Source organism: Vulpes lagopus, chromosome 5 (assembly GCF_018345385.1).
Source record: "Vulpes lagopus strain Blue_001 chromosome 5, ASM1834538v1, whole genome shotgun sequence".
NCBI classification, from domain to species: Eukaryota; Metazoa; Chordata; class Mammalia; order Carnivora; family Canidae; genus Vulpes; species Vulpes lagopus.
The window spans coordinates 109,466,414-109,570,096 of NC_054828.1; the positions used below are offsets into that span (position 1 = coordinate 109,466,414).

The 103,683-nt window shown below is 47.4% G+C and overlaps 1 protein-coding gene and 1 long non-coding RNA gene across 4 annotated transcripts; one reads left to right on the plus strand and one right to left on the minus strand.

The window, feature by feature from the left end:
- The first annotated feature begins 3,941 nt into the window (after positions 1–3,941).
- CAPN13 (calpain 13) lies at positions 3,942–83,719 on the plus strand. 3 transcript variants are annotated; one of them, XM_041756334.1, is made up of 24 exons: positions 3,942–4,085; positions 19,466–19,580; positions 22,494–22,711; positions 32,773–32,851; positions 33,474–33,589; positions 38,872–39,008; positions 44,170–44,344; positions 45,242–45,316; positions 49,746–49,831; positions 53,506–53,580; positions 54,631–54,776; positions 56,411–56,550; positions 60,256–60,267; positions 62,451–62,653; positions 63,674–63,710; positions 64,051–64,107; positions 67,167–67,224; positions 67,335–67,393; positions 69,096–69,164; positions 70,963–71,038; positions 73,045–73,173; positions 74,158–74,213; positions 74,755–74,827; positions 83,290–83,719. In XM_041756334.1, exons 3-23 carry the CDS (start codon positions 22,514–22,516, stop codon positions 74,794–74,796), a joined length of 2,025 nt encoding a protein of 674 aa, XP_041612268.1. In that variant the 5' UTR covers positions 3,942–4,085; positions 19,466–19,580; positions 22,494–22,513; the 3' UTR covers positions 74,797–74,827; positions 83,290–83,719. The 3 variants fall into 3 exon arrangements, with proteins under 3 accessions (XP_041612268.1, XP_041612267.1, XP_041612269.1); XM_041756333.1 differs by lacking the exon at positions 19,466–19,580; XM_041756335.1 differs by lacking the exon at positions 19,466–19,580 and having other exon boundaries at positions 74,770–74,827.
- Positions 33,448–43,048, minus strand: LOC121491440. The gene is made up of 3 exons (XR_005987978.1): positions 42,908–43,048; positions 40,398–40,516; positions 33,448–33,679 (listed from the first exon to the last, which is right to left on the minus strand). It is a non-coding gene; the product is annotated as an uncharacterized LOC121491440 (long non-coding RNA).
- Positions 83,720–103,683: the final 19,964 nt, after the last annotated feature.

Below are 103,683 nucleotides of genomic sequence, written 5' to 3' on the forward strand. Positions count from 1 at the left end.
CTCTGAGAAACAGAGAGGGGGCTGGGTGGGGTGGCAGAGTTGGGGCCTTTCAGCAGCCGGAGGGTGCATTGAACAATTGGAAATGCCCCTACCTGTGGGGGAGACAGGAGGGAGGGACCCAGGAGGTAAGAAAGAGATTAAACCCATGGTTTTCAATCCAGGCTGCACATTAGAATGGCTCAATGATCTTTTTAAATATATTACTACCAGGAGCACCCTCATTCAACCCCGAGTGTCTGACTTGACTGATCTGGGGGAGGGTATTTTTTTTTTAATCTTCCTAGGTGATTCTAATGTACAGCCAGGATTGAGAATCATTTGGTGAACAGAGGTGGGCAGGCACGGAAGGCTAATAAGTGCCCCTAAAATCTACTCTACAAGTTTACTCTGACCACTGGTAGAAGGGCCCTGACTTTCCACTACAGATCCCCTCCAGGGCCCCCTGGCATGCTCACAGAAGGCAACCCTACCTCTTAACCCTGTGAGGGCCCTCCAACCCTCTGGCAGCACCAGGGTCTTGGCAGGGCCCATGTGTGCATGTGGGGAGGGGGCCAGCAGCAACCAGAGCTACCACAGGGATTTGTCCCCAAAGCACTCTCCTGGGATGCCTGCTAACCCACGGATTCTCGTGCCCTACCCCAAATTTCCTAAATGGAAATCTCAACGTTTTGTAACAACCCTCTCCCCCAGTGAATCTTACGTATATAACCTTGAGAACCACAGCCGAGGGCTCACTGCCAAAGAGCTTTCTCTCATACACCAGTTCACTGGTGTGAAAGTTTTGTTTTCTATGCAGGAAAGGAGACCTCCCCAACTCCTTCCTGGCACACACTTGGGTAGAAGTCAGTTCAGGTTCCCCAGTGAGCAGACGAGCTTGCTGGTGAGTATCTGAGTATCTGAGCAGAGCATGAGAATGTGAGAGCAGGTTTTTTCGAGTTAGTATTTTCCTTTTAGCAGATTATTTTGAGTTAGTTTTTTGAGATAGTAAACATCGCTACATGGCTCGTGAATTGTCCCAAATATTTTTTTTCCCCGTTGTGCAATTGAATTGACAGTTTTGCATAATAAAAGGTTAACATGATGAACAAAGAAGGAATGAATAAAGCTTGATTGTTCAGACACAGAATTTGCAACGGAGCACACTGTACTTATCGTCATGCTCCATCCATTGTCGGAAGATCGTCCTCTCCAGATGTAAGTATGGCCCTAGCATGGATAAAAATAGATATTAATAGGCTTGTACACAACCTCCCAGTAGCATTGCCTTATCAAGGAGGCACAACTATTTCTTTGACCTCCTCTTGGCTTTCTGTAATCATTAACTGGCATATCTCTGTATTGCTCATCCACAGTTAATACTTGGCAGTTTTCACTTCCTCCTTTCATTACTTTGTGATGGCACCAGCATTCAGATTAGTGACATTATTTTGATTGTCTTTCATAGATAGCAGCCCCGTAACGACCCCACGGGGACCCTCGGCTGCTTCAGGCCCCACGGTCTCCCCTTTCTCCTTTCTCTTAAGGCCCCTGCCTAATTTGCTCTTTCCTTCTGGGGATTCACTTATCTGTCCTGTTGTAGTATTTTTGTCACACCCAAGATTGGCTTAGATGGAGACAGCCTCTTCAGGATGTCCCCTTCTTTCGGACCCCTCAAAATGAGCTTAGGCATACTTTTTAATTAGTTTTATTGTTCATCATGCTGGGGGACAGATGGAGAAACCCAGAAACCCACAGGAAAAAGCTGCACTGGATCTTGGCCCTGCCAAGATCATTTTCTTCCTTCCTTTTTTTTTTTTTTTTTTTAAGATTTTATTTATTCATTCATGAGAGACACACAGAGAGAATCAGAGACATAGGCAGAGGGAGAAGCAGGCTCCCTACTGAGCAGGGAGCCTGATGCAGGACTCAATCCCAGGACCCCTGGATCATGACCTGAGCCAAAGGCAGATGCTCAACTACTGAGCCACCCAGGTGCCCCTCCAAGATCATTTCTTAGAGGGTCTCAGGGAGTCTCTCCCATCATGAGGCACTGAGGATCTCTTTTCAAGGCAATTGATTCAAAACTCAGGGGTCTCTCCAGAACCCAGTGTGAATTTGGGGATTTAGATCTAGTGGTTTCTCAGACCCTGCAAGAACCTTTGTTCTGGGCACCTCCTCTCTTCCTCTTCAAGGTCTGCTGACCCACAGAGAGCAGCCACTGGCAGGGTCTATGTGACATGATGGTGGAGGCCTGGGTGGGCCTCGGGACACAGCGGCCGTCATGGGTCCTGAAGGCAGGCCTGACTCAGTGGAAGAGGAGGTGGGTCCCAGGTGGGGACCAGGAGGCTGCATCTCAGAGCAGATGTGAACTGCCCCAGGTGGGAAGAATGTGAGGGGCATGGCACACTTCCTTCTGACCTGGAGTATGATAGGCTGGAGAATTATGAGTAGAGAGCACCCAGTTTATAGCCCTGGGCTGGATTTCTCTGGAAAACACAAATCCCTGGGAGTTGGCTTCCAAAGAATACATATGGATGAAGAGAGAGAACATCAAAGAACCAGCAAAGCCCCAAAAGGAAATGCCCCTTGGATCTGAAACAAGCTTTCTTCCCAGAGTCCCCCACGTTCATCCACAGGGACTTGTCTCCTAGTCCCAAGAATGCTCCTTTAGGAGATGGTTCCCTTTTCAACCCAATACCCCCAAGTCCTGCTCTGAGGCAATAGTAGTTGCTTCCAAGGGGAAAACAAAAATATTTGATGATATGAGAGAAGACAAAATCATCATCAGTAAGCAGGGAAACTCTCAGTGTTTTTAGGCACTGTCTCATGATACACTTAGGTGGGCAGAGCCTTCTGAAGCATTTGCACAGTGTATTTTTCTGGAACTATGGCTTTCAAACATTTTTGATTGCATACCCTATTAGTGAAGTCATTTTGAGCCCGCACCACAAATAGATGTCTATTTATTCATTAATTATATTCATACGATAGTGTGTTTATTGCTGACTGTATTTACAGTGAAAGTTTCAGCAGAATATGTCCCCTGGGGTGCAGGCGTTCTGTTAAATAAATATGAGGGAGATGGGGCAAGCCTCATAACTCTCATATCACAGTCCACCATGACTCAGAGGAGAAGGGACTGGCCCAAGGCAGAGAGCTAGGAATTGTGGAAGTGGGATTAAAGCCCACTTCCAATCATTGAGGGACCCCTCTCCATCCACCTGGTGGCCACCCAGGGGTGCAGTGCCAGCCACACTTGGCAAGCGCTCCAATTCTTCCTTCTGTGGTCCAAACCCATCTTTTCCTCACCATCACAGGATGTGGATGGATCCAGTCACATCAGTGTCTGGTGCTTTCTACATTTTTTTCTTGCTTTCCCTATTTTATCATTCTCACCTGTAACACAGGTGAGCTGTGCTATCGGGGTTCTCATCTCTTTATTCCCCAATCTATTAAGCAGCAAGGATGTGGACCTTGCCCCGGGCTCACCAAGCCCAGGGGTTAATGAGGTCTGCAACCTATTTGTAGAGAGAAAGTGCCCTTTCCAGCAGAAGACCCATGTGATGTGACTTACTCTGAGTGGCCCCTCTTGATGTGCAACACATGGCAGCCGCACGTTGCACTCCCTGGGTGAGCATGTTTCAAGAGTGCTTCTGTAGAGATTCGGATAACCCATTCCTGTTTCCCCACATAAAACAAAGGCACTGACATACCTGGAAACAATGGGGAATAAAACCACACCCAAGGCAGCCAAGAAATCGGCTGCTCAGCTGGGGGCTCCAAGAGGTTAGCTGGAATTAGGAGGGGACAGAGAAAACCTTGCAGGTGAACACATCCTCTCTCCAGGAGGCCCTGAGACCTGGTCCAGGAGTCACTGTTTAACTAAGGTGGGGCACTCCCTGGTGAGCCCATATAAGGAGGAGCCTGAGGGAAGGAAGAGGCACAGACTCTGCCAACGCTGCTAGCCTGCGGCGTTTCCTCCAGAGACTGCTACCCTCCTCTGTCCCCGCCGTTCTCCATCCTGCAGAGCGCTGCTGCTGAGCGTGTAGGACCTGGCCAGCCCTAACCTGGACCGCTGACATCAGATACACCCATCAAGGAAACAGGTAGGATGGGAGCGGTGACCTCCCGGGGCTTTGGACCAAAGTAGTGGTCCAAACTTCAGTGAGCATATGCATTTCTCCCAGAGGGTGTCTTAATTATGTCCATTCTGAGTCTCCCCACCAGAGATGTGTGTTCGGTAGCTCCAAAAACCTGATACTTCTGGTGCAAATGGTCCAAGGTTAGGCTCTAAGGAAAACTAGGGCAAAGGATGAATTGACTCCCTAAGAGATCATCACCTAAGCTTGGCATATGTCCTCTAACATCAAGTCACCTTTGACTTTTGTGCTCAAAGCTCCAACCTCGAGGGCTACATGGACTGTAAGGGACACTCTGTTGGAATGAAACCTATCTCCTTCTTCACCCATGTTCAATTTCTGACACGGTGTACAGGTTTAATATTTGCAGAAGGAAGGAATGGGGCCCAGGCCTTGCCTTTTGTTTTCAGATGATCTAGCTTGATAATAACAAGAACAAAGTTGGAAAATCTGGATTGACCACAAGACTGATTCCCCCTTCAGAGATTGAGATGGTTTCCGTTACCCTTACGCTACCTCACTGTCGATGCCTATGCCTCTGTGGCTGTTCAGGTCAGGTTGTCTTTGAGCTGGGATTCTGTTCCTAGGGAGCTAGAGTGCTAGCTGTTTTGCTTGAACCCAAGCTAACCAGAGTAGAATAAGTGCAGACCTTTTCCTTCTGTGGATACAGTTGGGTTATGACCTGCTAACTGCCCTGCTGGTCCCTGGACAGAAACAGAACTTTGCTGACTCCCATGTGTCATCAGCGGGGTAGTGATTCAGTCTCTCTTGAATTGTCCCAGCTGGACCTAAACCTGTGGTTTTTTGTTTGTTTGTTTGTTTTTTGTTTTTTTCCTGTGGGTGATAGCTTCAAGAGGATCCAATACTTAGTTAGCACAATGGGTAATAAGAACATACTTCGCCAAAGGTATTTGTGCCACCCGTATTTGTGCTTCCCGCTCTCTACCTCCTGCCTAGGCCCTCTCCACTCCAGAGTCCTTATATGCACCTTTGCATATAGAGGCTCTGATGTTACAAGCACCCTAACTCCACCATCTTCTCCCCTCAAATGTAGCTCAGGACTGTTAACAGAAATCAGCTCTTCTTTGCTAGGATGTCCTAGCCCAGTGGACACCTCTTAGAAAATGTGCCAGCAAGAACACTCAAGGAACATGGTTCTGCTTTTGTTCTGACATTCCTAGAGATGTTCAATCTAGCCTCAGTAACAAGAATAGAGAAGAGGAGGCAACCTCCTTTGAAGGGCATAAGCCTGAAGGTCATCATTGCTTCTACTTATATCACTTGTATTTACTGTGTTCCAGTGCAGCCCAGTACATAACTATAACAGCTGATTGAAATAAACCAGGATTCTCCCCTTTATTCAAGTTGACCCATGAAAAAACTCAAGTGGCCCTGTGAGAGGTATTACAGGAGTAAAACTCTGTGACCCATCAGAACAGCTCTTCTTGGTCTTCTCTTGGATCAGGCAGCAAAGGGAAGATTGCCAGAAAAGGCTTCCAAAGTAGAAATCCAAATGTCAACCACCATACACTGGCCATCTCCTCTTCCATACGTGCCTAGATTTGAAAGATTGCATTAAAACGTACTCTAAGATTTAGGGGAAGAGGTGTAAGCCCCAGGCTCTCCTCAGTGGAGGTCAGCAGTGTCAGAGTGAAGGAAAAAGCGGGCATCTTCACCAATATTGCCTCCCCCACCCAAACACAGTTCCCTTCTTGCATTTTCATGCAAGTTAGGTTGGCAGTGATGGTGATGAGAGGGTGATGTCAAGTATCTATGGACAAGATAGAAATTTATGGAACCAACAAGATTTAAGGGCCTAACGTTCTCCAGATCCTATTCAGGGGAGGTTCCTAACAAGACAGGAATAGTATTGCCAAGGTCCCTGGAAACAATGCAACCCTGCAAACCTGATTCTGTCAAGTGACCTCCATTTCAGACTCCTGATCTCTAAGATTTAAAGGTAAAATAAACTAATTTAAGCTGGAAAAAAAAATAAAGGCTCTGAGAAGGGCCCAACTGAAGAAACTGGTCCAGCAGAATCAGCCAGCACTTCCCATACCCAAAGCTGGGCTGGAAGCACTGCTTTGGGCTCTCGCCCTCCTGGGTTCTGTCTGGCTTGTCTTGATCCCTAAATTATCAGGGAACTCCTCTACCATGTACTGCTTTTTTTCTTTGCACTAACTGTTTTGAATTTAAAAAGACTGTGATATGGTGGAGGCTGTGCATGCTCACCAGTCTGCAAAGCTGGGTCCCCCAATAAACAACCAGGAAAGCTTGACCAAACCTTATTTCCTCATTTTAATAATTAAGATAGTTGAACAAGGTGATCCTGGAGGGGTCTTCCAGGCCCTGTGAACTGTGCAGTTGAGCGTCATCTCCTCCTGCTCAGAGACCCTCTATTTAGCTAATACACAAATGCAGGTAGGTCTTCAAGAGCTGGTGTAGGGGTGTGGCAATGAAGGCTGGGCCCACTGCTGCCCCTTCTGCTGGAGTCGTAGGGAGGATGCCAACAGTGTCCTGTACTGAGGTAGTGACCCAGGATGGGCTGCCTCTGAGTCATTGGGCTCTGGGATTGACATTCTCATTCTGCCAAAAGAGCCACAAGGGACCTTTGGTTCGTTTCTCTCTGAAATGATGGTCCCTCTGGCAGTTCTCTGCCTTCTGATCCCTGGTCAGCCCTGCTGTGCCCACCTCCTGTACCTGTGTATCAGGTCAGGCCTGACCAGGAGGACCTCCTGGAGCTCAGGGGACTGAGCCAGGCCCCATCACCGCCTGGGGACCACAGGCCCTGACGGGTGTATCTCCATCAGAAGTGACCACACACCTGCCTTCAGGAGACGCAGCCAGTGACCCACACCTGGATCAGTACTGGGCACAGGAGAGGTCACAGGAATCTTTCCTCAATTCTCCTTGCTAAACATCAGGTCTTGTCCCCAGTCAAATCCTTACCCAGGTGTGGCTGCCAACCACCTAAGCTACATCATTCTGCTCCATCTCCAAACTCCCCAGCATCCCTTCAGGAAATAAAGGTAAGAAACTTTTAGATGGCATTGGCTGGGGGAGAAACTCAGGGCAGAGGCATTCAGGATGTGCTGGCTCCCAGGACTCTGGACTGCCGGCCACCATGGGTACATTCCTTCAACTCTGGGGCCATCCTGATCCAACACTGCTGTCTCCCCATGATGCTGCCTGCAACTCTGTCTTCTTGTGACCACGTCACTCTCTCCAGATGGGCACAAGCCTCCCCGTGGCTCCCGTGGGGCCTCGCCTGTTCTGGCACATAGCCGAGGCAGCAGGAGGGAGGGAGGCTTCCTGGGGTGGCATCTCCTCTTGGCTTCAGCTAAGGCTCCGTGGGCGCAGTCACTCCCTCTGCTGCCTGCTCTTCCCACAGGGCCTCTTCACACCCCTCACAGGCACGCTCCTAGATCCTCCGCTCCTCTTTTTCCCACCTCCCCTGCCTACCCCAGCCCCTCCAGTGTTCTGGCCTTCTTGGATTTTTTAAGGGGGGAGGTGAGAAAACGTGAAAGAAGGATTGTGGGAACTCTCAGAAGCCTAAGCCCCCCTCAGCCTGCTTTTCTCTGCTTCACTCACCTTCTCACACAATTTATACATACACACACCTCTTCTAACTTCATCACACACAGACATTCTAAGTTCATTTTCTTTCACAGTGCTCTTTGACATATTTAATTCAGAAACTCTTTTCAAAAGACTTCCTCTCCCACCAACCCATGCCCCGTCCACATCCACCTGGGTGGAACCTTGGTTTCAGAAAATGCTCAGAGCAAGCAGGTTGACCTGGGCTTTCTTGGGACACACCATTGCCATAAGTCCTGGAGCTGGTTGGCAAAGGGAGTCTCTCCCTTAGAGTGGTTGACTGCTGGTGCCACTGACCCTCTGTCTCCACCCCTGCCACCCCCACACCACATGGGGAGCGGCCGTTGGCAGAGCCAGCACCGGGCTCCCAGTCCCACACTCTGCCGAACTGCCCCTGTGGCCTCCACAGGCCTGAGATGCCCAGAAATGCCAGATGTACACTGGGAGGCCCGAGTTCCAACTGCTGTGGCCGGAGCAGTGGCCTGGATCTTACCCTATGGATCCACCGTCACAGGAGGAGACTGTAGAGAGGGCCCAGGGGGTCTCTGCCATTGGATGCCTGAGGGCTCACGTCTGCGGGGTGAGAAAGCCAGCGGTGTGTGGGCTCTGATTCAGCACCACAGGATGCTGGGCTTGCATGAGAACTTTCCGTAGTGGGTTTTGTCCTTCCTGGCAGCTTGGCCTCATTGCTTTCCCACTTGTCCTCAGGATCCCCGACAACCCACTGGCTGTCTCGGTCCCCTGCCCTTCTCCCTATGTCTCTGTCTCATCCGTTTTTTTTTTACTTCATCTGCCTCTGCTGAAAGTCTAAGACCAAGAGAAAATTATTTAAGAATAAATTGATTATCTAAATGTGGTATCAACTTTCAAAGAACTTTAGGAAAGCGAAAAGGCCCTATGCCCAGGGAACACAGGGCCAGCCTACACACCCTCTCTGATTCATGCCTCTAGGCCATGGGCACTCAAGCCTGGGCTCCCTGGGGAGGGTGGGTCAGAAATAGCAGCTCTGAAGACCTAGATTATACATGACAGGCCCCAATGTCGTAACCCCCGCCCCCCTTCTTAAGAAGGAGCTGGAATGTGCTAAGTAGAAAGTGTATCTTCTCTTTATGAATAGGAAAAACAAAAACAAAAACAACCCATGCCCTGAAATCCCAAGATCATACCAAATATTACATGGTGTTTCTAGGGCACAGATAGAACCTAGAATGAACACTCAGCCTTGTCCTCTGAATACATTGCCAATCTACTCAGGAACTTTCTAGGCTTCCTCTGTGATTAAATGACACATATCAGAGATCTTTGGGAATGGGAAAGAGGGTCTTTTCATGCAAAGGCAAGTTTCACTTTTTAAAAAAGATTTTATTTGAGAGAGATGGAAAGTATGAGCAAGGGCAGAGGGAGAAGCAGGCTTCCCACTGAGCAGGGAGCCCAACATGGGGCTTGATCCCAGGACCGTGGGACTATGACCTGAGCTGAAGGCAGACTCCTAACCGACTGAGCCACCCAGGCACCACACTTGGTGAACCCAATTTAACTGAAAGAAATAATATATCAGTAGGTTCCTATTTCATTGTCTGCCGAGCGGTATTGGTTAGGGTGCTTTAGAACCCACATTATCTGCTCCAGAAATATAGAACATTGCAGTGAAAAGCACCTACAAGGAAGTCCAGCCTTCTGAGAGTTCTAAAGGGGGAACAGGCAAGAGAAAGGGTACATACAGCATGCCTCAGCGGAGCGGTATAGACTCCCCTCTGCCCGGCATGCAGATCATTTTGCTACCCTGCAGGGTCTCCTATGAGGAACCCATTAGCTGAGGTCTTGAGCTCCCTGAGACCCCAGGTCCTGGAAGAGGTTGGGTCCACAGTGAGGGCACCAGGGAGTGAGGAGGATTGGGGCTTCACTATCTGGGGGCCACAGAGCGTGGTTTTGGCTTTCTGCCTCCCCCCGGCCAGGCCACCCATCTCCTAGGCCATCAGCTCCGATGCTGAACCCAGAGTCCCTGGGGGGCAGAGTCCCTGGGTGGTTCTGTTTGGAACATTTATTCCTCTGCTGCCTGTTCCAGGGCTGGGAGCTTTGAAAATCTGAAGCCATGCTTTGAAAATCTGAAGCCATGCCTTCTTTCTTTCTTTCTTTCTTTTTTTTTTTTTAAGATTTTATTTATTTATTCGAGAAATGGAGAGAGCAGCAGAGACACAGGCAGAGGGAGAAGCAGGCTCCATGCAGGAAGCCTGACATGGGACTCGATCCCTGGTCTCCAGGATCACACCCTGGGCTGAAGGCAGCGCTAAACCGCTGAGCCACTCGGGCTGCCCTAGAGCCTTCTTTCATTTCTCTGGCTCCCATGTCCCTCGGTGGGTTAGAGATGACCTCAGACCTCTCAGTCCTAATGAAACAGAAGAGAAGATGCTCCTTGGCAGGGGACAGTGACATGACCTTCTTGCAGGCCAGATCGCCAGCCTCAAAGCGGAGGGCTGGACAGGAGTCTCTGCCAAGAGCTGGCCAGACTTGACTTCTTTGACTGTAAGCCTCAGTTTCTCCTACTGGATAGTGAGCCCACAGACTCTTCCTCTGAGACCTACCTTTCTAGGGGCCACACACCCTTCTCATGGCTTTCGGGCCACAAAGGCCAGAAACTCACTGAGATGATTCTGAAGTGGGGGAAGCACAGGTCTAGGTGTTAACTTTCTTTCTAAAATATAAAATTTGTGCTCCTTTTCACCTTGACACCACCTCATACTACGTCTCTTGAGAAATAGTCCCGTGCCTTCCCAGCTCATAGGTGATTTGTATATGTACAAATTTCCCTTCTTTCTCTTTTTTTCTCTACCTCTCCCCCTCTAACTCCTTCTCTTCCCCTTGCTCTATCTCCCCACTGCCTTCATCTCTCCCTCTCCTCCTACCTCCTCCTTCCTCTCCATACTCACCTGCCTCTCCCTCCATTCCCCCTTCTCTCTCTCTCCAAAGCCCTGAGGTGTGCCTAGGTGTCATATAGCTGCAAGTGGTTTGCACGGGGCTTTTTTCCGCCAGAGAGCAGTTAAGTGCCTTATTTTCTCCACTCGGGTGGCTAAATTATTCTCAATGTGTTAAACAGTGTAATTAAACACATACACACGCGAGTGCGCCGGGCCCCTTCCCCCACCCGCCTTCCTTGCTCCTTGTCAGCAGAGAGTGTGTCAGCCCCAGCCTTCAAGCTCTGTTAGTTTTAATTTGAGTTGTGGAATTAGTAATGGGTTTTGCTGGAACACTGTTGTGGGAAATAGATCGCTCCTCGTGCAGGGTTTGGGCACCATTTCAAATGAGTATTTGTTAAAGGGAAAACCATCCCTTGTCATGTTCTGCTACATTACATCAGATTTATTTCCATTGTTCTGAAAAACACCAGCCAGGAGAGAGCTGTGTGCATCACTCCTGGGCAGGGAACAATTGAACTCGGGCTTCCTGTTTCTTAGCTCATTGAAAACAAAATGCAAACAGAATCACCCTTTGTTGCTGGGACTTGCTAAGCTCCTCCTGGAGGCGCAGACCCCAGGGTAGGCAAGTGGGGGACCTGCCTCTGTGAAGCCTGTGGAGCTGCTGGCTGGTCCTGTCAGTACCACTGGCACAAAGTGGATGGTTTGGTGGCAAAGCCTGGATGTGGAGGAAGAACAGTTGAGAGAACCCCAGCAAGTGAAAATTGAAAGGATCTGCCCAATGCAAGGATTCTTCTGCGCAACCCCTTCCCCCACCTGCCCTTTAAAGGTTATTCAACCTCGGCTTGACCATTGCCACTGAAGAGCGCACATGGTCATTTGTGACATTAGCAGATCTTCGGCGCTATCTGATAAGGCGTCCACTGGCATGGGTAGATATTTACATTTAAATGTGAATTAATTTAAAAAAAATTAAAATTCAGTTCCATAGTTGCACTTGGCTGTATTTCCAGCGCTCAATAGCCACATGTGCTAGGCTTTTGGGTACCACTCTGGGGATCTGGCGAGATCTACTGTTGGAAGTCCAAGATGCAGCTGGCCAATGCCTGGCATGCCCATCACCTGTTACAGTGCCCCAGCCCCTGGGTTCAGGTTCATGGCTAGAGCAGTGGGCACCTGGGGAGATGCTGACACGCTGATCATCAGAAGACCTACCACATAGCTTTTATTGCATCCCATGCCAAGCCCTTGATAAAAAATCATGTTGCTTAATACCCATGTAGTGCTCTGAGGCTGATTACCACCACCTCCAGCCCATTTTATTTGTAAGGAAAGGAGGCTCAGATAGTAAGAGCATTGCTCAAGATAAGTCAGTCTCTAAGCAACATCTAAAGTCAAACTTTAAAATTTCAAACTGATTCTACATGCTCTTGACCACCGTCCTATGATGTTGACGTCATCTTCTTCCTTCTTTCTTCCTTCTTTCTTCCTTCTTTCCTCTCTCTTTCCTCTCTCTTTCTTCTTCCTTCTTCCTCTTCCTTCTTCTTCCTCCTTCTTTTAATAAAGGGCCCAGACAGAGTCCAGTTTTCTGAACAGGAACATAACCCTGGGAGGTCAGAGAAGCAGCAAGAGGGAGCCAGACTGTGGGACCAGAATGGCTAAATCCCTGTTCTCTCAGATCAGGATTATTCTGGAGCACTGGGAACAGGACTTCTGGGCTGGGTCTGACAGTCACTGTAAGTCCCTTGGTCTGTCTTTCTCCCAGGAAACGTTTCTAGATTTCCAACTTCTCAGGAGGTGGTCTCTAGATTCCATGTGTGTTTAGTTGCTGGCATTTTTGTATCATTAGAAAACCCCACCTTTTCCAGGTGGATGTAACTGCTTACCAGAAAACCTTGCTTGCAAGCAAAGGGCTCCGTCCTGGCTGGGTGCCCTGTGCTACCCTAACACCCTGCTTTGGCTACCACTGAGGGTGCTGATGTGCTGCTTGAAATGTGGCCCCCAGAACTGAATACAGTGGATTGGACGTCTGCCAGTGGTCAAGAGCAGCTTCGTAGGAGGCCAAGATCTACCCGGTGTCTCTAGCAGCACCTCCCTGCCGTGGCAACTGCTCAGAGTGGGCACATCTTTTACCACGTTGCCTCATTTATGATAGGAAGCCAAATAAGCCCTACAAAGTCTTTTCAAAATGAAAGTGAGCCAAGGCAAATCTCACTCACTGTTTACTTGCACAGTTAACTTTTAAATGAGAAGACAGATTTGCAGTTTCCTTGGGTAACTTCCATCCTCTCGGTTTTGAGGTCCTTTAGAATTTTAATTGTGCCATCTGCTTGGATAATTGTTCTTCCTTTATATCATTAAAAATGATGAAAAAGTTGAAAAGTATCTTCATTTTCATTTCAACATCTTCATCCAGGATCAAAATAAAAAAAAATGTTAAGCAGGACAGGACAAGGGAGAGTTCTGCCACTATTATGGCACGGTGATTTTGAGATAATCCAAAATTATTCATCCATAATATTTAGCTCAAACTGTGAATTCTGTGTCCTCTCCTGTACTACACTACACAGTATTTCTGTACCATACAATACTATAGCGTACAACCTACCCAGTCTTGCAGTCTAGTCTGATTTTGTTGTCCTATATATAAGAAATAAGGGGAAATTTTATCAAATACTGTTTAAAAAATCGATGTTATGTTCTATATGTATCTTAATATACATGACCACATCTATGTGGCATTCTTCTCCTCTAAAGTAGGAACTTTTTTTTTGAAAAGTAAAAAAGAGGGATCCCTGGGTGGTGCAGCAGTTTAGCGCCTGCCTTTGGCCCGGGGCACGATCCTGGAGACCCGGGATCGAATCCCACGTTGGGCTCCCGGTGCATGGAGCCTGCTTCTCCCTCTGCCTGTGTCTCTGCCTCTCTCTCTCTCTCTCTGTGACTATCATAAATAAATAAAAAAATTTTAAATTTAAAAAAAAAGTAAAAAAAAAGTAAAAAAGAAAAAGAGGAAGAAAGCTTAGTAATTGATTTTGATAAGGCTGTATTTGCTTCTAGAAACCCAAGTATCCTTTCCTAAGTGTTCAAAGTGTTTCTTTCTAAGTCCACTTCAGAATGCTGCTGTGAATATCCTACTTCTTAAAAATATTATTATAGAGTTATAAACAGTTTTTAAATCAGTGCTTTGGGGAGAAATGATTGTTAATTACAAATAAATTTCCTGTTTGTTTGTTTTTTTAAGATTTTATTTATTCATGAGACACACATAGAGAGGCAGAGACACAGGCAGAGGGAGAAGCAGGCTCCATGCAGGGAGCCCGATGCGGGACTCCATACCAGGTCTTGATCCCGGATCTCCAGGATCAGGCTCTGGGCTGAAGGCGGTGCTAAACTGCTGAGCCACCCAGGCTGTCCAAACTTCCTGTTTTAAAAAGAGAATCCCTCCCAAAGTTTCTTATATTATGTTCCCAAATGCATTAACATTTGGCTCAATTTATAAAAATTAAACTTCCAAGCAAATAATCATAACACATTTCTATTTGCATAAGAATATCTATGTTCATCAAAAGATACTGTAAAGGAAATAAAAAGATAAGCCACCAAGTAGGAAAGGATATTTGCAACACATATGACTAACAAAAGATGACTATCCAGAGTAAATAAAGATTTCCTACAAATCAATAAGAAAAAGATAACACGATAGACAAATGGGCATAAGATATGGATATTCATTTCACACAAGAGGGAATATGAATGAAAAATAAACATACTGAAAGATGCTCAGTCTTACCAGTAATCAGGGAAACATAAATTAAGACTGCAAGGAGTTGGCATTTCACTCCCACCAGATGGGTACCAATGAGAAGCTCGCCAGTAACAAGTGCTAGTGAGGAGAAAGAGTGATGGGAACTCTTTTACATTGCTGGTGAGATTATAAATTGGTACAACCTTGGGAAATAATTTGGTATATTTAATGAAGTTGAATATATGCATAGACTAAACAAGAAATTCCACTCAGTGGTCCTACCACTTCACGTACATACCAAAAGTATATGAAAGCTTCAGTTGCCATCTCCCTACCAACACTTAATATGGTCAGCATTTAAAATTTTAGCCTCTCTAATGGGTGGGTGGTGATTACTTCGTTGTAATAATAATTTGCATTTCACTAATGACTTAAAATGTAAAGCATTTTTTCACGTTGGTAATTGCCTGTTTTTATATTTTGGGTAAAGTGTTCATATCTTTTGACCATTTTTAATGGGTTCTTTTTCTCTTATTGATTTAAAAGAGTTCTTTATGTATTCGAAATACAAGTCATTTCCCTGGTTTTTGTGTAATTTGCATTTTTGTTTTCTTCATGGTGTCTTTCATGTTTTGGATGAAGTCTAATTGATCCATTTTCTTTTTCCTTGTAAGGCTCATATTTTTGCATTCTGTCAAAGACACATTTTCCTACCCTTAAGTTTGCAAACATTTTTCCTATGTCTTCCTCTATGCAAGTATTTTCTTCTGTTTTCTTCTAAAAGTGTTATAATTTTAAGCTTTATTTTTAGGTTTGTGGTTGTTTTGACTTGATTTCTGTATATAGTATGAAGTAAGGGTCCACATTTTTTTGTCATTGTTTTGTACTTTTTTCCATATAAAATTGATCCAGGATCCTTTTTTGAAAGACGTTTTTATCTCCATTGAATCATCTTGGAAACTTCGTCAAAAATTAATTGACCATTTATGTTGTGGTTGGTTTCTGGATTCTCCATTCTGCACCATTGTTATGATTGTCTATCTTTTTGTCAGTTGAAGTCAGCTGGCTAAGTGTCCTTCAATGTTTTTTTCTTTTTTTAAAGATTTTATTTATTCATGAGAGATGCAGAGAGAGAGAGAGAGGCAGAGGCATAAGCAGAGGGAGAAGCAGGATCCCCGCAGGAGCCCAATGTGGGACTTGATCCTGGACCCTGGAATCATGCTCTGAGCCAAAGGCAGATGCTCAACCACTGAGCCACCCAGGTGTTCCTATTTTTTTTTTTTAAGTAGGGTCCACACACAGCATGGAGCCCAATGTAAGGCCTGAGCCCACGTCCATAAGATCAAGACCTGAGCCAAGATCAGGAACAGGATGCTTAAAAAATGAACTATTGGGACTTCATCAAGATAAGAAGCTTCTGCACAGCAAAGGATACAGTCAACAAAACTAAAAGACAACCTACAGAATGGGAGAAGATATTTGCAAATGACTTATCAGATAAAGGGCTAGTTTCCAAAATCTATAAAGAACTTATTAAACTCAACACCAAAGAAACAAACAATCCAATCATGAAATGGGCAAAAGACATGAAGAGAAATCTCACAGAGGAAGACATAGACATGGCCAACAAGCACATGAGAAAATGCTCCGCATCACTTGCCATCAGGCAAATACAAATCAAAACCACAATGAGATACCACCTCACACCAGTGAGAATGGGGAAAATTAACAAGGCAGGAAACCACAAATGTTGGAGAGGATGCGGAGAAAGGGAACCCTCTTACACTGTTGGTGGGAATGTGAACTGGTGCAGCCACTCTGGAAAACTGTGTGGAGGTTCCTCAAAGAGTTAAAAATAGACCTGCCCCATGACCCAGCAATTGCACTGTTGGGGATTTACCCCAAAGATTCAGATGCAATGAAATGCCGGGACACCTGCACCCCGATGTTTCTAGCAGCAATGTCCACAATAGCCAACTGTGGAAGGAGCCTCGGTGTCCATCGAAAGATGAATGGATAGGGATCCCTGGGTGGCACAGCGGTTTGGCGCCTGCCTTTGGCCCAGGGCGCGATCCTGGAGACCCAGGATCGAATCCCACGTCAGGCTCCCGGTACATGGAGCCTGCTTCTCCCTCTGCCTATGTCTCTGCCTCTCTCTCTCTGTGTGTGACTATCATAAATAAAAATGAATAAAAATTTAAAAAAAAGAAAAAAGAAAGGTGAATGGATAAAGAAGATGTGGTTTATGTATACAATGGAATATTCCTCAGCTATTAGAAACGACAAATACCCACCATTTGCTTCAATGTGGATGGAACTGGAGGGTATTATGCTGAGTGAAATAAGTCAATCGGAGAAGGACAAACAGTGTATGTTCTCATTCATTTGGGGAATATAAGTAATAGTGAAAGGGAATATAAGGTAAGGGAGAAGAAATGTGTGGGAAATATCAGGAAGGGAGACAGAACATAAAGACTCCTAACTCTGGGAAACGAACTAGGGGTGGTGGAAGGGGAGGAGGGCGGGGGGTGGGGGTGAATGGGTGACGGGCACTGAGGGGGACACTTGACGGGATGAGCACTGGGTGTTATTCTGTATGTTGGTAAATTGAACACCAATAAAAAATTAATTTATTAAAAAAAAAAAGGAATAGGATGCTTAAATGACTGAGCCATCCAGGCACCCCAATGTCTTCTTTAAAAAAAAAATTATTTGGTTATTCTAGTTCCCTTGTGTTCAAGTGTAAATTTTGGAATAAGCTTGTCAATTTCTTTAAAAATGAAAAGACATTCTAAAATTTTAGTTGGGATTGTATTGAATCTGTAGATACATTTGGAGATACTGAGTCTTCCAATCAATTTAGGTCATCTTTAATTTTTCTCAGCAATGATTTGTAGTTTTTGATGTTAATTTTTTCAGCAACGATTTGTAGTTTTTGATGTAGAGAGCTTGGATGTCTTTAGTTAGATGTTTTCCCCAAGTATTTGTAATGGAATGCTATTGTTTTCCTATTGTTTGCTGCTAGTTTATGATAATATAACTGATTTTTAAATATTAACCTTGTATTGCTAATTTGATCATTAATTCTAGACTTATTTTCTTATAAACCGTTTATGAGCTCCAGTACAATGTTAAATAAAAGTGGTGATAATGAACATTAAAAAAAAGGTGACAATGGGCATTCTTGTCTTAACTATGATCATAAGAGGGAAAATATTCTTCTATTACTAAGGATTATTTTAGCTGTAGATTTTTTTATATATACCCTTCATTAGTTTGAGAATGTTATGTACTTTTCTAGGTAACTCTTCTTTGTGAGTTTTTACCATAAATATATGTTGAATTTTGTCAGATAATTCTAATGTAATTACTGGCTTTGTTTTTAGCTTTTTAATATGGCTAATTACACTGATTTTTTTTTTCAGTGTTAAACTAAACTTGCATTCCTGAAATAAATCCCATTTAACTTGATGTACTATTCTTTCTCCTCTTTTTTACATTGTTAAATTGGATTTGCTGAAATTTTGTGAAGGATCTTTGCTGTCTCTGTGAGGAATAGTGATGCATAAATTTTTTTCTGGGATGTGAATTTGTTCATGAGATTTTATTGTTAGTATATGTTGACCTAATAAAAATAAGTTCAGTAGTGTTTCCCTTCTCCTCCTTGCATAAATTTCTGAAAAAAATTTATGCAAGATTGGTGCTATTTTGACCTAGAAAGAGTAAGAGAATTCACCAATGAAACCACCTGAGTTTGGGGGTTTCTTTTGGGGAAAGATTTTAGTAACAAATTCAATTTCTTGATTAGATACAGGGTTATTCACATTTTCTGTTTCTTCTTTTGTCAACTTTGATACATTGTATTTTTAGGAAATGTATCCATGTCATGTGACAACAATTTTTTTTACCTTAGTTTCTTCATAGTAGCCTTTTTTTTTTTTTAAGATTTTATTTATTCATGAGAGACTGGGAGAGAGAGAGAGAGAGAGAGAGAGAGGGAGGGAGAGGGAGAAGCAGGCTTCTCACAGGAAGCCCGATGTGGGACTTTATCCTGGGACTCCGGGATCACGTCCTGAGCTGAAGGCAGATGCTCAACCGCTGAGCCACCCAGGTGTCTCATAATTTTTGCTTTGAACCCACTTATGTATTCTAAAGAATTTAAGAGGAAAAAGAAACAGTCTTACATATTTACTCCTATATTTACTGTATACCATTCCTGCATAATCAGTTTTCCCTATTCTTATTATTGTCCTTCAAACTGAAGAACTTTATCATTTCTTCTGAAGTATGTCTTTGGATGATGAATATCTTAGTTTTTGTTCATCTGAAACATCTTTATTTCACTATTATTCCTGAAATATATTTTTCACTGGATACACAATTCTGGGTTGACGACATGGTATTTTGCTGGGGGCTGAACAGACCAAGACCGTCACCCAATTCAGCAGAGAACACAAGGAAGGACAGAACCAAACTCGCTTTACAAACATTGCAGGGAGCAGAACAGATTTTATAACCACCAACTACATCTTTTGCCTGCTTCTCCTCCTAGTTCTGAGGCTTGATGCATTAGCTCACACAGCCTCTCACATTAGAAACTTTATGTAAACTTTTTTTGTTTTTGCCATTTTTCTAACTCCTGTTGTGCCATTCTTCTTGCTAGCCTCAAGAGGTAACCCCAGTAGTAAGACAGCTTTATATCCTGAATATCAGGAAGAACTTCCATCTCTCGCTCTCTCTCTCTTTTTTTTTTTAACCTAGGCAGTTGAGTCTTCTGTGGCCTTTGTTTACTTTTCACAGTGAAGCAAGATAGAAAAAAAATAAAAGAAATAAGCCAAAAAGTCCTCCCTAAAATGACAGTTAGGAGAGTTGGTTGGCCTTTTCTGCTGCACACAGTAGTGAAATGTCAAATTCTGTAGACACTTTCTACTTGAGAAAGTGAGTCTGCAGGCTGTTTCCTGGCAAAGCCATAAGCAATCCAGGAGGCCACAGAGTGAACCTGGTAGGTGTGAGGTCTACACAAGGAGCGGGGAGGCTCCCTCCCCTTCCTGCCTGCCTTCACTTTTTTCCACCAAGATTCTCTTCTCTCCCAGAGCAGCAGACCACCTCCTCCACCAGCAGACACCTAGACCTGCCAACCTGTCCCCCAGAGTCTTCCCTTCCTGGGCTCTCAGTGCATTCAGAGCAGCAACAGAGCTAAGGACACAGGTATGATATCTCAGCCCTAGTCCTCATCCCTGCAGACCCCTCTAAGACTGTTGTTCATAAGAATAAGTCTTCATCTTAGAAAGTGTAGAGCTTTCTGCACAGTCCTTTCATAATCAAAATAATAATAATCCTATTAATAACCATTATTTATTGACCACTTTTTGTGTACCGGTCACAGTGCTAAGTACTTGACAAGCATGGATTCGTCTGAGTCTTAAAACAATTCCACAACATGTACATTATTGTTATCATTTCACAAATAAGGAAAGTGAGTCTTACACAGGGATTCTTAACTATCCACTACGCAATGGTGAGCAGTGAGGGCTCTACAGATATCCTGGGAACTGACTCCAAGATGTAAGTAAGGCCTTTGCAAGATTCTGATGGAGAAATCAAGCCAAATTCTTCGGACTCACTTCTACATGCAGACTCACTTGTACATCCCATAATTGTGCTATTAAGAGTAACTACTATTTGGTTTCCTAAACTAAAATTAGCTCATTGCTGGAGTTTATCACATACCCTAATTTAATATTTTACTGAAAGGTAGGTGGCTTGGCAATGTTGTATTGGTTCCACTGTCCCTGAGCATGTGCAGAGTTGGGAGACCCATAATTTTCACAACTCTCCATTATCAGGTGTCATTGCCTTTGGCTTGAATTGGCAATCAATTTCTATTACTGTTTTCTTGCTCTTGAATGATACCTTACTGTATTTCAGCTTTCTATATAATTTGTTGTGGGCTCTCCTCTTAACCCTATAGTAAGTGGTGAGGCATATTGACATGTTTTCCCATTATTTTCCAAGAACTAGGTTAAAGAAATGCATATAACATATTGAGCTAAACCAAACGAAATGATCTACATTCTAACATCTTTTCCTTAGGTGAAGCCATATGAAATAGACTATATTCAACAATTTTTGACCCCAAAAAATGATAGTCTCATATGGTCCAACCTAATAGTTCAAATAGAAATTATTTTTACCTCATTTGCTAGACATTTGTATGTGTAATTCCCTCTAAATATGTGTGTACAGTGACACTTTATAGATGATACTCTGCCTATGAATTTGTGTTCTCTAAATAACATGCAACATACTATTATTATATGTGTACATATTATTAACTGTAAGAACATCGCTAAGTTATTTTAAGCTTGTATGTTTTTTTTTATTTTGTATGATCCAAGATTTGATTGTAGGCTCATATTCTTTCTTGAGTTGTTCATTTATGTTCCTCTTTAGTTCTTTATTGTTATTTGATTCCTTTTTCACTGTGAAGTAGGAATGGATAGGACCTATGGACCTTGGGGTCTTCTGTGCCCTGGTCAAAGAGCTTAAAATGCACTACTTTAAGGGCTAAGGAGGCTTTTCAAGTCCCACAATCAGTAAGTACGGATTTAGGATTCAGATGCAAGTCAGCTTCCATCACAGATTGGAGGAAGTGATACACATTTTGGCAAATGGCATCAGTTATACACTTATGACTTCCTGAACAAGAAATCCCAGACTTTCTTGACATCTCTTTAGGGAAATTAGGATGCCAACTTTTATTGAATGCCCACTGTATGCCAGTCACCCTTCTCATTATGGTAGGTTGAACCTCATTTACTGCCACAACAAACCCCATGAGGTTGGTATCATTAACTTGTACAGATGGAAAAGTATGTTCACAGGCTTGAATACTAACTCTGTATTGTGGAACTGGTAGGTAGGTGGTGAGAGCAGAAAGCAAACTTTTAAATTCATTGATTATTCACCATACTACCTTTTATTCTCTGCCCCACATATCTTTCTCCTGTCCTCATATTCAAATTATCATGTAATCCTATTGGTTCTACCTATAAAATGACACTAGGATCTGTTTCTCTATCATTTTCACTAGTCATGGTCTAAACTATCTCTCCCATGAACACATGAAGCAGTATCCTAACCTCTCTATCTCAGTTCCTATCTGTCCCCTCCATGTGGCCTCCAACTCCCTTCACAATCCTTTAGCTAGATCTGATCATGACCTACCTCTTCAGTGGCCCTGCAGTGCTTGCAGGACATAAACACATGTCACAGTCCAGCTTTCCAACCTACTTTCCTGGCCATCTCTGCCAAAATTCCCTATCTCCAGCCCTAACCCCACTGACTCCTCCACCCCGCCCCCCCCCACACACATACACAATTCCCTCTAACACCCATGACCTTTCCAATCCAACCCCTGGGCTTCCATGCATTTGCTACTCAAGGAACCTAGACAGATTTATATATAGAGAGAATAATTTATACATACACACCCACCAGTTCTCTACCTGGCATAGTCTCTTTCCTTCAAGGCTCCATTCAAATAAATGTCACTGCCTGGGGGAGAGTCATCCCAGACTTTCCCTGGCACTTCATAGCTCCTCCTCTTTGTATCCACAGGATTTTGTACACATTTTTAATTAGAGAGTTTCTGTTGAATGCTAGCTAGTTGTTGAAATGTCTTATCTATCTTTCCCACTTGATAATGAGCCCCTAAGGGATAAAGATCATGTCGTATTTATCTTTGGATTGCCAGCATTCAGAAAAGTGCCTGGCATAAGGTCAGCACTCAATAAATGTTCATTAATGTACAAATACCCCCTGTAGTATCTCATGCACATAACAGCATACTGAGTAGCTCTTTGGTACAGCAGATTTAAAATTGAACTGTGAGGAAGAATGCTTGAATTCCAGTCTGGGTTCACCCATCAACTGGCTCTGTCACTGGGGACAGAACTGTTTTGTGTACTATCAACTTGTAAAGGGGGGTAGGAGACCTCTGAGTACCTTTCCAAAGCTCACATCTGTTGATGCAAAGAACTTGACAGCTTATCCCTAAAAATGTCTCTCTTTCTTACCAGAAGGAAAAGGCCTTAGACATCTTTTTTTTTTTTCCCTTAGATATCTTCTAAGGAGAGTCAATGGCATACAACCAGGAGCCTCTAGCCGAGACCCCTGTCATCAAATTCAATGGCCAGGACTATAACTCCTTGCTGGATCGTTGCCTAAGCACAGGCCTACCATTTGAAGATGAAACATTCCCTGCAGAGATTTCTTCCATAGGTCTGCAGCTGGTCCAGGGTAAAAACCTCTCCAGCCTGAGGTGGATGCGGCCAAAGGTGAGTGAACCCCACAGGAACACACCCAGTTCCTGGACCCTCTGAGCTGCCTGCCATGGTACCTCCCACAGAAAAAAGGATGGGCCTGTGACCTGGTTTTTAAGGATGGCCCAAACCAGATGGGAAGGAGAATGAAATGTATCTGGTCCCTCAGCTACAGTGTTGTATCCTCAGTGGGTTGGAAGGACCCTGTACCAGGAACCAGGACCCATGTATTCTAACCCATTTATATAACACTGAGTGCATCACTAGATTACATGCTCATGTTCTTATCTGAAAAGTGGGAAACCATGGGTATTAAGATTGTAGTAGTTGGTCTTATCTCCATAACCAAGCCCATTTGTCAGTCTCCATCACTCTTTATTCTTTTCCTTATCACTGTCCTTATTTTTTTTTTCTTTTTCCCTGTTGGAATTTACTCAAAGGGAAGATAGCATGTCAGTCACTTATTCAATAGGATAAATTTAAATAATTGCCTCACCTCTCTCATTTATATTTCTATTTTCAATCTTGCAAAGGCTTGATCACTAATAAAAGAATTTCAGACATTAGCTGTAAAATTAGGGAGATATTTTAGGGCAACATTCAAAACCACCTCCTCCCCTACCTCGGCAGATGGCCACTAGTTCAGCCTTGTGGTAAGAAGAGCCCTGTTGGTTTTTCTAAACTATATTCATTTCAGGGCATGAAGCCCCAAGAAAAATTTCTCAGCCCACTTAACATTCTCAGAATCTGATCAGGGCTAGTACTGATGCAAAGGACACAGGTGAGGACCATTCTCAGGGTCCTAATGCCCAACCATGTGTTCTTTCTTCCAAAAGCAGCCAGCGGAACCTAGAAAAAGAGAAAATAATATAATGTCTAGTGAGCTCATAATAATACCGGCAAGTGTTATGGAGCACTGATTAAATACCAAGCACTATACTTTCAATAAAGTTATACAGAATGACATACGACAAAACACTGAATTCTGGAGGTGACAACTCTTGCCCTAACTTGGGACAGATTTGTAGTTTTGGGGAGGAGGGGAGGGTGATTAGGGATCAGGTGGGGCTCAGGATCAGATGGTACATCAGGCTTCTAGGATCCATCTCATCAGTCAGAGGCATTAAATCCCCAGCAATGATTCTCTTCTTCTGGCCTTCTCTCCCATGGAGAGCTGAATAGCAAACTATATAAAGTATGGAAGGGTTATATTTTTCCCTTTGTTATTTTTAGATGCTGAGATTCTTTTAGAAAGTTTTTTTCCAAGGTGCTGACTAATAGATGTGAGACCATATTTCTAGTGTTAAAGAATTTATAACATTTCTATTTAGGAAGGGTTGAGAGTTTCTTACTTTCTGATTCCAGCAACATCTCAAATTTTGTGTTTTGGGGGGCAAGGAGAAACTGAGCCAAATAAGAGTGAGAAGACCTTCACGGAATCCTGCCAGGAACCTGAAAAGGGCAGCCAGAGGCAAATACATCTTACTCTCATTCTTCTCAGCCAAAAGCTGAGACAAATGTCTTCATGTCCTTCATCACAGCACTTATATTTGTATAGTATTTTCCTGAGTTTTCCATGTAATGTCTCTTACTGTGTCTCTTTGTTCTTTCCCAGTTATATTAAGAAGAAAACAGATTTAGACAGGTGATGGGACTTGCACAAGGTGACAGTTAGAGAAGAATCTGGGATTTAAACTAAGATTCCAGACTCCACATGCTATACTTTTCTTCACATGGGATTTTGTGCCCAATAGGACTCTTATTTGTATTTGAATGAATGAGTAAGTGAACAGATAGGAATGACTCTATCTACAGGTCCCTGACATGGGTTTCAAGCTCCATATGTACAACTGAGAATCCATAGGTTGACTCATTTAACAAGAAGGGATAGTGGATGAGAAGGCCACTGAACTCACCTCTTCAACATGGTGACATCCTCAACTGCCAAAGCTTATAGTTGTTCCTGAAAAGGGCTTGGAAGAGGAGCCATGGCCAGTGTGGCTCAATCCTAGTTGTGAAAGCTAACACTTATGTACTACTGACCATATGGCAAGCCTGGCCTCTAAAAGGCTTTGGGTCATTAAATCCTCACAGTTATGCTATAAAGAGGTACTATTATTAACCCCATTTTATAGATGAGAAATAGAAATGGAGACTTACGTAACATGCCCAAAATGGTACAGCTGGGATTTGAGCCCTGGAGTCTGTCTCTAAGACCTGTCCTCCTATCATCACCCTATACTACCTCCTGTCAGGCCTCATCATAAGCTCATGTTGTATTCTTGGCTCCCATTTGCCACAAATATTTTGTTCACCAATAGACTCCTATCAATGTCTATGTTGTGTCCTCCTTTCCATTTTTTAGGTAAAAAAGAATGAGGGTAAAAATGAAATGTTGTATGTGTACCTCATATGATTATTCTAAGGAATAAATGAAGACAATACTTAGAAGAATGTCTAGCACATTGAAAACACTAACTATTGCTACTACAATTAATTTTGGGGGGGGGGTGGTATAGGATAGCAGCCTCAGAGACTGTCCTTTTGGATCCCTTGGGATGTCACAGTCCAGGCAGCTTGAGTCTTCAGCTAATATCAACAAACACTTTTAGGGGAAAAATGTAGGTCAGATGAAACCATTTGAGGACCTAGGGGAGCCTAGCAGGAAGTATGAAGTGACTTTCTTCTCACATTCTGCTGCCTGTCACTTCTTTCAGAAGGTTGCCTCTCAATCTAGGGTTTGCCCAGTCACTGGCCAGAGGTCTGGCTGGCACTCCTTTAAAGTTCAACTGTATAATGGCTGAGGTGGCACCAAGGCTTCTGAGGCCATCTTCACATTCTAGGCTTTTCCAAACAATGGGGATCCTAGGGAATTGCTAAATCATCATGGATATTGTTCTACTCTAAGTACTCACTCAGGCTTGGTAGATTCACTAATAGCGCAAGAGTCAGAGACCTAAAACTAGACTCAGTTTTCTATGCCTGGTGCAGAAAAGCTGTTTAATGCCCCATAATGTTCTCTCTCTGACTCTCTGTTTCTCCTTTTCTCCCTCTCTCTAACAATCAACCTAAACCATGTTGCTGCTGGAACTTTGAAATAGAAGCTCTTTCATATCCTGCTTCATTCAGCTTTCAGCTTCTCTTTAAGAAATTTCTAACTTAGTCCTGACACTCTCCCCGTTGGCAGGGAATCAGGTTCTGGAACAGCCTATGACCCTGCCATGAGTAAATGGCGCTGATGGGACCCAACTCCTCATTAGCCTCAGCACTGCCTGCAAGCCCCCATGTCAGCAAGAGACAATGCTGAGAATTAGACTTGTACATGGAGTATCTATGATATTTCCCTGAATGAAAGTTGGTGTTAGAGTGACTTCCTTTTAAAATTTTAATTTCATAAATAATAAATCCCATTTATCAAGTATGTATGTGCATTAAGTATGACTCTAAGCACTTTACATACATTTCATTTAATGACCATAATAGTCCTTTGAGGCAGATGATATTACCCTTGTTCAATAGATGAGCACTGTACATAGAGTTTCCATGATAGCTAAAAGATTCTTTTGGTACTGTCCAGTAGAGTAGCCATGGGTCATATGTGGCTATTGGGTGCTTAGAATATGGCTAGTACAACTGAAGGATTAAAGTTTTATTTAAAGCAGCCATGTACGACTTGTGGCTACCGTATTGAACAGCATAGAATTATAGACACAGATCCTCATAGCAGAGCCACCAACATATATCAGATTGAGAGACTGCAGTTTCATCTTTGCTCCCATTCTTCCATGAAAAACCTTTCACTTCTCAACTGAATAATGGGCTGTGGACCCAAAACATGTTGTCTGATGGGTACCCGAAGCTCAGAACACAGCCCCTTTTGAGTTCTGGCCTCTGGCCATCCCACAATAAAGTATTGCCTACACAGGTAACAACTTTTCATCTTTTAAGTAGCCAGAGTGGAGTTTCTGAAAGGATCGTTTACCAGAAATGGTTCACCTTGGAACCAAAATGAGTTCTTCAGAAAATGAAGGGGTTAACAAAAGAGACCTATGAATGTAGTTTACAAAGCCAACAGGTAACAAAGTGACAAAGTGATCCTGCCAGGACCAAATGCCATTGAGCCAAAGAACTTTGACGCCAATAAAACAAAGCTCTCTAGCAAAAATAGAAAGAGAATGACACTGCCACCTGGCCCAGCCTGAACTCTGGCCACCCTCTGAAAGATATATTTAGCCTGTGTCTGAATGCCAAGATACTAAACCTGGTGTTCCCTCATCTAAGAGCAGCACACCATCTGCGATAGTGCATTAGCAGTCTTTGATGAATGCAAGAATCACTCCAAAATATACTAAGTGATGTTGCATTGGAAGAGCCCTCTCCAGAAGCAATTGCAGGAGAGTGCCTGGTTGGGTTGCACTTAAGAGAGAGTATTTTCTAAGATTCCAGGGGATCTTGCATTTCATGTGCTTTTAATAGAGCTCATATAATACAGATTGCCCCCAAAGTTTGCCTTGAGACAGGACTTCACAATGCAGAAGTTGCTAAGATTACTTAGTGTGACTATTGCTAATGGCTTCTGTATTAGGCTTCTCCACAGAAACAGAAACCATAGGGTATATATATATACACGTGTGGGTGTGGGTGTATGTGTGTGTCTACATCTATCTTTTCTGTATCTATATATCCCGTAGGATATAACCAGTAAGACATACATAGATTTAGCCTCTTTGTGTATTTATTGTGAGGAATTGACTCACGTGATTTTGGAGGCTGAGAAGTCCCACACTGCTGCCACCTGCAAGCTGGAGACCCAGTAAAGCCAGTGATATAGTTTAGTAAGACTGGGTGCTGGTGGTGTCATTCCCAGTCCAAGGATAGGAGAAGACTAATGTCCCAGCTTGCAGTCAGGCAGAGAAGGGACAGATTCTCCCTTCCTCTACCTTTTGTTTTATTCAGGTCCTCAATGGATTGGGTGTTGCCCATGCACACTGGGGATGGCAATCTGCTTTACTAATTCCGATTCACATAAATGCTAATCTCATCTAGAAACACAGACACATTTAGAAATAATGTTTAGCTGAGTATCTGGGGACCCCATGATCCAGTCAAGTCATAAAATTAACCATCACAACTGCCTTCTATATGCATGATGTTTCAGAGCCCTCGAAGGGCCCATCTCACAGAATCAGGAAACCCAGACACTGAGAGGCCCCTGTCCGCCGGTGTGGTCCTCGGGGAAGAGCTAGGCACTATGGGGCCATGTTGCCTGCTTCACAGCCCATCCCTGTGGAGTCGGGAACCAATTGCTCAGCTTCCCTGAACCTGCCCACCTGCTACCCTGGCAGGGTCTTAGAATCATCAGTGTTGCCCTGTAAATCCTGAATGCTAACTCCAGCTAACCTACTCCGTGCAGGTTGTGGGAGGCGGCCCCACAGTCTGCTTGTCTGCAAAGGTCCCATGTGATTCTGAGTCACACTCAGGGTGGAGACTGTTCCTTGCCACTCTTATATACTTCACTGCTTTGGTGTGCTCGTCTCACCTGGTGACACCTGCAGAGCATTGCTAGCTCTTTATTTTTTAAAAGGTTGATTTTAAATTCCCAGCTAGTTAACACAGTGTAATATTAATTTCAGGTGTATAATTAGTGACTCAACACTTCCAGACAACACCCTGTAGTGCTCCTCACAGCACGTGGACTGCTTCATCCCCATCACCTGTTTAACCCAACCCCACCCACCCCTCCTCTGGTGACCATCGGTTTGTTCTCTGTGGTTAAGCGTCTGTTTCTTGGTTTGCCTCTCTCTCTTTTTTCCACTACGATTATTTTTCTTAAATTCCACATATGAGCAAAATCATGGTATTTTCTTTTTCTGACTTATTTTGCTTGGCATAATACTAATTCCAGCCATATTGTTGCAGATGGTAAGATTTCATTCTTTTTGATGGCTGAGTAATATTCATATATATATATGAATTTATATAAATGTATATATTCATATACATATATACATATGTGTGTGTATATATATACCTATATATATATCACATCTTTACCCATTCATCTTTACCTATCCTCTCAACAAGTCAGCCCAGCAGACTAAAATGCTTCTGGGTATAATTTCCATCTCTTCCTACTTCTGCTCTTTACAAAAAAAAAAAGAGAGAGAGAGAGATTTATTCATTTGAGAGTGAGGGAGAGAGCCCATGCACTCGTGCATCAGCAGGGGGAGGGGCAGAGGGAGAAGCAGACGCCCTGCCGAGCAGGGAGCCCTGTACAGGACCTAATCCCAGGATCCTAAGATTACGACCTGAGCCAAAGTCAGACACTCAGCGGACTTCCACCCGGGCGCCCCTACCCCTGCTCTTTTTTTTTTTTTTTTTTTTTTTTTTTAATTTTCATCTATTTATGATAGTCACACAGAGAGCGAGAGAGAGGCAGAGACACAGGCAGAGGGAGAAGCAGGCTCCATGCACCGGGAGCCCGACGTGGGATTCGATCCTGGGTCTCCAGGATCGCGCCCTGGGCCAAAGGCAGGCGCCAAACCGCTGCGCCACCCAGGGATCCCTACCCCTGCTCTTTTTAGATAGTTTGGCATCCCCCTGAAGCCCAGGCTGGGGAAAAAACAGCAGCTCAGAGGACATGAGACATAGATGCAGGTCTTGTGCCCAACATTGATGCAGAGGATTCCAGTGTTTTTCCATAAACTTGATAATGAATATTGACTTGCAATAATTGCCATTTAATTTTTATAGCATTAAAATATCTTTCTGTTCCTAATTAGCTACATTTTTAATTTTGATTTTTATAATTTTGGTAAATCAGAGAAAGTTGTACATTTATTAGGCGCCTTCATGGCATTTATTAGAAGGATATAAATCATTTCTCCTTTGGCTCATGTAAATACTATCTTATAATATTACATATCCTGATATGCAACCACCCTGGCATCCTTCATTTCTAGGGCAAACCTTGCTTGATTATAGTGGGTTAGACATAACAATTTCTTGTTTCATTTGCTGGATTTTTTTTTTGGTGTATTTCCGTAAGTGAAATCCATCTTGTGAGTGTGTGTGTATATGTATGCATATTGTGCTTTCACTGTCCCAGGCTATGCTAGCTTCTTAAAATAAATGGTAGCAAGGCCTCCCTTCCTCCCTTCATCTGAAGCTGTAAATGACACAGGAATTGTCCATTCTCTGCAAAATTTGAGAGAACTCCACGGGAAATCATGTGTCCTTAGAAGCCTTTACAAAGCTGTTAGGGAGATATTCTTTGATCATTTGAAAATACGATGGCAAGGTTATTGATTTTTTTTTTTTTTTACAGTTTGTTTACTAATGACTCATTTTGGGCCATGTTAATTTTAGTCAGAAAATCATCACTATTTTTAATTGATTACTATAGAATTTTACATCATGTTTTTATATTGCTAAAACCACATTTTTTGTTTTTCCATATTTTTAAAATTTAAATTCAATTAACATATAATCTATTATTAGTTTCAGAGGTAAAGTTCAGTGATTCATCAGTCTTATATAATACCAGTGCTCATTCCATCACATGCCCTCCTTAATGCCCATCACCCAGTAACTCCAACCTCCCCTCCCTTCCAACAACTCAGTTTTTTCCCCATGATTAAGAGTCTTATGTTTTCTCTCTAATTTCGTCTTGTTTTATTTTTCCCTCTCTTCCCCTATGATCTTCTATAAAACCTCTTTTATATTTCTAATTTTAGTTGGGCTTCTTTCCCGTATTTGCCAAAGGTTGGGTCTATGTAAACATTCTCCCCCAAATGGAATGAGTTATTTGCTTTATTGATCTTGCTGTTTTTCTATTTTAGAATTCACTAATTGTCCTCTTTTATCATTTTTTTCCTGTCTATATTTGCAGCTCTTTTTGTCTTTCTAACATCTATGAGTTGACTGTTTAATTCATGTTTTTATTCTATCATGTTTAATAATGAATGCATTTGAAGCTCTGGGTTTGTCTGAGTGTGGCCTTTTTAATTTTGCAAATATTACAGAAGAGGGAATCAATATTTATTGACCATGTACCTCGTCTGATGCTCTGCTAAGTATTCACATCCTTCCTCATTTGTAAAATGGAAAGACTCCTGCTTTGCAAGGCTAGTGGGAGACCATGGGCAAAAAAAGTCCCCGGACCCCAGCAAGGCAACCAGCACCTAGAACGTTTTATCCAGTGGCATCTCCATTTTGCACATGAGGAAACTGAGGCCCAGGAAAGTCATGTGGGGAGAATGCACAGCAGGATGCCACACCAGGTCTGTGTGGATGCCTCTTAGCACACCCACTCCCCCCCTGCCAGTCACTTCAGGGAAACCAGGAACAAACAGCAGAGGAGAGCTGGGGACCCACAGGTGGGTCAGGGAAGCTGAGCAGAGCTCTCTTTGTTCCCAGTCCCAAGGCCACTGGTCTTTACTCTGTATTTCCCTCCAGTGGAGAATTTAAGCATCAGCTCACTGATAACAAACCCAGTGAGACCTTCACTTCCTTTTTGCAGTAGAAAGGGCTAGGGACAGCTAGTTGAAGTGTTCCCAGATTATTTTGAATGGGGAGAGTGGTCCTGCAGAGTTCTGTCCTGCTCACTTGTGTTTGGGGAGGTCCCTGTGTCTGCCCATACATGGGTACTGGGTGGACTGGGTTTGGATCCCAGATATGGGTACCTGGTGGGCCAGCTTGGCGCCTCCCCCCAACCTCCCCTCCACCCCGGGGAGGGTCTGGGCCTATGTGCACCTCTCCTGGCCCATCTGAGAGGCCAGCTATTTGTAGAGAAGGCAGTGGGAGCAGGCTTAGTGAGGCAACTACCCCTCCAGAGCAAGCTGGGCTGAGGTGTTTGCAGACATGCACACCTTTGTTTGCCTCTTGGCATCTCCACCAGGAAAGTGGCAGTTTATGAAGGTCCCTCAAGGCACAGGACTCTGTATATTCACAGGCTGTTGAGCAAATAAATCTATTTCCACTTTGTGGCCCTGTTCTCTGGGGACTTATTTGTCATTGGGAAAAGAAAGGATACAGGAACGATTACCAAAGTATGCAAATGCAAATTTATGCAGTGGAAATGCAGGAAGAGCCAGGCAGAGAGGGTGCTGAGGACAATCCTATGGACCTGCAGTAGGGCAAAGCTGGGGAGTACCTGGGGACCCTTGACTCAGGAGGTGAGCCCCCTCAGGAGCTCTCACAATCCTTTTATCTGCTGAGAGTTCCCCACACTCTCCCCAAACATTGTAGCCCTGCAGAATTCTAGTGAACCCCTTTCTATGACGGACAGGAACTCTATGTGTTGGAGTTTGAGGCAGGACTGAGGTAGCACCCAAGACAAGGGGTCTTCCAGAATCAGTCTGTGAGTTAGCCAGGGAGTGGGTGAAGGTCTGAGTAACACATCTTGCATCCTGTACAGCCTGTGGCTGGACTTGAAACTGGAGCCCAGAATGCCTATACTGACTTTTCTTTTAAGATTTTTTTTTTTAATTTATTCATGAGAGACAGAGAGAGAGAGAGAGAGAGAGGCAGAGACACAGGCGGAGGGAGGAGCAGGCTTCACAGAGGGAGCCCGATGTGGGACTCCATCTCGGGTCTCCAGGATCATGCCTGGGCCGAAGGCAGGCACTAAACCGCTGAGCCACCCAGGGATCTCCTTATACTGACTTTTGAGAGAGGGCATTTCACAAGGAAAGCTTTATTATGCTCATCCAAGTGTCCTCTAATAAATGACTCTCTTCTTTTGGTTGTCTATAGCCTGTTACTGAAACACTACTTGTTGGGACTGGGATGGCTATTAGATGTAAGGATCCCAAGTCCTTATTTATGTTTATCTCTTTATGCATTTGCTTATGTATTTATTGCCTGTCTTGTCAGTTACATATACACCCCTTTGGCATCTGCCTTCCTGATAGCAATCAAACCTGAAAAATGAGGGCAACTTTGCTAACTCAGATTTTAAGTACCTATTTAAGAATTAACCTCTACCCCTCAAAGACAAAGTGAGTGATGTCTTGGGTACCACATGGGGACATAGGAATGAAAGATGCTCATGGCTTTTCTCCCTCTTGCCTAAGGATATATTAGAGGGTAAATCAGAGCCTCACTTCATCCTGGAAGGTGCAAGCAGATTTGACATCCAACAAGGAGAGGCCGGTAAGGACTCAACATCTTTCCTCCTGGCCCTGGAATAGGCAGGCTGTCTGAAGTCAGCCTTCAGGTAGGGAGGGTCAGACAGTGGTGCCCACCCAGACCCCAGAGTTCTACCCCAGCTTCTGAGGAGGCAAGGTCGGCATCCCTGGTGCTGCTGTGGACAGACTATTCACACTGGCAACAAAATTTCCTGTAACTTCAGCTCTGGGCACCTCTGGCAACATGAGAATCAGAGGCAGGTTGGCCTACCAGCCCTGCCGAAGCCTGGCTGGGGCTCTCTTGACTTCCTTTACCATCGCCATTGCCATCTCCTGAGCCTCCTTCACCTTCATCACAGCCAACCCAACCCCCAAAGCCCCTATCACCACCAACCTTATCACTACTGCCCCCGACACCCCCCACACCACTAACCCTATCACAACCAGCTCCTCTGTATTGCTTGGAACTGGCCCTAGCGAATCCTTCCCCAGTTCTCACCTCCCAGACAGAAAAAAACAAAACAACAACAACAACAAAAAAATGTGTTATTCAGAAGAAGGCATATGGATTCTGGTGACAACATGTGGGTGGAGTGGGGCTTCCAGAAGTGACCAGTAGACCTCTCATGGCTTACATCCCCTCACAGGAGATTGCTGGTTCCTGGCAGCACTGGGCTCCTTGACACAGAACCCACAGCAACTACAGAAGATCCTGATGGACCAAAGCTTTTCACACCAGTATGCGGGGATTTTCCATTTCCGGGTATGTGCACTGTAGGATGCTCCTCAGGTGGATGGATCCTATGAGAGAGCCGGGGGGCCAGTGTCTTCAATAGCCTCATGGTCTGCTAGCCTAAGATGGAAGAGTCACCTATGTGTTAGTTACTTTGCATATCTCTATAAAAGGATTTGAGCTCAATATTGGACACTGCATAGGAAACATGAGAGTTAAAATGTTTTCATGTAAATAAAAAGAAATGGCAGAAACAATTTGCAAAAAAAGAAGTCATTAATCAAGAACCTTATACATCATTGAGCTTTTGTCTGTGTTGATTCCTGTGCCATATCTTGCTATTTTAATTACAGTAACTGTAGAGTCAGTTGCAACATCTGGTAGAGTAAGTTTTCCTTCATTATTCATTATTTCCTCAAAAATATCTTGGTAATTCTTGCATTTATATTTCCATGAGAATATTAAAATCATTGTGTCTAATTAAAAGGAAAAGCCACTGTGATACAGAGTGAAGCAGGATTAAATTTATGTATTAATTTGGAAACATCACACTTTTATTATTTTAATTATTCCTTTCCAGAAACATGGTATATCTTTCTATTCAGAACTTCAATAAAATGTTTTTATGCCCTTCAATAAAATGTTATAGTTATGTTTCCATATTGGTGTGACACCCTTCTCGTTAAATGTATTCTCAAATATTTTACAATTTTGTAGCTAATATGAATGAGATTTTCCTCATTTCTTTATTTTTTTTAAGATTTTATTTATTCATGAGAGACAGAGAGAGAGGCAGATATACACTCAGAGGGAGAAGCAGGTTCTCTGCAAGGAGGTCAATGTGATACTTGATCCCAGATCCCAGGATCACGCCCTGAGCCGAAGGCAGACACTCAACCGCTGAGCCACCCAGGTGTCCCTCCCCCTCATTTCTAACTAGATGTTGCTGACAAGACGAAAGCCACCTTTATTATATATTAAATTATATCTAGACACCTTACCAAATTCCTTGATTAGTTCTATTTTTTTTTCTTGAGTAGAGTCTGCGTTTTTTAGTTATCAAATATCTTCTGCAAATAAAGATAATTAGTTTTATCTCTACTTTTAATATTTCTAGTACTTACTATGCTCTTTGTTGCATTAGTTAGAAGGTCACAATCTTGAATAAGAGTGACAAGAGCAAAGTCCTGCCTTTTCCTGATTTTAGTGATGTATTCTCCTGTGCCATTTTTTTTTTTTTTTGATGCACTGTGGGATTCAATTTGATAAAAATTTTCTTAGGATTTTTGCATTGATATTATATATAGAATTGAATTCTAGTTATTTCTGCCATGTTGGAATTATGCTGGCTTTTTAAAATGAACCTGTTGAGTTTTACATATCTTGATCTGAAATAATTTGAACAATCGTTGCTTATCTGTTCTTTGAAAGTAAAATAAACAATAGTTAAGACATCTGGAACTACTTCCTTTTTCAAGATGATATCTTTAACTCTTCTAGTAAGTCCAATAATTATCGAAATGCTTGTGTCTCTTATTTCTTCTGGAGTTAATTCTTGAAATTTATGTTTTGCCAGGAAAACTAACTCTCTCTTCTATGGTTTCAAATTTATTGCCCAAAGAGTTGTTTATTTGATTCTCTGAAAATTCATTTAATTTCTTGTAATCAATAGTTAAATCCACTTTATCAATCCTTATGCTATGTTCTTGTTTTTCCTTTTCATCTTTAGCCAGGTTTTCTTAGCCAAACCAATCTATTTATTAGCTTTTGAACAAATCAACTTTTGATTTTCATTCTTCTATTTTTCTTTGGGGTTTTATTTTCTATATAATTTAAATTTATTTTTATTAATTCCCATTTCTCTGTTAATTTTATTGTTTTTTGTTTTCTGAAACTGTTCACTTTGCTGTCTTTTTTGTTTAATAGTAAAAGCCTTTAAGACTATAAATATTCCTCTGAAATCTTATCTATACCTATAGGTTTTGATAAAATGTCTTGCATTAGTTTTAAGATAATATATTTTAAGTTTTGATTGTAGAGAATATATTAATAAAATCTCTACATTTTCAGGAATCATTAAAGTTTTATTTATGACCAAGTCTACAATAGTTTTTGCAAATGCTTTATGGACATATGAGAATATCCAATGGGCAAAAGTTTTACATAAGAAATCCAGCTTTCTGATTTATAGGTTGTTGTATCTGCAATTAACTTTTTAATCTTGGCTTATTTTTTATCTGCTTGATTTATCAAATTCTAAAAGAGGTGAATTGAAGTTCTTCCCCAAAGTTATACCTTGGAGGGTTCCCCTTATGTTTTCAGATGTTCCAGCTTTAAACTTTTCCTTTTATATCCTGTGGGTACCCAAAGGTTTATGTTCTTGCTATCTGTTTGTTGGAATTAAGTTCACACAGCATCCTTCTTTGTTTTATTTAATGTGTTGGGCTTTATCTGACGTTTGTATTGCTACTTCAGCTTCCTGCCATTTACATTTTCCTGTTACATCTTTATTCATGCTTTCCTTATCAATTTCATTTTCACCGTGTTTCTTGTACAAAGCATATTTGAAACTCACTAAAAAACAAAAAACAGAACAAAAAAACCCCTCACTGCCCACCATTGTTACTTTTACCCTTCATTTCCCCTTAAGATTTTTGTTCTAATTCCATCCTCATTAGGTATGTAGTTCCTTGAATAATCCCTCCTCCCGCCCCATCCCGCCCCCCACCCCATCACATGAGTGTTTTTCATTTGTTCTTACTTCAGAACAATGTATCAGTTGGGTTTGGGATTCTTGGATCACATTCCCTTTCCTCAAGTAAATAGTAAACATTATTCCTTTGTCTCATAGCTTCCAATATTGCAGAAGAAAAATCCAGTGCTAATCTATGCTCTTGGCTTTGTTTGCAACGTGTTCTTTCAAACTGCAAGTGTATGAGAGGTACTCTCTCTCCTTGGTGTTCAGAAATTTCTCTGAAATACGTCCAGATGTGTGCCTTTTTGAAATTAATCTTGTCTGGAATTCAGTGAGCCCTTTCATTCTGAGGACCTGTCTCCCTTTTCTGCTCAGCTAAATTTCCCTTCATTATTTCTGAGTGTCCTTTATTTTTTTTTTCTCTCTCTTCCTGAAGTCTAACTATTTGCATACTATATCTTCTAACAAGTTTCCAGGGGTTGTTAATGCTGGTGGTCCAAGGCTCTGACCAAGGAGTGAGCTAGAAGATGCAAGGTTTACTGTATGAGCTCAACTCAGACCGTAACATGTGGTTAGGAGAAATTGAGGCCCAGGCAGGACACTGTCTGCCCTTCTGGATGGCGAGAAAGTTCCACAGTTCTCCAGAAAGAGCTGAGGTGTTGACTTCTGTACATCTGTTTTTATCACTCTAAGCTTGGGCACTGTTCTCTGGAAAGAACCTAGTGCCCAGGCAATGTGGCTGCTTTACCAAAACACTTCTGGCTTCCCTCAGACACTTGAGTGCTGACAAAATGGTACCAGCATGCTTTTTGGAGGGTCTACTACTCATTATTTGATGCCAGCCCTCCTCACCAAGTGGGGTAAATCAGGAAATGCAGATTGATGGCCTCATTCTTGATCTTATTCTGGAACAATGATCTTATCTGGTGTTCCCTTTGTATAAGGATAGCAAGTTTGGTCAGCATTACTCATGTGGAAATATTGGGGTGAAGGTAACTTCTAAGTGGAAACCAACCACAGCAGCTCATTCAAGTCAGGACTCTCATTCCTGATAGTCTCCTCTGCACCAGGCATTATCCTAGGTTCTGAACAAAGAAGCTATTGAAAAATAGTTTCTACTTTCAAAATGGATCTCACTTTCACAATCTCATTTGACCCTAATCACAGCCCTCTGAGGAATTTTTTATCACCATTTGACAGATGAGGAACCTGAGACACAGAATTCAATGTCTTTACCCAATATCTGTTGTTCAGGTAACCAAAGGCAAAACCAGGACTCAAGCACAGTACCAGTGACTGGCCACTATCTACCACACTTTGCTATCTAGCTAAATCCCAAATCCAGATCGGGCTATTTTTCCAGTACCCCACTTTTAGTTCTCCTTGGGGCATCAAACCTTCCCAAAGAAAACTAGACCTCCCTCCTAGTATACCCCTGTTGGCTCTTAACCTCACCTGTCTACACATTTTATTGCAATAAGGACTCAAATCCACAGCTGTGCCAGAACCAGCTGAAGTACACAGAGCTCATTAATGACCATGAAAATATCTTCTTTGCTTTGTCTCCACTGACATCTCTGTCTTGGTCTCCATCTCTACTTAGAAAGTGTGTCCTCAGCTGGATGCAACAACCCAACATCTGGGATATCCAGCTGTGGAAAAGGCCATGTGAATGGCTTCCCATCACTGCCAAATAGATGATAGATCACATCCACCCAGCTTTACTCCAAGCCCACCTGTCAGAAACTTGCCTTCATTAAGGTTTAGGCCTGAAGCTGGAAGCCCTGCTGCTTATCCCTTATCCAGCATAGGGGAGACCAGCAAAGAAACTCCAAAAGGCTGGCTTTGTTATGAATTTTCCTCATTTGGTGATGTCCCCGGGTGAACCATTAAGAGTTGAACACCGAAGATTAAAGCAGTCTGTTTTGGAGAGGAACATCTGGTTCATTTGTGCTCTTAGCAGTAGTGGTGCCAACCAGCTTCATTTCTGCTGCTCTGATGGCAGAGCCAGCTTCACATGAGCTGAGGAGGCCAGAGTGAGGCTGTCACTGCTCATCCTCCTGAGCAATCCTCATCATTTGGACCCTAGGCCTTTGCCCACTCTCCCTGCCATCTGGGATGGCTTTCCTACCTCCATGCCACCTGCTTAAATCCTGCCTCCTCCCTCAAACATTTGGCTCCCAATAGTCTCTCCTGTCCCCCATTATAGCACACTCTGTATCTACCCTTCTCCTTATCATTCAGCATCTGTTCCTTCTATTGCCATTTTGTGCACAAGACATACCCGGAAGGCCTTACGTGTGTCTGAATCTCTTAGAGGACTTGCCAAAGTGAGGTCAGAGTTAGTAGCAAATTTGAACGAAAACCCAAGTCTCTTTCATGCCAGCCTGTATTTTCTTTGACTCACTTGGTCTATGACTCATCTGTCCAGTGCAGTTGACATGGAAGGCCCCTGTCAACTGACCCCTGACCTGGGCTGGGATTTTGTTCTAAATAGTTTGTTGTTTCATTGGGAAGGTCATGTCGCGCCAGTGGGTATCATTTGGCATGGGTTGGGGATCCAGAAGCTCGCCTTCTGTCCTACCTCTACTAAGGCATATATTCACCTCTCTTCTAGTTCTGGCAGTGCGGCCAGTGGGTGGAAGTGGTGGTTGATGATCGCCTACCTGTCCTGAATAAGGAGTGTCTCTTTGTGCACCCTCGCAAGAACAACCAAGAGTTTTGGCCCTGCCTGCTGGAGAAAGCTTATGCCAAGTAAGAGTGGCCTACCCCTCTGCCTGGGGCCTCAATGCTGGCCTTGCCTGCCCAGCTGCTTGCCCTGATGGATGCTCTACAGCAGCCAGTCCCAGGATTTTTGGCAGCTCTGCATGTAAGCGATGCCCTGGCAGCATCAGCTGGGCATCCTCCATAAACAATCACTGTATGCAAAGCTATGTTGGGGGCACAGGAGGAACCCAGAAGCATATGACAAGCTGTGGGCAGGGCAGGACTGAATAGAGGTATATACTAATAATACTATTATTGCAAGGGCTAGGAGAAGAGCCCAAATAAAATATAATATTATGACCAGTGGACAAAGTCTGATGAGAGGACATAGAGATAAAACACTCTTGATTTTCTGACTCACAGAGAGTCAGGGTGAGGCTATATAGAGGACATAGCATTCAGTGAGGCCTTGAAGGATGGCTAGAATCTCAGCAAGAAGAAAGGTGATATGTTGGATAGTTATTCCCAACCATGGGAATGATTCAAGCGAAGATCTAGGGGCAGGACAACTCAAAGTGAGGTCGAGCAGTTGGGGGTTCTATATGGCTATTATAAGATGGCATCTGTGTTGGGGGGCAGGGCAAGAGTTCTGGTTATAATATGGTCTAAGCACCATGCTTCAAGGACTACCTTCTAGTGTTAACAAGCTCAAGAACTTAATAAACACTCCAATTCATATGTTTTACTTAAACACTTTGAGTTCCATCTATTCAGAAGATGTGTATCGAGCATTTAACCATAGGCCCACCATTGTGCTTGGCACTGGGATAAAGACTCTGAGATTGGCTTAAGTGGGTGTTAGCAAGAATATGTGTTGTGTGGAAGAGGTCACTCTCATAGAGACCTACATAGGTGAGGGACACATCAGAGCTAGAAATCAATGCCAAGAGACAAAAGGACCATCCCTTTCAGGAGAAAATAAATTAGTGGAATGTCACCAAATTAGATTCCCCGAAGATCATCACTAGCAGCATTTTACATATTGGGAAACCAAGGCTCTAAATAGTCATGTGACAGTAGTGACTAGCTTGAATCTACTGGGGTTTTCAGTGACTTGACCCAGGGACATCATTTAGTAAGACTGAAGTCCAGTTCTGGGCCTTGAGGTTGCTAACAACCACACAGACCACCCCAGTCCCTGTCCTTTCAGAGGTCACATTCTAAACAGTCATGTTTTCTCAAGAGCTCTTTTTTATTTCTTTTTTCTTTTTTGCACTCTTTCTGTTGAGATTATTTGTAGAAAACTAAAGCTGTTGCTCATTTCCAGTGTCAAGAAGAGCTGTTCATTAGCATTTGAGAAGGAACCCCAGATAACAGCCAAGGTTGTTGAACTGATCCATATGTTCGGGGAGGTTAATTTGCTTCTAAGCTACTTACCCAAACACTGCCATTTCTTTCCAGTATGGATTCAGCTCGCACAACTTCAGGGCTTCATTTTTTTTTTTTTTCCTTCTGTGAAAGGGGGAGCGTGCCAGTTCACTTGGAGAATTAGAAACCTTGTGGAATGAAATGATGACTTTGACCCCATTTTGTTAAGAGTCGACCTAAAGCAATCATTCAGCTTTAAAAGGAAATGGGAGACTGGGCCCAGAATCCATATCCCACTGCCTACAGAAATCTAGTGGAGGCTAAAATGTTTCAAACGAGTAAGCTGTTTAAAAGCTTTCCCCTCCATCCAAAGAAGGAATCACAGAAGGTGGAGTGAATGCAATAGAATTAGAGCTATGAGGGCTGGAAGGGACCTCTGTCAGCCTCGAGCTCTATGTCTTCCTTTGAAAGATGAAGAAGCTAATATGCCGAGAGCTGAAATGAGTAGTCCAAGGTCACGTGGTGGTCAAGGCCAAGCAGGGATGAGAACTGTTCCCCTTGTCTTGGGCTTTTCCATCATCCCTTGGTACTTGTCGGTTCTGTAGGAAAAAGATTTGTCTTTTTGCCTCTCTGGAACTCAGTGTCTGGCACATAACGACCACAGCACAAACATGGAGAATCCATCCATCCAGAAGGAGACGATCCTCCTTCCCCAGCAAGAATGTAGGCCAGTGAGCCTATGCCCTCCAAACTTTCAACTGTCTTTGCAACTGGGGAGTGTGGAAATGAATTGGTTGAGTCAGTCAGATCTATACTGGCAGGTTTTTTTCCCCCAGAGGTCATAAAATAGGAGATCTCAGGACAAAATCTGCTAGGCTGCCTATCATCCTGTATGGAATCCAGATAGTTAAGAATCCCAGCATTTTAGCATTCTTTTTGATTTTGATATAGATGTCTGAATTCTTTCCTCTTTCCTAGCATTGCTGGGCAGATAGACATTTCCCACAAATGAGGCTAAAGCACAGAAATGAGAATAAGGCACGCTCTGAATTCCTGGGCCCAGGTGACAAGGTGTAGTGACAGGTGTGGTGAACATCACTCTCGCTATCTCTCCTTCCTTTTCTGTTTCCTGTCAGCAAAGGGGGCTAAGAATAGTTGCCATGTTCCTAGAGCATCAGCAGGATTTGTGAGCTCGTGTTTGAGAAGCAGAGAGATAGCTCCTTGTCAAAATACCCAGCTGCTGCTGAGACAGGCTTTGTGGGCACCGGGGCGGGGGGCTGCCGGCCTTCCCCATGCACTGGGTGTCTCTGTGGCAAATGCAGGGGGGCGTGAGTGCAAGACATCAGACGAGGCCCCTAGACACTGAGGCAGTGGGTCTGAAGTGCCAGGACAGGGCCTGGCTGCTTTTCTGGAAGGGTTCTGGTGCGGCCCTGTCTACAGCCAGGGAGGGCCCCTGAGTGCATCACCAAGAAGGGACTGTGGCAGTGTGAGAGGTCATACTGGTGAGCTCTAGGATGAGTTCCAGAACCCCAGTCTTGTGAACATCCAGGACCCTCAGCAAAGCCCTACCTAATCTAGGACTGGAGCCAGAATACATATGGGAAATCAAAAGTCAGGCATTCAAAACCAAATGGGCATGACCATTATCCAAGGCAAGCTTTGTTTTTGACTAAGTAAATAGCCCAGAGATAAGAGTCTAGTACCAGCCATAACCCCAGGTCAGGGAGAGGGAGAGACAGAAAGGTAAGATTTAGAATGAGTTTTGTAACAAACAGATCAATCTATCACATGGCAGTTTCTGTAGAATGGCCCGCGTTTGCTTAGCCTTCTTTTATAAAGGACTTTTAAGCCACCCATGGCATTTGTGCCTGGGATGTTATCTTGCTTTGAGGGGCTGTTTGACATGTATTTGCTGAAGTGAATTTATGTGACTTCTGGGTGGGGCCCAGGAGGAGAGAGTGACAGAGGTAGGAATATGGTGAGAAAAGGGGTATCTGGAGGACCCCATGAGATTACCCAGTCTACCTTGCTGTTCCCAGGTGAAAGACCCAGAAGGGCGGGTTGCAGGCCCCCTAGAGGAGCAGTAGGGAGGAACTTAGGCCCAGACCCCCACCCTAATTTGCATTACCAGAAAGCAAGCCATGGTCAGAGCTTCCCAACTGCCAATGGCCTGTGAGGGGTGTGGCCTCGACTTCCATGAGGGACAGGTGAGAAGCCTCCCCACCCCCGGGGGCAGAGGGGGGGGGCGCTTAGTGTCCTGGGGAAGTGGTGAGGAAGACTCCCATTGGACAGCTTTAACACCAGGAGGCAAAGTCTTCTCCCCACTGGGCCACCGGGCCTCAGAGGCTCTATGTGTTTTGTGGCTTAGCCCTGTCTGTATTTGAGGGTTCCCTGGGAGCCTTTCCAGTTCACCCCAGTGATAGGAATTCAAGTTCTCAAAATAAATCTGCCCCTGTCTGGCCCTGCTTCAGTGGTCAACGTGGCCTGTCTCCCAGGAGCACCAACAGAGGCCCCATTCCACCGTGCTCTTCCGACCCTAGGGGTTCTTCCCCATGGAAGGCCTGTCCCACTGTCCTTACCTGGATAAACTCAGCTCAGAGGTGTGCTCCTCCCAGAGCCCTCCCTGGACCTTCAGGCACTTCTTCCCTGTTCCAAGATGATCCACACCATCTCACAGCAAATATCTCGACCCCCAAGTGCTACTAAGAAACTAGAGTCATTCTAAGGAGAGTGTCCCGGTGGCAGAGTGCTATTGGGAAGGAGTGACAAGTGCGGGGGTAGAAGCGGGGCGGCATGGCCTTGCTGTGTCTTGATAGTGACAGTAGCGAGCACGCCCTCTGCAAGCCAATGCTTTCTACGTGCCACACATGCCAGAACTGGCACAAGCGTCACAAGGGCACTTTGAGGCCAGGGCTGTCCCATGCCCCTTCTCCAGCTGACCAAAGGGAGCCTTAGAAAATCTCAGCCTCCTGCCCAGAATGAGAACTCATGAGAGGGGAAACCAGGAGTTGAACTGGAGTGGTTTGGCTCTTGAATCTGGAATCTTCCGGCCTCCCTAGTGAATGACTGGGGTTGCTCAGATTTGGGGAGGATGGGGAAAAGGTGAAATGGGACAATAAACCCAAGCAGGGGCAGAAAACCCACACAAGAGTGGGGAGAGGAGCTTTAGGTTCCATGTGGTTTTGCTTTGAGAACGTGTTGGATAAGACTTGTCCTCACTTCTGTTACCTTCAGTAAAGTCAGCTAGCCTCCCTGATGATCCTGGGATGAGTGAGTTGGTCCTGGGAGTGGGAATTCTGGAGCATGCTTTGCACTGCATGAGAACAGAGGCTGCTTGTGGCCACAGCAGGCACCAGGGCTGTTGGCTGAGTGAGCTCTTGGAGGGCAGGGGCAGGGTCTTGTCCATCTTTGAACACTCCGTACCCCTCAGACAACACGTATCACTATTGTTAAACTGAATAGGAAAAGTGGATATTCATCATCATAATCCCCAATGTTTATTAAGAGTTTGCCACGTGCCAGGTTAAGTAACTTGTCCAAGGTCAAGCAGCTAAATATGCGAAGAGGTTGGGATTCGATCCCTGGCCTGGGGCTCCAGCACTCCTAACCTCTGCACGACACTGCTGCTCATGCGGCTGCCCAGCCCCAGGAGACCAGGGGAAGGACAGTGGCACTTCACTGGAACCTTTACCCAGGCCAATAGAAGGCGGGTGGCCATAGTTCAGGGGTATATCGGAGAGCCCTTCCCTGGGCCATACGCAGATGTCAGCTGTACAAACTCCCTTCCTGGAGCATCTCACCAGAAGGGCCTCAGGGGTTGATATGTCTTTCCACCTGCCAGGTTTCATGGGTCCTATGTCAACCTGCACTACGGTTTCCTTCCTGATGCCCTGGTGGACCTCACAGGAGGGGTGGTCACCAGCATCAGCCTGCACTCCATTCCTTCTGACCTGGTGATGATGGTGAAGACAGCGGTCAAGACAGGCTCCCTGATGGCCTGTGGCACCCTGGCTGATGTGAGTGAGTGTAGACTCTTCATGCTGGGTCAAGCCTTTCCTCACCCAAGAGTATCTAAGCCAAACGCCCGTTTGGCTAGTAAGGGGCCACAGAGCGCTGGTGCTGTGCCTCATGTCATCACAGCAGCCCTCCTTCTGAGATAGGGGTTGCAGAATTCACTTCCAGATAGGAAATGGGCTCAGAGAGGCTAAGGGAAATGCTCCCCATCACACAGCCAGTAAGTGGCTGAGCTGGGTTCACATGCCTTTGCCTATCACTGCCGTGTGGCTTGGTGCAGTGGGGTCCAGAGGGACTGGGCAGCCGTTTGAGTCTCACTGGCTCTAAAGGCAACATCCCACAGTCAATGTGTCCCATCTTGAGAAGGTTGGATGACTCTCCAAATTATTTTGGAGTCTATTCTGAGATAGCCAGCTCCCTATCCATGAGGATCTTTCCTGTACTCTGTAAACATGTGGGTTTTGAGTCACACACCGCTAATCTGAAACACCACCTGAAAATTAATATGCATTTTAAACCCCAATTGCTCACAGCATGGGGGGGGGGGTGAGTGTTCCCGACTCCTACAGGGTGTCCAGCAGACACTTTTTGTGCCATGTGTCATTGATGACAAGGGGTCAGAAGAGCAAGCAGTCTGGGTCGGCTTCAGGACTCAGTGGGGTTGTGTCAGTAATGGAGTAAGTCTCCTGAGGTATGAAGTGCCCGGGGCCTCAACCACCTGACAGCCTTCCAACTCTGCCCTCTAGAACACAATTCCAAGAACATATGCCATTCTGGCATGAGTCAGTGGGACGCATTGCATGCAGCCACAGCTTAGCTGCTGTGATTGAATTGTGCTTTTCTCTTTCTCTGGAGAACCTGGAAATGTGTAATGCTTGGTCTGCTTTCCTCCTCTGAAGCCGACAGGTGAGGCTAGGAGAATGGAGAACGGCCTGGTGACTCAGCACGCCTACACAGTGACTGGGGCTGAGCGGGTAAGGTGCCCATGGGTTGTCCCCTGGTTTCCTTGCTTCTCTAAACAGGAGTCAGAATCAAATGCCTTCTGCAAACCCAACACGGCTTCATTCCCTCTATTCATCCAGAAATTCTGGTGCCCAGCATCTTTATCCCCCAGGGACCCACCAGAGATCGTGCTATCCTTGAATGGATCCCAGACAAGCTGAGTGTCTAGCCAGACTGTGGCATTGGCCCAAAAAGAAAGAAGAATGAACTACCTCATTGACTGGGGCAAGCCCTGAAAGTGTTTTTGTTTTTTTAAAATGATTTTTTTTTAAGATTGTATTTATTTATTTATGAGAGACACACAGAGGCAGAGACATAGGCAGAGGGAGAATCAGGCTCCTGCCGGGAGCCCAGTGTGAGACTTGATTCCAGGACCCCAGGATCACGCCCTGAGCCGAAGGCAGATGCTCAACCACTGAGCCACCCATGCGTCCCAAGAGTTTTATTTATTATATACCAACTAAACTGCTACCACAGAGGCACTCCAAAATACAGGGGCTCAACTAAGATAAAGTTCATTTCTCTCTCAGGTAAGCAGGTAAATCCAGAGTCGATAGGTGACTCTGCCGTCTGCAACATGGGGCTTCTACCTGAGAGCCCAGGGCAGCTGCTCCAAGTCCCTCATCTCCCAGCCAGGGGAAGAAAAAGAAGCCGGGGACACTTCATACATTCATATGGGAGGCACCCATCAGAAAACACACACACACCATTTCCTCTCAGATCTCATTAGTCCAAACTTAATCATGTGCCACACCCAGGCCCAAGGGAGTCTGGGAAGCATCCCGTTTAGCTGGGCCACCATCTGCACAGCTAGACTTTGTTCCATGGAAGAAGGGGGGGGCAGCTATTGGAGGACAATGGTTCCCCTGGATGCAGCAATGGACTTGGGGTAGACGAAAGTGTGTATGATTACTGTGCGCAGTATCATTTGGTCCGGAAAAGACTACTGAAGTCCAGCCTGCTCCGTTCAGTGAGAAGCAGAGGCCTGAGAGGGGAAGGCCAGGGTTAACACAGCTACTTGGGATGGCTGGGCCGAGACGCCATGTCCCCTCAGTCCCCCTCTGTGCAGTCCCCCACATAGCTGTGCGGTAACAGTGCTTCCTGGCCTCGTGAGGATTTCCCACAAACATGCCCCCATCTCTTTACATTTCCTACAACTCCTCAGGTCTAATAATGTCCTCTGGGCCCTGAGACACAGTGTTCCAAGCTCCAGGGCACATTTTCCAAGGTGCTTAGGAGCCATAGAAAGCAGAGTGTCGGGTGCTGCTTCCAGCAGGCCTTCTCGCCTTTGATTCCTTCTCTCTGAATCAGCCCGACTCCTGTCCGGTGACCTCTGGCCCCTTGCTCCATTATTTTGCGTTTGGCAAACTTTCCACAAACTACAGTCAATATCTTCTGCTTCCTGCTCTTCTTAAGGAAGTCTGAGCAAAATGCTTCCTCTGCACAGTACCTAGGGGAGTAGGCATCTAATAAATGCTCGTGGGATTCGCGGATGAGTGCGCTTGCCTGAGTGGCTGAATGCATCCATCTTTGGCCTGTGATGACATGACATCACCGAACCGCTGCCTCCCTCAATGAATAGATGTGAGGAGCTCAAAATACATTTCCCAGAAGCCAGGAAGAGGTCACCTTGATTAACCCTGGCCAGGAGAGCTCCTGGTCACAGCAGCCCCAGGCTCTCTTCCCCTGAGTCCTCTCAAGCCCATCCCAGAACTCCCAATGGGGGCAGCCAGTACCATCATCACACAGGCCACGTACAGACACTCTGCTTCCCACCACTCCCCGTCCCAGACATGGAAAGTCTAGGCTAAGGATAACAAATTGGTTTTCTCGTGTGCCAGCCTCGATCTTTGGCAGTGCTGCTGGGATGACTGTGTTGACAAGACACTGGCATTGCTTCCAGATTTGGGGAAAGAGCTATGATCGATGAATCCTCTCTGGGCTGGGCATAGGATGAAGGAACCATGGTACCTGCATGGTGTCTCTGCCACTCCTGGAAAAGGCCCTTTATACATTGGGACAGCCTTTGGTTTCAGTCTGCCGAGAGCCATGAAACCACCTCTCCTGGGACTAATTATTGACAGCCTGCAGGACCAGCATTTAAGAGAATACATTTGAGGAAGTAGCATCCTAGACTGGATAACCTGGATCACCTCTTGCCCTGGGGGTACCTTTCTGAGAGAGCTGACCAGGGCCAGGGTGTCCAGTGAGTAGCCAGGAGAGTGAAGCAAGTGGACATTTTCAGAGGTAGTCGTGACCTTGGCCTTGAGCGTGACCCCTGAGCCTCTCTGCCAAGGCCCAGGAACTTGACTTGGCTACAGATTTCTCCTCTAGAAAGAGGAGGTCACGACTGACCACAAGGGCTAAGATTAAACCGGCTCGTACATGCGGTGTGTTTTTTAATCCGCTCATCCTCCTCTGGGTGGGACACAGACAGGAAGATAAATGAAATTGGCATTTTTTATTATACACCTCGCTCAATCGGTGACTCCCCTGGGCAAGGGGGTGAGTGTTTATCTGCATGCCTCATTTAGCCCCTGCTTTTAGCTCCTTCACTCGCTGGCCGGCCCTCCCCCCTGTGCTCATCTGAGCCGCGGCTGTGTTAGGCACGGACGGTGGCTCATTAAGCTTTTGGGGCCACCGGGCAACCATTTCTCACATCCCTGCTCCGTGGGCTCCATCAGGCACTGACGGTTAATAAATATGCTGTATGCTAGACCTGGAGTGCCTGAGGATGGGGCGGAGAGGGCTGGGGAACCCTGGTCTGTGCCAGGAGCCCCCCCACTCCTATGCAGCATTAAAAGCCAAAACACCAGGGCACCCGGGTGGCTCAGGGATTGAGCATCTGCCTTCGGCTTAGGTCGTGAACCCGGGGTCCTGGGATCGATTCCTGTATTAGGCTCCCCGTGGGGAGCCTGCCTCTTCCTCTGCCTATGTCTCTGCCTCTCTCTGTGTCTCTCATGAATAAATAAATAAAATCTTTTTTAAAAAAGCTAAAGCACCTTCCCCTACGGTGCCAGCCATCTAGAAGTGAATGGAAAAGAACGTTATCCAAGCCAAGTTCTTTGGCTGTTGTCTGACTGCGTTGCTCCTTCACGGTAATGTCCTCCTGGTGATGACAGGGGCCTTGGCCAGGTGCCCCCAAGGGTGGGATTTGAGGTCAAGCTTGTGGCCACACCTGAGAGGGGGCTGGGCCCTGGAGCAGATGCGTCCTTTTTCCACTCCCACCGCCAAATCAAGAGCCTGGGCTTCAGAGACTGGCAGTGACTGGAATGACAATTATTCATCTGTCATTTACTTTGTGGCCTTGGGAAAGTTGCTGAACCTCTCAGGTGTTCAGTTTCCTCCTGTGCAAGACAAAGGTTGTATAAACATTGGCTGGCAGGGGTGAGGGTGGCGGTTTGAAGGATGGAATGTGCTGAGCTCCGAGCCCCACCTCCACACGCAGGGTTCTTTTCCAGGTGGTGATACCACACTCAGGGCTTTCTCCACGGCCTCTGGCCTGGAATCATGGAGCAAGCGGGCCCCTTCCCGCTTGGCTGGGGCCTCCACAGATGGCCTTAGCACACATCAGTGTCGCAGCTACAACTCAACCATGCTTTAATTCCTCTCACCAGGCTGAGGGCTCCTGGATCTGGAAATGTAGGTTCAAAGGGTTGAGTTTGTTTTGCTGTTACTTATCTGGTCCTGGCTTCCAGCCTCCATGGTCTGAAGGAGCCAGCCTCTGTATCTGGGAACTAGTGATGATGAGGTGCCTGGAGAAGGAAGAAAAGTTCAGGACATCGAGGTACTTGCTTGCCAGCAGAGGCAGGGTGACGGGGGCCCGGGGCAGCTCCGGGGTGCAGGTGGAGGAGGGCTAACCTGGGCTGTCTGGATGCTCAGGCTGTCCCACTCTTGCTCAGATCAGCGTCCTCCACAACCTTGCTCAAGATCACGCTGTGAAGACCCCAGCACAGCTCCCAGGGAGCTGCGGGCAGGAAAGCAGCTATGTCTGTGGAATAGAGATGCTGGTGGGGAGACAGGGCTTGCAGGAGGCCAGGGACCCGTCAAGATCTCCCCTCTGCAGCCCACAGCAACACTGCGTGCCATTCATCTGCAATTGCTCCTCAGCTCACACGCATGCCAGGAGGTGCTCGTCCAGAATGATGAAGCTGAGCCCACGCCTTCGAGGTGCTAAGCAGAAAGAGGGGCCGTTTGCGCCTCTCTCTTTCCAACTCCATGCAAGCAGCAGAGAGACATTGATTTTTTTTTTCTTTTTTCTTTTTTTTTTTTCTGGCTGCAGCCAAATGAGGTCAGAAGTTAAATTAGTCCTTGGAGGTAAAAAGCAGCTGCATTCATATCCTCTCTTTCTGCTGACTTTTGCTGGAGAGCACTGACAGGTTATTTTTCTGTTCTTTGCAGATTCAGTACGGGAGGGGCTGGGAAGATCTTATCCGCCTGTGGAACCCTTGGGGCCACACCGAATGGATAGGACGCTGGAGTGATAGGTACGGCTTCTGAAAACCTTTCTCCGGCCTTTGTGAAGGCCTGGTGTGCAGAGAGCGCCACCCACCCATCCCCACTCCCACCCCAGCCCCAGGAGGGCGACCTCCGTCTCACCTGTTATGGATCCCACTGCTGGTCTGTCTAGTTCACACCTATGTGTGGCTGTCGATCCATCTCCCATTCTCATGATGCCATTCACCAGGCATCTATTAGACACCTATTGCATGCTCTCTGCAGTAAGTTTACTGTGTTAGGTGGCACTGTGGGATATGGACAGATGACAAGACCCAATGTCTATCCCCCAGAAGGTTACAGTCTAGCACTGTGAATCCACGTACCCAGAATTAGCTGGTTTTTTTTTTTTTTAAGAGTTGGGGAAAGAGCAGGACAGGTGCCAAGTTCTACTTGGCAGGGAGAGATGGAGAGAAGGCGCCTCATCCCATAAGGGATCCCATGGGATTCTGATCGTGATGATACCATCAGGAAAAGACTTCATTTTGGGGGGAGTTGGGGAGCTGAGGCAAAGATCTGGCCACCTGGGTTGTCCATCCTCCCTAATGATCTGGACTCTGATGTATAACTGGTGTCTGGACTCACACCTTGCTCAGAGGAGGAGTGAATGGAGCTAGGTGAGTGTCAGACGCCTGTTAGCCGGGTCCCACACAGCTGGCCAGTGGGGATGCAGCTCTGTGGTCAGTGGTTCCCTGGAGCTGGGACAGCATTGCCCAGCTGCCAAAAAGACTGATCCCTGGACCCCACCCTTGCTGACTGAGAATGAGATGGCTGTCCCTAGACGGCCAGCTGGTAACAGGTTACCTGCTCCTCTGGCAGCCAGCAGGGGAGGTGGAGGGAATGGGAAGGAGAGTAAGACTGGAAAGGAAATGCAAAGCATTCAGACAAACAGGTGAACAGCATCCAATAGCAGTGAAAATCAATGCAGCGAGAAGTGAGTCCTGGAAGGCAGATGCAGAGTTGGCCAGTGTCCCTGCCTTACTTCCGGGCTACTCAGAACCCCGCCTGATGCCATAGGCCAGGCTGCGGCAGGGGCCACTCTGATCCTCTTTGAACCCCAACAGCTGGCGTGTGCCTGCTCGAGTGGGCACTCGGCAAACGTAAGGTGACTGCCCATCGGAGTGGGAGGTAGAGAAGGGGAAGCAGGCGGAAGGGAGGGAGCAAGCTGAATGAATTCCTAGAAAGCACCTGGTGGGACTGGCTGCCCCCTGGAGAACAGGACAGCTGAATCCCCTCCACAGAAGGGGAATGAAATTGCACACCAGGAACCACTAGACACTGTTGTGTTTTTACTCACCGTTCCCCTTTCTCCGTCTGTCTTGCCTCTTCCTTCGTCCCTGGGGTAGCCTTTGGGTCTTCCAATGTAAATCTTAACAACCTCTGGCCTTTGCCAGTTCTCCTCCTCAGTCGTTACCCCGAGCTGCCAGTATGGCCCAGGGGGCGATGTGGTGAACAGAATCCCTGACTCGGGGTTGGCTGTTGGGGTTGGAGTGAAGGAAGGGCAAATGTCAAGGACACATTTGCCTTGGGTAGGAGAAGAGGGGACAGGTTCAGCTTTGTCTCCTGAAGGCCACAGGGGGCGCCAGAGATGAGGGAACAGAAGCTTCCCGTGGGCTGGCATGGTCAGGGCAAGCTTCACAGGTAGAGTCGGACTTGAGTTCAAGCAGGAAAAAAAAGTATGACTCACCCAGAAAGAGATCACCAGGTAGGCGGAGAGGTGGAGAGCACTGTGCTGAGCCAGGGAACGCGTATAGTGTGTCCAGGGCCAACAGAGGAACCTGGCAGAGAAGTGCTGGGAGCTGGGGCCAGAGCGCCCAATGCCAGCTTGGAAATTTGGGCGTACACCCTACAGGCACGGGATTTATAAGGCCCTTCAACAGGGGGGAGATGTGCAGAGCAGAGAACAGAGAGGTGGACCTAGCAGCACTAACTCTGAAGGGCCACACACCTGGCTGTGCCTAAGTTGAGCACTTCCCCCTCCACGCCCCCTCCCTCGAAACAGGGCTGCGAGAAAGTGACAGGGCCACATAACCACCATCTCCACGCAGGTGGTCTATTTCCTCCCTACTTCTAAGGAGTGGAGATGGATGGAGAGAGCCGGATGGTCTCCTCTTGGCCGTAATTGAAATTTCAGACGCACACACTTAAAGGCAAACTTGCATGAATCGATAGCATATTGATTTACACCACATTTATTTTCCCTTACACACTGCAGAAAATGTAATTATCACTTAATTATAAAATTGCCATTTTACAATAACACATCTGACTGGCTCAGCCTACAGCCCGAAGCCTGAGTAGTGGTCTCCGCCTTGCTCTCCCAGCACAGAGCTGACCCTGGCCCCCAGATGCAAGCTGCTCCTAGAGGGAGATCCATTCCATGTCTGTGTCTCTGGGGCCTGGTGCTTATGAGAGCATGTCTCTACTGTGAGGCGTGGGCTGCAGATGGGACAGCGGCTCCTCCTCCACCATGGACCCTAGGTCTACCTTCTGGAATACATTATCCCAGTGAACTCAACAACTGTATTAAAGAAGCAGAAGATAACTATTGCATGCCCTGTGCCAAGGCACTGCATGACCCCTGTGATGATGTCATGGTGGGAGAGGCTCGCTGAACTCGTGGAACTCGGTGTCTGGTGAAGTAAACAAGCACTGGAAACACGGGGTGTTAGGTGTTGAGACCAGGAATGCTACAGGGTGCCATGTGGGTTCTGAGGAGGGTACTGACTACGGAGGTGGAGTGCAGGCACCACTAGTGGAGGTGGAGTTGGGACGGGGAGGATGGGGAGAACAATAGGCTTTGGGGAGGAAAGATGAGTGATGTCCTTGGAGTACAGGACTTGAAAGGAGGAAGAATATTCCAGGCAGAGGGGACCCTCATGGTCCAGGGTAGGGATAGGACAGGTATGTCCAAGGGGACAAAGACTTTCATGTTTGGAGTGTTGAATTCAACACTGTGGGGTGTGTGGGGGAAGCAGGTCGCTGCTTAGGTAGAGCTGGAGAGGTGTAGGCAGAGGCCAGGGTTCTGTTTCAGGAGCTGGAACTTCTTCCTGCGAGGTAAAGGGAATCTCTGATGTGCTTTAAGCCGCAAAAAGTCAGAATCTGATTTGTGTTCTAGAAAGATCGTTTTGATGGCAGCGTGGAGAGTGGATAGGAAGTGGGCGGGACTGCATTTTGGGACACCAGTGGGAAGTCCAAGAAGGGGATGAGGGTCCATGAACTAGAAGAGCAGCAGGAGAGGTGGAAGTAAGCGGATGGCTTTGAGAGGGGTTTCAGGGGTGGAATCATAAGTCATCACTATTTGGCAGCTGCTTGGATATGGGGGGGGGTGTAAGGGAGTGGCCCCTCACTTTCCCACTCGGGCACTGGGAGAAGGCAGGGGAGCAGGGTGGGAGAGGTTGGTTTCCAGGTCCCTACGGGCTCCAGTAGAGACGTGGCACGGCCCGTGGCATGTATCCCTCTAATGCTCAGGAACGAGGATCTGGCTGGAGACTATTTGGCAGCCACCAGCGTGCAGAGAATGACAGAGTTCTATCATTAGGCAGAATGACAGCCTCCATGTGCACCCCCAGAACTAATGGAGGACAGGGCTCCTCTGGGGCACATTTGCTGAGATGCGGTGCTTGGTGAGATCTCACATTGTGGTCTATCTCCCCATGCTTAGGTCTCCGGAATGGCAGAAGATCCGCAGCCAACATAAAAGACTGCTATACAAGGATAAGGAGGATGGCGAGTTTTGGTATTTTTTCTTTTAAAATTACATTTTAAAGCTTTCCTTATTACCCACACCCTCAATCCCTACCCCTTTCCCTAAACTTTTATGAGATCAGAGATTAGCTTTGCAGAGACCTATGTAGAAGGAGATTATTTTTTTCCACCGAGACACAGCAGCTCTAGATGGAAAATTATTTGTGTGCTTTCTCTTTGTGTCAAAGATACTTCAGTTCTGAAATATTGGAACTTCCAGGAAGTGTTAATGCTAAAAGGGAATATTGGCCCCAAAGCTTTGAAATCAACAGTTTCCCAGAAACCTGGACCTCATTATCACGCCTGGATCTCTCATGCCATCTTGTTAGGGCCCACAGCGTCCCCCTGGAGCTAGCTCCACAGTCTTCCAAAGGAGCAGTTCGTTATTAATATCTCAGCCCTGACTCTAGAGGTCTGGGAAGGACATCAGTGTCCTTGCCTGGCAGCTATGTTGGACTAAATGTTTTAAAAACGCATTTTTGGCCATGTGCTCACATCCTAAAGGGTAATATGGACATTTTCTTGAGAGGCAGTATGGTTTACTTAGTAATGTATTTAAATGAATTTAGCATGTATGAAAAGGAGCTGGGTCTCAGGAATTAGGAAGCAGAGTGACAAGTGTAAATTAGAAAGGAAAAATATTTCCGATAGCTCTGCTTTAATCACAGTACAAGGTGGGATTTTAGACGTTGCAACCATTTTACTCTGATAAGGAGTTCAACAATGAATTTGGCAAAGGGTTCGAAGGAATGGCAGTTTTCCTAGCAGCATGTAGGACCCAGAGCAGAGAGAGACGACAGCCAGCCTTCGTGGCCGTGAGAGGGACATGCAGAACCCAGAATTTTATTCTGTTCTGTCCTCCTGACCCCTGAAGAGAGAAGTGTACTTGACAGTAAATGAGCCAGGATGAGGCTCTGGTCTTTGGGTAGGACAGTGGCAAGTCCCTGGATACTGGAACTGACAAACAAAGGTACCGGGGAGGGATGGGAACCCCCACCCTAGGGACGAAACCAGTAAAATGGCGTGTATCTGTTTATAACAGGATGTCATGTCAAGATTTCCAAGACAACTTCTTCTGCCTGTATATATGCAACCGATGTCCAGTCAGCCTAAACCACAGAAACATGCCTCATGAAAGATGGTCCCAAATGATGTTTAAGAACCGTGCAACTCCAGGAAACACCGCAGGTAGTTATGACGCTGGTACTTCTTCTGCCAGATGGAAGCTGCCAGCCCTAGTCCTGTCCTGGCTCCAAGTCTCAGTGACTTTGGGTTCTAGACCATCAGCCTGAACTTGAAAGGAGAGGAATCTGTCAGTCCAAAGGGACAGATGTTCTTCTCCAAGGGAAACAGCTGCTGGTGCACTGCGTAGGAGAATCTCAAGTGTGCCTCCCCTGCCCTGTCATGCTCTCCTACTGTCCTACCAATCTCCACCCGCCTCCCAGGAGGAAGAAAGGCTCACTATTCTTCAGTAATTACCCAGGATGGTGGAGAGCTATAGAAAGAAGAGTGGACAAAAGTCAGGGTTTGGGTTAACCACCACTTTGCCCCCTAAAGCACCATCCAAACATAAGAGAGAATATTCCTACCCCATGCTGGTGGGTGTATCTCGCAGCAGCATACTGAGATCCCAGAGGTGGGCACCTCAGGACCTGTCTTTGGGCTTCCCTGACCTGAATTTTGTTGAGTGTGATCTTGGGAGGGTCACATATTCTCATTAAATCTCTTGCTCCCCATTTGCGACACAAATGAGTAAAATAGCTCTCCATAAACATGAACCTGAGTATGTTTATACATCCTCTAGAGAAGCTATGCAAATAATTTTGTGTGTGTGTGTGAGTGTGTGTGGTATGTTCACACCTAGACGTGTGTTTCCTCTCCTTGGCACCCGCTTGTTGAGAATAGTACCCCTCTTTTCAAACCTCCAGGATCTTCACTCTGCCGGTCAGAGAACCTAGGCAGCAGGAGGCCATGAGTGGGCTCTAAGGAACTGCCAAGTCATACTTGGGCAGTAAATTTATTGATTCACCTTCCAGAACCTCATCTGTTTGTGGGGCCAAAGTCCTCTTCCCTGGATATAGTGCATATCAATGAATGAAGCAAAATGATACATTGGGGGTGTTTTTAGCAATTCCTAGCAAGGGAAAGAGAGAAGGGAGCTAGGGAGCAAGTACTTGCTGGCCCTGCTAGGTACACCTGAATGCATCATCTTGTTCAGCCTTCACAAGGAGGAGCCTCTGCGTCTCCCCATCCCCCTCTCAGAGCCTCCCAACCTGTGACCTGAACCTGTTGATGTATCTTGACTCCTCTCCATCTTGACTTCTCTTCATTCTTCCATGTATTTGCATCTACCTTACTTAATCCTTACTTCTGTGTCTTGCTCTGGCTCTGCTGAGCACACCTGGAGGGTAGAGTACTATGGATTGCCATCCCTCTGCCTATTTTCCCTGTCTCCATTGGTGCTTGGGCATTGACCCCATTTCAAGACTCTGATGGTTATCACCAATGCATAAGCTCATACATACAGGATTCTGACATTCCACTTATTATGATAAAAAAGCCTTCAAATTTATAGTTAAGGAAACATTTTCACCAAGTGGGGAATACACTTCCCCTCATTGTTTTTAAAAGGAAGAGACAGAGGCTCACAAAATGAAGAAGCTTATGCCACAATTTGTAACTGTAGGGACTGGGACCTGGGTCTTAGGTCTCTAAATCCAGAGTTTCCACCACAACCCACCAGAACTTTCTGAACCAGCATGGCCTGATCTAGGAGTCGTAGAAGCCATGCTGATCTCCAGTGACAGCTCTTTCTCATGCAGAAGGACCTCTGAGAGACATGCAGTACATCTTCTCTGTGCCAGAGAGCATGGAACACGACAATGTCATCACGTCCTTCAATGTCATGCCACAAAACTTAAAGGCAAAAGGTGAATTTCCACTGACCTTCGAGGTATTCAAGGTAAGGCAGCCCAGTTGAGGGCCATCCCTTTCAGACATTTGTGTATTCCTTGGGCAGAGAGAGCAGTTGAGGTCAGCTGGGAGATTTCACTGAACTATCTCAGAGATCAAACCCAAAGGGCTCTAGAGTTCACCTGGTTCAGCTCTAAATTTGCAGGAGAACCTGGGCCTGAGAGGAGATTAGGCTTGACCAGGCTTACAGAGGAACACACCTCCTTCCTGGTGTGCTGCAGGCTCAAACACGTGTTATTCAAAAAATAGTCCGGTCCAAGACCAGCTGTTGTAACAATGCAGATTCCTGGGACTGTCCCAAACCTTCTGAATCTGAACTTCCAATGACAGAGTCTGAAAATCCGTATTGTAACAAGCTCCCTGGGTACTGCTTATGTGTAAGAACGTTTGAGAATCATTGGTTAAACATCGGCAGGAGCTTAAGGAGAAGACTGATCCTGGCTATAAAACCAAGCGGTATGTTTTTCTCTTGTATTTAGACCAAAATCCAGTCAGAGCCTGGTGGTTGGCTTACAAGCATCTGCTTGGCCACTTATCCAAGGCGAGGTGTTCCTCTCCACGTGGCCTTCCCTCTTCCCATGGCACTCCCAAGCAGCTTTGCAGCTCCTGAGGGCCATCCTTCCACCCACAAGCCTGTACACACCCCACTGTGAGGAGGTAATCGGGAAATATGTATTTTTAAGTAATACTTAAAAGTATTACAAAAGAAAATCTGATACCTCTGCTTCCACCTCCTTTACCATATAATTTAATGCATCCCAGAGATCAAGTGAATGGTTCTTAAATCATAGACTCCATGCCCTCTCTGCATGGACTTGGATAACTAAGATCCCACAACCATCCAATGCTGGGATTCTCTGTCCCTATGGTGGAGTTGAAGGAACAGAGGCTCAGCAAGGTAAGCTGATAAGGTCAGAATTAATGGCAGAGCTGGGGATTGGACATCAGATGTTCCCCAAGCCTTCAGCCAAACATAACCATCACCTCTGTGGCTGGGGCTCTGATTATAGCATCTCTAGGAACAAGCTTCATTCCTGTTCACTAAGCCTAAGGCAACAGTCAGAACCACAACTCATCTGTGACAGGCAGGGCTCCTGGGTACTCTGCTCATGCTGGTGCAGTCCTGTGTCCTGGCTGTAGTTCACTCTAATGAGAAGGCTTCCCCATGATACCGTCCTTCAGAGTTCAAAGTGTGTTCACATTCATTGCCTCAAAAACCATTTTTATAGATGTGGAAGCCAAAGTCGAGAGCAAAAGTGCCCCCCGCCCACCGCCCAAGGTACAGCTAGGAGGGAATGGGAAAGAGCTTGATACCAGAGCTCCTGGTCCCAGGTCTGGGTCTCTCAGGGTTGCTTAGACACTTCCTTTTCTCATGATGCTCATAGCTTGAAGGAAAACAATGATTCTGGCTCTAGAAGAAGGAGAGCCCTTTGAGTTCTGTTCTGAGTACATTTCTACTTCCCGGTTGCATGAAATCAATGGAAAAGAAATGGTTGGGGTTTGCCTTGGTACTTCTGAGGTGCCTGAAACCATCAAAGGACATCTAAAGATCCAGCAGCAGACAGTTGTCATTTTCCTCACCACCAGGCACGTGATCGCTCTTCCACTTGGTGGAGGGCAGGGTCTAGTTTCTCAGCACAGCAACCAAAGAGACCAAGTATTTCCTCTCCCCAGCCCCTGGATGCAAAGGAGTAGATGTGTGAGCCAGGCTTAACCAATTAGATGCTCCTCTCATGCCTACCTCCCCCGCCCCCATACTCTAGGTCACTCTGGGTTTGAACTCTTGAGAAAGTCACTAAAAGAAGGAGGACCAGACAAGGAATTATTCACAGCAAATCTTGGGGCCTGGCAGCAGCAGTGCAGGCAGATCCTGGGCTGCCATCCAGCTGTGTAGCTGTCCCCACTGCTTCCCACCCACTTTCCCAGCTGCATTCTCTAGAATTCTCATAAATGGCTTTTTGCTCATCCCACCCTGGTTGGTTTCCCTTGCTTCTGGCCAAGAATCTCTGGTGATTCAGGTGCCTTCCAAGAGGACTCTCATCCTCAGAGTCTCCTAACTCACCTCCAAGAACAAAGGAAAAGGGCTGGGGAGGAATTGAGGCATCTGGCCTACCCAGCCAGGATTGACTAGTTCTCTTATCAGGAAAGAGTAGCAGGAGAGGGCAGACCTGCTATTCTCTCCTAATGAGGACTACTGACCTCTCCTGATGAGAGACAGAAGCCCAGAGAGGGAAAGAGGGCTGCCTCTGCACAACTGGGGATGCCGTTCACATTGCCATCTATGAGTCTGGTGCCCCAGAGCTGGGCATCACAATAGCCTTGTGTTAACCAATTTGCCCAAAATCATTAGAGTTCAGGAGCCCTGGCAAGATTGTAATCCTATTTTTAAACGCTGCTGAGCCCACTTGTCTACTTTTCAGCCAGAGATGCACTTCTCAATTGTACACTTTGCTAAAAATGCAGTGAGACCAGAGGTCTCCTCAGGCTTCCTGGAGGGCCCAGTGGATCTTTCAGGATCCTGATTAAGTTAAACACCAAAGAACTGTCCAGACTTTGGCAACTCAAGAGACATTTGGGTTCCTTTCCCAGTTCAGCTGAGAAATATGCGATGTGCAGGCCAGTAACAAGACTCTCAGAAGTCTACAGGGCTCTGATGCTGTTTGTGGGTACATGCTGCCTGCATGACTGCTACATATGGTGTTATGGCCCCAGTGTGGTCCTGTGACTCCCAAGTCCTGTGGGAGCACCGCTTTGCCTTGCATCACAATAAACATGGGTGAAAGGCAGGATAAAAGGACAGAGAAAAAAGACAAGGGTGGATAAGCCATTTCATCTTCACTCCAAGGCTTCCCTCCTGAGGCTAGGACTTCCCACCTCCCTTCCAGCTCACTCTTTGTTCCCAGAAAAGGCTGCCTGGGCAAATCAACTGGTCTGTATGCATGGTTGCAGGGGGCCAGGATGATAGGATAAGCAGGAGAAAAGAACTGAAACCCACCAACAGTAGAAGACAGGGTTGGGTGGTGGGTCTTCATCACCAAGGAAGCAAAGCAGCTTGCTTTATTCCTCCTCTGCTCCTTAGACTGCTGGGATTGTTTCCACACCCATAAAACAGGGTCCCAGGGTCTCTTTCAGGGTTACAGGGAAGCACCTTGCAGACAGCAGAGTGGCTTAAAAATGGGGCTGCATCCTCAGTGCTTCTTTCTGCCACATGGAAAGACTAAACATAGTATTTTCCCATTCAGACGCACACATACATTCCCTATAAACCCAGGGATTCCTCCCATATTTCACGGTGGCATGATGGAATAAAAAAGTTTCCTCACATTGGAGCTCCCGATGCTGGGAAGCTGACATTTGGTCTAGGTTCTATCTTACCTCTGGCCCTATTGACATCTTGCTCTTCCTTGATTTTATCATCATTGCTATGAAGAGTAACCACACCTGGCTGAGCTGACAAAGGGAGTCTCCTCCCGAGTCCTTCCGTCTTGAGCTCCCTACAACTTACAACAGGTTAGGTTTTCTTTTCACATCTCTGCAGAGAGAATGAGGGATGGTCCCATCCTCTGGGGGTGTGCAGAGAACAGGCTGACCGCAGAAAGAAGGACCACAGGGCCCTGAGTGGGCTGTTGGCATCTGCTTGCCTGTGTGTTTTGGTTTAGATTCCTGAACCTGCCTTTCTTTTTCTTCCCCACAGGTCGACCCTCAGGTATGGCTCACTGCCTTCTCATGCCTCTGTTGCTGTGCATTGGTAAACTGTTACACCTCTTTCAACACCCGCAACTTTGGCATGTCTCTTGCCATTCCATGGCTGCAAATTTAGTCTTGCTCTGTCCAGTACCAGGTACAAACTTAGAATGTCCAAGCAGATCAACAGCACAGGACATATTTTTGTTATCCTGGTCTAAAGATTGAAGACCCTGAGCTTTTCTTTGGTTTGACATCTAAGAGGGGCTGCAACCATGAAACCATCCTCAGGAATTTGACCTTCAATAGATAAGATTAATTATAGCCGGTTCTTTCCTATTTAAGAAAACAAGCAGAGCTAACGGCATCTTAGGGGGACTTTAGCCTCATATTCTTGTCAGCCTCCAAATCCACCACAAACAGGGGGCACGCTCTGCAAATGCACCTGCAGAGCATATCTAGCTCCTCAAACCAAATTGCCACCTCTCCCGAGTAGCTATTCTGGCTTGGCATTGGTACAGGGTGATTTAAGAGTAAGGATGGAGAAGGTCAGATGGAGTTACAGGCACTCAGACCCCTTAAGTGGATGTGGGCTCTGCTGGGCTGTGGCTGCCAGTGGAGGTGTGAGTGCCTGAGAACCAAGGATGGCAGGGAGGGAGCAGGATGTAGCCACAACCAAAATGTAGCACCTGTAGCATTTTTCTGGGTCCTGGGCAGCTCCTCCAGGCCTTCCAGAGGTGCCCCAATAGGTAGACAGAGGCCAGGATAGGGGGTCTCTAAGCAGGGTATACTCAGAAGCCCAGACAGAAAGCAGATGACAACGAACAACAGTGGCCCAGCCACAGAGTTGGGTTTAGGATCTGATCTTTTTTTCTGGCACCCTGGTCATGGGAGTAGAGCTTCTGGAAGGGCTTTGAGGGAGATTCAAGTGCAAGGAAAAAAATCAGTGTTCTAATTCCCAGAGCTAGAGAAAGGAGTAAGGACTTGACCCTGGAAAGGGCACAAACCCCACCCTGAGAACCACAGGATCAGGTCTGTGTGCAACTAGACTCCTATTAATTTGATGCTGGGTCTCTGTGCTAGACCAAGAGCCTCCATCATGCCACATACACTCCTGGCTGCCACTAAGCAAGTCTGCTCTAAAGGATAGTGAGTCTGGACAAGGCTTCAAGAGGCCAATGGAGAGAGGAGAGCAGGGAAGCAGGGAAATTCTGGATTGCAGGAGGCACACACGCTTCTGTACATAACGCCTCCCTGTGTGCACATGCATGTGCTTACATACATACGTACCCAGAGCCACAGGACAGTGCTGACTTTCTGGAGAATTGTTCTCTTCATAGATTTTGCCAGAAGGGCTTACACAAGCCAGCTGGGCCCACTGTTAGCATCAGCAAAATCATTTTGGAGGCTCTTTCCAGCCCTTGCTGCCTACCTGGGATGGTGACCTATCTCCCATCTCATCTTGTAGCCCAGCCCAGTTTCTGCTCTCTGAAAAGAAACTCTCTCTTTCTCCCTGTTTTCCCCCAAGGCAGAGCTCACAAATAATCATTTCACAAAGCAAAACCATTCTAAATGGAATCCCCATGCTTGACTGTATTGGAGAAAATTATTTAGTAAGGGGTTTTTATTATGTAATATGTATGTGACATCTGGTAATGGGAACTGCATTATATTTATTGTTTTATCTCTAAGAAAGTATTGAAATAAAAGGAAAATGATTAGAGCCTATTATTCTCCAATGAGAAGGAATTCCAGGGCTCTACTGGGAAGATGAGATGGAGAGAATGGGGTCCATCCAACTCCGCTGTGCTATAGAGTCTAAAAAGTGCTATAAAAGGTTCAGGAGAGAAGGAGCTTCAGGAGTTCCAAAAGTAATTCAGAGTTGGAACAATTTCACTCGTTTCCATGGAAGTCTTTATATAAGCAGAGAGATAAACCCCCAAGACCCAGGATACTGTGGGATTTAATGAGATAAAACCATGTGCCATATTTTTTCGCATTCATTGTGGTGTCAGCGTCTATATTAAATAACAGTCTGAACTCTGTGGCATTTTGAAAATCCAGGTAAGCACTAATCTCTCTTTCTAGGGTCAGTAAGGTTGTTTTGGTGAATGGAGAAGGGTCTGGAAGGGTGGTGGGGTCTCTCTAGGGGGGCTTGGCCCACGCATGTAAAGGGCTTTCTGACCATCCTCATGTTTCTTTCAGTTCCAGCCCTTCTGGAAGAGGTTGCCATCCACCTTCTTTTCTCAGTTCAGAAATGCTATCGAGGGTGTAGTTTTTAAAACCAAGTGCAACCTCACAAAGTACTTCAGTCTGAACCCTGGGACCTACGTGGTGGTCATCTCTGCATACAGAGAAGAAGTTGAGTTTTTGCTCCGAATCTTTCTGAAAATGCCAGATGGCGATAGGTACAGAAACTCTGAGCTTCTAAATGTTTTATTCCACTTGATTTTATAAAGACACATCATGTCACCTTATACAGCAGGTACTGTGTCAGTAGAGGACATGGCATGGGTCTCGCTTGCAAGAAGCTCAACACGAAGGGTGATGAGAGAGTCTGAACCAATAAGGCAACCATGAACTGGTTGGGGGCACTGCTGGGTGCAAGTGCAGAGTCACATGGAAGGATGGAGGAAAGGGACCCGACTCTGGCAAGACGGACTTAGGAAGGCGTCTTGGAGACAATTGTCTGGAAACAATTTGAACTAGTCCTTGATGGAAAACATAGTCTAATGTGTAAAGGAAAATGTTAGTGCAGATAGAAGAAAGAAAGCATGGGCAGAAGCAGGGAAGTGGGTGAGCACAGGGCCTGTTGAGGTATAAGCAATGTCATATGCACAGGAAGGTGGTACATGGCCTGTGTGGCAGTTGTCTGGAATGTGGCCAGGATGGAAGTATGGTCAGTACATCAGGGAGACAGTGAAATATGGGTCTGAAAGACAAAGTCCAGTTGTGGAGAGTCTTCAGTGCTAAGTCAGTGGTCAAGACTGGGATCACCAAGCACACATCCTGTTGGGGACCTTCTCCCCTATTGGCCCTAAAGCTATAATCGTGGCCATCTTTACAGTTGAGCATGGGTGATGCCTCAGTCCAGCATGTCACATAGTCACTGTACCACCAGAACTGGAACATAAGACAAAACTTATCTGCCATCTTGGCAATGGGAGTCGCTGTACCTATGTGTGTGGTTGTGAAAGGAACCATTTGCTAAATAGCTTGATGATGTCCAGTCAAAAGCCTGGACCCGTGGTTATGATGCTTACCTGTCTGCCGACTCTCATGGCCGCCCACTTCACATCGTGCTGTGCTGAGGGCCCTTAACTCAGATCCTTAGTGTAAATGTCTAATGCCACCTAGGATGTCCTCCATATGCCAGCTCCCTTTAAATACCCATTCATCCATGTCACACTGTTTCCCTGGTTTTCTAGGAATCTGGATAGCAATCTCAATCTTACACCACTGAAGGTAGGTATCTGAAGGTTTGGTTGGCAAGCTTCATTGGCCACATCCTATCCCCAAGAATTTCTATCTCCTTCTTACCTCAGCGCAGAACAATGAAAACAGAGACACCATAATGGCCTGATGATGGCTCAAAGGGTCAGGGCAGAGGGCAAAAGACGAAGCCTGAGCCAATCACCTTCCTTCCACAAGCTTTCGTGTTCCCATTCCCCTACAAGTTTTATCCGATTGCTGGATGAAGCTTCTGTCTCAGATCTGGGTGTGGGGAGCAGTTCTTGTGTCTTCACTGTACCAGATAACCTCTTTCCCCAGAAATTTAATATTAACTATTTTCCTTTTGATCCAGGCAAGTCTTCCAGAAAGTGACTCTCAAGAAAGCATCTTCCACAAATATTCTCAACAGGTACAGTACTTACTTAGCACTTAGGGACGAGTGACAGAGGGACTGGAGGCAAGGAAACCTCTCCCAGACCCTTATCAGGGTACAGAGAAGAAAGTGACTTGGTGGGTCATTTTATCAGCCTCTCTCTTTGGATGTCTCCAGAACTGATCTGGCTACCAAACCCTGGAGAGCAGTAGCACCCTAGCTGGGTGACATCTGGGATGGAGTGTAGAGCTTGGTAAGGGTGGGGCTGATTATAGGGGGGGGGTGGTATTTTAAATCTTTAAACAAGTAATTAGCAATACTCCCGAAAGCTTTCCTTCTGCTCTGCAACCTCCCTTGGCATCATTCCTCTCGGGAGCTAGCCAGCTTCAGAAAGCACCAATGGTGTTTTTCCTGCCAAGCCACCTATGTGCACAGAGGATTTTCTTAATGGTTTAATAAACCGTTATAAAGAACTCCTTGACTTGCCAGGATAAAAACAGCTGCCAAGGGCTTTGCACAATGGGCCTTTTTCCATTGATAGTCACGTTGGTTTGGGAAATGCAAAGTGATAGATAGATATGACCATGTGTACCATGCTGGTCTTGGGCCAGGCAAAGGCCAAGGACAGGAAGGATGCCAGGCATTCAGAGGGCTAATGGGGGTAACTAGGAGGCAGTTTAAAGGGAAATTATTCAGGCAGCCTGGGCCCAGAGGGAAAAACAAGGAAAAATGAAGAATGTGCCTGTCGTGAAAGGAATGTGTTTCAAGGAGCTGCTCAATATGGAATCAATAGTGGCCCAGGATTCAGGTCCACACATGGGCTGATTCAGAAGGCACTTCACTTGATGCAAGACAAGGTCTGTCCAGATGATTATCCCCAGCCTGTGAGCTCCCAAAGGCAGGGATGGCATCATATGCATTCCTTGTCCCCAATATCTATCACTGTCCTTGGCACAGAGAAGGTGCTCAGTCAATCTGCATTGAATTAAGACAGATTAGCTTCTCCAGAGCAGATGTCCAAACTAAGTTTACTGCCCTGAAGCAATCAGCAGGACCTAATTAGGATACCTGAGACCAGGCTTCCTTCAGGGGCAGATGGCAAAAATCCTCGACATGGTTCATGCACCTGCACATCTGAAATAAAAAATATAATTTGTCATTTGACAAATGGTACAGATTTCCTCTAATCAGGGTTTTTCCAAACAACCACCAAATGTCTCTTCATAGAGGGTAACTGGTAGCCCAGATGGGGCCTTTGTAGGAATTAAAAGACACAGAGAGCTTTGTGCCAACATGCACAGCTCGGAAGTGGAATAGGCTGAACTACACCCCCTTCTCGCCCCTTGGCTGCACACCCTTGAACAGGACTGATGTAGCATCATTCTGCACAATCTGTAAACTATCCTCAGAGGTTCTATCCTCAAAGGAAAGATGAAAGCAAAATGGGCTCACTGAGTCTTCTCTCCTGACCTCTTGTATCTGTTTAGCCTTAAGTGAATGTGATGACATGGCTCCCACTCCCATGAGTTACCTTCCTCAGCCATGACGGTGGTGATGGTATTATAACTCAGGGTCTGCCTGGGAGAAAGGAAGGACATGCTCAGCCTCTGAGTCAAGTCATGTCCATCTGTCTACCATTTACTCCATTGGCAAACATGTACCAAATACCCAGGACATGCCAAGTACCACGCTAAGCATTGGGAATGCAAAGCCTCCATCCTCAGGGATCTTATGTTGAGGTGGTGGAGACAGATATGCAATTCTTTGGGTATTTGTTTAAGGCAACCCTCATCTCCATTCCTATCCTCATCTTCTCAAGCATTTTGGTGGTTCCTAGATGCAGGGTCCAGGTAGGAGCTGTCCTAGGATAGAAGGAAAGAGACACGGTCCATGTCCCACAGCTACTTATATCCTAGTTGGTGACCTAGGTAAGTTAGAGTTCCTCACCAACTGCTCTGCAAGTTAGGTGACATGATTCTTTTGAGGAAAACACTCTGTTGACGGTGGGCACACAATGCTGACTTTCCTGACATAACCCACCAATGAGATGTTGGAGGGATGACCTGAGGGCCAATTTCTAACACTGGCAGCATTTTTCACGTTCTCCCCTGAGGACAGGCTGGGGGGCTGCTTTCATTTTCATCTGGGTGGTGAGGCCAATCCTGGGGACAGCATGCCTGGCAGTCTATGGGGTGCCTGTTCTCGGAAGAACCCAACAAAACACCTTCTTCCACCTGACCCAATCCCACTCTACAAAGCCACTTGCTGAGGGACCTCACTTCAGCTCCTTCCCCCATGCAAAGCTCTCCCAGGGTGCTGATGACCCATCGTCTCCCCAGCTTTTAGCAGCCCGCACGTAAGAAATGGCCACGCACAGCATGGCTCTGCTTCTCTGTGGAATCATCATGGAACACACTGCCCATAAAGCTGCTCAACGTCCCTAGTAGAAAATTGAATGCAGCTAACAACTTCAGAAGTTTAGGCTAGGAAAAGTTTCTCTTCCCTCAGCCTCCATTGCTTCCTGTTTTTAATCCAAAGAAAAGCCATGTCTTCCTCTTTGCCTCAGTGGCTAGGAAGACTAATGCTAAGTGATGTGCTCAACTAGAGCAGCTTCTCTTAGCCTAGATTCCTGACACTTTCATTCTCTTCTATCTGTGCGAGCACACATACATGCTCATGCTCACGCTGACACACAATAGTCCTATTTTCTCTCCATCCCTCTCTGGATGCAGATGGGGAAACATACCTACAGGGCTGCGTTGATTCATTCAACACACCTCCTGAGAGGCTCCCAAGAGCCGGGTATGGTGAGGAGGAAGCAACTCCTGCTTTCAGTCCAATAATAAAAGAAGAAGTCAATGCAAGGTGACCCACACGTGGTAGCAAAGGTCAGGAGTGATGAGCACTACAGGCCTTCAGGGGAGGGAGCATCACCATGATCTGGAGCAATTGGGAAAGGCTTCATGACAGGCTGGATGGGTGCGGAACAGGAACAAAGGGCTTAGAAGTGTGAGGACTTCTACAGAGTAAGGCAGGCGTGCCCCTCAACTCCTGGACACACATGGATTCTTGCATTCTTCTCTTGTTCGGATCAGGGACTGTACATAGATGCCACCCAGCTTCAGAACCTTCTCAACCAGGAGTTTCTCAAAGGTAAGGTCAGACCCACAGGCCTACTGGTCCCAACCTCATCCCCACTGCTGAGCTAGTCTAGTGTCACCCCCACCCCTGACATTTCCATTTTCCCTGTTCTCCACCCCCAGGAACTTCAGGGGACACATTCTCTTTGGATGAGTGCCGGAGCATCGTGGCTCTGATGGATGTATCCTTTGCTGTGCACCACCCCCTCCCCCACACTCCTGCAGCTCTAAGAGCCCATCTGCTCTGTGGGCTTCCCTGGGGGTCTAATTAGGATGTTAGGAACGCTTTTCACTCGCAGTGTTTTCTCCTCTTTGGTTCTAAGGGCTCACCAAAGAGCCTGGGTTCCTGTGGATTCTATGCTGACCCACCACCTCTCCTGAACAATCACAGCAACAGTGTCAACGGTTACCAACTACCAGGCATCTTGGCATGCCAAGAATAGTACTGGGATATCCACTTTTCCTTGTAGTTCTTGCAATAACCCTTAGATAGAAGAAGTATGATCCCTCACAGGAAAGAGAGGGAAGTCCAGAGAGGCTAAGCAGTTTGTTAAGTAATCACACAGCCAGTCAGAATTTGTGCCAGGATTTGAAGAGTGTTCAGCCCCCCAAAATCTGTGTCCTAACATCATTCTGTACTACCTTCTGGCAGCACCAATGGGGGCTGTTTTCCTCCCACCCCTCCCCTTAACCACCGGGTGGGTCTTCACTTTCCTTATTCAACAAGCCCCAACTCAGTAAAGATAACAACCTCTGAAACTTGGAGAAAACACCCCAGTCTACACAGCAGCTGTACCCCGTTAGTGCAGAGGCCCGGGCTGGAGCAGTCCGTGGGCAAGAGTGGCCGGGCTGGGGATCGAACCCAGGGTTCCCGACTCCTGTCCTGACTGCCCCCCCACAGTGAGCCAATTCTCCCCAGGAGAGACTGGCGCCCAGCTGCACCCTGGGCTCTTCCCTGGGTGTCTGCGGCCTCCCTGGGGTGAGACAGATCCCTGGCTCCTCCACGGTTAACAAGGCCCAGTTGGGAGGAGGCCGTGGTCGAGCCAGAGGGCCTCTTGAGAAATCATAAATCAGGCCCCATCTCCGCTGGCCATGGCTTGGAATCACCCGGAGACACTGCCCATGCCCTGTGGGTGAATCAGAGTGGCCCGCGGCCCCCCACAGCTCTGGACAGGTAACCCTGGGCGAGGGGCTGTCTGCCAGGCCCCTGCAAAGGCAGGTCTGTGCCCCCCCTCCCGCCCACCGCTCCCCACCAGCAACTCCGAGGATGGGTTCTTCTCCTCACATTAGCTCTCATTAAACCCACTGTACTCCTCCGGGGTGAGCAGGGCTGGTTCTTGCGCCTTCCTTCCGCTCACGTGCACCCTGGTGCTGCTTCGGGGGCTGCAGTGAGCCCTCGTGCTCCTCCCTCCTCTCCCCTGCCAGGGACCCCACTTCTCCTGCTGCAGGCCTTCTGGGCTCTGTCTTCCCCTGGCTGCGAGGGATGCTGACCCCCCTTTTCTCGGGGCTGTTTTCTCCTTCTGGTTGTCCATTTTCCTTTGTAAAATAAAACGAAGCCAGGTCCCCACAGACAGTGGGGCTGGCTGGGGTGGGGCCACATCCAGGTGACACTGGGCTGATGGTGTTACTAGTTTTTTTTTTTTTTAAAGATTTTATTTATTTATGTATTCATGAGAGAGGGGCAGGCTCCATGCAGGGAGCCCAACGTGGGACTCGATCCCAGGTCCCTAGGATCAGGCCCTGGGCTGAAGGCGGCGCTAAACCGTTGAGCCACCTGGGCTGCCCAAGATGGTGTTACTAGTTGATGGATGGACCTGCTTCTGGCTCTGTCGCGGGGCTTCTGCTCCTTGCATGCTGCACAGTTAACTCTTAACTCCCCACCAGCTGAATACGAATGGGCGGCTCGAGCAAGAGGAGTTTGCGAGGCTCTGGGGCCGCCTTGTCAGCTGCCTGGTACGGGCATGTTCTCTTTTTGTCCAGCTTAGCAAATATCTACTGGGTGCCCCACATGCACAAGGTTGAGGGCTGTGAAAGAAGAGGAGCCCTGCCCTGCCCTCAAGCAGGCTCTCGTTTTGTTCAGGGAGACTACACACACCACTAGGAGACACAAGGCAGTGCCCGAGCAGGGGAGGAACGCTCTAGGAGGTTGAAGGAGAGAGGGGTCACCATGAACTGTGGCTAAGGCCGCCAGCTAGCATCGCCCTCCCCACTTCTCCCCTGGCTCCCTGAGACATTCCCCCCAGTACACTTGTTCATCTCCCTCCCTTTCTGTCCATCTGCCAGTTAGGACAAAATCACAGAGGTAGCCTCAGCATGGCCTCACCATTGTTCCCAGGACAAGGTCTAACCTCATCAGCGGTGTGCACAACATCCTTGAGCTGGGACCCTACTTTGGGGTCCAGGAGGAGTCTTCGTATTTATCCCACTCGCTCCTTTAGACACCAGCTGTGATACTCTGAGGCTGGCCAGGACCGTTCACCCCAACAGTCCAGCCTTAAGAGTCGCTTCCTGTGAGGTTTCACCTGCCGCTAGGCCCAAGTTACTTCCCTCTCAGCTTCTAATGCTTGAACCCACAATAATGTGATAAAGTGTTCCCATGGGGCTATACAAGGATGTATCACCTGTCCCTGGCAGGGTCATTTGGCTTCTCACAGGGCATTGTAATGGCTGGTATGTCTCCCACCCACCATTAGACTGCAGGGCAGGGGCTTCCTCACATTCATCTGCTTCCCCCAGCATCTTTCTTAGTGTCTAGTATACAGCAGGCACTCAAAAATGCTGAACAAATGACCAAACTAATGATTTACCAAACGAGTGAATCCCAGTTGAGAGCTTTCTTTAGACTCACCAAAACCAAATAAGGCCAGCCCAAACTCGTTCTTGGGCTGCTAGTTCATAGTAACTGTCGCCCTGTGGGCCTGGGTCACACACCTGCTGGGGGTAGGTTGCCTTGGAACAACTCCTGCGGGGCGGCTGAACAGAGGCCCAGATGGGAAGCCTGAGTCTGGTCGTGTGGCGACTGCATGCTTCCTCCCAGCAAGTCACCTGTCCGAGCTCCTATTTGTCACCCAGGAAGTGTGGTGTTGATCAGGATTCTGATGAAAACCAGGGAGAGATAGAAAAGTCCAGGATGCACAGAGAGCCACCATCTCCTGGGGCTGGGCCAGGACCCAGGACACAGCACCCACCTGCCTGCTATACAAGCACGCACTACCGTGCAAGGCATGTTCCTAAGCTCTTTGTAACGATGTGCTCCTTGCCCCTAGCAGCAGTCCTGTAAGGCAGGGCAGGTACTGTACTTGGTGCTGTGCTGCAGGTAGGGAAACCGAGGCCTGGAAAGATTAAGTCACTCGAGACTAAGTCATTTAAACCCAGTGGTTTGGTTGCAAAATCTGTGCTTTTAACCACCACCTGAAGCAGTCTTGAGCGCTCTACACCTCCTGAATGCAGCAAGCTGCCACGTGTCAGGAGCCCAATCTAGGAGGTAGGGAAGGAAAGAAAGGAGGTTGGGAGAGAGGAACCCCCAGCCCCACAGTGGGCTGCCAGGGTGGTTGGCTTCACCAGGCAGAGCCCACTCCTGCCTCCCCGGGCGCTGAGCTGAGCTGGCTCTGAGCTGGAGCCACTCCTGGGGTATTGAAGCAGTCTCCAGGGATTAAAAAAGGGATTTCTAGAACCCCTCTCTACCCGGGACTTCCTCTTTAAGGTGACCGAGGGCACTCATATGGACTTCTTGCTTCCTTTCCCAAATCAGAGTGTTTTCCAGATCATCCAGAAGCGCTCTGGAGTTTTTCTGGGTTTGGATTTGTGGAAGGCTATGACGGATACAGGTAAAGCAGGGGCCTCTCAGTGCCGTCATGATCGGGGCAGCGGTAATGGTGGGGTGTGTGTGTGTGTGTGTGAGAGAGAGAGAGAGCAGTGCCCACCACTCACGTGCTGTAGGCAAGGCTGGTGCAGGAGAGCTGGGTGTTCAGGAGAGAGCGGATGTCAGCCTCGGTGTTCTCCCTTGATTTCCACCAGCTTCTGTGGGCTTCTAGGCTCAGGACTCAGACACCATCCTCCCCAACCTGAGATCTCCTGTGCCAGTCAGTTTTCCCAATTACCTTTTGTCTCCAAACGGCTCTGTGTGAAAATCACCCCACATCACTGATATCCCACCAGAACTCAAGCTTGCTTTAGAGACACTTCCATCCCAACATGTGGGCTGTCAGGGTTAAACACCCATGAGCAGGTGGATGTGCTCTCCTCACAGGAGTTTGGAGCCAAGTACAATCAAATGACATGTGTGTACTTCAAGAAGGCAAGAGCATTCTGTCCCGGGATGATGATAAGGAGACTGTAGGGTGCCTAAGAGCTTCAGGGTTCAGGAGAACTCGTACTTATGTCATCTTGTTTAATTGTCTGAGTTACTCTGTGAGCAAGAGTCATTGTCTGTCCTGTGCCAGTGGAGGAAATGGATCACCAGAAGGTTAAGTCAGGAAACACATCTTCCTGGAGAAAATGTAGGATCAGATTCCATTAGGTAAATGATGGGAGGAGAGGCTCCATGGTTCCTCCTCCTACGGCTCCCAGAGGGGAGGGCAGGGAGAAGCATCTTCCTACCTTAGCATCTGTTCTCCCCTTAATTCTTCATAGCAGAGAGCGGTGGTTCTCAAACTCAAGTGTGCACTGGAACCATCTGGAAGCTTGCTAAAGCACAGATTGATGAGCTTCATCCCTCACCCCAAATCTCTGATTCAAGAGGGCTTGAGTGGGGCTCAAGAATCTGTATTTCTAAGGGGTTTCCAAGGGAGGCTGATGCCCTTTGTCTGGAGACCGTACATTGAGAACCCTTGAATAGTTACAGAAAGATGAAATCGTATAGGAGACCGCACTAATGACTCCAGAATAATAAAAGGGAGACAGATAGAGAAGAGTTGGAATCCAACTAGAAATTCTCCAAGGACCAAGTAGATAACTGAAAGGGGTAATGGAGTTAACCGTAAGAAAAGAGGGTGATTTTTGAATGTGACAAGCTCGAGAGTGCAGGCCTATCTAACCAAAGGCATTCAAATTCATATTTTATTAATGCTGCTGGAGAAACCAGATATCTTTGGTGCATGAGGCCCAAGGACCACCAGGCTCACCCCCTTGACGGATGGTTTGGCTTGCAAGGGTCTGCTTGTCCTCCAGAGCTTGTAGACATGGCCATCTGCCAGTTTGCTGTTGTCTGCTTTGGGGTTGGTGCCTCCTGGAGCTCGTAACTAGAGGTGCAAGACAAGCAGGCCTGAAGAAACCAAGGTGCCTGTGTGTTGCCCACCTGTAGCCACCCTCTGAGCATGGTCTCCTCTCTGAGGACCAGCTTCTTTCCTGATCTACCAACTTAGGACTAAATCTCCCACTTCAGGAACCAACTTGCTCACACTAGCAGCATTTCATACCTAAGACCCACAGGCAGTCCTGGGGTTGAGAAACAAGGTCATTTTAAGGTCACCAGCAGAGAGAGGCCTGACAAAGGCAGGGCTGGGAGCTTCTAGGTGTTCTGGAAGCTCCCAGTTCACATGGGAATTATCCAATGATTGTGAAGGCTGAAGTCTCCAGAGCAGTCAGTGTCTTGACTATCTGAAGTTGGTATCTGGCCAAACTCTAGTACAGTGTCACTGGGGCCCAGCAGCCAACAAGAAGGAGGCAGCTAGAGAACCAAGAAGTGGACTGAATGAGCCCCTGAGCCAAACTGAATAGGGAACGGTGGTGGAAGGCCACCACTCCGGGAAGGTTGCTCAGACTTGGCACATCAGAGGACCAGACCTGCTAGCACCCAGCCTCCTCCCACTCACTCACCCACCCTGTGGCCCAGATTTCCTTGCAGGGACCTCCATCAGCAATGAACTACTGGATCTCATGATCCTCCGGTACAGTGACAACAGCGGCCGGGTCAGCTTCCCTAGCCTGGTCTGCTTCCTGTTGCGACTTGAAGCCATGGCAAGTAAGTGTCACCTGGGGGACATCCTGGAGACCTTTGCAATGACCAAAAAACACAGGAGAGGATCAGGAATGCACTTCTGCCCCAAGGCCTGGGCAAGACCTCAGGTGCAGGGTGGGCTGGGGTCTTGCTCCAAGAGGCAGAGCCAACATTAGCCTGTGTAATGGTGGAGTTGGCTGGGTCCCCTGGGTCCCTTCTACACTCTTTCTGTCCAGGACATTCCCTTATCTCAGGTCTCTCATTTCCTCATCACCGTACTTACTGCCTCTTTCAGGAACAGGTTATTTTAACTCACTGAGTTCCCTCTCCATGTTGTTTATGATTTAAACCTACTCCATAGTCTTGCGATGGATGATTGGGGTCTCTGCTGAAGGAATTCACACACAAGTGAATAGGTGAGGGCAGGAGGCTCCAGAAATTCAACTATGTATGTCAGATGTTTGGATACTTCTTAGAAGCCTACCCTTTTTTTTTTTTCAATGAAGTCCTATGTAAAACCCCAAGCCATAATATATCTCGAGAGTTGTGTTGGGGTAGAAGTGGGGTCTTGCCTTATCCTAATCCTCACCCCATTCCTAGCAAGAGGCACCTCTGTAAACTCCACAGCTCTGAGCCAAATAGTTAATAAAGACTGAGAGAACAGAGCCCTGGAAGCATAAAAAAAAGAAGGACGAGGCATAAACCTCCAGAGATTTCTCAGTTGGACAAGGGAGCTTCCTGAAACTGTGCCCATGGAATACTTTATAACACAGACCCACATATCTCCTCAGCCATATACAGAAAAGTGCAGAGTGCAAGGGCACTAGAAGAGGGAGAGGTGAGTGAGGACCAGAGCAGTCAGAGAAAGCTGTCCCATAGGTGTGGGGTTTGGCTGAGAAGAGACAAGGAGGGAGGCCAGGCACACTGGAGAGAATGAGAGAGTACGCAGAAACACCGTGTTTGCTTTCATTTCCCTTGGCCTCTCCTGATTCCTCTCTTCCTCTTTAGAGACTTTCCAGAACCTCTCCAAGGATGGAATAGGACTCTACCTGACAAAAATGGAGGTGAGGTACCTTCCTGTCCCAGACACAGGGCACAGTCTCAGGCCACCTCTCCTCCTGATTCCAAGGAGCATTTTTCTCCCTGGGGATATTGGATAGTCTGTCAAAGGCCAGCCAAGCTGCCGGCCCCCCTGCCTCCAATTACTGCCTTTATATATTGCTGGCTGCCAAGGCTGCTTTAGGATCTTGGCAGACAGATTTTATTTTTTTCCAATAGCTTAATAAAGCAGAGGATTATGTGGGAGTCATAAATCCAGGAGGGAACTGAAGAACACCTGCTGAGCTCACTGTACATTAAACTTACTCCCAGTGAGCTTTAGAAAGAGCCTCCTGGCCCAGCCAGCTGGTCAACCCCAGCTATCCCTCTCACTGTCTAGCTACTCAAGTAGCAAAAGATACACTATAATGGGGGACTTGAGGCTTCCTTCTGGGGTGGAATTAGCTGGAAATGTTGAGATCTCTGAGACTAGACTGAGAGGGAAGAGGGTACCATTTTTCCTGCTCTGTATTAAGCGAACGGATTTAAAGCTATGTCATAATGAAGATGCTTATTTCTCAGTGGATGAACCTGGTCATGTACAACTGAAGCAAGGAGTAGAGCAGACCCCAGAGTCCAGGTAAGACATGGCAGCTCTAGAATCATTTCCTTCTAGGAGCACATTTCCTCGTCTCCTCCAAGACTGCACACTAGACTCTTGCCCTGGAAACAGCCTCCCTAGAGATTATAGAGTCCTTATCTGTGTGAACCAATGCTCAACCTCTCAGGGCCCCTGAATTTCAAAGCCAATGCTGTAGGCTTCAGCCAAGCCATGGATCGAATGAGCAGTGGGCATTTATGAAAGAGTGTGGCCTGAAAGTCATGAGTGAGAGATTTAGAATTCTTACTTATTCACTTATTTTTATTGAGCTATAATTGACATTTAATAATGTATTAGTTTTAGGTATACAATATAATGATCTGATATATGTATATATTGTGGAGTGATCACCACAGTAAGTCTGGTTAACATCCATCACTGCACACAGTTACACATTTTTTTCCTTGTGACAAGAACTTTCATGATTTACTCTTAGCAACTTCCAAGTACATATGCAATACAGTATTGTTGACTATAGTCACAGCTCTGAACATCACATCCCCAGGACTTAATTATCTTATGATTGGCAGTTTGTACCTTTAGACCATCTTTTGCCCACCCTTCCACCTCCTACTTCTAGGAACCATCGATCTGTTCTATCTATGAGTTTTGTTTTTACATTCCACATATAAGTAAGATCATACAGCATTTGTCTTTCTCTGATTTATTTCACTTACCATAATGCCCTCAAGGTAGGTCACTCCGTGTTGTCCTTTTCTGTGACTGAATAATATTTCTTTGCATATAAAATAGATTTTCATCATCCATCCATCTGTTTGGTGGACACTTAGGTTGTTTCCATGTCTTGCCTGTTGTAAGTAATGCTGCAGTGAACATGGGCTGCACATAACTTTTTAAGTCAGTGTTTTTGCTTCCTTCAGATAAATACCCAGAAGTAGTTGCCAGATCATATGATAGTTCTACTGTTAATTTTTTGAGGGACCTCCATACTGTTTTCAACAGTGGCTGCATCAATTTACAGCCCCATCAAGAGTACACGAGGGTTCCCTTTTCTCTACAGCCTTTGCGAACACATGTTATATCTTGTCTTTTCTCAAATAGCCATTCTAACCCGTGTGAGGTGATAACTCACTGTGGTTTGGATTTATACTTCCCTGATTACTAGAATGTTCTACCTTTTCATGCACCTGTAGACATTTGTATGTCTTCTTTGGAAAAATGTCTCTTGGTCTTACTTGATTATTTTTGCTTTTGTCGCTTTGGCTTTTGGTGTCAAATCCAAAAAGTCATTGCCAGTACCCATGTCAAGGAGCTTATCCCCAATGTTTTCTTCTAGGAGTTTTATGGTTTCAGGCCTTACATTCAAGTCTTTAATCCTTTTTTTTTTAGTTGGTTTTTGTATGTGGTGTAAAATAGTGGCTCAGTTTCATTCTATAATTCTTAATTTGAAATTCCAAAGAGGAAAGGAAGGCAATCACTCATCACAGGAAAGGCTAATGTGTGGAGCAGTAGAAATGATCAGACCCTGGGGACATGAGAACTGGGTCCAGCCTCAGATCTACCATTGCCTCACTGTGCAGCTGTTCACACATCTGTAGGCATCATCAACATCTATACCTCTAGCATAAGTGTGCTGAAAAATTAATGCCCATGTCACATTTCTTCTACATGATTATTTTCAGGGAACAGACTCTAGAGATACATAGTCCATACCCCACACTACTTTAACAGCAGCCCCAACAATCTGCCAGAACCTTCCAGGACTGGGGTGCTCAAAATTTTGTGTTCCCCCTTGTTGGATATTTCCAGGTGTTAGGTGTTTTTTGTTGTTTTGTTTTGTTTTGTTTTGTTTTTAATCTTGAGGCAACAATCTATTTCCCTGGAACTTCCCCCCCATGCTTCAAGTTCTACTCTGGACCACTGTAGAAAAAAGACTGCACGTGCCAGACCTTCACACACTTGCAGATAGCTCTGCTGCCTCACCAAAGCCTGTTTTTTTTACTTAGTACTCTTGATTCTTATCTGAGACCTATTGGTGGCCTTTTCTATATGCCAATGTCCCTTTGAAATACACAGTTCTGCTATGTAGCAGTCTTGTAATCAGCATATTTGGGGACCCTATAATTTTCGCAGGGCATTTGTTGAATTTCCCAACTGTGTACCTTGAAATCAAGAGACAGACACTCTCTCCATAAAGAAATGATATTTTAGCATTAATATTTCCTGATGAACTCTTGGTGCTTCTTAATAAATACAAGTTAACAAACATTCGGAGATCAAAGTTAATTAGATTCACCTGTATTTTCTTGAATTCTCCTTTCATTTCTTTTTAAAAATAGGGCATTTGAGTATTTCCCATTTCTAGTCTGCCTGATTCCCTATTCCAATCTGCATGCTTTCTAATGTCAGGAATGATTCTTCAATTGTATCTTTAAGCTAATTTAGCATGCAGGACCTAAAGCTTGAACTTTTAAAATAACTGGACTGTTTCTCATTATCCTCCCTCCTGTATAGGGTCCCAATTCCCTCTCAACTAATTTTTCTATACTTCCTGTTCTGAACATTGTGTAAGAAGGAAGTATAATATAAGATGCATGGTTATGTGTGTTTCAGTCTCTTTCATTAACACCTGTCATCATCATCCCTAAGAGTGCTCCCTATCTTCCTTATTAATCACTGCCCTCTGACATCATATTCTTAAAGTAGATCCACTCACTCTTGGGTGATGGGTTGCTATGCAGAATTGGAGGCAGGAAGATAAAGAAGTTCTGCTTCCAAATCTACAAACTCACCTTCATCTATAACCATCTCCCACCTTCCTCCTGTTGTGCTAGAGGGCGTATGTCTCTGAGGATGTTCTGGATCTCATTACCTTCTCCCTTCATAAGGACCCAATAGAATGAATTCTCTCCTCTCTATTCTGAATACTAAATCTCTCATCTGGAGTCTTCCAACTCCCGTCAAAACATGCTTATTCTCTAAATTTCCTCCATCTCCTATTCCCTTCCAGCTACAACTCCCTCTCCTCCCTTTACAACCAAATTTCATATAAGAGCTAATTGTCTCCACATCTTCACCTCCCACATCCCCCTCCAAATTACTTCAATTTGGATTTCTCAGACATCATCTCTCTCCCTGACTTTTGCATTGGCCCCCTATCTGATTTTCCTATATCCACTTCCTTCGCTCAAGTTAATTTCCTACAGTCTAAGCACACTTTTTAAAATTCACATCCAATCATTGCATTCCCCTTGTTAAAACCCTTCAACATCTTCCTATCTACTATTCAGGAAAAGTCTAAAGTCATGAACGTGGCCTGTATCACCTGGCCTCTGCCCACTTACCTAACCATACCTTGCATCTCTCCTTCCTGCATTCTACTTCCACCATGCCAGCATTACCTTTTTTCCCTCCAATGTTTCATTCTTTTCCCAATCTCAGGTCCTTTGCCCCTACTGTCTGCTCAACCCTAGGGTTAGTTATATAAGTCCTGATCTTTCATGTCTTAACCGCATTGGGTTCTCATATTATTTACTCACTATCACACTGCCTGGATCATGACATTCAGAACCCTTTATTGTTGTAGTTACCCACTCATTATGTTTTCTAGGGCTTTATTGAAATGTGATCCACACATCATATGGTTTATCCATTTGCGATATAGAGTTCAGTTGCTTTCAGTGTAGTCACAGAGCCATGCAACCATCACCACAATATAATTTTAGAACATTTTTGATCACCACACAAAGGAACCCCATGTCCAACAGCAGTCACTTCCTATGTTTGCTCTACCCTCTAGTCCTGGGAAACCACTAATCTGCTTTCTGAATCTATCGATTTCCCTGTTCTGGACAGTTTACATAATTGGAGTCCTGTAACATGTGATCTATTTCTTTCAACCATGTGGTAGTATGTATCAAGATTTCATTTCTTTTTAGTGCCAAATGATGTTTCATTTTGTAAGTATACCATCTTTTATTCATCCATTCATCGGTTGATGGACATTTATTTAGGTTGCTTCTACTTTCTGCCTGTTGTGGATAATTCTGCTATGGTTGTTTGTATACAGGTTTTTGCATGGATGTGTTTTCATTTTGCTTGTGTGTATACTGAGGAGTGGAATTGCTGGGTCATGATAACTCTTGTGGTAACATTTTTAGGGAATGCTTTCCAAAGCCATTGCACCATTTTGCACTCCCACCAGCAGTGGATGAGAATTCTGACTTGTCTGCATCCTTGCCAACTTGTCATTTTTATTATAGCCGTCCTACAGAGTGTAAAGTGAGAGCTCATGGTGGTTTTGGTTTGCAGTTCCTTGACTGCTCATGATGTTGAACATCTTTTCAGTGCTACTGACCATTTGTATATCTTCTTTGGAGAAATGTCTATTCAGGTCCTTTGTTCATTTTTAAATTGGTTTCTTTAACTTTTTTTAACCTACTTGTCAGAGTTCTTAATATATATAATATATTATTATATATAATATATATATAATATATATTATTATATATATATAATATATATATTCATTCTAGTTATAAGTCCCTTATCACCTATTTTCAAAGATTTTCTTGCATTGTAGGTTGTCTGTTAAGTTTCTTGATTATATCATTTATAGAACACAAGTTTTTAATTTTGATGAAGCCCAATTTACCTACTTTTTTGTGTCACTTAAAACTTTTAGTGTTATATACAAGAAATCATTACCTCAGCTAAGATCATGAATGTTTACTCCTGTATTTTTCTCCTAAAAGTTTTCTAATTTATCTAATACATTTAGGTATTTGATCCTTTCTGAGGTATTTTTTTTACATGGTGTGATGTAAGAGTCCAACTTCATTCTTTTGCAAGTGTATATCCAATTGTCCCAGCACTGCTTGTTGAAAAGACTCTTCTTTGCCCCATTTTATTGTCTTAGCACCCTTTTCAAAAGTCAATTTATCATAATGTAAGGCTTTATTTCTGAATTTCCATTATGTTCCATTGATCTATATGTCTGTCCTTATGCCAGTACCACATTGTGTTGATTACTATAGTTTTGTAGTAAGTTTTGAAATCAGGAAGCATGAGTCTTCCAGCTTGGTTTCCTTTTTCAAGATTGCTTTGGTAATTCTGGGTTCCTTGCATTTACATATGAATTTTAAGATCAACTTGACAAATTTTGCAGGAAAAAAAAGGCAGCTGAGATTTTGATAGCAATTACATAAATCTGTAGATCAATCCAGAGAGTATTGTCAACTTCACAATCTAAAGCTTTCTGGTCTGCGAACATGAGACTTCTCTCCATTGTTTTAGATTTTTATTTCTTTCAGCAACGTTTTATTCTTTTCACTGTAGAAGTTCTACACTTCCTTAGTTCAATTTATTCCTAAGTATTGTATTTTTGATGCTATTATAAATAATATCACTTTCAGATGTTTCATTGCTAATATATAGAAATAAAATTGATTTTTGTATATTGATCTTACATTCTTCTACCATGCTGAACTCATTTATTAGTTCTAATGGTTTTTAGGGGATTCCTTAGGGTTTTATATCCACAAAATCATGTCATCTGTAGAACTGCAAGTAGTTTTATGTCTTCCATTCCAATCTGGATGCCTTTTTAATTTTTCTTACCTAATTTTCTTGGCTAGAACTTCTAGGACAATGCTGACTAAAGGTGAATAAAGCAGACACCTTTGTCTGCTTGGTGTTCCTGATGTTGGGAGAATACACTCTTACCAATAAGTATAATGTTACCTGTGGGATTTTCATAGATTCTATTTGTCAAGCTGAGGAAGTTCCCCCTCAATTTGTAGTTTGCTGATTCAACACACTTTTAATTACTTGCTTGATGTCTCTATTCCCTGCTGGACTGTAAGCTTAGGTATGTCTTTTTGTTGCTATCTCTTAGCACGCAGCAAAAAGCCTGGCATAGAGGAACCACTCAATAACAATTTCCCAAATGACTGAAAGAAATTGCCCTTTCAGGTTCATGTCTTCCTTTGTTTGTTCTTGTCCCAATTTTTATAAATGTTGTCTTCAACCCAGTTCTTCCTGCCATCAGCTATTCGTCTATTTCTTGCCTACCAGGATTACTGGAAAGCAGATAATTAACATTACCTTGTTAATCTCTAGGACGTCATGCTATATATATTTTTATAAAAGGCTTATTGTCTGACCTGTTGATCCTCTCATCCTTTTGAAAACTGCTTCCCTGAGTCCAGGGCTCATTTCAACTCTGCCCAACATCCCTTTGTTTTGCTACTATGAAGTCAAAGTTACCTTCTTCCAGGATTTCCATCACTCCCAGGTTAGCAAAGAGACTCTCACTATTGGCCAGCATCCAATCCAGAGGAAAGTTCCCTTTCCTTGTTCATCTGACCCTCTGGGCAATGAAGCTGTCACTAGAACAAGTGAAGGCCTTGTCAGATGAGCTAAGTGAGCTTTTCCCCAGAGGTTGGGGTTGCTAAAGCCTCTTCATCAGCCTGCTTAGACCCACCAGGCAAGCTGGCATGTACTCCCATTGGGAGAACACTTCTGTTCCTCTCTCTCTTATCTCCAACCCATCTGTTCTACTCTCACTTAATAAATTAGGATATAGAAGTGTGTAACCAGACAACTCCTCTTCCTCCCCTCCCATCATACCTATTTCTTTTGAATGAAGCATGTACCCCCATTGTCATACTGCAGGCAATGTTTAGGTCAAAAAATGCTAATGCTCAATGTATTGGTATATGATGCTTGGAGAATTAAGGCTATTGTTGCCCTTATCTGCTTTCAAGTCTAGAGTAACTAAGTAAGTAAATCAGTAAAGTGTAAGTCACACTCTGCTGAGAGTTTGTCTAGCTAATGTCATCTATATTCATGTTGATCTACTCTCAGTATGGTCATAAAGTGCCTTACTCTAACAAGGTTATTATTTATAACAGTTTACTACTACATGGAAGTAAACTGTCCTGAGGAATGAGCCACTTTGTCCTACTCTGCATGAAGGTGACATCTCCTATTCTGCAGACCAAAGACATTCTTTTTGAGAGCTGAGAGTCTGGGTTTGCTTCCAGGGAGGTGAAACTCTCCACTGCCTTGGCCAACATACACCTGGTGATTACTATAGAACCCAGCATATCCAGCCTTCCAAATCTGGCTTTTAAAGAGAACTGTATCCAACTAGAAAAAAAAATGACTTGAATACTCCAAGGGCATAAACCAAGAAGGAGGAAGAGTTGGCATCCAGGAAATAGGATCCAGTACTAGACCTTTCACTAACTAGGGAAGTCCCACAGAAAGAGAGAGGAAGAAGACCAACAGGGAGTAGAGTCATCTTTGGGGAAAATGGACCCAGTAGTTTATCTGATTACTTAATCATGGGTAAAATTGTGCTCGGAAGGATTTTAAAATTTTGCTGGAGAAATTTTGGAAGAATTATTAGGATAATGACAGAGACTAAGCAGATTTTTTCAATGAGGTAATTATTAACTCCTGAAGAACAAAGAGTTATAGAAAAAAAAAAGAAGTGATCCTAGAGTATTTTTTCACTCAGCAGTGAACTTGTACATACATAATTGTGATAAAATAAAAATGGAATATGGATTTAACAAAAAATGTGACATAAATATATTGGAGAATGGAGGGGAGAAGTGCAGGTATAGAATGAGTTAGGAGCACGCCAGCCCAATTTCCCAGCATAAGAAGTCAGGCAATTAATCATGGACAAGTCCAGGGGTAACTGTGCAGGCATATCACAGGGAAATATAGAGGTACACATCAAAAGAAAGAGTCAGGAAAGAGGAATTTAGGGCATGAATGGACAGGGGACTGCTGTTTTTTTCTTTCTGCCTTATTATACCGTTTTTAAATTCTACATACTAGGCTGGACTTTCATGAAAAATAAGCAAACTAGTAAATAGACGGAGAAAAGAGTTTTTAAGATTCAAGAAGAAAGAGATAGAGAAGAATCAAGTCTTGACCACAAGGCCAGGAATGTTAGCTGATTATAGTTGTAGCAAAAATGTCCACGCAAGAACATCACTTTAATCCAAGAGATGTACACTTGAGAAAAGCCGCTCTTCTACAGCAGACCTTAGCTCTGCTGAAACAGAGGAAAGAGCTGCTGTCATTCTAGGTACTCCTGGTCTCAGCCCTTCCAGCCTGCCCAGGAGGTCAGAAGAACATCTCCCAAACTTACCCTCCTTTCTGACACAGGCGCTCAGGTGCTCAGTGTGCCAGTTTGGACTAAGGACAGAGTAGGTGGTGGGTAGGGTGCCCCCGAGGAATTTTGGAGAAGGAGGTGGAGATATTCCTGCCCATTGGGGAGCCATGGAGGTGATGGAGCTGGTCCAGCCTCAACATCAGGTGGTACATACACTCCCTCTGTTGTCTCGTGATCCCAAACAGTATCTGTGGGAATGGGTCCAGGCCCCTGTGGCCACTCAAAGGAAGGCAAAGCTTCTTTACTCACCTGGCCTTCTGCATTTGAGCATCTGTGCTTTCTCTAGGACAAGCTCCCAGTGATCCCTCAAGAATCTGGCTCTCATCACAATAGTCTGCCCCTGTGATTGTGATATGATGAAACCTGCCCTGCCTGAAATGTAGTCAAAGCTGCCTTCAAGGAACCAGGGCCAAGTCTTCAGCTGGGTCAGGCCCTAGTAAGCCTGAGGTCCCAGAGCAGATCCCCTGAACACTTCAGGACACCAGCCTCGGATACCCCGGAGGATGAAGCAGATGTTCCATTGTGGGGAAGAAGGAGAGAAGCTTCATCTCAGCTGCCTCCCTCCAGTCCAATTCATTTCTAGGAAAAGCCAGAATAAGCCAGTCTGCCCACCCACAGGGTGCTGGGGGCAACATGGGAGCAGTCCGCTGGGCATTGCAAAATAATCATACTTCCTGCTGTCTGTATCCTGATTGTTTCACAGCCAAATGGCAAAATAAAGCACAGTTTCTATAAAGGTTTTGGACTCTCTGACAAGTAGGATCATAATTCTGGTTAAAAAAAATGTTTGGGGAAGGAGAAATCCAGCCAGCAAGGCCAATGTCTCCATCCCTCTTTATCCATAAAGTTCTCTCTGAAAGAGCTTGGCCCACTACAGCCTAGACGAGTTTCCAAAGAGTAACCAGACCAGATCCCACTCAGGAGAATCTGTGGTTTGAGGCCGCATTCCTGGAAGCATTCCCCAGTGGGAGAACCCTTATAAATATGTGTGTCGAGAGGACAGGAGGGCGGAGACTTTCTGAGCTGACACCATCAGAAGGCAGATGGTGTAGGGCAGGGATACGCCGTTGCAAACACCCATGCTCAGGAATAAGGTCAACATTGGGAGGCGGACTCATCCTGGTACGAAGAACAAACAGCAACTCACCTGTATCCCACAGGGCCTGATGCAAAGTGTTCATGATCATTTCAGCAGCATAGCAGGGCCAGATGCACAGCAAAGCTTGGGGTCATCTTGCCTCCTTAACCAGTAATGGTTATCAGCATGGACTTAGGAGGTAGAGCTAATGCCTGAGGACCCCGAGTCCCGGGCTGTCAGACTGCTCTCTTAAGTAAGATTCCCTGCATGCAAAACACTGGTACCAACAGATAACAGACTCTGCTAAAAACCAGGAGACGGCAGTTGGGGGGCGGCGGTTCGGTGCTGGTGCCCAAAAGAATGAATGAGCCACGTCCCGCAGGACTTCACCTGAACGTCCAGGTGGAAAACCCAACAGACCTGCACACTTTGCTGCCCCAACTACATGTCACCCCAGACTCCTGGGCCTGCTTCGGTGCTGGGAGACAAGGCCCAGGGTTGGCCATGCCCACTCTGCCTCGCTGGATTGGTGCCCATAGGACACAGAGTAATTTCCTACCTCACAGGGCTCTGCTCAAGAACCGGTCTTTAATTTTCTCTTTAACCTAACAGGATATAAGAGGAAAGTTCACTCAATTGATGAATTGAAAAGCGGGTTCTGAGCCACACTGGGGCTGGAGGGCTTGCATGGCCCTGGGGGAGGGGCCTGGCTTCTCTGCATGGAGCTGGGGGGGAACTTTGTCCCCATCTTCCCACAAGAGGGAAGGGCCTTGATCCTTAGCCCTGGCACAGGGCACACCAGGCAGCTTATGACCAGGCTGTGCCTTCCCAGGGCTCCCCACATCCTTCAGCCAAGGTCAGGAAAGTCCCCAAAGCAGGGCTGAAGACACCCTGGCTCTACCAGCTTCTCCCTATGGGTTCTGGGAGCAGGTTATGATGTCTCTGGAAATGAGACAGTGGGCAAGTGGCACAGCTGGTGCCAGAGGGATGGGGAGGGGCGGGAGCCCTCAAGGAACCAATGGGGTGGCCTCAGACCCCTACAGCCTTCACAGCTGCAGCCACTCCATGAGGGAAGCAGGGCGGCCAGGCTCTCCTTGCCATTCTAAGAGATAGCTGCCCCCCATTACAAGCGGCAGATACTAGACCGAAACCCACGTCCCCCGACTCAGCAGCTGTGCCTAGGGTGGCCCTGCCTGGAGGAGAGGACAGGCCTGCTCCTGAGCACTGAGGCTTACCCCAGTGAGGAGGAACATCTGAAAGTGGGTGCATGGACGTATGTGCACATGCACACACACATCAGGGAGGCCCAGCCCCAGAAAGCAGCATCATGTGCACACCCAGTGGCTTTGGGTGATGTCAACCTTGCTTCTACCAGAACAGCAGCGGATCCCTTTGCTGACTTCCTTCTTGCCACCTCTGGCCCTGGGGGTCAGAGGCAGGGAAATCACAGAGGACTTGCCATGCCTGTGCACTGCCTCAGGCCCGCCCTGCTGCTTCCCCTTTGTTCCCTCAGTGGCCCTCAGCTCCTCAGATAGACTCCTTGAAGAAGCTCAGATATAGGCAGCTCACTTCAATGAGGAGTTCTCGAACTTTTATGGTCAACTTACCTCTGTCTTACATTAAGAATGGAGATAATACTGGGTGATGGGCACTGAGGGGGGCACTTGACGGGATAAGCACTGGGTGATATGCATATGTTGGCAAATTGAACTCCAATAAAAAAAAAAAAAGAATAGAGATAATAGAACTTATCCAAAACTAAGCGTTTTAAACTTTCCATTCCATATAACCGCCAGTTGGGGGGAGGGGTGGGAATAGGACAAGGGGAAAGGGTATGGAACACAGAGGCTACATGGGAAGAACAGAGGGTATGAGGTGGTGTCAGGCAGGAAAACAGGAACCACTCTGGAGTGGCTGGAGGAGCAAAGGCCAGAGAAGGTGCCCAGGGACTCCCAGGCCTACCACTAGCTTTCAGAGAACAAGTTGCTGCTGCCATCCTAGCCAGATGCTGCAGGGAACTGTCAGCAGGGGTCACGGCTGCCTACAGCCCTAAGGTGGGGGAGTTGCAGGGCAGCTCACATCTCCTGAAGCCTGCCTGCCTGCCTGCCTGCCCTGCTAGGGGAAGAGGAATAAGGCTTCTGTTTCTCTTCTGCCTCCCAGATGTCACATAAGTGCATCTCACTGGGGGGACTTAAAGTGTATCAGGAACTCTCCTGCAAGGTGGTTCTCAGGCTTCCAGCCCCTTCCAGACAGGAGAGGATACAGAAGGGGGTGTAAGGAGCGTCAGGTGCCAACAGAAAAGAGAAATAGAGGGAGAGAAGGAAAGACAAGCAGGTGGATATGGAGAGCCAGGAGAAGAAGGAAGATTCTGGGAGTGGGGCAGACAGATGTGGTGTGGTGGGGAGCCATAGAGACAGATGAGTAAGATGGGAGAGGCTGAGGACAAGGCCAAAATCAGGAGATCAGGACAGAAGGACGAGGGCTGGGGCCCATGGATGTGGATGGGGGTATTGGCGATCAAGCCCAATCATTGGAAAGCCGTTGCCAGGGGAAATGACTCGCCCAACACTGATCAGGGTTAGGCCTGTAACTCTCAAGCTTTATTGTGCATAAAAATCACCTGGAATAACTTTTGTTAAAAAAAAAAAAAGATCTATTATTTATTTGAGAGGGAGAGAAAGGGAGAGTTCAAGTGGGGGGAGGGGTGAAGGAGAGAGAGAATCCCAAGCAGACTCCTAAACGAGTACAGAGCCCCACTCAGGACTTAACCCCAGGACCCCACAATCCTGAGCCAAAAACCTAGAGTCAGACACTGAATGATGGAGCCACCCAGGCACCCCACCTGGAGTAAGTTTTTGAAAAAGCTTCACAGATGCTGATCCAGAAAGTCTGGGGCTAGGCCTGGGAATCTGCTTTTATTGAAAGTCCCCAAGCGATGCCTGTGGTCCTTGGGCAACATTTTAAAGATTTATTTATTTATTTATTTATTTATTTATTTATTTATTTATTATGAGAGACACACACAGAGAGAGAGAGAGAGAGAGAGAGAGAGAGAGAGAGAGAGAGGCAGAGACACAGGAGGAGGGAGAAGCAGGCTCCATGCTGGGAGCCTGATGCGGGACTCCATCCCGGGACTCCAGGATTGGACCCTGGGCGAAAGGCAGACACCAAACCGCTGAGCCACCCAGGGATCCCCCTTGGGCAACATTTCAGATGTCCCTGCTCTTCTAACTCCACCGAAGGCTCACAGCACTCTGGGCCTCCGCAGGCACAGGAGGCGGAAGGTGCCTCACGAATTCCCGCCCCAGAGCTCCCAGCTGCACTTTGCATGCAGCACCCCATAGCCCCCAGAGTCCTCCCTCCCCGCACCCAGCTGCCTCCTCCCTTTCCTCCCCACTCCCAGAGAGCTGATGTCCTGGTTTATTTTTACCTCCAACAAGCTAATTAAGCAATAATCCTAGAAGAATCCATCACTCTGACAAGGTTGTTGATTAACCATCCCCCAGCCAAACCAAGAGCGCTTCACATCCCAGTGGAATGGTCAATAAGGAGTCGGCTGTGCTTGGCTGTGGCAGCAGAGCAGGTGAGGGCTGCATCCCAGGAGAGGCGGAGCAGGTGAGGCCTGCATCCCAGCAGAGGCAGAGGTGGAGCAGGTGAGGCCTGCATCCCAGCAGAGGCAGAGGTGGAGCAGGTGAGGCCTGCATCCCAGCAGAGGTGGAGCAGGTGAGGCCTGCCTCCCAGCAGAGGTGGAGGTGGTGCAGGTGAGGCCTGCCTCCCAGCAGAGGTGGAGGTGGAGCAGGTGAGGCCTGCATCCCAGCAGAGGTGGAGCAGGTGAGGCCTGCCTCCCAGCAGAGGTGGAGGTGGAGCAGGTGAGGCCTGCCTCCCAGCAGAGGTGGAGGTGGAGCAGGTGAGGCCTGCATCCCAGCAGAGGTGGAGGTGGAGCAGGTGAGGGCCGCATCCCAGCAGAGGCGGATGGGGGATTGGGCGCGACTTGGCAGCGGGGGAAGGACACCCAGAGGGGACCGGCTCTTTTTTTTTTTTTTTTTTTTTTTTTTTTTTTTTTTTTTCCGTAACATGGTCTTTTTTATTTTATATCTTGGAATTTGTTTCCATTTCAGCATATATGGACCTTCATTCTTTTCAACTGCTGTGTAGTATTCCACTGAAGGAGTAAATCATAAATACTTTGGCCAGTTACATATGGCTGGTTATTTAGTTTGGTTGTAACCTTTAAGTATTACAAATAGCATTGTGTGTTGTTTTCCCATATGGACAAGCAAACCTGGAAGATAAATTGCTAGTGAATAGCTACTTCTATGGATATAAAGAAGACACAAGCATTTGATTCCCCCAGCAATGCAGGGCAAGGTCCATCTCCATGTCCACAGGCGGGGGCATCTCTAACAAGAGCCTAGGCCCTTCTTTCCGAGCCCGCCGCCTGCCCCAGAGGGTGCCTCGGTTACGCACAGCTCTGCACGCGGAGAAGAGCCCGCGGAAAGGGGCTTGGCCGGCGAGGCCTCATGCTGCAGCTTTGCAGCGCCGTCGGGGACCGGGACCGGCCGGGCCAGAGAGCAGAGACGGGCGGACGGTGAAGTCACTGCGGGGCAGCCCGGGTGGCGCAGCGGTTTGGCGCCGCCTTCAGCCCGGGGCGTGATCCTGGGGACCCGGGATCGAGCCCCGCGTCGGGCTCCCTGCGAGGAGCCTGCTTCTCCCTCTGCCTGTGTCTCTGCCTCTCTCTGTGTCTCTCATGAATAAATAAATAAAATCCTAAAAAAAAAAAAAAAAGAAAGAGAGAAATCTCTGCCTTGGCGAGGCCGTGCGGCGTCCAGGCGGGGTGTCGTCCTCTTTCCCACCCCCTCTCCCCGAGGACTTCCTTGCTGGGGACCGGGGTACGCGGCGCTGGAGCGGAGGCCGCGGTGGGACACTGCCCCCTGGCGGCCAGGGACCGGCTCGGAGCGGCCGCCCCGAGGCCCCTTCCCCGAGCACCCACGTCTGGGGACCCGTCCCATCATCCGCCGGACTCCATCCTGGTCTCCTTTCTGCCGTGCTTTGCATTAAGAGTAGAGGAGGGGGTGGCTCAGGCGGTTAAGTCAGGACCTCAGGGGCCCCTGGGATCCAGCCCCACGCAGGCTTCCTGCCCAGGGGAGTCGGCTTCTCTCTCTCCCTCGCCACTCCCCCTACTTGTGCTCTCTCTGGCAAATAAATAAAATAATTTTAAAAAAATAGATGATGTTGGCAAATTCTCTGGACCAAGAGGAAGGAAACCGACCCGACCCCCCCCCCCCCCCCGGGCTGGACCATGCTGCTTTGGCCACTGGCACGCCAGGTGGTCTTACTCCAGGATTGCTTACTTTAGGAGTATCCAAGTACATTCAGCCACAAAGAAAAGAAAATAGCGGCTAGGACGTGTGCAGTAATGAATGCGTGAACCTGTGTAAAGCCAGAGAGCGTGGTGGAGGGGACAGAGCAGTGCACAAGGACTCCGGATGTAAGGCTCAAGACCCGGGTTCGGCCTCCAGTCAGGTCTGTGTGTGTGTGTGTGTGTGTGTGTGTGCACGTGCACGTGCTTCAGGGCATGGCCTTCTTGGTCTGGGCCTCCTTCTCTAAAATGAAGGGCACCGAAGTTGGAGGCTCTAAGGTCCCTTCACATCACACACTCCAGGATCCGGATCCTAGGGATTGCAGTCCGCCAGCATCGAGAAGGGGCACTGATGAGCCAGGAAAAAAGAGCAACAGCTCTTACCAGGGCCCACTCTCGGGAGAAATAAATCCAACAGTGCTGTCCCCCCTTGGCCTGGGAGTCGCTGCTCCCCTGACATTTGTGAGCCTGGAAATTCAAATGCCCCTTCAGTCATCTGGAGTTGGCCAATGGCCTTGATATTATCCCCCCCACAGGCTGGGATTGAGCTGCCATGGGACAGCTGATGGCGGTGGGATGGTGACACCTAGTGGCTGTCTCCACTAGTCACAGCCCGTATCTGTGGCTCTGCACTCGCCAAATCCCCTACTCCCTACATCTAAATGGGAAGCAGTGGCCCCCAAGGATGAGTACAGCAGTGCCCTGGAACTGTCTCTACATCTGACCTTAATCAGGAGTTTGGCCTTTATGTCCCTCTTCCAACTGCCTTGTCCTCTGAGAGACCCCACGGCTTATGGCTTATAGGCAGGGATCCTAGGCCCACACAATGGGCAGAACAACTGTACTGGGAAGCCAGAGGTCACCACCCCAGGAGCCCTGGCGTTCCACCCACGTGGTCATGCCCAGCCCTGCCACACACCCACCTCCACCCAGCCATGAGACAGGACCACACAACCAAGCCATTGGCACAGGTGATGCATGCCAAGGACTGCCCCACCCCAATGACCAGCTGCTGAGGTGGGGGAAAGTGACAGAACCAGCTGAAGGAAGCTTCATTGAGCTACCTTTCTGTTGGGGGCGGGGGGGTAGTTCATCTGGTTTTGCCCACTTTGGGAGCCAGAATCTCGCCCTCTTGGTGGGGCCCATAGGGGTTGTGTATCCCTGGAGAACAAAGCAGAAGGGCTCTGTTTAGCACCTTCCTCCCCTTACTGACTCCACACACCACAAGGAGTGGGAAGTGGGCTGCTCACAGAGGTGTCACTACCTCCCCACGGGGCCCAAGCGCTCGTCCTGTTTGGGCATGGCTGAGGACAAAGAGGCTGAGTGGTTGGGTCTTTCGTGAGTCCCACATCATTCTGGTCCTGGAAGAGTTGGGTTCCCTGCCTCTTGAGCCATGTCCCTTATCACCCATTTTTGGTCTTTGGTTTGCTAGTTTTTCTCAAAGTACAATATTTAAGTGGTGCATGATTTCCATGGAAGACCTTGGTTTTTTCCAGTACGCAGACTGCAAAAATGCTCGACAAGGCCGTCCCTTTACTCCTCGTGGCTCCCCCTGTGCCATCCCCATGAAGTACAATGCGGTAGCCCTCTACAATCCTTTGAAAAAGGAAGCCATTTGTTCACTGGGGATGCAACTTCTAGAGTCCTCACAGCCTCTGGAGGTGGGTGGTGATCTTCCCTTGCCATGTGAAAATGCTTTGTTGGGGATGGAGGGCAGGTGAATGGTCATTGTACGACACCTGCTATATGTTAGTCAGGGTCTGGTCAGGAGACCAAGATCACGCCCGCTGTTTGAATAGGGAAAACTTCATACAGAGGATTATTAGCTAGTGAAAGGTCGTTAACTACTAACAGGGACGATAGAGGACCTAAGGGAGACAGGCGCCCCTTCTAGGGCTGAGGGAGAGTAGCCAAAGAAGGAAGGAAGAGTCGGATGAGATTCTCACCACGTTGGAGAGAATGCAGCCCATTGGGTGGTGTTCACTGGGGCACCAGCAGGCCGGAGTGGAGCACAGGACACCCCCCCCGCTGGGTGCCGGGGTGCTCTCCGGGAGAGAGCACCCCTGGGTGCGGGAGCCCAGATGCCGCCAGCAGTCACCCTGGAGGAAGAAAAAGACGCCCTGGAGCCAGGAGGGGGGGCGCTCGCTCCGTAGGCCTTGCGGTGTCCCTCCTGTACCATCTGCAGGCCAAGCCTGGCATTGCACCCGCGGACAAAGGAGCGCCCTCCCCAGGGTCTAGAGCTACAAAGTAGGGCCAAAAAGCTGGGATTTGGAGTTAAAATACCTACTCTGTGCCAGGCCCCAGGTTGTGCAGTTCCTTCATGAGTTTCATATAAACCCAAGCGCAATTCCTTGAAATAGGCATTCGCATTACTATTCTAATGTTGAGAAGGCACGAAAAGCTAGGAATAATCTGGGAAGGCTATGGCCCTAGCATAGGAGCGGGAGCAGGTGTTTAACCCGATGCGTGTGGGACTCTGCAGTCTGTGTTTCTCCACCACCCTAACAGGGCTTCTTTCTGTAAAGGATAAGCGGGCCACAGGATCCTGTCCTCCTCCTCCAGGAGCTCCCGTAACCGCCTTTACTTCTTGGACTCTCTCCCTAGGGAGGCAGGTGCCCAGCGGAGGCTCAAGGCAGAGATTCCCAAACCAGAGACGAGGGGAGAGCTGGTGAGAACTCCGGAGACTCCCGGGCCTACCTCTGCACTTTCCCACTTAATAGACGGAGGGAGGCTGGGGAGGCTGGACTCTACATCCAACAAATCCGACCCCCCCGCCCCCAACGAAGTCCCGATATAATTCAAGAGAGGAGCGCCATGTCCACTGGACTAGAGGTAGGAAGTGAGGAGCCGCCTGGCCTTTGAGGGAGGAGAGGGTCTTCATGCTAACAAGCTCCTCGAAGCCCCAGCACCCGAGATGATCGAGAGGCCACTATCAATACCTGGTTTCTGAAATGAAAATCAAATAGGGCACATGGATCTGCTGCATGGGTGATGAAGTTGTTATTGATAACGGAGATGGAATTGATTCCTATTTGTCAGCTGGGTAATTGGAGGCTGGGCTCCGGGGGGAGCACGCCCTTCAAGCATCTTTTCCAGAGGGGAGGTATTTCAGAGCTAAGGCTCGCCAGAGGTAACCCCATCTGGCTTTGGGAATGGGACCACCGGCTTTGGAGCACCTGCCGTGTGCCAGGAACTCTGCGCCATCATCCCCAATCCCTACGCCTCCTTGGGAGGGGCAATGCCACAACTATCAGCTAAGAAAACTGAGGGTCTCGCCAAAGCCACAGGGACCCAAGAGCAGGGCCGAGATTCCAACGCTGGGGGTGTCACTCCAGAGCCTGGTCACTCTGTGGGCTCATGTGGCCTCAGGAGAGGAAGCAGCTTTGGATTTGAGGTCCTTGGAGGGCAGAGCCAGGCCAGTCCTGAGAGCAGCTGAGCATTTGCTGTCCTGGGAGGGCCGGTTCCGAGCAGCCGGCAGGAGGCCCCGGGGGTACCCCTGTGGGGAGGAGGGGGCCTACCCCAGACACCCTGGCTGTGAGAGGCATGGAGAGGAAGCTGGGGACGAGATCCCTTAAAGACCAGTAATTCAGTCCAGCATAAGTGGGGCCCCAGGGATGTTACAACATCTGGTCAGTCCTTCAGAGTCACCATAGAAAGGGCCACCTGTAAAATCACATCCAGGAAGGGGGACAATTGAGACAGGTCTTGAGTGCCAGCCTGTTGAATCCCACAATAAGGGGAGGACAGCTTCCACCTCACACGGACCTCAGAGAGATGCAAGAAACTCAGGGTCGGCTGATTGAGGCCTCGTGAGTGCAGGGAAAACCAGCCCTGCTGCATCTGTGGACACCCGCGCCCTCCCACACACCTCCACCCCTGCCCCCATCCCCTGCCAGCTCCGCCTGCCCGGGCCCATCCCCAGCGGCCAGCTCGGCCAGCTCGGCCACACAGGAGCCCTCTGCAGAAAGCCCTGAGGCCCTGGTACAGTGGGACAAGCAGGCCCAGATTCCCGCCACCTCTTGCCAGTGTGGCATGATCCTCACCGCCTGGGCCCAGCTGCCCTCCTTTGGAAACAGGCCAAGTACCACCTCCGGTGCAAACTCAGAATGTATGACCTCAAGAGTGAGCCCAAGTGAACCCTCATGTCAAGTGCCCCTAACAAAGGTCCCGCTCTGGTGGGGGATGTGGCTGGTGGGAAGGGTGGGCACGCCTGGGGGTAGGGGTATATGGGAACTCCCTGTACTTTCAATTTCCCTGTGAACCTAAAACTACTCAAAAAACTAAAGCCTATTTGAAAGGGGGGAAAATACTTCCCCTTCAGGCTGTGGTAAGAATGAAGTAAGAGAGTGAGGAGGGAGTGCACAGCCCATGGGACCCACAGTGGGGCCTGTGCTAGCTGAGTGAGGGGGGCCACCTGAAGCCTCGTGCAGACCCAGGAGGCTGCCGACCTCATCTCCGTCACCCCCTCGGCTCCGTCGGGGAGCCCTCTGGGGACTGGGGACAGGTGTAGGAATTGAGAACGAGACCAGGCCAAGTGACCCTATCAATAAATCAGGAGACAGGGCAGCAAATGCAGCCCAGGGCTGGACATAATAACAGGTCCCAGGTCTAGGAACTGTAAGATCAGTTCCTCCCTCCCTCTTACCAGAAAAAAGTTTTCATAGCCAAATGAAAGAACAGGAAAGGACTTGGCTATCCTGCAAATGCATAGTGGCTGGCAACTCCCCTGCTCTAAAATCCTCACTTGCCCCCAGGTGCCTTCACCTGACAAGTAGGCCCTCCCTCCACCTGCTCAACCCTGCAGCCACTCCAGGTACCATGCAGGGGGTGGCAAGAGAACAGATGGGTAGCGGGAAACCCCACTCTGAGACCTAACTCTGTGGTAGCTCTGTGACCTTAGGAACATCACTCCCCCTCTGTGCCTCAGTTTCCCCAGCCTGGATTCCTTCCTTCCTTCTTTCACTGAATACAGTACTGAGTGCCAACCCTCAGCCAGACAACCTCCGAGGCCTTTCCTTGTGATATGATTTTTCCATACGATGTGGTTCAGATGCTCTGGGAGAAATAGCACATACAGAGAGGCACAAGGCATACATGTGAACATTAAGAGGTTTCCTTAATCGCGGTTCCCAGAGGTGTGCATTTCCTCCCAGGCTGTGCCTTTGAACCCACACTTCTGTGCCCCCTCCTTTTGCAAATGGGACGCTTGTTTGGAAAATGCCAGGCTGACTTTGAAGATCGGAGGGCTGTGACCGCGTGCTCAGCATCTGTCCAGGGCTGATCCAGGACACAAGCAGATGCTTCCTGACCACAGCTCCTGATCTCCCCGTCTCTGTCATGGTCAGGTCTGTCCTTCCCGCCAGATGCCTCCCCTCGCACCCCCGGGGCCCAGAACCCTGTGAGAGGATCGGGACGTTCTCTGGGGAAAGCACATGGGGCCCAGACAAGCCCGAGCTCGGCTCCAAACAGATCCTGGTCCTAGCCCTGCCCTTCCCTCGCTGCGGGACCTTGGGAAGCTACTTAACATCCCTGAACCGGACTGTCCTCTCTTTGGTGGGAGAGACTAACTCTTCACCCGACAGGGTTATGGTGAGGAATGAGTCAAAGAGCATGAGTGATGTTTCTGGCCGCAAAGGGCAGCAGCACCGTATTCGATGTGAGACGTTCAGTAGCTTGTCCCCCCCCCCCCCCCCCGAGATGCTCCGTGGGAAGCCTGAGGCCCGCGTGCAGGGAGGCGCTCCGCATCGTGTGCCCGCAGCCGCCGCCCTTTCACTTCATCCCTTTGGATGGCTGTCATCGCCTCTCCGGTGGCCGCCAGATGGCAGCACGGGGCCGTGGAACCTGAGGCTGTCACCTCTCAGAGTGTGCCGGGCAGGGATCCTGGGTGACAGTGACTGGAAGCTGTCTATGGAGGCTTATTACCATGCTGGGTGCAGGGGAGCAGCAAGGACGCGTGGAGGGGCGCGGTGTCTGCCTGGCGCCGAGAAGGGCGGGTGGCCGGTGGGCCCCAGGTGGGTCCCAATGGGATGGGCTGCAATGGGGCTGAGTGGCGGGCAAACCCAGGCTCCCCAGCAGCCGCCTGGCAAGTGCGTCCATCCGTGCCAGGGACCTGCTGCTGCTCCGGGAGCCACGCCAGGCAGACGAGCACTGTGGGGCTCCAGGTGGGAAGGGAGTAGGAGCCGGGCCCCCACCCCGCGGGGTGTCCCTTGCACACACAGCAGTCTCCAGGGAACGTCCTGTTGGCCAAGGCTCCCGCTGCCCCGAGGCCCAGCCTAGGCCCCATGAGGGGTGTGAGGACCCCAGGAAAGCAATGTCCTCTTACCTCTGCCTCATCCACCAAGACTCTTCCAATCCCCAAGTAATCTTTGCCACTGGCAGCCTCAGTGATTTGTGGGAAACTTCCTCCAAATCCCCAGCTAATCCTCCTTTGACTGAACTGAACTCCTTTAGCAATTACATTTGTGCTCCATGGCCTCTAATCCCTTCATCCCCAAATGTCCCCGGGAAGGCACATGTGCAGACCTGTGGCCCACCAGGGCCTGGCAGCCAGAGGGTCTGGGCCAGAGTGTGCCTGGGATCACCAGCTTGTCCCACGCAGTCTACCTTCTGTCCAACCTCCTGTGGCTCGGTGGACAGCAGGCTGAGGAGAAGCCTCAGGTGTGGGCCTGTGGTGTCTGGGCAGGGCAGCTGGGCCGCAGCATCGAAGCATCAAAGCCAGCCCCCCGTCTCCACGCTGAGCCACTCTCAGGGAGATGTTCTTACTTAAAGTGAGGGCCTCGGTTTTCTCCTCTCTTGCATGGGGCTGAAAATAGTCCTGCCTCACAGGGATGCTTATGAGGACTTACTAAGGTAGTTTATTGTAATGAACTTAAAGCAGAGCCTGGAGCCCAACAATCAGAACCAGTTAGCTGTGGTTAACCTGGAGGGCCTACCTGGCACCCCCACCCCTGGGTGATGACGCCGGCCCTTGTCTCTTCCCTACCTCTGGAGGTGTGGACCCCAGAGCCACTAACGTGAGGAACCTCTTTCTGGCGATCAGGAAAAAGCCTCCAAAACATGTCTTGCCAGGTGAAAACAGCAAAGCCATAGAGCAGTATGCAAAGTGTGCTGTCACTTGTGTAACCGTGAGCAGGGAAAGAATAGAGTCATTCTCCTGTGGTCGCATAAAATACTCCTGAAAGGATAAGAAGCGAGTTGTAACACTGACTTCCTGTAGGGAGAACTGGGTGGGGGGTTGGATAGGGAAGGGAAGGAGACCTTTTATTGTCTGCTAATGAACAGTGACCCCTGTGGTAGTATATCCTATTCAGAACTTAAAAATATGTACAAGGACAAAGAACAAAACGAAAACAGTTGCATGAGATAAGAAACTAAGACCTGTACTGGTTTGTTGCTTTACTCAGAGAGTGATTTATACTCTCGAAGAACTCAAAACATCAAGACATCCATCCCATTTTTAAAGATCTGGGCAGCCCCAGTGGCGCAGCGGTTTGGCGCCGCCTGCAGCCTGAGGTGTGATCCTGGAGACCCAGGATCCAGTCCCACGTCGGGCTTCCTGCGTGGAGCCTGCTTCTCCCTCTGCCTGTGTCTCTGCCTCTCTCTCTCTCTCTCTCTCTCTCTCTCTGTGTCTATGGATAAATAAATAAAATCTTAAAAAAAAAAAATCTCCCAACGTAACTCAAAAAAAAAAAAAAACTCCCAACATAACTAAGCTTCTGGACTTTTAATCTCAAAAGGCTGTAGGATGGCTGGCTTTTGCTTAGGGTTAGAACTCTGCAAAGAGCATCGCTCTCTCACCCTTATCATAAGCAAGGCCAAATAACCTACAAGATGATCCCCTTTCCTTGAACTACACTTAGCTGAAACCTTTAGGAAAACCCATGCCTCGGAGGAGAGCCAGGACACAGGGACTTGCTTACCTGTTGCAGATGTTGGGCACCACACAGCGGGAAAGAGGAGTCCAACTACACCACTTCTGAACAGATGCTAAAGGCCAAGTGCGGGGAAGGTACAGCCCCCATAGGAGGTGCAGACAGGAAGCAAATACACAGCCACCTACACTTCCTTTGCCCTGGACCACGCCGAGCTCACAAGAAGGAAGGGGGATGGGGGGGCGGGAGGGCAAGCAAACCTCCTTGGTCCTGGCTGGGCAGGAATGGTGCTTCAGGAAAAGCATGGAAGCCCACACAGATCCTTCTTCCTGTCTGCCTTAGAGAGGGAATATAAGCTATTGTGAAAAGAGCAGCGAATGCTGTCGCCCTTGGGGCACAGGTGAGGACCCCCCTGCAGCTGGGAGAAAGGAAAGTAAACAGGGGTTGGGGAGAGACCCGGGGCCAGTAATCTCTGGTGGGGGAGCTGCAGGGTCATGGAAGCAGACACAGGGACGTGGCATCTTCCTAAGGCTGATGCTGATGCAGAGCAGAGCGGAAAACACCCCCCCACCCCCAGGCTCAGAAATGGTGAATAACGGGAAAGCAGGCTCTAATGAGGGGGGATCAAGAATGAGGAGAGAAACTTCCTCTGAGATGCAGGCAGGAAGGGAAGCCCTAACGAGGGAGCTGGTGAGGATGGCAGCTTACCCCACATCCATCTGTATGTTCGGTAGCACTTCCATAAGACCCTGTGCAGAACTGTGACTAGAAACGGACAAGCTAATGCTAACATCTCTATGGAAAGACAAAGGATGGGATCCCTGGGTGGTGCAGCGGTTTGGCGCCTGCCTTTGGCCCAGGGCGCGATCCTGGAGACCCGGGATCGAATCCCACGTCAGGCTCCCGGTGCATGGAGCCTGCTTCTCCCTCTGCCTGTGTCTCTGCCTCTCTCTCTCTCTCTCTCTGTGACTATCATAAATAAATTTAAAAAATTAAAAAAAAAAAAAGAAAGACAAAGGAACCCGAAGAGACAAACCAATTTTGAATAAAGGAAAGCAAAGTTGGAGAAAACCCATGATCTGGTTTCAAGGCCTCCTAGACTTACAGTAAAGCTACAGCAATGGAAACAGGATATTCTGTTGAATGCACGAGGCTGAAACAATTGAATATCATCCATATGCAGAAAAGAGAGAGAGAGAGCAAGCCTCAAGCCGCATCTCCCGCCCTATGCAAAAATCCCCTCAAAATGGATCAGAGACCTGAATATAAAACCGAACGTTGTAAGACTCCTAGAAGGAACTTCGAAGAAACCCTGTGACTTCGCTCTCTGGACTTGTCCACGATGTAGCTACAGAAGCCAGAGTCATGTTCCCAGGCTCCCACCAACCTGATTTACTTCCTGGTTGTTGGTTATTTTAATTTAAATGCAGAACTGAAGGTGTCACCCTTGTAGCAGGTGATAGTCTGAAGCTCGCTGGGCCATCCCGGGTCTTCCTGCAGGTCTCTCACTGCAGGGCTCGGCTTCGGGTCAGCTGCAAGCATGGGACGTTCTCTCCGTTCTCTCCGAGGCTCACTGAAGCCAGAGAGCAGACTGCTCACTGCAACCTGCAGACCCCCGCCAGCCCCCAGCCTGGCAGGTGGCTCTCAGGGCCTTCTCTCCTGCCCTTGGCCAATTTCCCTCATACTGACTGAGTGTCCAGTGGAGTTGGAGTTTTAAAAGATCAAACCCACAATTTCTTCCATGCTTTTCTCTCTATTCCCTCGATCTGCCTTTTGTATTGATCTATCATGCTAAGTAGGCGTGAATCAACCACAGAGGGGCTTGGAATAGTAGTTGTTGGACCAAGGGCCTGCCTTTCTGCGTGAAGGTGTGTACGTGTGTGTTTGCAGGTCTGCGTGCGTGTCTCGGTGCATGTGTATCTGTGTGTGCGTGTATGCGTTTATACAGAAGAAGTGTGCGAGAGGCAGAAGCAGGGGCAGGGAGCGATGAATAGGCATGAGAAGTTTCTTTTCGAGGGAAAAAGAGCCAGAAATTACATCCGTTCAAAACTACCCTGCCTCTGTCACAGATAAATATAGCGACATGAGTAGATGTGTCACCAAACGAAACTTTCAAAACAGATCCGGAAAGAGTCACTGGAAGAGACTGCCACGGCTGGCTCTCTCCCCTTGCTCCCCTATCTCCTCTGCCCCCGGGCTCCCAGGGCTCCCAGACCACAGTCAGGAAGAAGAGCAAGGAGGTGCATCTGTGCCTGGCCTCCCCCAGGATTCCGGCAGAGGGGAGTTGCAGGAGCAGCGAGCTCCTTTTAAAAGAGCTGCGGGGGACGCCTGGGTGGCTCAGCAGTTGAGCGTCTGCCTTTGGTTCAGGGCATGATCCCCGGGTCCTGGGATCAGGCCTCATGTCAGGATCCCTGCATGGAGCCTGCTTCTCCCTCTGCCTATGTCTCTGCCTCTCTCTCTCTCATGAATAAATAAATAAATCTTTTAAATAAATAAATAGATAGATAAATAAATAAATAAATAAATAAATAAATAAATAAATAAATGGGCTGCTGGCCAGAGGGAGAGGTTACCAGATGTCTCCCCCACGAGGAAGCACTCGTGAGGCTACTTCTCTCTGTTACAGGGCAGTGGAGGCTCAGAACAGGAGGGAAGCCCCTCAGAGGCAGATGTGTTACGGCTGGAGCAGGTCATTGGAGCTAAGATCATGTGACTTGGACCAAAGGGTGCCATCAAAATCATTTGGCCACCAATACAACAGAGGCACCCACCAGCCAGAAGGGATTCTAGTCCTTGACAAAGGGGAGGTATGAGGCCCATAGTGCTGCCCGCCAGCTGAGACTGGGCCTCCATTAGACCCACATGCAACAGACCTTCCCAACAGCCCTCAGGTAGATATTGTCTTCCCATTTTTTCAACAGGGAAACTGAGGACGGGAGCTGTTTGATGATTTAACCCAGGTCCTGTGCTTGGTCAAGCAGAGCTGGGTTTTGCTCTCCTGAGAGTGTCAGAGAGGGCCACCAGGGCTCGAAGTCACTCCACGTGCAGGAAGGCAGAAGCTGTGCAGCTGCCCTGTCCCACCCTGCCCACCAGCAGAGCCTCGGCTGGCGGTGGCCGTGTGCACGGTGGGGCAGCCCCTGGCTCCTAATCCCTGTGGGAGCGGAGAGTTGCAAGTCCTCCAGGAGGACTGTTAGACTAGCATCTCTGGTCTAACACCTGTTAGACTCCTGACTCAGCCCGGCCTCCACCAGGGCCTCAGCCACCTGTCCCTCCAACTGCGCTGTAGGCCCGGGCACCTCCCTAGCCCGGCCAAGCGAGAGCTCCTCGCCCCTGGGCTCCAAGCTCTGGTGAAGTTTCTTAGCATCTTTTGAACCTGTGGGGACAGACAAGACCTGGCTTCAAATGCCACCTCTAGCACTTCCCCAGCTCTGTGGCCTGGGGAAAAGTAATGCCTTACAGATGAGTTTTTTATCACCACTAAAACAAATGACCACAAACTTACTGCCTTAAACAACACGAATTTGTCACTTTATGGTTCTAGAGGAAAGGCATCAAAATCAATCTCAATGAGCTAAAATCAAGGTGTCTGCAGGGCTGTGCTCCTTCTAGCTCTAGGGATAATCCATTGCCATGTCTTCTCCAGCTTCTAGAGGCTGCGTATGTTCCTTGGCTGGTAGCCTGGCATCGCCAGGACCTCTGCTTCCATCACTGTGCCTCTTCCTCTGGCTCTGGCTCTCTGACCTCCTTCTTGAAAGCATTCCATGGGGTCCATCTGTAAAATCCAGGATGATCTCCCCATCCTGAAATCCTTCATCGCATACACAAAGTCCCTTTCACTTCTTCACAGGTTTTATGGATTAGGACATAAACATCTTTAGGAGGAGGGAGCATTATTCAGCCTTCTGCATCTCAGTTTCTTCACTTCTAAAATGGGGTGATGATCTATATACCTCACAGGTCTGCTGGAGGACAAATCATGTTGCAAAGTGCCAGCCCCATCCCTGGCACAAAGTGGAAAATGAGGCCACAAAAGGATAGCCACTGCCCTTTTCCGTGTCTGTGTCGGTGTTGTGTGGAAACACCAGTGCCTGTCCCCAGGTCTGCTCTCAGTGGGGAGGCAAAGAAACCTGTTGAAGTAAACTCCCCATTGTGATGGACGGCTGTGACCTCTCCAACCCTGGGCAGGGCCACTTGCAAACGTAAAGGCTTCCAGGCAGCAGGAGGAGAAATATGAGCAGAAACAATATGTTCAGGGACATTAAAAAATGGTTTTCATTGGGAAAGCTGAACTGAAAACCATTCCATCTGCTCTCATGTCAACTGCTCTCTTAGGGTTGGCTCGGCAGAGACCCCTTCCAGCCACTGAACATCTCTCCCTGGAGGCGGAGCGAGGCTCTCCTCGAGGGAGTAGAGTTGCCTGAGTGCCTCATCCCCACTCACTGCCCAGACCTGGAGGGTGGTGGCTCAGGCTGACAGGAGCTGGGGGCCGCATGTGGCTGGTTGGGGAGCGCAGATTGAAAGTCCCCATCTTCTGGGAAGGAAGTCAGAGCATGGAGGGGGCTGTGTCCTTACTGGGGGAGGCAAGAGGCAGGGAAGGGGCCAGATTCCTGGGAAGCCGTCCCAGCATCCCCTCTAGCAGAAGGCTGTCAGCAGTTTAAGCCCATTTTAATCACCCTCATTAGAGAATCATCTTCAGGCACGCCCTCCCATAAATGTGTATTTATCTCTAAATTATATGGCATGAATCCCTGTACAGATATCTTATGCACATCAAAACTTCCAGGCAATACAAACAGGATAAAGTAAAAGGCTGCACACAAATACACATCAGTAGAAAATCAGCGTTTTGATGGCTGCATCGTAGAACAAGCAGGTAGACACACCACAGCACTCTGGAGGCTGCCGGCAGCAGAAACTACTCTTGCATGGGCTGCTGGTCTTTTTTCCTTGAATCCTGTTTATTCCTGTGTCTGATTTGGTGAGCACATCTCCTGCCAGGCAGGGCTGGTACCTCGTTTGTCCACCTGGCTTATAGAGTTGCCAAAGGCAGGACATGCAAGCTTTAGACAATGCAAAGTGCATAGTACACAGCCGGTGCATAATAAAGTCATCCAATGAATATTTTCTGAACACCTACTCTGAGCCCGGCTCTGTGGCAGGCGCACAGGGTTCAAGGAGCAGGATGTGGTCCCACCTTCATGGAGGGAGCCTAACAGAGTACCTGTTCGAACTGGGCTTGGGCTGGCAAGGACATTTGAGGCAGATGAGCAAAGAAATAGCATCCATCAGAGGAAGAGTGTGTGCAAAGGCCCAAGGGCCTGCAGAAGGCTGATGTGTCTGGGAGGCTGTCAGTGGGCAGCTATGGTGGAACCCATGAAGGAAGGGAGGGCCTGGTGAGGGAAGAGCCTAGGAGCTGGAAGGAGGTAGCTTCTAGGTAGGTAGCTGAAGCTTCTAGGTAGGCAGAGTGTATGATCAGTCCTGCCCCTGTGGCTTTCCCACCTGGAGGCGCACTCAAAGCTCCCTTTTTGCCATGTATCTTCAGCACAAGAGGAAGAGGGTCAGAGGGCTGGTGAGGAGGCGTCTAGAACAACATAGGAAAGGAGAGGGTGAGCCCTCTGTTCTCACCAGTGCAAAAGCAGGAGTGGAACCAGACCAAAGCCAGAGGATCTGGAGGTCTGGGCTTTATTTGGAGGCTGGCCCCCAGCCCCCAGGAAGCCTCCACTCACTGCCCTCTGAACCGCCAGGCCTCTGGGTTTGAACGAGGGGCTTTGCATGGCTCTAGTAGGGAGCTATCTCGTGGAGGGCCTGCTTCAGGGCTACTGATACCCCTCTACCTTCTGCTGAGTCCATGGCTCCAAATCCCTTCCCTGCTCCCCAAGGTTGAGGGCTCATGTTTTTTCAGTTTCCCTCAGACTCCCGGGCAGTCTCCAGAGCTGGGAGACCTCCAAGTTGAGCTCGTCATGTCTGCTTTGGGCCAAGGAGCTTTAAATGCTTTCATGGGAATAAACCTCACAGGCACAGGAGGAAAGGTGTGCAGATGCTGGACCTCTAAAGCAGGGGATGGGGGACACGCCCAGGGAAAGATCCATAAGAGGGCACCTGGGTGGCTCAGGTGGTGGTTAAGCATCTGCCTTCAGCTCAGCTCATGATCCCAGCGTCCTTGGATTGAGCCCTGCATAGGGCTCCCTGCTCAGTGGGGAGCCTGCTTCTCCCTCTCTCTCTGCCCCTCTCCCCTGCTTGTGCTCTTTCTCTCTCTCTCTGTCAAATAAATAAATAAATCTTAAAAAAAAAAGATCCATAAGAGAGCGTCAAGGGCCTCAATCCTCCCTGACACATTATGTGGCCTTGGGCCAGAGAACTTGTGTGCCCGAC

Bases quoted from the DNA above. Each gene is read 5' to 3' on its own strand.
- CAPN13 (XM_041756334.1), top strand. From the start codon at position 22,514: ATGGCATACAACCAGGAGCCTCTAGCCGAGACCCCTGTCATCAAATTC. The intron at 39,009-44,169 runs GTAAGAGTGGCC...TCCACCTGCCAG, and splicing joins CTGGAGAAAGCTTATGCCAA to GTTTCATGGGTCCTATGTCA. The intron at 45,317-49,745 runs GTAAGGTGCCCA...TGTTCTTTGCAG, and splicing joins CAGTGACTGGGGCTGAGCGG to ATTCAGTACGGGAGGGGCTG.